The 144,179-nt window shown below is 43.2% G+C and overlaps 1 protein-coding gene across 1 annotated transcript; it reads left to right on the top strand.

Moving 5' to 3' along the window:
* Nucleotides 1-43,014: 43,014 nt before the first annotated feature.
* NPY (neuropeptide Y) lies at nucleotides 43,015-110,480 on the top strand. Its single transcript, XM_088457810.1, has 4 exons — nucleotides 43,015-43,156; nucleotides 43,976-44,163; nucleotides 47,841-47,921; nucleotides 108,007-110,480. The coding sequence occupies exons 2-4, from the start codon at nucleotides 43,976-43,978 to the stop codon at nucleotides 108,029-108,031; spliced, it is 294 nt and encodes a 97-aa protein (XP_088313936.1). The 5' UTR covers nucleotides 43,015-43,156; the 3' UTR covers nucleotides 108,032-110,480.
* The last annotated feature ends 33,699 nt before the right edge of the window (nucleotides 110,481-144,179 follow it).

Consider the following 144,179-nt stretch of genomic DNA (forward strand, 5'->3'; position numbering starts at 1 on the left):
TCCCACCGCTGCGCTTTCATTCGAGAATACCATCCTTATAGAATGGTACTAAAGTCTGTGGGTCCGCGATATTCGTGTTTTTATTTTGCCAAGTCTAGGGATGCCTACTTTGGAATGAAGAGAACCCGAACTTCGCATAGGAGAAGGTGAGTATGAATAATTTTTTACATGTACTCTATGGATTTTCTATATAGAGAAGAGGATGCGAGGGGCTTCAGGGATACATAGGTGAGTATGTGTACATGTGTGTATACATGTGTGTGTACATGTGTGAGTGCATGTATGTTTAATAAACTTATACTTTGTACGGTGTGTGTGTCCTGTGTTTATTTTAATATTGCTATTGCTGTGGAACTACAGGTATCAACAGGTCCGTATTGCCCCGCATGCTGGTACTTGTGGTTCTCCAAGTACCAACATGTGTGGGAGGCTTGCTGGGACCTGCAGTTCCACAGCAAAAGACAATATTTTTACTTTTATCAAATGTACTACACTACACTATAAACCCGACACCCACCATCACCGGGGATAACCCCGGGCTATCAACCTATGCCTGGGGTGCCCTGGAGAGGGGACCCCTTTCTTGGGGGGGTCCCCAGCTCCCCAGGGATCCCCAGCTTTGGCTGACCTGTGAAAGGGCTCCCCTGTCTGTGGCATTAGCCCCCACTATAAAAAGTCTGGTGCTGGTTCTGGATAATACAGGGGGACCCTACAAATTTTTTCCCCCTGTATTTGCAGAAACAGGACTGGATCAGAACCCAGTGCTGGTTGCGCAAAATGTGGGGGACCCCTACGTCATTTGTCCCCCACATTTTGGCAACAAGGACTGGTTCTGACTAGCCCGGTGCTGGCTGTGCTTAAATACAGGGAACCCCTACGTCATTTGTCCACTGTATTTAAGCACAACCAGCCCTGGGTCACTAAAAGCCCAGGGCTGGTTGCTCTTTTGAGGAGGGGGGGTCACGCCTTTTTATTTTCTCTTTTTACACAGGTTTTTTCTTAACCACAGCAGCACAGATGGGTCTCTCACTGATCCGTCCGTGCTCTGTGTAAATGACACAGATGCATGTAGCATGGATCTCCCTGGTCCGTGCTACATGCATCTGTGTCATATCGCACTTGATCTAATGAATATGCAAATCATTAGATCGTTCTCGATAGATTGGGTGAACATCGTGCAGCTTTTGCTGCACATCGTTCACTTCAGCTGCTGGAGAGAGTTCAATGGCAATTGCATACGACATAGGATCGTTTGCAAATCGCACAGTGTATGGGCACCTTTAGGGTTACATTTTATCCTCCCCCCCTCTGCTATTTTTAGTATGTGCTGAAGCCCCAACTGCCACTGACTTTAAATATCTGATATTCTGTGTTATGGCATTTTAATACAGCTTATTTATCTTATGTACTTATTTTTTAGATGTATATCTGTGAAAGGGAGCACCAGTAATGAAGCATCATTAAATTACCATAATTTGCAACCAAATTTTATTAAACAAGAAAATGCACCATCTATTCCCTCTTGAGAGGAGAGCTGGTCAATTAAAACTAACAAGCAGGACAGAAGACATATTTCTAACTAACACCTCAACCGTATTGACAATTAAAAGAGTTCTATGATCATCATGTTCATCTTATTTGTGTCATAATCCCACATTTACCTGAAATCCTGGGCACAGTAATGATGCTTGACAGCACAAGGTTAATAACACACACTCTACAATACTGAGCATTCAAAATGAAGATGTATTTTGGCAAGACAGATAACAAACATAAAACTATATTAACCACACTAGCAGTACATATTAAGTAACGTTTCTTATTCTTTTATTTTTTTGCTATGAATGTGCTCCAATAGTTATAGTAAAGTCGTAATAAGGGTTCTGAGCACCCTGTGCCAGCCCCATCACCCTTTGTACATAATATCATGACATGGCACATACAGTAGGGGACGGGGCTGCCGGAATTGCAGCAGTGCCCGGATTGTATTGAAGACGCCCTGGGCAGCTGTAATTACAGCAGGGTGCTACAGGACCCTATAGGTGGCACTACCGCAGTGATACTAGCTGTAGGATGTCTTTCTAGGACCCCTGCTAGCCAGAAGCAAGGGCTATGGGTAAGTAACAGCGCCGCCCATAGAGCAATGCTCTCTGGGCCTGATTCAGACCCGGTCGCAAGCGCTGAGCGCTCGCAACCAGGTCGATTGGTGTCCCAGAGCGCATGCACACGACGGAGCTGGCTCCGTCGTGCGCATGCGCGAGACCCGGATAGCGATGGGCAATCTGTCGCTCTGGGTCTCGTACCAAAGGGGGCGTGCTGTCGATGTTGAGTGACAGCACGCCCCCTTTGGTGGGCGGGCCGGGGGAGTGGCTGCCCAAATGGAGGCGTTCCCATGTGAATGCCTCCGTTTGGGGGTGGCCCCACTGATATCATGAGTGATGTCAGTGGGAGAGATTTTGGCTCTGTTAGAGCCGAAATCTCTCTGGGGCTTGCGGCAACGAGACCCTACCACAAGGGTCTCGTCGCAAGCCCGATGGTCGCAATGGTCTTGACCATCGCGACCATCTTCCTGGCTGCTCGCTACAGCCGTGGGTGGTCACCCACAGCTATGCGAGCGGCCAGGAGGCCGTTCTAAAAAAAAAATAGCCTGGCCCTGATTCAGAGCGAGCGCTCTGTCAGAGCGTCCGGCTCTGAATCAGGGCCTCTGTGCGCTCACACCAGTTACACACCCCTAATTACGATCCTGAGTTATAGTTTAGTTAATAAAGGTTTGCGTTCCTCTCAGGAAGTCTTTGAGGTGACACAATTCCCATTACTGCTGCATCTTCTGAGAAGTTATGCATTGTTGCAGCCGCCTTTTTTGTACAGAAGCGCCCACCACCTCTCAGATCCACCACTTGCGTACAAAGATGCTGCATCAGACAGACATCAGTCACACTATCAGACCTCTGACCTCTGAGCAACCCTATGGTTGCTCAGAATGTCCATCGCAAGTAATTAGCTGTAGTCGAGGCTGATTCATCTCTGCCACTGCTTTTCTTTCTTGCATAGGATTCAAGTTTGTTTGCTTGCACTCAAATTATTTATTTATTAACAGTTTCTTATATAGCGCAGCATTTTCCGTTGCGCTTTACAATTGGAAACATAAATAGAACAAAACTGGGTAATAACAGACAGATATATAGGTAGGAAGGCCCTGCTTGTAAGCTTACAATCTAAAGGGAAATAGGCATTGATACACAAGGATAGGTGCTATATATTGCATTTTGATCCAGCCAGAATGCAGAGTCTCTTGTTGGGCTGCATGATCCAGTCACACAGGAATGTCAGCCAAATATCAGGAGGATGTGAAAGAAAGACAATGTGTGAGGTTATGTGTGGACTGTGAAGGGGATGTAATTAGATATGGAAGCTATGAAGGTTATGTGGGGGGGCTCTGGAATCTGATAAGCTTCCCTGAAGAGGTGAGTTTTCAGGAAACGCTTGAAGGATTGGATACTAGAGGAAAGTCTTATTGTGCATGGTAAGGCATTCCATAGAGTGGGTGCAGTCATGTAACCGTGAATGGGAGCAAGTAATGCGTGGGGATAAGAGACGCAGATCTTGTGCTGAGCGGAGAGGTCGGGTTGCGAGATATTTTGAAATGAGTGAAGAGATGTATGTTGGTGAGGTTTGGTTAAGAGCCTTATGTGTAAGTAAAAGTATTTTATATTGCATACAGTAGAAAACCGGCAACCAATTGAGGTACTGACAGAGCGGGACAGCAGACGATGAACATTTGGCAAGGAAGATAAGCCTCGCAGCTGCATTCATAATGGATTGTAATGGCGATAGCCTGTTTTTGGAAAGACCAGTAAGGAGACTATTGCAATAGTCAATGCGGGAAATAATGAGTGCATGGATTAGAGTTTTTGCAGTGTCTTGTGTGAGATATGGTAAAAGTTTGGATATATTTTTTAGATGTATGTAATATGATTTTGAGACAGATTGAATGTGGGAAACAAAGGATAGTTCAGAGTCAAGTATGACACCTAGGCAGCGAGCTTTTGGGGCAGGGTGGATTGCCGAGTTATCAACAAAGATCGAGAGATCAGGTTGGTAACTGTTATTGGCTGGTGGAAATATAATTAATTCTGTTTTAGAAATATTAAGTTTCAGGTGGCGAGATGACATCCAAGATGAAATGGCAGAAAGACATTCAGTGACACGGACCAATACAGATGGTGATAAATCTGGGGAGGATAGGTAGATTTGAGTATCATCGGCATATAGATGGTACTGAAATCCAAAAGAGAGGATTAGTTTGCCAAGAGAGGTGGTATAGATTGAGAACAGCAGAGGACCCAAGACAGAGCCTTGGGGTACTACGACTGATAGAGGTAGCAAAGAAGAGGCAGAATCAAAAAAACAAACAGTAAAAGAGCGATCCAATAGATAGGAAGAGAACCAAGAAAGAGCTATGGACCTCATTCAGAGGCGGTCACTTGGGAGAGATCGGTCGCACCCAAAGTGACCAAGAATATGCTAAACGAGCACTCAGTCGCAAAGCACATCGTAAGCGCGGAAACACCCACAACAATGAAAGCACACCACCTATCTCTACGGCCTAATTCAGAGTCAGTCGCAAGCGGCAACCTATGTCAGCACGATTAACACCTGTTACATTGTTAATTGCCTACAAACATCGGTTGAGGCAGTAACCATCGCCAGCAATCGCAATGCTTAAGGTAGACCCTGGGCTACCCTTAGCTCTGCGAGCAGTAGCGTCGTTATTGCAACGATATGACGTGTGTGATGACTCGCTCAGTAATATATGCAAGCCCTTAAAACGTCCTTTTTAAGGTCAACCACCACCACACCCCCGTTCACAAGCACCTTCCCCTGTAACCACCCACAAACGGCACGAAATGTCAATCACAGCTACGACCTCGTAGTGACTAGCGAGCAAGAGGATTGCGGTCAGGAAGACAGGTTTATGCACGCACACTGCCAGGTACACGCATGCGCATTTGAAAAAACATTGCTCGCTACGTCCAATCGCTCGTGCAACCGCCTCTGAATGAGGTCCTATGTCCTTTAGACCTAGGGATTGTAGTGTGTATGAGAAGAGAGTGGTCAACAGTGTCAAAAGCAGCAGAGAGATCTAGAAGAATTAGGAGTGAGTAATGACCTTTAGCCTTGGCAGTGACCAGATCATTTACTACCTTAGTCAGGGCTGTCTCTGTGGAGTGTTGGGAATGAAAGCCTGACTGAAGTGAGTCCAATAAGTTGTGTGAATTAAGAAAGTGTGTGAGGCGGGTGTAGACAAGTCGCTTGGAGAGGCAAGGGAGCTGGGAGATAGGACGGTAATTTGAGAGAGTGTTAGGGTCAGAATTTTGTTATTTCAGAATGGGAGTAATCATTGCATGTTTGAACAGTAAAGGAAAGATGCTAGTAGAGAGAGAGAGATTACAGATTTTAGTTAGGGTTGGGATGAGCACTGGAGACAGAGCTTTACTAATTTGTGAGGATATAGGATCTAGAGGAGAGGTAACATAGGCAAACGCAGGGGGGTTTCTGTCTGCCTGGAAATCCCCCCTCCCAAGCCCACAATACAAATAGTAATGTTATAGAATTTTACTAGTGCTGCATGTTCTTCACAGTATCACAAAATAAAATAATTAGCACCACCTGTTGCAACTTTTAACATGTATCAGTCAGTAATAAATAACCTGTACACCAACTAGGAGATCTGGAAAACATTCACTGTTAGGGATGTGCTGCTATAGAGCCCAATATGTACATATATATCCAAGGCAGTGCTGGGTTATTTTGCTGCTCCCCCAGACTCCCGGACTTGCTCTAATACTCTGGAATGGTGCCCACATCTAAAATAAAAACATTCAGCTCAGGCAGGATGGCCCTACTGCTGCATTTAATGACTTACTGTGATTGCTGGTCCTCTATATCCTGGAATTATGACACACAAAATACTTTGTATGACGCATATTAAAGCTGGTTAAGTGCTAATTCTACCCTCTTCATGGACTGGCCACAATCACTCTAAAATCAAGCATTTGGAATCCCCGCTCTAGAAATCCTGCGTTTGCCACTGCAGGAGGATGAGAAGAGTGTAGATACTTCATCTTCATTTGTGGGGTCAAATGAAGAGAATGTGCCAGAGGGTTCAGGTAGGGAATTGAGCAGGTCACTAGCTGAGGAAGAACATACCATTTAATTTTGGATCTTATCAATCTTGTCCTTGAAATAGGAAGCAAGATCTTGTGCAGAGATAGTAGCAGGTGGCTTGGGTGAAGGATGGGTAAGAAGCAGTTTAAATGTATTAAAAAGTTGCTTGGGGTTAGAGGCTTGAGCAGAGATTAGAGATTGGAATATGTTTGTTTGGCAGTGTCTAGAGCAGTACGATAAGAGTGGTAGATAGTCTTATATGTGAGGAAGTCACTTGGAGTACGAGACTTTCACCACTAACAATCTACTTTATGTGAGAGTTTTAGTAGATGTCTTGCTAGGTTAGAATGCCACAGTTGACGTCTAAGTCTACGTGGTGTGTGATGGGTAGCTGGAGCTACTTCATCAAGGGCTTTTTCTAGAATCTGGTTTAGGTGTGATGCTGCAGTCTCAGGAGAAGTGAATGTAGAAATAGGTAATATTGTTGTTGTAGAGAAGTAGATAGTTGTTGAAAGTTAATAGCATTAATATTTCTGCAGGTTTTAGGAAGTTTGGTTGATTTCAATGACATTGAGGTTGATGTAATGGAGGAGAGTGTGCAGGTGATAAGGTTGTGATCTGAGAGAAGGAAAGGGGCATTAGTGAAATCAGAAACTGAGCATAGTCTGGTGAATACAAGATCAAGGCAGTGGCCATCCTGATGAGTGGAGGAGTCAGTCCATTGGGAGAGGCCAAGAGAGGAGGTTAAAGAGAGTAATTTGGAGGCATGAGGAGATTGTGGACTGTCAATGGGGATATTGAAATCACCCATAATGATGGTGGAGATGTCTGAGGATAGGAAGTTAGGGAGCCAGGCAGAAAAATGTTCCAGAAATTGTTGAGGTGGCCCAGGTGGGCGATAGATAGCAGCAACTTGCAGAGAGAAAGGGGTGAAAGTCCTGATAGAATGTACTTCAAATGAAGTAAATGTGTGTGAAGGTACCTGTGCGATAACAGTGTATGTGAAAGATTGGGAGAGTAATATTCCTTCTCCACCTCCTTTACAATTACCAGACCTGGAGGTGTGTGAGAAGTGTAGGTCACCATGTGAAAGTGCAGCAGGGTGGACAGTGTCTGATTGTGTGAGCCATGTTTCTGTTTTTGCCAGAAGGTTGAGGTTAGTTGAGATAAAGAGGTCATGGATGGATGTTAGCGTATTGCAGACAGAGCGTGCATTCCATAAGGCACATTTTAGTGACTTAGAGGGTGAAGGGAGGCATGCAATGTTTATGAGGCTAGCTGGATTATATTTCATTGTGGATGTGGAATGTAGGTTGGGCCTGGATTTGGTGATATGTCACCACCTAATAGAAGCAGCAAGAGAGAGAGATATAAATATATTTGTGTGGTTTGTATGAAAGATTTCTATGATGACAGGTTGTGGATGTTATTGTCAGTGTGTATAAAGAAGTTAAAAGCTCATGTATGTTTATAAGAGGACAGTAGATTAATGAGGCAGCAATATGTACAGAAGGATGAGCTGCAAAGAGAGTAAAGGCTGTAGTAGCCTTAGAGATGAATCCATGGAGCAAGATACTTAAAGTAGTTTTTGATACATTGTGTATTAAATATTTTTGAATGTTTTGAAAAAACAAACTACTTTAAAGAAATTATATTGTAATTACCTGGTTTTAGATGCTGTTTAATGTTTGTTCAGCTGTTTTTTAACTGTTCAGAAATGACCCCTAGTTATAACTACACTTTGGCCCTGATTCAGAGCCACCCGCTGCTGGTGGCCGCTCGCAGGGCTTGTGGGCGTGATTTTTTTTTTTGGTCTCCAGCCGCTTGCAAAGCTGTGGGTGGCCACCCACAGCTTGTGCGAGCGCCAGGAGCAGGAAGTCCACTACTAACATCAATAGTGATGTCAGTTGGACCGCCCAGCAAAATGCCCAGCGTTCCTAAGGGAACACCTGCGTTTGTGCAGCCACCCCCCCTACCCACCCACAAAATGGGGCAAGCTGTCACTCATCATCAACAGCCGCCCTGTTTTGTTGTGAGCCCCATAGCGACTGACCTTCAGTCGCTCAGTGGGGCTTGCGCACGCTAAACACGGCGCATGCGCAGTGCACAATCATCGAGCCGCTTGCGAGCGCACAGCGGCTCTGAATGAGCTCCTTTGTTCATAACTACATCAATCTGCCCTTAAGACTGAAGGTGTATACACACACAACAATTTTGTTACCAACGATTTTATGAACGATTTTATGAACAATTTTCTGTCAGATTATCTATCAGATTATCTGTCAGATTTTTTGAAGTGTAATAAACGATTTTTTGAACTACAAACGATTTTTGTAACTTCCCTTAATGAAAATCATTCAGTTGGTCAGTCAGAATGAACTGCAAACTACAAACTACAAATGGGAACGCGCATGGACGATAATCGTTCATCATTATAACTCAGAAACTGAACAATTTTTTCAACGATTGAACGATAACGACATCGTTATAGTTAAATCGTTCAAAAAATCATTACGTGTGTATGCACCTTGACTGTTAAGAAATAGTATGGTTGATTAAAACACTAGCCTACATCTGAGCCAATTGGTCAGCTGATTGAAATGCAGATTGATCAATGGACATACATTGCACTGTGAGTTTAAGTAAACAGGCAGTAGGACACTATAAACTATGCTTCAGTGATCCCCATCAAAACACAGGCAATGACTATTGCTAGCAAGTCATAAAAGATTCACATACATTTAAAACAGATGAATAATAGTAGTTTGCAGATGCAGAGTTTGAAAATGCTTGGATGGAAGGATCACATACATTTAAAACAGATGAATAATAGTAGTTTGCAGATGTAGAGTTTGAAAATGCTTGGATGGAAGGATCACATACATCAAGCTGCAAACCTTTGTGACCTATCTTGTGACAATTATAGCACTTGAACTTTCGAAATGTTTAACTTTTTGTGTGTAATACAGATCTCTCAGTGCCTGGTTTACATGGCATACATTCTTGGAAATTTAATAATTTTGCACAACTGTGTCTGTGATTAACTTTTCTATGTTTGTCTCCAACGTCACAACTAAGAAGTCTTCTTTCACACCAAAAGACAATAGTTGCTGATATAGACATCCTTCTGTCAATGTAATGACTCATACTGCTGCATTCTTAAATTAATTCTTCTCATGAGACCTCCATCTTGGTACGCTACCTTCAGTGCTGTCCACATGTAATTTTCTAACTCTTTCTCATGTATGATAGAGTACACATGTTGCTTTACATTTATGAACCTTCATCTGATTCTACTATGACCTTCCACAATCTTTCACACTTTAATTTAATTTCCATAGTAAATATCCATGTTGTATAATTTTCTGCACCTTTTAGCTTAACACGGTGGGAAGTAAAAAGAATAACGAAGCTCCCCATTCATTATAGAAAAGGCAATATACTGCGCTTAAATACCCCAGTCAGGATATTAATTCAAACACACGTAAAAAATTAATAGGTTTAATTACTCGCACTTATGGTCAGAAAAAGTACATAAATTTACATAGACATAAATACCAATAAATACACAACCTAAAGGAATATATATATATATATATATATATATATCATACTGATAACAATATAGATAGTATTATAAAAAATACAGAGAGTTGATCAGACTGTATGTATAGGAACCATATATTACTTTCCCAAACAGGAAAAAATCCCCAATCAGGGGTCTCTGGAGTAAAACACAAAATCACAATTTAATTCAGTTTATTTGCTCAATTGTGCACTGATGCATCAGATGTGATACAAATTATGCATAATAAAAAATTAGTCTCATGTATCCAATGGAATTATTGCACTTTGTATCTAAAATAAAATCCTCACTTGCCGCAAGTGGTATGACAAGTATACGGCAGTCCACCTCAAACCATTCATATAATCATTGTCAATTTGATTTCAACATTAGGACATCTATTTCCCAGCACCCCAGCTGGAAATGTAGATCTGGTGTATTATTGAGAGTTTTAGTACTTGCCATCACCACTCATCAACAACTTCAGTGGGATAACACTCCGCATCATGCCAGTAGGTGGTCTTGGGTCACTGGTATTTATTAACCCCTTCCTAGACCACCAGAGTTGTTGGGAAATAGGCCCGTGGGCACAGTCAGCCCTCCGACATGTGGCATAGTTAGGCCGGCCCTTGTGAGTGACTCTGGCCATTAGGCCCAGGGCACTCCCTTTAAACTCTACAAAGTGACTCTGGGCATTAGGACCAGGTTACTGTGGTACTAATTAGTACCATTGGAGGAGGTGACTCTGGTCATTAGGCCCAGGTCACAATAGTATCTGGCAGATGGGCACCAGACCCCTGCTTAATATTGATAAGCCTGGGCAGTAGGGCCAGGCAAAATAAATACTGCCACCATTAGTAAGTTGACGCAGTTTTCCCACCCAAAATCCTAACAAATTTTGAATGGCCCAAATCTATGTGTAATTAATGTTAAGCCACAATAGCAACAATGAGCTGACCAGCTTTGTAATTGCAGGCAGGATTAAAAGGGACAGTATCATAACTATTGTGGTTACTCTTTTGATGTGTGTTAAAAATTGTCTTGTGTCCATGGAGATCCAATATTTCAGAGTAACTGTTGTTAGATAGGGTCATACACCACCGTATGTTGTTTATTTAAATATATGTTACACTACACCACTGAGTTTAGGCCATTTGTTATTGTAGCCAAGATGTGACACATTGCAAGTTTAGAGTAGTGACCTGCACGGTGCTTTTTATGTCTCCTTCCAGGGATCTGTGAGAGTCAAAGAGGTTAAGAGTAGTCTCGGTAATTGTATCTTTCCTACCTTCTGGGAAGATTGAGTTTTCATCTGGTGTGTGAGTACCCTTGGGTGAAGCTCTGGATCTTGGTTGGTACTGTAGAGTGTCGTGATCGACCTGAGGTAGGATGGCACTCACGGTTGTCCTTCCACCTACAACTCCTTCTATGTGTCGATGACTCCACCTGCATGTCAACAAACTTGCATCCCACACACACACCCCTCTTACAGTGGCAGGGTGCATTATCCTGCTGAAAGAGGCCACTGTGATCAGGGAGTAGCATTGTCATGAAGGGGTGTACTTGGTCTGCAACAATGTTTAGATACAGTAGGTGGTACAGTACATGACAAAGTAACACTCATAATGCATGAATGGCAGGAACCAAGGATTCCCAGCACAATGCTGCCCAGAGCGTCACACTATCTCCGCTGTCTTGCCTTCTTCTCACAGTGCATTCTAATGTTTTCCTTTTCCCACACGCACCTGGGAGTCCACATTATGTAAAAGAAAATGTGATATATCAGACCAGGCCACCTTCTTCCATTGCGCCATGGTTCTGATACTCACGCACCCTTTGTAGGCGTTTTGGCAGAGGACAGGGGTCAACATGGGCACTCTAACTGGTCTGTGGCTATGCAGCCCCAATGCAGTAAGCTGTGATGACACTTTCATATCATAATCAGCATTAACTTTTTCAGCAGTTTTTGCTACAGTAACTCTTCTGTGGGATCAGAGATAGCATTCACTCCCCAAATGCATCAATGAGCCTTGGGCACCCATGACCCTGTTGTCGGTTAACCTTTTGTCCTTCCTTGAACTACTTTTGGTAGGTGCGACCACTGCATACTGGGGACACCCCACAAGAACAGCGTTTTGGAGATGGTTCGACCCAGTCATCTACCCATCACAATTTGGCTCTTGTCAAAGGTGCTAAATTCCATACCCTTGCCAATTTGTCCTGCTTCCAACACATCATATTCAATTGGCCAAAAGTTTTTCTTTCCCTGCGAGAAATTTTTTGTAGGTGCAAGGTTTTTCCTATTCAATTAGCTGCAAGAATTTTAACCACAGTAATTTCAATAGGAATTACCAAAGGCTTTTTTTTTGCAGCTTCAGAGCAGGTGCAAAGTTGTGTAAAATCATTATTTTAAGGTCAAAATGTTGGGACTTGGCCAGGAACAGACTGGGGTTGTAGATCAGTCCTGGCAGTCCGCCCTGTGTGCACGTCTTAGGCGCACTTGCTCGTGAAGGGGGCGTGATTGTTTCAAGGGGGCAAGCTGCGAGTCACGGGGGCCTGGCCTCGGGGTACCAGCCCATTATCGCCCCCACCTCTTCAGTCTCCCTGAGCTCACATAGTGAATCCGGAGGCGGGAGGTGGAGGGCGGCGACACTTCTGCCCTCCATGAGCCAGAAGTGCCCAATGGCCAGTCCAGCCCTGGACTTGGTTCAGAAAACCTGGGACACCCAAATGATCAATTAGTCAATTCAAAGTTTTCAGTTAGCTTAATTGGGCAAACAATTACATGTTATTATTGGGGTCAAATTCTGCAATTCTCAAAATAATGGGTTAAAATATGTGGGAGAGTTATATTGGGGTGCTGTATGGATGGGACAGGTGGAAGTTACAGATATTTTAAAACCCCAAATTTAACTAGAGCATTTATTTTAATGAAAAAAAATAGCTTTCTATATTTTTTTTTCACGGCTATTAAAAAATGCACAAATCAGCCATTTGAAACATTTTAAAAGCTCAAAATAAATTTCTTTGGGACAGTAATAGATATCTATACTGTTATTCAATATTTAAGTTTTTTAAGGTACAGGCTCTTTCCCCATTTTTACATTTCCCACAGGGTGGTTATGTGCAATTGCATTGTCACGCCTAGTTCCTTCCCCAAAATGCCCTATTTTATTGAAAGACAAATCCGGCCAAGGTCCATCTGATTCAGAATAGGACGGACATAACAATAATGCGGAAAATTGCATCTGTGCATGCGCTGCGTGCATAAACTTGCCATTCACGTCACTGCTAAGAGACCCGTTCAACTCAGCCTCATTACTGTTTTTTTAGGCTTAAACTAACAACTTTCACACTCATTCAAAACAATGGAAGCGCCAGTGATCTTTCTTGATAACTGCCTATTAGCAGATGTCGGATTCAATTTATCTGCTGCTCATCCTATGTTTGTGGTGCTGCTGCTTCAATTGGAAACACAACTTCTTTTTCTAAGAGGTAATGTCATTTAAAGGTACTTGTAACACAGTGGATAATTAAAGGGTACTCTATCAATCATCAGGTAACATTCCTTTGAAGATATTTTGGTTTGTGGCAATTGGCAAATATATAAAAAAATATATAACAAATGACTCAATTATTCTTTTTACATGATATGTACACATAAAAACTGTATGGAGAGTATACATACAGGTAAGATACTGCATGGAGCACAGTGTAGTCCACCCCATGTAGCTCGATTAGAGCGACTGGATTAACAGAAACTATTTAAAACTGTTTATTGGCACATTAAAATGATGGTATAGTGCATGTATTTTACCTGTATAACATAACGTACATAAAAATCAACACATACTGCAGAAAACAGCAGTAATAAACAAAAATGCACATAAAATTTTACACACTTCACAGAAATATTTTTAATGCTATTCATAATGATGGATGTTAAGTGTACAGTAGCATACTGAAGATTGCAGAAATATTTCTAATAATATAAACTATACTATGTAGGAACCAAACATTCTTCCCCAAATGTCCCTGTTTGATTTAATCTGACAGCTGTATTCCCCATAGCTATGAATACATTTGTGCTTTTTCATAAACTGGGCACAATCTTAACTTATTTTAATATATTCATCTGCACCTTATTTTATTTGTATTCCATAAAGGTCAAGTATAAATCATTCATTGTTCAAAACAGCTTTAAAACATATTGGTGGAAATGTAATAGAGTCTGAGTTTGATAGAGGTGCAAGTTTGCAGCAAGGAACATGTTAGTTTACACTAATAGAGTGCAAGAAGGTGTAAATTCGCATGAAACTCGCATTATGCATTTTCGTCCCATGCAAATCATATCCAGGTGTTTTCCCATTCCAAACATAGAATTCACAATGTTATAGGGTGTGAGTTGTAAAAAAAAATAGCGTGTAGCAGAGGCCTGCACAGATCAGTGAGACCCATGCGGCTTCTGTGTGTAAAAAGGGATTTAAAGTGTTAAAATAAAAAATGACGTGCGGTTCCGTCTCCAATAGCACAACCAACACCGGGCTTTGTGAACTGGTCCTAGTTGTAAAAACAAGGGGGAAAATAGACATAGGGGTCCCAATATTTTTATCAGCCAGCTCCAGGTTCTGTGTGCTGGCCCTGGTTGTGAAAATACAGGGGACAAAATGAGTAGGAATCCCCCATATTATCCACAACTAGCACTGGGCTCTAACTAGCGGGGGTGTAATGCGCAGCAGGGGGCATGCTGCATGAGGTCCTCTAGCCAAAGCATTCAGCACCCCATACTAGTCAGCCCAGGCAGGAGATCCTTGTGAAGGTGGGGACCCCCCAACAAAGGGGTCCCCCTCTCCAGGGAACCGCAGGCTGAGGCTGAAACCCAGGGCTATCCCCTGCATCCCTGGCTGATGAAGATGGGGTTGATTGTGTAACATAAGAGATAAAAATTAATATTGTCTTTTACAGGAGTAGTAGAGGTCCCAGCAAGCCTCGCCGCATGCTAGTACTTGAAGAACCACAAGTACCAGCATGCATGGCATTAATGGCCTGCTGCTACCTCTAGTCCTCCTGCAAAAAAAATATTCAAATATTTACAAGATATACACTAAAGGTTGCATTATTTTAGTGTAACACATACACTCACTCACTCACTCACCTGCACTCACACTACATACATTGCCTAGTCCCTTGTGCCAGTCTGGCCCCTTGTCCAGTAGAATCCACAAACGCTGTAAAAAAATCCTACTCACCCACCCCTTGGTTCAGGTCCTCTTCAGTCCATGTAGGCATCCATGGTCTTGGTAAAATAAAACATAACGGATACGCGGACCCCAAGGACATTTACCGAATGCCAGATCAGCCATCACATTTACCATAGAAATGTATGGGCTGACCATTAATTACCTGAGAGAGGCAAGTCCCCAGCTCTCTCAGCCAATAATCACTTCCCCCTTAGACTTCAATGGTGGGCACCGCAGGGTTATTCAAGTTCATTTCCACCACTAAAGTCTATAGGGGAAGCATTTATTGGCTGAGAGAGCTGGGGGCATGGACTCGCATTTCTTTTTACATAGTGCGAGTTTAAGAACAAACTTGCATCATACTCGCTGCAAAGTCCATAGTCGCACTGAAACTCGGACTCTAGTACATTTCAAGCATTATATGAGAAGCAAAGTTATAGCACACAGATCAAGCACATGCTAGGGTTGGACATCAAAATGTTGTCATCTAATGGTGGAATGGTTTCTTCCACTGTTTTATTCCAAACTATTGTACATATGGTTTGAGCCAGTGACTCTACACTTGTGTGCATGCACAGGGCCGACCCTAGCCCATATTGTTTGGTAAGCAAATATATTTTTGGGAACCCCTAAGCATATTTTTGCACGTGCCCAAAATAATTAAGGGGACGTGGTCTCATGGGAAAAGCCATACCCATGAGCCACACTGCATTTTTGTCACACTGGATGCATGCCCAGCGCTCCGGGAGTCCAGTGAATAGATACGGCGCGCATGCTTACTGCATTTATTCACCGCTTGATCAATGCAGCTACAGTACCCGCCTTTTGATTTTGTTTTTACTGATGATAGATATGGCTACTATGCAGGTGTATAGAAGTCACCCATTGTAGCACACACCAGTCAGATGTTGTCTTGCATACCCTCAGCAGTCATCCATTGTTTCACATGCACACACACAGCAGTCACCCATACTCTCTCTCTCACACACACACACGTTTACATATAGAGACATATAGAGACATACACACACAAGTTTACATATAGAGACATACAGGGTTGAATAAAGACACACACACACACACACACAGTGTTGGAGCAGTATTTGGAGGGGGTGTAGTGTTGGGGCAATATGTGCAGTGGGAGCAGTGTTGGGGCAGTAGTTGGAGGGGGTGTAGTGTTGGGGCAATATGTGCAGAGGGAGCAGTGTTGGGGCAGTATTTGGAGGGTGGAGCAGTGTTTGAGCAGTATTTGGAGGGGGTGTAGTGTTGGGACAATATGTGCAGTGGGAGCAGTGTTGGGTCATTATTTGGAGGGTGGAGCAGTGTTGGAGCAGTATTTGGAAGGGGTGTAGTGTTGGGGCAATATGTGCAGAGGGAACAGTGTTGGGGCATTATTTGGAGGGTGGAGCAGTGTTGGAGCAGTATTTGGAAGGGGTGTAGTGTTGGGGCAATATGAGCAGTGGGAGCAGTGTTGGGGCAGTATTTGGAAAGGGGAGTAAAGTAGAGACAGTGAAATACCTACGGTTTGTCGACAATCAATATGTGGACAAACTATATGTGGTCAAGAGAATGCCGATGTCATAATGTTGGCACAGCTGTAATGTTAGTTAAAGCATTGTAACCATGTCTGCAGTATAACTTTAAGCATAATCTTAAGCATTATGTGTAAAGTTATGTGGCCGACATGGTTAAAATGCTTTAAGTAACATTACAACTGTGCTTGCATTATGACGTCACCATTCTTTGGTCTACATATACTGGTCCGTCACAAAAATCTTTAGTTTGGGGGGGCCAAGATATAATTTCATTTTGGTGCCCCTAAATCGTTGAATGTCATCCCCTTCAGGGGCAGCTGGAGTAACTCGCCACACCACCTACATGATGACAACCATCAGTAAGCCTGAGGGGTCTTTACTTTGGCCTCCGTAGGTGGACATCACTGCTCTCTACTAGTCTACTCACTCACAGGCACAACACTAACATAGCACTACAGCACAGCTCCAGGAACACATGCAGCCAATAGTGTATCCATGTTCAGACAAGTTATCCAACCAGCGCCAGAAGAGGAGGAGGACGGTTACCCCCTTGCTGTCGGGTGTTGCAGTTTGGCGTAGGCTTAGGAGCTTATCCCTACAGCACACTTAACCTCGCCCTAGTACTACAGAGACCATTATACAATGTGAGTTTGCTGTGAGAACAGCTTGCAGGACCCTTCTAGCACCTAATAGAATCAAGCTCAGTGTATGCACCCTGCTATCCCCTGTACTATACACACACCACTGCAACTATTCTGTAGGAATAAAACAAGACAAGATTCAAGGAACAAAAAAATATATACATATTAAACACAACAAACTCCTCTGGCTACCCTATGTATTCTATGGTGAAAACTTATCCCCGGTTTTTGACAAAGACTTTTCGCACCTGCAAAAAAGTATTTGGAATTGAATATGGGGAAGAGTGAAAAAGGCGAAAATGACGTCATCGGCGATAAATTATCGCCGATGACAAGTTTTCCGCAGCCTGATCGAATATGGCCCCTTGTAAGAATGCACAACACAGATACAGACACAACCAAACTCAGTTATATGTAAATTGATTGAAGGTTCTCTTAAGGATCTCAAGGAAGATTCCTGTATAATACTCCATAGCATTATATAGTATTCTGTGACACTGATCCTCTCTACTACTTTAAAGTAATTACGTAAAGCAAAAATAACTGAAATTATCATTTTCTGTAATATACTACTGTTTGTGACTGCAAAGCTTTTACGTCATCCATAGATGACGTAAGCAGTACGGTCCCCATTGCCGGCAATGGGGAACAGCAAAATTTTTCTAGCTTCAGCAAACCCTTTCAGGCTTTGCTGAGTCCCCAACCAGGTGAAAGTGTAATGCGGAAAAGGTAAACTGGGGAGGCAGTGCCTCACCTGCCATACACTTTTTACTCCAGAGTTTTGACTATAAAAATTATTAGAATAATACAAAGAAGATATTTATAATATTTTCTTTACATGTTTCTTATAATGTTTATAGTCAAAACTATGGAGTATACAGAAGTGTAACAGGAGAGGCTCTGCCTCACCTGCCTCACCTGACCACACATCACTGCAGTGTGAAGCTGGGAGAGTGAAGGAGCAGTGGAGCTGTATCCAGGTAAAGTAACCACACTGCTGGCTTATATATCAGCAGCACGCATACCCCTACTCATTATCATGGCCCCCAGTTAAGACTCTTATCTTACTCCTCTCTGCATTATTGGAGCCGGCTATTTGCTAACAGACATCCCAACAAATGTGGCCGCTTAACTGTGAATTGGGGCTATAGATATTTATATTGACTGTGATCATACTGAATTTGGAAACCATATTAGTCTGGTAAACATTATTTATATCTATTGCAACAAAGAAAGTGGATATAAGAGAGTTAACACAGTGTATTCCAGCTTTTTAGAAGTGTTTCCATTTTCACCAGAGTGTGATACAGTATATCAATTGAGTTATATTTTGCAACATTGCTTACATTTATATTCTGCTACAGAGGTGTTTTAAATGACTGGAGGGATGTTTGTCCCATTCTTTTTTACATACTGTGATTGATTTACTAAGTATTAAATTGCTTGAAACTGTGATTTGATTATGGGGGTGATTCAGCATCGGACAGAATTCAAAGCTATCACACCCTGCTGCATTTGTGATCCCAGCACTATGACCGAGGATGCAGGCTGGGCTCACAATCGCGACCATTGGTGGTCGATGGTCCAGATGGTGGACAGCGTCGGGTCTCTGGCCAGTTGAGTAAGTCTCAGCTTACTCAGGCTGGTCGGCTTCCAAGGTCAGGAACCTACGTCTGTTGATGCAGTGTCTAGCCTTGCCACTCCTGGAAAATGGTTCCCGTTTCTGGGAACACAGGTCACCCCGTACCACCCCTTAAATGCCTCTGCCTGTCAATCACTCGCAGAAAGGGTCCTGAGCGCGCTCAGATTCCCAATAATCAGGACATTGCACTTGCGTGCAATGCTGAATCAGCCCCTATATACTTTTATTTGAATATTATAGTATAGGCGCTCTACTATTTATTGTTTGAGTTTGAAGCAATTTATTTGCTTAAAGGGAATTGGTAGTTACCCTTGTGAGCAGCCAGCATACTATTCTTTTGATGTGATCCGCTATACAAAACATTTCTTCACAGACACCAGCCATGTGATTGTGGACAGGTCTCTTGCATCAGGTATAGGGGCTGTGCAAATGTGAGTTTACATTGATGACAGCTACTTTCACAAGTGGATGGATGGAGGCAGTGTGGCTCCGTGGATAGAGCTCACTCTGATTATGGACAAATATCTGCATCTACATACTGTGTGCATGTCATGCAGCCACACGTCCTTGTCACTATGAATCTGGCCCTGAGTGTCTAATGCCCAAATTATTTCAAGTACATAACTAAAAAGAAAAAGAAAATGTACAGTATAGTACTGATTGCAGCCGCCATAGGACTGATTCCGAGGTGGACACAAAGTGGCTGGGTTTGTGGGTGCCGCAGAAGCCTGATTTACTGCCTAATGCTAATATTAGTTTCCATAGGACTAATGCAAGGATCTGTGCAGTTTCAAGCGGGATGCTGCTGCACTCATTGTCCACAGCCCCAACCGTCATCACTAGTATCAATACATGCGCCAAATCCATCTTAGACAGGATTCCCTTCTCTGTATACACGAACTCAAGCTATGCAGCCATGACACTGCCGCAAGACTGAACAGTTCCGTGCAATCGCCTTATCACAGCGCAGTTCCTGCCCAGAGACGCCCATTTCACGCAAAGACAGATCCGGCAAAGATCCGTCCGACTCAGAATTGCATTCATTTGCTTCTGCGCTGCGGCTGTGTGATAAAACTCCCTAATTATGTCCGCGAATGAGCTCCATATGACTCAGAATCAGCCCACATCTGTTCATGGCAGCTACAGCTAGAGATGTGCGGTTCGGTTCTCCAGAAATCCAAGTCCAACTGCATTTCGTGAATCCGGACAGATCTGAGTCGCGGTTCTAATCTACTGAGGAGATCCGGTCAGATCTGCGTCGTGGTTTTGATTATCCCGCGGTGCAGAATTCGGATTTTAAATCTGAATTTTGGGTTTGTCTGTTTGGTGAGGAGGAGACTGTAGAACATGGTGAACAAGAACAATTGTCAGCCATTAGTTACAGCTAGGGGTGAGCGGGTTCGGATTTCTGAAATCCGAACCCCCCCGAGCCCCCCCGATCCGAGGCAGATCCGAGTCAGGCTCGACTTTTCCCGCCTGACTCGGATCTGAAATCGAGGCAAAACGTCATCATCCCGCCTTCCGGGTCTCGCGGGTTTTGGATCCTATATAAGGTACCCGCGTCAGCGCCATTTTTTCACTCGGCTGTGGACAGTGAAGAGGGAGGGTGGGAGATAGGGCTGGCTGGGCTGTGTAGTGTAGTGTAGTTAAGTGCAGAGTAGTGTTGTGCTGTGCTGTGCTGTGCTGTGCTGCGCTGTGCTGCTGTTGTCCATAGGGGCTGTGTCCACTACTTCAAAGTCCATAGGGGCTGGCTGTGTTGTGCTGTGCTGCTGTTGTTAATAGGGGCTGTGTCCACTACTTCAAAGTCCATAGGGGATAGCTGGACTGTGTTGTGCAGTCAGTTCTCCATAGGGGCTATGTCCACTCCAAAGTCCTGTGCAGTGTCCCAGTCCTAAAGGGGTGCTGTAGTGTTGTCCAGGGGGTGCTCTGTCCATCAGGGGTGCTCCCCCCAAGTGCTAAAAAAATAATATTTTTTCCGTGTTTGTGAATTGTGTGCGCAGTAGCCGCACGTGCATCAACAAAGTAGTGCCAAGCGTGCGCCTGTGTCATAAGTAAAGGGCCAGCTGGCTTGACCTTTAAAGGGTGCTGTAACCCCCAAAGTACACTCCAGTCCAAACCAAATAAAAAAAATATTTTCTGTGTTTGTGAATTGTGTGCGCAGTAGCCGCACGTGCATCAATAAAGTAGTGCCAAGCGTGCGCCTGTGTCATAAGTAAAGGGCCGGCTGGCTTGACCATTAAAGGGTGCTGTAACCCCCAAAGTACACTCCAGTCCAAACCAAATAAAAAAATATTTTCTGTGTTTGTGAATTGTGTGCGCAGTAGCCGCACGTGCATCAACAAAGTAGTGCCAAGCGTGCGCCTGTGTCATAAGTAAAGGGCCGGCTGGCTTGACCTTTAAAGGGTGCTGTAACCCCCAAAGTACACTCCAAACCAAATAACAAAATATTTTCTGTGTTTGTGAATTGTGTGTGCAGTAGCCGCATGTGCATCAACAAAGTAGTGCCAAGCGTGCGCCTGTGTCATAAGTAAAGGGCCAGCTGGCTTGACCGTTAAAGGGTGCTGTAACCCCCAAAGTACACTCCAAACCAAATAACAAAATATTTTCTGTGTTTGTGAATTGTGTGCGCAGTAGCCGCACGTGCATCAACAAAGTAGTGCCAAGCGTGCGCCTGTGTCATAAGTAAAGGGCCGGCTGGCTTGACCGTTAAAGGGTGCTGTAACCCCCAAAGTACACTCCAAACCAAATAACAAAATATTTTCTGTGTTTGTGAATTGTGTGCGCAGTAGCCGCACGTGCATCAACAAAGTAGTGCCAAGCGTGCGCCTGTGTCATAAGTAAAGGGCCGGCTGGCTTGACCGTTAAAGGCTGCTGTAACCCCAAAGTACACTCCAAACCAAATAAAAAAATATTTTCTGTGTTTGTGAATTGTGTGCACAGTAGCCGCACGTGCATCAACAAAGTAGTGCCAAGCGTGCGCCTGTGTCATAAGTAAAGGGCCGGCTGGGTTGACCGTTAAAGGGTGCTGTAACCCCCAAAGTACAGTCCAAACCAAATAACAAAATATTTTTTCTGTGTTTGTGAATTGTGTGCGCAGTAGCCGCACGTGCATCAACAAAGTAGTGCCAAGCGTGCGCCTGTGTCATAAGTAAAGGGCCGGCTGGCTTGACCGTTAAAGGGTGCTGTAACCCCCAAAGTACACTCCAAACCAAATAACAAAATATTTTTTCTGTGTTTGTGAATTGTGTGCGCAGTAGCCACACGTGCATCAACAAAGTAGTGCCAAGCGTGCGCCTGTGTCATAAGTAAAGGGCCGGCTGGCTTGACCGTTAAAAGGGTGCTGTAACCCCCAAAGTACACTCCAAACCAAATAAAAAAAAAAATTCTGTGTTTGTGAATTGTGTGTGCAGCAGCCACACGTGCATCAACATAGGAGCCGCGCCAAGCGTGCACCTGTGTCCCATAAGTAAAGAGCCGGCTGGCTCATTTCTTAAAGGGTGGTGTAACCCACAAAGTGCACTACTCTCCAGCAAAAATAAAAAAATATTTTCTGTGTGTGTCTTAGCCGCACGTATATATCAAATCGATATAACATAAATGGAGGACCAAACTTTCTCCGCTAAAAATAAAATAGAGAAAGATCAAGAACCACTTCCTCCTAGTGCTGAAGCTGCTGCCACTAGTCATGACATAGACGATAACATGCCATCAACGTCGTCTGCCAAGGCCGATGCCCAATGTCATAGTAGAGGGCACATACAATCCCAAATGGCAAAGTTCAGGAAAATGACCTTGAAAAAAACATTTAAATCATCTGAAGAGAAACATAAACTTTCCAATATGCCATTTACGACACGGTGTGGCAAGGAATGGCTAAGGTCTTTCCCTATGTTCATGACTAGTGGTTCAGCTTCACATGACGATGGAAGCCCTCCTCCCACTAAAAAAATCAAACGAGTTAAGCTGGCAAAAGCACAGCGAAGAACTGTGCGTTCTAAGAAGATATCACAAATCCCCAAGGAGAGTCCAAGTGTGGTGGTTGCGATGCCTGACCTTCCCAGCACTGGACGGGAAGAGGTGGCTCTTTCCACCATTTGCACGCCCCCTGCAAGTGCTGAAAGGAGCACCCACAGTCCACTTGCTGATATGCAAATTGAAGATGTCACTGTTGAAGTACAACAGGATGAGGATACTGGTGTAGCTGGTGCTGAGGAGGAAGTTGGCGAGGAGGATTCTGATAGTGATGTGGTTTGTTTAAATCAGGCTCCGGGGGAGACAGTTGTTGTCCGTGGGATGAAATAGCCCATCACGGTCATGCCTGGGCAGAAGACCAAACATTCCACCTCTTTGGTCTGGCAATATTTCTATCCAAATCCGGACAACAACTGTCTTGCCATATGTACCATATGTAAAGGTAAAATAAGTAGGGGTAGGGACGTCAACCACCTAGGAACATCCTCCCTTATACGGCACCTGCAGCGCGTTCAAAAAAAGTTACTGTCAAGTTCAGAAACTTTGGCTAAGACCGTAAGCAGTCCAGGGACACCTAAATCCCGTTGTCCTGTTGTATCCAAGCGCCTGCAAACCACACCGTCAACTCCCTCCTCGTCAATTTCCTCCTTAGTCAGGATCGGAAGTAGTCCTGCAGGCCATGTCACTGGCATGACTGACTCTCCTATCCGGGATTCCTCCGGAGGATCCTGCATTGCTACGCCTACTGCTGCTGCTGTTGCTGCTGCTGGGAGTCGTTCATCATCCCAGAGAGGAAGTAGGAACACCACTACTTTTACTAAACAATTCACCCTCCAACAGTCCTTAGCGAGGAGGATGAAGTACGACAGCAGTCATCCTGAAGCAAAACGTATAACTGAGGCCTTGACTGCTATGTTGGTGTTAGACGTGCATCCGGTATCCGCCATTAGTGCAGTGGGATTTAGACAATTGATGGAGGTAGTGTGTCCCCGGTTCCAAATCCTGTCTAGATTCCACTTCACTAGGCAGGCGATACCGAGACTGTACAGAAACATCAGAAAAAGTGTCCTCAGTGTCCTGAAAAATGCCATTGTACCCAATGTCCACTTAACTACGGACATGTGGACAAGTGGAACAGGGCAGACTAAGGACTATATGACTGTGACAGCCCAACGGGTAGATGTATCACCTTATGCAGCAACAGCAGCAGCGTCACCAGTAGCAGCATCTCAGAAATGCCAGCTCGTTCCAAGGCAGGCTACGCTGTGTATCACCGGTTTCAGTAAGAGGCACACCGCCAACAACCTCTTAGAGAAACTGAGGGAAATCATCGCCCAGTGGCTTACCCCACTTAGACTCTCCTGGGGATTTGTGATATCTGACAACGCCACCAATATTGTGCAGGCATTACATCTGGGCAAATTCCAGCATGTCCCATGTTTTGCTCACACAATAAACTTGGTGGTGCAAAATTTTCTGAAAAGTGACAGGGGCGTGCAGGAGACGCTTTGGGTGGCCTGAAAAATTTCTGGCCACTTTCGCCATTCAGCGACTGCATGCCGAAGACTGGAGCGCCAGCAAACACTCTTGAACCTGCCCCGCCATCACCTGAAGCAAGAGGTTGTGACGCGGTGGAACTCAACCCTCTATATGCTTCAGAGGATGGAGGAGCAGCAAAAGGCCATACAAGCCTATACATCCACCTATGACATAGGCAAAGGAGGGGGTATGCACCTGACTCAAGTGCAGTGGAGAATGATTTCCGTGTTGTGCAAGGTTCTCCAGCCCTTTCGAACTTGCCACACGTGAAGTCAGTTCTGACACTGCCAGCTTGAGTCAGGTCATTCCCCTCATCAGGCTTTTGCAGAAGCAGCTGGAGAAAGTGAAGGAGGAGCTAAGACGGAGCGATTGCGCTCGGCATGTGGGACTTGTGGATGAAGCCCTTCATTCGCTTTGCCAGGATTCCAGGGTGGTCAATCTGTTGAAATCAGACCACTACATTTTGGCCACCATGCTCGATCCTAGGTTTAAAGCCTATGTGGTGTCTCTCTTTCCGGCCGACACAAGCCTGCAGAGGTGCAAAGACCTGCTGGTGAACACACTGTCAGCTGAAGTGGAACGTGACACGTCAACAGCTCCTTCTTCATTTTCTCCCGCAACTGGGGCTGCCAGGAAAAAACTTAGGTATCCTAAGCAACCCGCTGGTGGTGATGCAGGGCAGGCAGGACCAAGTTTGGACATCTGGTCCGGACTGAAGGACCTGGCAACAATTTCTGACATGTCTACTGTCACTACATATGATACTGTCACCATTGACAGAATGGTGGAGGATTGCATCGGTGACAGCATCCAAGTAGGCATGTCAGACAGTCCATACCTGTACTGGCAGGAAAAAGAGGCAATTTGGAGGCCCCTGTACAAACTGGCTCTATTTTACCTGAGTTGCCCCCCCTCCAGTGTGTACTCCGAAAGAGTGTTTAGTGGCCCTGATTCAGAGCCACTCGCTATTTGCGGTCGTTCGTTCTAAAACAAGGGGTGGCTATTTAAATGAACCGTTCGCTGTTTGCGGTCTGTTCACGCCTCTAGGTCTGAACGAGCGAACAAAACTTGCGGTAGTTTTTTGAAAAAATGCGCCCCCTGGCCGCTCGCATCCTACGTCATGTCCGCTATTTATTAGATTAATCGAGTACATCGGCCAGGGTATGAACTGCTCGCTATTCTTGTGGTTGGGTTTTGCTACCACAATTTTGCGAGCAGTTCTGGCTATAAAATAACCCAGTGACGTGGTCAATGACGCTGCTGTTTTAAATATGCACACCCATAAAACGCCCGTTTTGACCTTTAAGCACGCCTGCGATCGGATCTCCACTCCCCGTTTTCAAGCACCTTCCCCTGTTACCACCCACATACGCCTCTTTCTGTCACTCAAATTATCAGGCATTCGCTATTTTGCGAGCACATGAATTTCGGCCGCACTGAGTGGTTCGCGCATGCGTATTACGATCCGTACGCATGCGCAGTTGGGCAAACATCGCTCGGAGCAACCGAGCAGCCACTTGCGTCCGGCTCTGAATCAGGGCCCTTGTCAGCGAAAGGCGTAGGAGGTTGCTTCCACAAAATGTGGAGAAGATGATGTTCATCAAAATTAATTATCAACTCTTCCAGGGAGACCAGCCTCCAGAACGTACAGAGGGACCTGTGGTGGTGGATTCCAGTGGGGACGAGTTAATACTCTGTGAGGATGAGGATGTACACAACACTGAAGAGGGTGAGGAATCGGTGGATGAGGAGGATGAGGTCGACATCTTGCCTCCGTAGAGCCAGTTTGTGCAGGGACAGATTAATTGCCAGCTTGTTTTGTGGGGGCCCAAATGAACCAATCATTTCAGCCACAGTCGTGTGGCAGACCCTGGCGCTGAAATGATTGGTTTGTTAAAGTGTGCATGTCCTGTTTATACAACATTAGGGTGGGTGGGAGGGCCCAAGGACAATTCCATCTTGCACCTCTTTTTTTTCTTTGCATTATGTACAGTTTGGGGCCTAGTTTTTCAAACTGCCATCCTGTCTGCCACTGCAGTATCACACCTAGATGGGTCACGTGTTTGTGCTGCCCACTCGTGTCGCTTAGCATAGTCATCCAGCTACCTCGGTGCAGCCTTTTGGACATAAAAACACTATTGTGAGGTGTGAGGTGTTCAGAATAGACTGGAAATGAGTGGAAATTAAGGTTATTGAGGTTAATAATAGCATAGGAGCAGAAAAACCCACAAATCTGTGATTTTAGCTGTTTTTATGCTTTTTTTCAAAAAAATACAGATCCAAAACACAAAACCCAGAACCCAAAACACGGAAGGGTGGTTTTTGCAAAACCAATCCAGATCCAAAACACGAAGAAAGATCCAGATCCAAAACCAAAACACAAAACACGAAAAGTGGCCGGTGCACACCCCTAGTTACAGCAAATGTAGATATGGACAAGATGAATATTTTTGGATGTTAGGTCAACCTGTAAAGTGTTGACATTCACAAATGTCAACATAGACAAATTTGAAATGTTCAAAATGCTGACATTCAACGTTTCAACACCAGAATGTCAACAGTACATTTTAGTGTTATTTTTCGGTTTAGGGCTAGGGTTAAGTTTAGGTTTAGGGCTAGGGGTTAGGTTCAAATCTGTAAAAATATGGTATGTCGACATTCTAGTGTCAGCATGTTAAATGTCAACATTATGAACATATCAACATTTTAAACATGCCGGCATTTGAGAATGTCTAAATTTTTCTGTTGACCTAATGTCCATGTCATCATGGAGACATTTGACCTTCATTACATGTCGACATTTTGCTTCTTGACATTGTGAATGTCGAATTTTCATACCACACCAAGGGGCATATTCAATTAGCCTCAAAAAGTCGGCTAAGTTTCGCCTCCCGGACCTTGCGCCTACATGACGTGTTTTTGGCGAAAAGTCTTTTTGAGCACACAACCGCTTTTTGCCCAATTGAATTCCAAGGAAGCAAAAACGGGACCCGGCGAAACTCAAACAGGCGGAAAGTCCTGTCAGATTTGGGGAAATCAACCTGACACCCCCCCAAAAGATGCACTGACATTGGGGATCACTATAGATCCCCCGAATAGCCCTGCTGAAGGTATTTGGGGTACTTAAATGCTCTCAAGAGCTGCTATTTAGCGTCTTTGCATAAGTGGTGAAGAATGGCATTTTGCAGGGTTTTTTTATGAAAATAAGTAGTCCCAGCAAAATTGGGGTACATGAAAATGGGTGCTAGCATATTTTAAACTTGTTAAAGTGAAGTTTTATAAAACTTAAAAAATCTACCTGCAATAAAAAAAACCTGGGGCATACTTGGGGACCCCCCTGGAGTCTATTTCGCTAGATTTGAACTTTGTCCCCCAACTTTGTTTTTTTTTGCCCCCAAAACAAAAGTACTTTTTTGGGGTGTTCAAAAGTATTTTATTAAAACATTTGTATGCAGGTTACCTTTGTGGGACTATCCCAAGGGTGCTAGGGGGTTTTCAGAAGTGTGCACCCCAAAACCGCAATTCTGCACTTTTTTTCAACCCCTATTCATAGGTGAATCTTTTTCGCCTGGTTCATACCAATGACTTTCCGTGTAGATGAAAAGTCTTTGGAATTAAATACGGGGATGTTTTCTCCTGGCGAAATGACGTCACCGGCGAGAACTTTACGCCGAAAACGGCTTATCGTGGCTATATGAATACGGCCCTAAGTGTAAACCAATATTAAATCTAACACGATATATATCACCCTTTCCTGCAGGAAATATGCTGTTTCCTCTATTTTGTAATCCCTTAAACCTCGGCCTTGATATATCCAAGTTTGACTTATTATAGGTACACCCTAGCATGATTTATGGTGGGTAGGGAGGGGAATTTAACATCATCCTCTGGGTACTAAACTTCATTGGCCATATGTGGGACAAGAAGGAGTTCTATACTGTGCCTGTATGAAGGAAAGGGCAGAGGATCTTTAAAGTGCAACAGTGGACTACAAATAACTTCAAACATATTACTACCAAAAATAACAAAATTGCTAACATATATGATAAAGTCTATGAGGTATATTTACTAAAGGTCGATTTTACTTGATTTTGATCGATTTAAAATCGATCAAAATCAATAAAAATCGACCTTAGTAGATATACCCCTAATATTGTTTTTTTTTTTTTTCATTTTTGTAATATTACCTATTTTAAAAAGTATTTGTTACACATAATGAAAATGTAGAGATGGAGTTACAATTCTGGGAACTCTTTTCAGTTTTGTCGTCTTTGAAGCCTTAAACTTAGAAAAAAAAGTGTCACTGTTTCAGTTCTATTGTACATAAGTGAAACTATAAAAGCTTTTCAGTAATTATTTGCACTTTATATTAAATGTTCTTCCCTTTTCCTCTGTCAGATAACATTATGTTTCCCAGTGCATTGCATTTATTACAACCCTGAATGTTCCTGTTACAGGGTGTACTGTTCAGTAATAGTAAATCCATAAAACTAGAAACTATGAGAAACATCAGAGACATCATGTTATCTATAGAGTAAATGTAAAGAACTTAATCTAATTTGCCAGTATGTTTGTATGTAAAATATGTGCCTCTGATTCACCAATTACGCTGCTTACTGGGGGTAAAATGCGACGTTCTTGAGCATCTCCTATTTTCTATGTAGACTTTAAGCACTAATGAATATATTTGTTTTCATTTTCTGACGTAACTTGATATTCTATTCAGAGTCCATTTCAATCAGATTGTTTCCAGTAACAGACATAAATGTTATTAAAATCAAAAATATTAATTTCTTCTACAAAAGAGATATTGTGAAACATTAAAAGCATCACTTGATTCAAAAAAGGCGAACATTAAATTGTCTAATGTTTTATAGGATAAATATACTTATTTGAAATAAAAATAAAATTTTGCTACGGTAATAATATCGAAGTTACTGTATGTAATTCTTGTTCTTTGACTGCAAGTGGTAGTTGTGGTGTTTGCTGATCTCCGTTAAGGTAGTAGCATATGCTCAGTTCCATGGGACTTAAACATGTGTAATTTTACTAAGAACCGTATTTGTCTAATTATAGCACTAGCTGATTGACAGGACCTATGAGGTTTCCTGCACCTCAGCTGCTCTTAGCCAATCAGCCAACCTCGTGGTTCCTGTTATTCGGCTAGCACTATACTGTAAATACAGTATAGCGGTCTATGGGCTCCAGATAAGTAATTTTTTAATTTACTGAAGACAGAATTCTACTGGCCCGACCTGTGACAAGGAGTAGGTATGTATGTAGTGTTAGTATGGGTGATTGTGAGTGCAGGTGAGTGAGTGAAAGTAATAAAGTATTAAAACATTCAGTTTGTGTGTCTTGTGCTCTTTTGAGTTTAACCATTACCTCTGCACTCACCACCACCAGAGGTTGATCCTTGGGAGGGTTATGGACCCCATTTTTGTAGGGGGGGTCCCCAGGAGAGGACAGAGTCAAGGATGACACAGTCAGACAGTAAACTTGGGGAACAGAGAAGAGAGATGGGAGATGGGGTGGAAAGAGGACCTTGGATTGGGGAAAAACAATGACTTCCATTTTAGAAATGTTGTGTATCAGTTTGTGTTTTGGAGGAGGACAGAGTAGGAAGATGTCAGGAGATGAGAGTTACATTGGAGGTTTATCAGCATATACTGTATAAGGCAGAAGGAGCTGATGTGCTCACTGAGGGAAGAAACATAAACTGAGAAGAGACAGAGGCCCAAGGATGGATCCTTTGGGGGACACCAACAGGATGGAGTAGTGGGAGGAAGTGGATATAGGATTAGAGACATAGAACAAGCACTTATACAATTAGGTGTAGAACCAGTTTAACTGAAGCTGGAAGAGTACTGGAAGATGAGATAGATGGCTGGAGGGGGTGGTCAGTAGTGTTGAATGTCATTGCTTGGTTGAGGCTAAGAATAAAGAAGTAGCCCCAGTGAAGAGGTAAATGGTGACATTGGTGAGTGCAGTTTCAATAGAATGGAAAAAACGAAGCACAGATTGGCGTGAGTCTAGGAGGGGATGGGGAAGAGAGAAAGGAGGTGAGAGGGGGTATCTGGACTATAGATAGACAGCTAAAAGGTCAATGAAGTCTAGATAGACACCAGATGTCGACCATTTGTGTGTCAAACATTTTTGTGTTGTCCATGTCGACCTTTTGTCCCTATCGACCTATTGCCTGTTTAACATGTGGTGTCTACCTAGACATTGTCAACCTTTTATCTGTCTATCTTTTATACCACATCCATGAGACGGTTGTAGTGTAATACAACATAAAGGTATGATTTTATAAGCATATGAAATATGATCTATAAGCAAGAAAGTCACACTGCAAATGTGCTAGAGTCCATATATAAAACACATTTAGTGGTTGCTAAAGGGTAGTGCCTAAGACCTCCCCTAGTAAGCTAATGTAATAACTGGCAATGAGCACCAATGAGCATTAATTCTTTTGTAAAATAACACCGTAATACTGTACATGGAAATGCCAGGATTTCCATCACTTTCTAATACATTATTGAAAATGGGGTGGTAGATGTTACAGGACTTCTTATAAATGTCAGCATAATATTAACTGCACATTTCTAGCTCAGAAAATGATATAACCCAAGAGAGTGAATGGTTACCGGCTATTTCCACCCCTCTTAGAATGGTATATCACCTATATGCCTATCCACAGCTTTAGATAATCATTTTATCATGTTCATTTTTAAAGTGACATATAACAGTACTGCACTTACTGTCATAAATTGATCTATACTGCTCTAGCATTCAACTTCTAAATTGACTCGTCCTTCTGCCAATATAAAATCACTTGCAAAGACATAGCATGAAGAACACATTTAGTTTTGCAGGTAATGGAATCAGTCAGGTGAGGCACAGTGACATTTTCTTTAAAACAATTGCAGAATCTGAAATAAACTTGATTTTTTTATGCTTCGAATCTGTTACATTTGATGCCAGTGTAACCTCTAGTATAGCGTCTCCTCTGGACACACGTTTATTTTTTACCTTTCTGCCAGCATTGGGTTTGAAACACTTCAGACATACAGAAGGGGTGTATTCAATTAGAGGCGAAATGTCGGAAAGGTTTTGCCTGTCTGACTTTCCATCTCCTTTGCCTGTTTCCGAGGTGAAAACTTTTTGAGCATGTCCCCGCTTTTGCCGTGTTCAATTCCAAACCACGCGAAAACGGTAAGCGGCGAATGTAGAACAGGCGGAAAGTACTGTCAGAAATGGGGAGGTTAGTCTGTACCCATAAAAAAGTTGCACTAACATAGGGAATCAATGTACATGTGTACTATTACCCCTGATAAAAGTGTTTGGGGTACTTAAGTACAGATGGGCCCAGCTAGTTTGTTGCTCATAGCGTGCCATTCAGGCCTTTGTGTCGCGCCATGGAACGTTACATGATGGCTGTACTTTGGCGTATCGTGGTATTCTACAACAAAAGATACTCTAAGGCATGTAATACACCGCTTAACCGCTGGGTGGCAATTGGTCCACTGATGAAATTTGTACTACTGAATACCATACTGTTAAATTGGATGGATATGACTGACAAGTGGGCCAATCACATTCACGCAGCGTTTTTGCATATTGCATGTTTGCACAGCCAATCTTTTTAATAATATCACAAAAGCTCTTAGAACGGGATGCAAATTAGTACACATACATAACGGTACAGTAGTGTAATTGCTGTGTTCTTATTACGGTATAACCAATACTGAGATGCACGCACAGCTTTCAATGAGATGGGATGAATTATTATCTAAAGGTGGGGTACTGTGTATATATGTACTAGTATAATATTTTGAAAGGAAGACACATTTTTTTATTGGTAAAAAAACAGCAGCAGGTGGGTGGAGTGCACACGGATGAGCCTGCTATTGACATTGTACACATTGCCTGCTGAAATTCGCAGACGTCACATCACATACACGACAGGTGCAGCTCTTGATATGGTTAGTGTGTGTGGGCTAGAGGTTTGGGTGAGCGCATTGCACAGTGCTTGTCCTGGGTTCGAGACCTGGAAAAGAACAATTTTTTTTTAATGTTCACTACAGGATTAAAAAGAAATTACTTGGTGGTGTGTGAGTTCTGTAATTTATACAGGTATCTTTGTTTACAAAAAGACGCACTCCCAGCATTGCATAAAGACCGAGCAATTGAAGTTCAGTATTGTTATCAAAGCCTACTGAACTCAATACATTGTCCACAGCTTCATACCACCTGGCATTTCTATGCTACTTTATGCCACTGTATTGCTGATGCATTTTGTGCTCAAGAAAGTGGTGTGCGGCACTGCATACGGTATGCCATGAATGGCCCTGCTAGTCGCACTATGCTGTGGTGTATTGAGTCTCATAGTACTGCGCATGCACAGTGGAGCCGGTCGGGAGTCACACACAGTGCATCAGGTCCCTTCCCCAAAAGCAAGCAAGAGCCTTTCATTACCATAATAAAGGATTACCCATTTAAGCAGTCAGCTCAAGGTCTGCCCTTGTGTCTTGAAAAGGCGAGGAATGGTGGTCATTGCCAAGGACACCATCCTCCATCTGCTAGGACAACTAATGTGCTGCAATGAAAGTGTCAGTCGCTGCAGCACTGCAGAATACACAATGGCATGTCTTAGCAATTTGTAGTGTTGTCTTAACAGTGGTGCATAAAACCATCACCGTACTACAAGTCAACCCAGAAAGAAGTGTCTCTATATTACAAACTGACTGTGCATTTTAAGGTGCACACTAGTGGCACTGTCCCAGACTTAGATACTATTGTGATTTCATGACTTAGAAACTTGTAGTGGGGTCTGAGTTAAAGAGGGGTCCCTGGATTACAAACTAACTGTGCATTTTAGACCGCATGCTTGTGGCACTGTCGACATGTCAGAGCTGTGGAGGCTGCCAGCTCTGGGGGTTGCACATGGTACCTTCCCGTTCATGCCCAGTGGAGCTGCTCCATATGCCATGTAGCATCCTGCCAGTCGCGCTATGCTGTGGTGTATGGAGTCTCATTGTACTGCGCATGCCCAGTGGAGCCAGTCGGGAGTCACACATGGTGCATCCCAGACTTAGATACTATAGTGATTTCATGACTTAGAAACTAGTAGCAGGCTGTTTGAAAGACAGGTCTCTGTATTAAAAACTGACTGTGCATTTTAAGGCACACACTTGCGACACTGTTGGCCCTGTTAGTCGCGCTATGCTGTGGTGTATGGAGTCTCATAGTACTGCGCATGCCCAGTGGAGCCGGTCGGGAGTCACACACAGTGCATGCCAGACTCAGATACTATAGTAATCTCATGACTTAGAAACTAGTAGTGGGCTCTGTTTGAAAGAGAGGTCTCTGTATTACAAACTGACTGTGCATTTTAAGCCACACACTTGCGTCACTGTCGGCATTGTCGGCACTGTCCCAGACTGTGATACTATAGTGATTTCATGACTTAGAACCTAGTAGTGGGGTCTGAGTGAAAGTGGGGTCTCTGGATTACTGTACAAACTGACTGTGCATTTTAAGCCGCAGACTTGCAGCACTGTTGGCACGTTGGCTGCCATCTCTGGGGGTTGCACATGGGATCTCTGGTGCATGCCCAGTGGAGCCACTCCATTTGCCATGTAGCGTCCTGCTAGTCGCACTATGCTGTGGTGTATGGAGTCTCATAGTACTGCGCACTTTAAATCACTTGGTGGTGTGTGAATTCTGTCATTTATACAGGTATATGTGTTGACAAAAAAGATGTACTCCCAGCACTGCATAAAGACCAAGCAATTGAAAATCAGTATTGTTATCAAAGCTTACTAAACTCAATACATTGTCCATGACTTCCCACCACCTGGAATTTCTATGCTACTTTATGCCACCCAGCTGTACAGTATTTTACATGAAACCGCCATGCAATATACATTGTATTTGACAAATTATAGAGTTGTCTCTCTGTGTGTATGGCAACCCAAGTCCCTTCATCAGCTCCCCCCACCATGATGTATTACTATTCAACTCCACTGAGCTCACTGTATGGCTCACCACCATCCCACCTTCATTCGCTTCTATTCAATGCTGCCACATGCTAAGCCAGCTATTGACATTGTACACATTGCCTTCTGTAATTCACACATGTCACATCACATACACAACAGGTGCAGCTCTCGAACTGACTAGCCTGTGTGGTCTAGAGGTTTGGGTGAGCGCATCATAGAGTGGGCGTCCCGGGTTCGAAACCTGGGACAATTTTAGTTGTAGTTTAAACAGCTTCTTATTAGCGTCTATTCAAAAGTGGTGAAGAATGGCATAAAGCAGTGTTTTTTGGTGAAAATAAGTAGTCCAGTCAAATTTGGGGTACTTGAAAATGGGTTCAAGCTTATTTAAATGTTTCTAAAGTGATCTTTTCAAAAATTTCAAAAACCCACCTGCTACATGCACGTGCAATCCCAAAAACACCTGAACCATCCTTGCAGACCCCCAAGAAGTCTATTTTGCTATTTTTTATGCTTGTCCCCCCACTTTTTACTTTTTCGACCCAAAAATGAAAGTAATTTTTTGGGGGTTCCTAGGTGGGTTTTTTGTTGCTAGATTTGTCCTTTGGGGGAGTGTGCCAAGGGTTCTGGGTTGTTTCCCAATGTTTGCACCCCAAAATAAAGATTTTGTACTTCTTTTCACCTGCTATTCATAGGCAAATCTTTTTTGCCTATTACATTGGATTGAGTTTCCGCGTAGGCAAATTATGGCTGGAATTGAATTTGGAGACCAGTTCTGACCAGGTGAAAAGCGGCAATAGGCAAAACATTTTCGCCAATTACGGCTTTTCGCCCAGAGATGAGAATTTTCAAAGCACACAGGGGCCCATTCTGTTGTATTACTCCATTCATAGGCAAATGCAAGGGGGTTTCCAGTTACCTGGAAACCACCCTGCCCCGCCCACACCATGATGACCACAATAGAAATAGCATATAATACTAAAGTTGCATGTTTTTAAGATCCCCTCAGTGTCACAAATGAAATAATTAGCACCATCTGTTGATCTTTTAAATTGTGCAAGCCAGTAATGAATACACTTGTGCCCCAACTAGGAGATTTGGAAAACATGCACTGTTAGGGGTACACTGATATAGACCATATGTAAGTTCAATTATTAAGGCTGTATAATAATACACCATCCAGTACATGAGGAGACCAATCTGTACATATATGTCCTGGGATGTGCAAGGTGCTCTTGCTGACCAAGCCCCCCCCCCCCCCACCCCCCCCCCCCCCCGGCTCCCTAACTTGCTCAAATGATGTGGAATGGAAACCACACCAGAAATAAAAACATTCAGACAGGATGGCCCTGCTTATTGCATATAATGGCATTTTGTGATCGCTGGCATATGTAAGAATTATTACATACACTATACTTCATATGATGTATATTATAGCTGGTTAAGTACTAATTATGTTCTCTTCTTGGACTGGCCACACTTGCTTTAAAATCAAACATTTGGAAATCCCTCTATAGAAATACTGCGTTTGCCACTTCTATTTCTGTTTTCACTATTTCAATAGTCCTTTTTCATATCTCAATATTTGTCCTACAGTATATTTATTTTCTTTCAATGAACTTAAAAAACTGCTCCAGTGAAAACATAAAATTTGGTAGTGAGTGGTCTTCACTAATGGCCTCATTTTGTTGTAGGATTAAATCTAACTAGAATGTGTAAATTTTCCACCTTGACAAAAACACAGGCATACCTCCCAACATGACCCTCTCCAGGAGGGACACGATGCTCTGGTCCTGGACTTCCCTGGTAATGTATGATTGGTGGAGGTTCCAGAGGTGGGGCTGCAGCACAGTCCAATATTCTAATAGGGGAGTCCAACTGCCAGTGAGTCCCAGCCAGTGATGTTTGGCAGCGTGTGAAATGACAGTTGGTGTGGCTCCCCTATTTGACTTTTGAACTGTGCTGCAGCCCCACCTCTTACCAGGGAAGTCCAGGACCAGAGCATTGTGTCCCTCCTGGAGAGGGTCATGTTGGGAGGTATGCATAGGGCACTGCAAGGGGTGCAAAGTTAAAATGTGTGGGCAGATTTTAAAGCAGGCAGTGTCTCAGTAAAATAATGATATTTGCATCCTTGCATGCCATCATGGTTTGACCAGGTGCAAATGTGCAGCCTTTAGGATTTTAAATGAAGCCCCCAGTTAGCATTAAATTCTAAGTTTTACTTACCCTAGATGTACAGTACAATGCCCTGAAAAAGTATTTGGCAGTGTTTGTGCTGTGCAGTTCTGAAATATTTCCAGATGAATCTCTTAGGCACTGCTAGATTACCTAACATACCCTGTAAAAGCGTTAGGATCACCAGTGGCCACCAGGGTATGCAGCTAGCTACAGGCATGCAGACAAGTTGTGAGTGCTGCTATCTAAATACTTTGCTGTACCACCTCCGCTAGAGGTCAAACAGTAATGCTGTTCAGCTGATGGACCATTCGCCACAGAAATGTCTAGTAAGAGACTAGTAAGAGTTAACTTGGAACAGGGCACAGTATTTCTAGTTACTAATGCAGTTTACTGCCCTTTGTTCTGCCAATGACATCCCCTTTGATCTGCCCCAAACTGCCCAACGCCAATAATACCAGTGCGGAATGCTGCACAATACCATACAATGGAAGTCAATTTGAGAGGCAGGGTTTCAGTTTGGCTCAGAAATATTATCTAAATCTAGACCTACAAAATAACTACCACGGAAACTGGACTGGGGACAGAACTGGATTGGGGACATGACTGGACTGGGGACAGAACTGACTAGGAATCAGATCTGTTGGGCTCGACTAGGATTGTGTCAGTAATTGGTTCGTCAAGGACCATACTAGCTGGCAGAGGAGTAAACGGTGTGGCTCAGTGATCAGGACATCATAGCTGCCGAACTTGACCCTAATGATTCCAAACCCCTAGAGGTATAAGGTGTCCTCAGTCAGCACATAACTCTGTCTTCGGGCTGACCTGCTAGAGCTCTATATATATGGAAAAGGTGAAAGGACATGGGAATGGGCAGGCAAGCCCAGGCAAATATAGTAATGTTGTCTAGTAGACAAGTGCACAGAACCTATATGCCTGTCATGAGGGTACAGGATGGGTTGTACTTTGGGCCTGATTCATTATGAATCGCTATTGCGATCGCAGCTGCGATTACACATGCAGTCCCACTGCAAAAACATGCTAATGATTCCTATTGTAATGCCGTCGCAGCCTGACATAAGGACGCCCACTTCACCTTACACACATCCGTAATACATTGCAAGTCTTCAAAACCATCAGTAAAATCGAGTATCATCAGAGCTTCACGCACTTGCACAAGGTCTGATGTTGCTAACTTCATCGCACGCAGTGAAAGCCCAAGTTGCGTATGGCATCGCAATGGCTAATTTATGCATGTCCCTGTAACAGCGTTCAAATTCACTGCCACATCTGCCAACCACCACCCTCCTGTCACCACCTCCAAATGCTCACTTCCCGTCAATCACTCTGTGGTGGGTCTGCGTAGTCACTGTGATCGCAGTCCGATCGCAGTGGAGCCTTCACGTACGCGCCCTGTGATGCATGTGCATGCGCAGTGCACAACAATCGGCCATCTGTGTGCGTAATCGCAGTTTCGATCGGTAATGAATCAGGCCCTTTGTTGTATATAGTCTCTTAGCTGTTTTCTCATTGACCACTTTGCTTTATAGTTATTAGATCATTAGCAATGTGGTTACGCTATATGAAGTCGTGGTGGCTGTATATTTGCAATACTTACTGTAATTGACATTCAGTTTGGGCTGCAGCTAGAAAGAATATTACCGATTGATGAAGGAGAAAATAACAGATGTTTGTATTTAATATAATTTGTAGTTTGTGTTTGTGTTTGAATGGAATTACATTTTATAAAGGACTTATGACTTTTGCCTTTATTAATACCTGTCCAGGCACTATCCTCCCCCACTATCCTCTCTTGCCCAATGTAAGCAGCTTCTAACTGTCACTTCAAAGGCAGTGCTATATACATGAGATAAATGAGTTAGAAGCTGATTGGTTGCTTTGGGCAACTTCACTAAATCTCTCTCCAAGGCTTGATATGTCTCCCCCCCATACATGAACAACCAAGGAAAGAAAGCACCAGCTTCAAATATGAATAATCAGCCAATTAGAAGCTGTTAGGTGGTGCATGTGACCTTCCATCTTCATCATGTGTCTGCACCTGCCCACAGCCACCTGCAAATGATACAGCTTGGATGAGCATATGCCTGCGTCTCTGTGCCAGCCTGAGCCGGTTCACAATTACACAAACACGTCCTTACTGTGCTCTGTCAACAGTATTCCCATGTACCTCTCCAAGTGCAAGCGGGTACAAGTGCCGAGTACACAGAAATCTGCACATACTGTATGCATGTCACCTCTTTATTTGGGCTTGAACAATTTTGCATGTGTTATGGTAGACAAACAATCTGGCATTAGTTCAACTCACCATCAGCCTCATTCTATTTCCTGATGTAAGTTAGAGGACCTTTCCTTGTGTGTGCAACTGCTGGCATTTATTAAGTCTATTTATGATTTACCCAAGAAGGTCACGGGAATTCGTACTTGTGTGTTTCAAGTGGCACTTAAGCAGAGACACATTTTCATTCAACATTTCAGATTTCTAAGGAACATTTGCTAATAAAATGCCAAACACTTCCTGGATACTGGTATAGTGAGCAGTCTTAGCACCACATTGAACCAGCAGGAATGTAAGTCTGTTGGTTTACTGCATAATATATTTTTCAGAAAAGAATTACAAATTGCAAAATAAAACGAAAAAAAAACATTTTAATTCATATATTTATGCAATAAATGTATAAAACAATTGTAGTGCTATAAGCTCCAGCATACACATGGACCACGGTGCAATGATGACCCCTTATCTAAATAATTAAGGAATCTTCCACCCTTTACAAGAATACAAAATGCATAGTGCCCACTTAGGTTCAAACAGCTACTGAATAGTGTCCCTGTATTTAATTGTGCCTCCTTCATAGAAATAATTAATTACGCCCCCCTTTATAAAAAATAGTATATTAATACTGCCCTCTGAGTCGTACCCATTTGCTGGCATTTTACTTACTTTCATATGCAAATGCAGGAATCCGTCGTAGTGTGTGGATAATCTGTATGATTATCCTGCCTACTGGGCAACCCTCACCATTGGTATCTGGGCTTATGCCTGCCCCATGCTAGGTATATGACACTCCCATGACATGGAGCTGTTTCTTCCGAACGCATGATCGCTTCCCAGTAATCCCCCAGAAATGCCCATTTCACAGAAAGTGTGGTCCAGCAACAGACAAATCAAACCGTTTGCAGGAGGGATCTCGGTCAGTTAGTGTATTGCAAGTCTGATCTGTTGCATGCGTAGTCGTTGATTCCTTTTGCGCATTTGCATTATGCTGTAATCCACAAGAAACGTCCATTTGCACCCGATTCAGAATCAGCTCCTTTAACTGCGGTACCCACTGGCATGGTGTATGAAGAGGTGCAGAGTGTGACTCTATGTACTGCTCTCCTCACAGAGAGGACCAGGCCTTACGATCAATTTTTATTTCTTAATTTATTTTATTGGTAGGCGAGAGAGCTCACACCGCAGTCTGCAGTATGAGCTGTCTCATTCTGGAATTGTTTTCTGGCAGTTTGTTGTTAAGCTTCATATTCTGTATACTATAATACTTACTATGTAAAACATTAGGGACAATGATGTCTAATGTAACAATTTCACGAAAAAAATTTTTTACAGCGGGTAGTAATATTCCCTCTTGAGGTATTTTTGACTGATTATCAGCAACTCAGTGGTGGCTTCAGTATGGTTACAAATCCATTTAACAGACTATTTTTGTAAAATGCCTCTTTATCATCTCTGTAATACAGGGGATATAGCAGATGTCACCTTTGTTTAGGGGTGCAGAGGGGGGAAAGCAGGTACTGGGCCATCTAAACATATGGGCACACTGGGCAGCTGCCCAGGGCCCCATGATTCTAGGGGCCTTTGAGCAGAGGCAGGCTCCATGTACATGATGTGTGGATCTGCTTGCTCAATGCATAGGTCAGCTGCTGAGAGGCAGGCAGAGATACAGATGATTGTGAATTACACTCAATCAGAGCAGCCAGGCAGCATTCTTTACCTGCCTCCTAGCATGCAGCCACAGAGCCGGATTAAGAGGGGGGGAATTCCTCCTGGTGCCCCCTCTCTCAGGAGACCTCCCCTTACTTTAATCACAGCTGCAGTGCGAGCTGGAGAAGAGGGAGGTGGAGTCCGAGCAACGGGCAGGGCTAAACAACACTGCCAGCAGCAGCAGCGGAGAGAGAGAAGGGGGAGGAACTGTTACAGACCCAGTTACCAGAGTGATGAAGTTACCAGCCTATAAGGTAAGAGGGACTCAAGGAGTGGGCACTTTCTATATGTATGCATGTATGAATGAATGTATGTATGTATGCAGGGGCACCGAGAGGGGGGAGTACTAATTACCCAGACCCGGGTTTGCTGGAGGGGCCCACACCGCTCCCCCCTCTTACATCACAGCAGCCCAGCACATGCCTCTCCAGGGCTAAGGCTGCAGCGCAGTTCATAATTCAAACAGGGGAGTCACACCAACTGCCAGTGAGTCCCAGTCATCTATGCTTGGCAGCGTTTGAAATCGCAGTTGGTGTGGTGCAGCCCCACCTCTAGAGCCACCACTGGTGTCTATGTATGTACAGTATGTGTGTGTGTGTGACTGTATGTATGTACGTACGTACGTGTATAAGTGCATAACTGTGTACATGTATGTATGTGTATAAGTGCATGACTACATACGTATGTGTGTGACTATGTATATGTGTGTATGTGACTGTATGTTTGTGTTTTTCAAGGCTTACATTGTTCAAAAGTTTCTGTTGATAAATCCTCACTTTACATAATGTTCTTTAATGTTTCAACATTGATTTTGTTGAAAGTAGCAATAAATCTAAAAATACTTTCCACTGACCATTTACATTTTTATTCCCACAAATGGGTAGGTAGAGGCCCAAGTGCAATGCTTTCCCCTTGGCCTAAAATGATGTTAAGCTGACCCTGGCTAATCTTTGGGCCTGGCTGGGCCCTGGTCTAGCCATGGAGGAGGTGGATTGCACCCTACTATAGTGCTTCACCACAGTGCCCATAGTATTCACAGGAAGTCTTTTCACTAATGGGCATGGGCGTGCCAACCCACTATGTCTTGGCAGCCCTGCCTTCGTTAATGACAGACTCAGTGCAATTCTGTTATCCCCAAAGTTGACAAAAATTGTCTCTGCCAGCTGACACCATCTTCAGATGGGGTAAGCAGTCTCTGTCCAGTGATAAGAACTGTCAGAATGAAAAGAGGCATCTCTCTGATGCATTAATGGGGATCTTGCCAGGACAGACCACGGCAGTGTCAACTATTGCCACCACAATCAACAGTGCCAGTACAGGTTTTTGCACTGCCTTGGTCATATTTTTGGCAAAACATCTGTCCCGTGAAAAAAATATAACAACCTGGAGAAATCAGTCCTTAAAGCTGCTTTCAGGACCCCACTGCTGCCATACAAAGGCCCCTAAATAGGAACCTATAAAACCAATCCACGTAGAACCAGTGTGGTCTCATAACATACATTTTTATAACTGGACAGTTTTTGCTTAATTTATGTGGAAGTAGGGAAATTGTCTGGCACACTTTAAGTATACCTCACATTTGAAACTATTACTACATAAAAGAGACAGGTGTGTATCATTTAATTTTTCTAAAGTCCATTTTGCAATAGCCAATTTTTATGTTTCTTATCAGTGAGATTGCTTTGCCTTCAAATATGTGTGTGCTTACAGTTCTGGATGTGTCTACAGACAGGCATCTAACCACAGGGGCAGAATATTAAAATGCATCTATTTAAGATAGCATGCACAAAGGAATGTTTGTCAGCTACAATATTTGCATTTAGACATACACTGAAGCAAGTTCATTTGCGGAACATAGCATTTACCCCATCTGCCTGCTTAGCTCACAGACACCTCCACGTAAGAATTTGCTTTATAGATCTAATCTATAAATGGTTTAGACAGTCTTACTTACCACTGTTCCACCACATAGTTCAAAATTAATTATTTTCCCAGTCAAAAATCTTCCAGTTAGAGTGCGATGAGTCAGAGACTCGTCATAGTTTATACAGTATGTGTGTAAGTTTGGGTGAGATTTGCAATTGTAATAGGTTTTTCAACTGCTGCAGCTGCACGATATGCTAATGATCAGAAACAGAAAGGGGGAGGGCTACACTACAATATCTAATAACAAGTGCATAAAAATCTCACATTCCAAAAATAAAGCTAAACAGGTATTATACATGATCATTGTAAAGGTATGCTTATTATGTGTTATGTATTAGAAAGTCATCAATATTCTAGAATGTATTTTATTATTGCCCACATTTTTGCAGTTAGAACAGTTTCAGCCATCAAACGTAACTCGTTCTGACATGTCAGACAATAAAGCAGGCTTATTGCGCTCCCTATTCTACATGACCCAAGTCTGCCAGGTCTCTCTTATTGGTGACGAGCTTGCTGCTCAGAGGAAGGAGGAGATAGTAGGAAATAGTCACTCACACACTATTACCCCCCAGACCCTCCTGCAGAATAAAGACTATAAAAGGCACAGCATGGCAGAGAGCCCACACAAGCTGGGGATCAGGGAGAACAAGTAAAACCAGACTAATTACAGAGAAGAATTACTAAGACAACTGGAAGGAAGAGGGGAGAAGGTAGAAGATAGTGTACAGAAACTCCAATTCACAGACAATGTAAGTACCCAGCTCTTGTATTCTGTAATACAACTTTCAGAACGGAGCTGTCCTTAGTGCTGAAAACCCTTCCCCGGCAGTTAGTCCTGATGGGCAGTGTAAGATGAGTTCCTTTCGTTACGGAGTTGAGGTATTTTGTTTTTGCTGCAAACTCCTTTAGTCTGTATCGTTGTGTTTGGATTTATAAAATATAGAACTGTAGATTTGTTATTTCAGAACTTGAAATGCAAACTGACTCTTCTCTTTTTCAATCCTTCCGCAAATGATGTGGGACTTGGCTCTGTGTGTATCAGTCTACAGCAAAGTCTTACAGTTTCATACCAAAATGAGTGACACGTTTTAGTTTAACACATTTTGCTGGTGGCATTTGTAGCTGTATATGTTGTAGCAGTTTAAAAAAAGTGTTTGCATAGATAGAAAGTTGTACATTCAAACACATACAAAGTGCAGAATAAAGTGATGATATACTTAAAATAACTGATGTTTCTGCTTAGACCAGAGGCTCCCAAACGCGGTTCTCAAGGCACCCCAAGTGTTCAGGGGTTAGAGATAACCACGGTTGAGTAAAGGTGGTTAAATAAAATTGACTGAAGTACTAATTAAGTTACCTGTGCTCAACCAAGGATATCTCTAAAACCTGAACTGTTGGGAAGCCTTGAGGACCGCATTTGGGAACCTCTGGCTTAGACTTTTTTTTCAGTGCATGCTTATGATTAAAAGAGCATTATTATTATTATTATTATTATTATTATTATTATTATTCAGTACATTACATGCCTATTGTCCAGGACTTAATTGTGTGCTTTCACTTGTTTTCAGATGCAGGGAAGTATGAGGTTGTGGATGTCAGTGCTGACTATATGCCTGTCCTTGCTGATCTGCTTGGGGACATTGGCAGAGGCTTATCCATCAAAACCAGATAACCCGGGAGAGGATGCACCGGCGGAGGATATGGCCAAATATTACTCAGCACTGAGGCATTATATAAACCTCATAACACGGCAAAGGTAGGACAAGCTCATTCCATGTTGGATCTGTGGTGTACTCTATACACTGAAGTCAATTCTTTTTTTTTATTCTGTCAAGTCACAAGTGTACAGTATAAGTTTTAACAGTGACTTTACAGGGTAACAAAGTACAGCTGCTGTATGTAATTGAGCATTGAAAACAATTCAGCAATGTAATTGGCTCATTAGTTAATTGTGTAGTACATTAATTAAAATCACCATGGGGTCCATTTTTATTGCAGCAGTTCAGTTGCAACAAATATTTAAATGTGTTTAATTAGTTTCTCACTTGTGCAAGGATAAAATGAAGGCTTTTGAAGTATATTGCTAGTATAATAGCAAAGTAAGAAAGTAAATTTTATTAAAAGATTGATAGCACCAAAGGTGCAGAGTGATCATACAGAAACATACTTAAAAAATGATCATGCAAATATAGGACATAGATGTATGAATATATATTGCACTTATGGATTGCAATAGAACAATGTGTTTCTGTAATTAACACAAGTTTCCCAATATTCAAATATAATCTTATTAGAGACCTGCATTAAGATAGTACAGATTCTCTATCTAGCCCTTAGCCAGGGTGCACTTTTCAGTGCAATAAACTCTGCTTCATCTGTTTACTAAACAAGCATACATAACATAACAAAAAACAACACAAAAGTAATGTAACATAACTATCAGTGACATAAATGTTAGTGAGATAGATAAATTACAATAGCTTATTGTTTTTGCACTGAATGATGTACTCCTGTAAGCTAGATTCAGCTTGTATTGCATTGTATCTTCTCAAAGATAGATTCTATGACTTTCTTTTAACTTTTATATGCAGGTGTATTGCCTTTAGTGTCTAACGTCTTTCGAAAACTATCCGACTTCATTATTCATTTGCAGAATTAATCATCTGAGTAAAATGAGTCTTGCTGAGAATTGTTTAGGATTCTAAAATGATTAGTGGAAAGTGATGAGGCGAATCATGAGATTTATGCATTGTGACACACTGCCCACGAAACTCTGCCATGAGTTGATTATAAAACACAAAATGGCACATACTGGGAAATCAGAAATGCCTGAGAGCACAGAATATGTAAAGAATTCATCTCCAACTCTAAACCAAGCTTTTTTTCACCCAAATTCTGCAAGAGATGACAGAGCAACCCTCTAGATGCTAATATCTCCCCAGGGCATATAACACCCATCGGAACATCCAGCCACAAACTCAGAAGACATACACTGTGAGTGGAGCTGAGTTCTGAAGTTAGATTATAAAATTAAACCAGTTCAGTGTTCAAACTGGATGGAATGGCATTAATTATATAGGTCAATAAGTAAATATTCACAAAGTAAAGCCATGTATCCAGTAACATGTAGGATACAAGCATATAGAGTACAGTATGAACACACTCAAAATCTGTGCCTTAAGTAAAATATTTGATTATTTACTGTAACAATGTGATAAGTGACCATGTTCTCACTTGTTTGTCATTTGCAAGTCATATAACCTTAGGGGAAAACAGACAGTTCCCTAGAGGTATTATGTGACTAGTGATATACCATTGGTATATGGAATGCATCAAATTGGAAGTCGGTTGAGTGCATCAACAATAGATACGTGAAGACATTTCTATTGCTATGTCTTAGTGTTGAAAAGTATTCATTTACATACTTAATGACATATTAGCTTTTGAATAGTAGCAGTACATTTTGCAGCTGGGAGAAACTGTAGCCTATTACTATAATTATCATTTATATACTTGCCATATTAGTCAGAAACAATATGTCTCAGGAACACAATGCGTGTTATCTACTTTGTTACATATGCAATTTAAATTTGAGGTTTTGTCATCAATCAAATATGTGAAAATTCTACTATATATTTTACTTTATGATTGCACTTTTTACCATGTATCATAGCTTTTGTTATAATGCCAAAGAAACGACAACACTTCTCACCAGCTAGATATTTGGACACCAAAACATTGGAAGAAGTGGGTCACATTTTCAGTTATATTCCATGACAATAAACCTATGCAAACAGCAAAGTGGTGGCACCACAGACAAATACAGAGGATTAAACTCCATTCATTGATATAATGTCATATATAAATAATATGTTATTAAGTAATACAGTATGTCTCCTAAAACAATAGTAAACTTTTAAGAAGTTGACAAATCAATGAGAAAAATGCTGCAAATGTGTAAATGATTATAAAACACAGGTGCACAGAGGCAATTTTATACATCATGCCATCGAGCTTATACCTTTAAACTTTATTTGGTGTGCATGCCTTTATTGAAACCCATTTGTACAGTCTAGATGAATCTGTCATAGAATTGGTTATGCAATGTATTATGAGTACACATAGTTATTAAAGAAGATATACAATAGCCTAAACACCGCCACACATATTATTGTAAATGTGAAAATTAACACGTTGTAGTGTTGCACCATGAAATGTAACATCCTAACAAGAGTGGCCAAGTGCTGCACTGTGCAATCTGTCTGATGGCCATTCATTACTCATTCTATATATATATATATATATATATATATATATATAAAATAGGTAAATAGATAAAGTATGTAGATACTATAGATAGATAGATAGATAGATAGATAGATAGATAGATAGATAGATAGATAGATAGATAGATAGATAGATCGATAGATAGGCAAACAAATAATACACTGTTTTCTGAATACAACTTTGCTAACCTACTTAGATAGTGTTTTTGTTAGTGTGTTGTTGTTTTTTCACATTATCCATTATTATTTGTGCTATATTTTAATAAAACCAATTATAAATGTGAACTAATGCCCATTGTAGTTATTTAGATTGTATTGTCCTCTCTGTGATATATACATTTAAATTGAGTTCAAAACTTAAGTAACACTGTTAGGAACCAGTCTGTAAGAATGTTGTTTATTAGAGTATAAATAATGCATGACAATGCTTTTTACATTCATATTAGATATATTTTAATGTCCATAATGCAATGTTAACAATATTAGTTCATATTATGTTTTTTTAAGAAATGAGAAACAGCCAAAATAACAGCTTTGCAAAAATGGCTTTAGAAAAATGATATATAGGAAAGATTGATATGAAGAAAGCTATACAATGAAATAGATTATAGCTAGTGGTATTTCCACATACAAGCCACATTTGCTATGACATACAATAAGGCTCAACTGATCCTGGTATAACACTGGCAGCTGATGTGGCTTCTTTGTGAATACAAATTGAATTCAACTATTTGAATGAATTAAAACTGAATTATTTTATCCAGCAAATAGTGTTTGTCTTATTTTTTTTTTTAACAATGAGAGTACTTTATTTTACCATTTATATATTATCCTTTCTTTATTGTGAGCTTAAAATGACAAGTAGAAAACTGTTTATCCCCCCTCAGATTACGTTGATATACTGTACTTCTGGCTTCAACGTGTGATAGCATGTGGTAATAATCCGCTTCTTGACTGCTATTTTATTACATGATTACTATTATACAACTCCCTTTGTATTGGTGAGGCATTTTGTTGCAGTGTTAGCTTTGTTTCATATTACTGCAGCAGATGCAAATAAAAATGTTAAGTAATAATAATACAGTATAATAACATAGTGGCGATATATTTTATTTACTTACTGACCATTTCGCTTTCCATTTGTCAGATATGGAAAGCGATCAAATCCTGAAGCAATGCTTTCAGATCTTTGGTGGAGAGAAAGCACAGAAAACATTCCACGATCCAGGTAAGTCATATGATTACATTAATGCACTTAGAAAAGTGTCTACAACCTATTTAAATCCTGGAGGGAAGATAACAAATTATATCAAATTTAGAAAACTGAAGTGGTTATTTTGAGTTAAAATGTTTCTTTAGTATTGCAATCTACTCATAGGCAAAGGTTCATAACAACGTATGTGGGAGATGAGAAGGATGCCATATTACCTGCCACTTTAGGCAGTAGAGAGCTCAGGAAAACGCCTAGAGAAATCCAACATATTTCTTATTAAAATATTAGGATTTAGTACTTAATGTCTGAAATTACTTACTAACCGTAGCTTACTACCAAGTATTTAGAAAGAAATACAATAATTTTTCATAGTTTTCTTAACCATATACTGTATCTGCTACAATATAATACAAGATATTGGCAACCTATTTTGACAAATAAAGGCGCCTATCAGGTTAAGGTCCCCTCTGTGTGCACTCCAGGATTAAAGCACATTTATGTGCCAGTTCGTTTTGCGGATGGATCCTGCAGTTCTTGTCCTGGGCATGGTCCGTGTCTGAGCATATGCATTTATGGGCGATACCAAAAGGTACGCATTTCAGTCACATCTCCGCTTGCAGTTGAGCGGGTGTAATTGGGTGGTAATGGGTAATTTTGGTGTGGGCGTGTCGGGGGTGTAGATGGAATTGCGGCCAATCCTGAGTTGTGCGTACACAGAGATCCGTCTGCTTTCAGATGAATATCTTGCACCAAGGACAGGGTAGGCACAAGTGCATGCTGATAATGACGACGGCTATGAACCCAAGAGTATGGATAGAGGCTGTGCTGTCACATAGATGCGCCCAACTTGGCAAAATGTCAGCATTTAGTTCTGTGCACAGAACAGAAGTACAGCTTGGAATAATGTATATATATACAGTATATATATATATATATATATATATATATAACTGATTCATGTGCTTGGGATTGGTGTGTGATATGGGATCATGATGATTTACCGCATGGCCAGCGGTTCAAATCCCGACAGCGGAAGCCCGGCAGTGAGATCCCGACATGTAAGTTTTTTTTTCTATGTACTAACCTAACCTCCCTCCCCTAACTCTAACCCTCCCTTAGGGGTGCCTAACCCTAACCTCACCCCCAAGTGAGTAAGCATAACCCCCCTCTAAGTTCCTAAACCTAACCTCCCCTTCCCTGCTGCTAACGCTAAGTCTCCCGGGGGGTGCCTAACCCTAACCTCCCCCCAGGGGTGCCTAACCCTAAGCCCCCCTTCCCCTAACCTAACCCTAACCTCCCGGGGGGGTGCCTAGCCCTAAGTCCCCCACGGGAGCCCCTAACCTAAGCCGCCCGGCACCTGTCTTACCTTAGATCGGTAAGCCGGGTGTCGGCTCCCGGCGTAGGTCTAATGACAGGCGTCGGGATTTCGATGCTGGTCATTAGACACTTGCCGGGATTAAACAGTCGGGATGCCGACGGTCGGCATTTAGACTGTCGGCATCCCGACTGCATCCCATGTGATATGTAGCATAATATAGGATTCATAGAAAAATATTAATCTCATTTCTAGATGGCCCATGTGATGGCTTATTCCATGATTGACTTATAATTATACAGATCATAAATGGGTTGTGTGCCTCATTCTCATTGTATCAGTTCCACGTTATGACTGGACTTGATGCAGATAGAGAAGCATGTATTGCAGCACCCGGATCACTGTCCTGAACAAGGCAATCTAATAATGCACCTTGGTTTCATATTTTTTCCATTAAAGAATGAGGGCTTGAGGCTGTGACGTGATACAACATTCTGTATAACGCTAAGTACGCCACGGAATGTGCATTAGCGAATGCTCCATCTGTATATATGAGGTGGCTTAATGACATCTTTCGGATGTCACTTTTAGATTTAGTCCATTCAATAATTTAATGTTATTTTACATAATAGAGAGAAATAAATAAAATACATTTTCCAGTTTAACAGTAAAACATCTTTTGTGCATGGACTCTAGCATATAAAACCAGTTTGCCATGGTCAGCACATAAGACTGACTCTGTAAAGGGTCCAAATAAGATGAAAACAGCTATTAGCACAAGGAAAGAGTGCTGGAGGTTATAGACATGCTGAATATTAATGGAATATACAGTCACTTCATTTATGTCTTTTAGACGGATTCATCTTCAAAAGGCTGCAAACAGAGATAACCAATATGCCATGTACTGTAGGAAGGGAAGGTACTGTGAGAAAGGGAAGGGGGGTAATCACTGATAACATGTATTTCTAACAGGAAAAAAACATCTTATATATCATTTCAAAAACAAGATTTTTTTTTTTCAAGTCAGCACAAACTAGAAAAATAAGAATTAATGTTAATCGAATTTAGAAAAACTATTTAGATGGAGATAATCTTTTCAGTTCTATTCTGGCATAAAGTCCATTTTCTATGTTAGATGCCCAAATACATGTTCATCTTTCCACAGCCAATACTAGATTCTTTGGTGCCCTGGGCCAGAAAGCGCATCGGCGCCCCTGCACCCCTCCCTCCTATTTTTCAAATAGGGACACAATACGCGGCGCACTCAAAAAATGGGTTTCATCCATGGGGAAGGGGCATGACAAATCTGATTGCTCTCATACGATTATGATCCTGTTGTACCACTGTTATCCAGGTGTCAAATAGAGTGTGAATCCAATGGCTGCAGTGATGATACACAATAATTATGCTGTAAAACCAGGTCTAGAGATGTAGGAGAGAGCTGGGGAAGCTGCTCCTGCAGCAGGATGTGTCCATCAGAACAGCCGTGCACAAGTCTGGTGTAGATCACAGAACAAGTGTTACTTGTAGTGTATATGCAGCAAATATCAGCAGCTGGAAGATTTGTGTGTGTACCGTGCGCCAGCAGCTGAACTCACTGGCGAAGGTATTTGAGGTGTGCTGGTACCACTTGGGTTGGGAAATGGTGGCTTTGTTCAGGGCTGCCATCAGAAATTGTAGGACACACAGCTCCATGTGTAAAGCATCTGAGTGCCATAAATAAAAGAGAATGTGACTGAAGGTGCTTCTGGAGATGGCCAGATGGAGGGGGAGTTGGCCATGGAGTAGATAGGGGCGGCCAGGAGATGCCAAGATTTAAAGAAAAGGAATCTACCAGTGAGAATGGTTATAAACAGAAAATTGACAAGCCTGAGCAGTGCCACCTGCGCTGTGGTGACCTGTACCGTGGCACATGTCGCACCACCCTAGTAACGGCCCTACATTATACATTAAATACCATCTGAAATGCCATACATACTGGGGTACACATACTTTTGTTTTCCAAAAGAAACTGAATGTATTGACCTTTGCTTTTTATCATTAAAGTATTATAGTACTTTTTAGCTTTAAACTTTACGATTAATTTTTCTCAAGTAATGTCCAATAGATTCCCGAGTCTAGATTGCATAGAGAGCAGGCAGTTCTCCCATAGGAGCATTTACCTGCCTGGGGAGTGGGCAGGGACAGGCTACATTGATGTAAATTACATCCTCAAGCCCCACCCACCTCAATGTATACTGAGTGGAGCAATTAGCATCATCATATGCCTTGCCCCACCCACTTGGTGCAAATTGCATCATCAAGTAATTATCAAGTTATGCATACCACTAATTTCCATTCCAGTTCTGTTCATCTACTGGAGGGCAGAGAAGTAGGCCGGTATGATCTATGTACTAGTAGATGATCTATCTACTCAGACAACCATTGTTCTAATGACAGATAAAGTTTTAGTTTTGGAATACCAGGGTCTAAGGGGTCTATGTACTAAGCCTTGGAGAGAGATAAAGTGGACAGAGATAAAGTACCAGCCAATTAGCTCCTGTCATTATTCAAACAGCATGTAAAGTGACAGCTAGGAGCTGATTGATTGTTACTTTATCTCCATCCACTTTATCTATTTCCAAGGCTTAGTACATAGACTAAGCATCTAAGCATATTTATATGTATTGCAAGCACCATGCACAGTTAAATCTGTTCTTGGGGTTTTTGCACTACTCCTAATTCAGCTACGGTATCTGTAGAAGTTTAGTTGCTGGAGTTTTGCAGTACAATGAGACAGATATACTGCAAGTGAAACGGCATTACTGTAGGTCTGGTCTTGGAAAACTGGATGCTGGTACTTACCTCTATTTCTGCAGTAGGGAAATTATAATAACAACTAAAGTTATTGCTGAAGATCCAGTATTTCTATTATCTGACTAGTAACTTTGTTAACGCCTTTGCTGCGGACTACGATTGAGACTTGCTATCTGCAAATACTGTGAACAAGAAGGTCCCCTGCAGTTAAAACAAAACTACCTTCCCCAACGGTCTGGGAAAGCTGCTAGGCCGATTTCCGGGTACTGATGTTGGTATGCTAACGTCAGTTTTGTAAAACAAAAAAGAAAAAAGAAACTGAATGGAAAGTATTGGGGATGGACTTAAAATCCTTCTGTCTGCCTAACCCTGGCACCTAGAGAGATGGGGGTACTCATTTTGGAAGAAAGGAGTCCTCCTCTTTTAAACTATGTGCCCCTTTAGAAGTTAATGATGTCTGGTGATCAGTGCAATCGTCAGACATTAACCCCATGCACTGCAGAAAAATCAAAGAGTCCAGGAATGGAGCATGATGTCACCCCAACATGGCTTCCAAAACTAAAGGGCACCCACATTAGAAAGATGGTGGATCCTCTCTTTCTAATGATTAGGCCCTTTAAAACTTAATGTATATGGGAGACAAATATGATTAAATGTAGACAGGCAATTTAACTGGCTTTGGCTTATTTTTTTCACATTTAACAGTCCTACAAGTCTCTGAACTTACATAACAACTTACATAACACATTTTAAACTAATGAGATTTAAAAAATTGGTAATTGTTGGATGAACAATTTGCCTATAAATAATTGCTTTGCTTAGATGGTAAAGTGTATGCATTATTCTCTTAGAAACCAGAATTAAATATACTTGTATGGACAGATTTATCGACATATTTATTTTAAAAATATTTGCAGGATGTTTTGTGAGGGAACTTGCAAATATTAAGGATCCCCAGCATTTAAGAGAGGGAACACAGCAAATATCTCTGAATTTATGACTGCAAAAGCAGCCCCCATAGCATTCCAGCACTTGACTCTGGCTGCTAACGCCATCTGAAGATGGTGTTAGCAAGCCTGGCAACAGGGGGGGACTATGGACACAGCTGTACCAGCCCCTGAGGTTCTAACCACTACCAGTGCTGCTTTAGTGATTAGCAGAGTGTAGGTAATGGGATCCATTCGGGAAGCTGCTGTGGCTGTAGTGCTGCTTTATTGCACCAGCAGTGGCCAATGCAATAAAGCTTTCTTTGCTTAATGCGTCACAGCATGCGTGATGTCATGACAGTGCTAACCACTGAAAGAAAGGAGCTGTAGAAGGCAGTCAGAATATCAGAAGAAATAAAAAAAGCAAGTGTGGAGTCTGGAGATACACTTGGAGCTGGATGGACAATTTGGTGATTTAAGATACACTGGGGCTGGAGGGACACTATGGGGACTAAAGAAAATCTGAAGGCTGGAGGGACACTGTGGGGACTGGAGATATGTGGAGGGCTGGAGGGACACTGGGGACTGGAGATACACTGGGGGCTGAAGAGATACTCTGGGGACTTTAGATACACTGGGGGCTGAAGAGATACTCTAGGGACTGGAGGTACACTGGGGGCTTGAGTGACACTTTGGGAACTGAAGATACACTGGGGCTGGAGTGACACTGTGGGGTAGGAGATACACTGGGAGCTGGATATACTCTGGGAGCTGGTGGGACACTGTGGGGACTGGAGATACACTGGTGGCTAAAGGGATACTGGGAGCTGGAGGACCCTGTAGGGACTAGAGATACAATAGGGACAGGAGTGACACTGAGGGGACTGGAGATACACAGGGGCTGGAAATACTCTGTGGTCTGGAAAGACACTTTTGGGACTGGAGATACACTGGTGGCTGGAAGGACACTGTGGGGACTGGAGATACACTGGTGGCTGGAAGGACACTGTGGGGACTGGAGATACACTGGGGGATGGAGGGACACTTTTGGGACTGGAGGTGCACTGGGGACTGGAGATACACTAGGGACTGGAGATACACTGTGGGATGGAGGGACACTGTGGGGACTGGAGAGAGACCGTGGTGCCTGGAGGAATAATGTGGTGACTGGAGGAGCACTCAAGCAACAGGTCTGTACCTGTCAGAGATCTGGGAATGGGGTCTTTTAAATAAATTGGTGTACCAGGACTATGATTTCTATTGCCAGCCCTGAGCATTAGCCCATAGTAGCCTGTGGCTACTCTATCACACAGTTTACCAGAAACAAATCTTTCAGATCACTTTCTGTCTGCACCCATTGGCACATGTGCCGCCTGACAAGCTCATATATGCAATACACAAGCGACACTAAACCGAGAAACAGAGTGTAAGCTATCACTTTGCTTCCAACTCTTCGCTAGGATGGCTCTTATTGGCATCTGCAAGAGCATTACACTAATTTTTCTTTTTAACTTTGCAAATTTAGTCATTATTATCATATCCCATCCGCAATTAAAATGCGACATACAGTATAATAAATGGGCTTCTTAGAGTGCATAGTAATTAAATGTGTATGTGCATTATTCTCAGTTCACAGTAATTGCATTTGATATCCCTGGAGGCTGCCGGAGCGTTTGAGCAAACAGGATGACCATATTTTTAGGATCATGTGCTAATTGGCCTGGGTCACTTTTACAGTATAGTAATTGGGTAAAACTTATTTTCTTTAGCCCAGCTGCTTCTTTAAACTGGGCAGGGGTACATGGTATGATATTATATGTGATAAGATATAGGACCTGATTCAGATCTGGTCGCTAAGTTGCGCTAGCTCACTCTGAGCGATTCTCGTCCGTCTGCACATGAGTATAATTCACAGTGCGCATGCGCAAGCCAGTCTTTCCAATCTGTTTTTGGTTGCTCGTAAGCCACTATAAGGTCGCTACTTTGAGTGACAGATAGTGCCGTTTGTGAGTGGTAACTGGGGAAGGTGCTTGTAAACGGGGGAGTGGTGTTGCGGACGCAGGCGTGTCAGGCCGCCAAAACGCTGTTTAAAGGGCGTGCATAATTAGTAAAGTAGCATCATTGTACACGTCACCTGCATGTATTTCAAGCCGCACTGATCGCTGTGCTTGCGGCGGATTAAGGCAACCTCAAGGGCTGCGAGCAGCTCCGATGGCTCTCGATGGTCCCGATTAATCCTACATTTCCCGGAGATGACGTGTGTTGCGAGTGGCAAGGGGGCGTCTTTATACACTTGCGAGCGTACTTTGCCATAGCTTGCTAAAACATAATGGGCGTCCTTACGGGACGCAGTGCGAGCACTTCATTTAAATATCCGGCCCCTTTTTGCCAGCGAGCAGCCGCAATTTGCGATCAGATCTGAATCAGGACCATAGTTTGAAATTTCATGGGCTTTGCACTTCACATGGTGAAGACTAAATAGTCATTGTACGGTGATGACATGGTAATCTATCGCTCTGATACCCAGAGCTCATTAGATAAGTGTAGTTGATGCTTTTGGGGTGAAAATTGGGGACCGATTCATTTGTGCGCTGACGTAACTGTATTCTAAATAATATGAATAAAATAGTTGGGAGGGGGGACTTTAAGTCCCTCTATTTTCCCCAACGTATAACATAGAAAAATTGTGGCACCCATGTTTTAAATAGGGAAGTCCCCTTTTTGAAACCATGTATCCCAATAGAAATGTATATATGATGATCAGTGCGATCACCAGGCTAAACCACCTGCACTACAAATAAATGAAAGTTTTCCACATACTGACGCAAACACACATGGGGGCACCTTTGTTTGACAGAGAGGAGTTTCCCCTTTCAAATGATATCCCCCATAGTAGTTATTGACAGGTGATCACCATGACTTAAATAGTTACAAAAAAAAATTTTTTTTCCACAGGCAGTGGGGAATCTAAAGCCTAGATCCACCCCATATTGTGTCAAAAGAAAAATGGATCCACTCATTCAATGCAATAGCTTTCCCAGTTTAAAAGATTATAGGCCTTGTTGAGCTGCAATATTGTAGCTATACACAGTGGCCCTGATCAGATGATGAACCTACATCTCCGATAGTTGACATGCTGCTGCATTTATGGGGCAGATCGGGGGCGCGGCTGGTCACCGTTCCTGGAGAGAAGAGGCCGGGAGGGACGAGGCCAGGGTCTGCGTCAGTGGATGCAGATTCCTTGAGTCTGAAGTGAAAAGCACCGGCCAGGCTGTGGGAAGCTTCAGCTCCCGCAGCCTGATCAAAGGAGCAACCAAAGCGGCCATCAGACGTGATGGTTTGCGGTGGTGCTCGCAAATGCAGGAAGGAGATGCCTGTCACCTCCTTTTGCATTTGCATCAAGATCGACGGAATTGCACAGCAGCTTGTGAGCGGCTCTGCAGTTCCGTCCATCTCTGCATCAGGCCCAGTGAGCGAAAATTGTAAAAAAAAAAAATGTGCAGGTTTATATTTTTGCAAAAAACTACATGTAGAACCCTGCTGGATGCAATTTTAGAACAATGCATTAATGCTGAAGCAAGAACCACATATAGGTATATACAATTACCCGCGGGACTTCTCCCGCGGGTAATTGGGGCTCGAAAGTCCCGCGGCGCGGGGTTAAGCTATTCAATAAAATAGCTTTTTCCCCGTGCTGGTAAATGTGTCCTCGCTCGCGGGCACACACTGTTTCCGCGAGAAGTGCGGAAACAGTGTTTTTTATCTGTCGCGCGCGAGGCCGATAAGGGCGGCTTCGTGCAGCTGTTACCTCGCACCTGCATGAGGTGCGAGGTAAAGCACGACAGCGGGGGACTCCCCATTAATTGACTCACGCGTGCGGGGTCCCCATTAATTGACTCACCACCAGCGCAACAATTAGTCGCGGGGTAAACCCCGCGGCTAATTGCATATACCCCATAGAATTTATTTTAGTGTTTATAAAAAAATGTCATGTTCGCTTTTTGTACACTTTTACAAATTTTAATTTAACAAAACATAACACTTATATGGCCATTTGGTTACATTTTATTTAACGTGTTACAAAAAGCAAAAACACTGATTATATTTTCAGAAAATACAAAGGGCCTGATTCAGAGCCGGATGCAAGTGGCTGCTCGTTCGCTCCGAGCGATGTTTGCCCAACTGCGCATGCGTACGGATCGTAATACGCATGCGCTAACCAGTCAGTGCGGCCGAAAATCGTGTGCACGCAAAATAGCGAATGCCTGCTATCTTGAGTGACAGAATGAGGCGTATGTGGGTGGTAACAGGGGAAGGTGCTTGAAAACGGGGAGTGGAGATCCGATCGCAGGCGTGCTTAAAGGTCAAAATGGGCGTTTTATGGGTGTGCATAAATAAAACTTCAGCGTCATTGACCACGTCACTGGGTTTTTTTTTAACCAGAACTGCTCGCAAAATTGTGGTAGCAAAAACCAACCACAAGAATAGCGAGCAACTCATACCCTGTTCGATGTACTCGATTAATCTAATTAATTGCGGACATGACGTAGGATGCGAGCGGCCAGGGGGCGTATTTTCCCAAAAAACGACCGCAAGTTTTGAACGCTCGTTCAGACCTAGAGGCGTGAACAGACCGCAAACAGCGAATGGTTCATTTGAATAGCCACCCCTATTTTCTTGACGAGCGAGCGCAAATAGCGTCCGGCTCTGAATCAGGCCCAAAGTCTTTTGAAAAAACAAGGTACTGTATAATTTGCAAGGCTATTGTATTAAAAAATCCTGTATTATCAGTGATATATTTATTGGAATGCTATGAGCACAAACATTGGAAAATGGCCTCAGCACAGGGGTGAGAAAACCCTCAGCAGCGAAGGAATTAAAATGGACTTTACAGCTGAAAGCTATGTATTCTTGGTTTTCAAATAAGCACCACAACATTTAACTTCAAATTGAATTTTTAAAAGATATAATCAAACATATAATAATTTACCACTTTCAAGTGATGGGAAGAATAAATATGCTAAAAATGGACCGTGATACTCCTTTATGGAACGGCAACTTGAAAGAGTTCTTATCTCAGATGCTACAGTATCTGAGTTTTGGACACAGAATGGTCTTTATTGTCTGAGACAGTTGTAGCCAGAAGGTTCCCCTTAGACCAGTGATTCCCAACCTCGGCCGTCAAGGCACACTAACAGTCCTGGTTTTAGTGATATCCATGCTTAAGCACAAATGGTTAAATCAAAATAACTAAGGTACTAATTAAGTTGCCTGTGCTCAACAATGGCTATTCTTAAAACCTGGACTGTTAGTGTGCCTTGTATATTTAAATGAACACGCTGCAACTAATTTGGTTCACTTCTGCACCAGATGGGAAGGACAGGTTGGTGCAAAATGCTGACAATCACAATGTTGACATTCAGAATGTGGACACCAGAATGACCACTTGTTCTGAATGTTGACCTTCAGAATGTCGACATGGACATTATGTTGACTTGTGAAATACAACATTGGTACAATGTTGACATTACGTTTGCCGACATCGCATATTTTTGAGAATTTAGTCCAACCCTACTTGCACCCTAACCCTAGCTGCACCCTAACCCTAACCTCAGCTTTTTTAATTCAACCTTAGTCTAACCCTAACCTCAGCCTAACCCTAACCGCAGTAAAACTCTAACCTTTCTCTTTTCTGTTGCCAAATTCTATTTTTCTATTGAGGTTAACAGAAAGGTAAAAAAGAGGCAGACTACACAGGCCAAATGGTTATTTTCTGCTATCAAATTCTATGTTTCTAATGCTAACATCAGCATAACCCTAACCACAGACTAATCCTAACCTCAGCCTGTCCCTAAATGTAGCCTAACCCTAACCACAGCCTTACCCTAACCTCAGCCTAATCCTAACTGTAGTCTAACCCTAACCTCAGCATAACCCTAACCACAGCCTAACCCTAACTGTAGTCTACCCCTAACCTCAGCCTAACCGTAACCTCAGCCTAACCCTAACTGTAGTCTAACCCTAACCTCAGCCTAACCCTAACCACAGCCTAACCCTAACCTTAACCACAGCCTTACCCTAACATCAGCCTAACCCTAACTGTAGTCTAAACATAACCTCAGCCTAACCCTAACCTCAGCCTGACCCTAACTGTATACTAACCCTAATCACAGCCTAACCCTAACCGCAGCCTTACCCTAACCTCAGCCTGACCTAACTGTAGCCTAACTCCAACCACAGCCTAATCCTAACCTCAGCCTAACCCTAACACTAAAATGGATTGTCAACATTCTGCCTGTCGACATTCACACTGTTGACATTATGACAATGTTGACATTATGCCTTTTCAACTTTGTGAATGTCAACATTTTGTCCATATTGACAGACATTCATACCATGTTGACATTCTGAATGTCAACATAATGACTGAATATGGAAAGGATATATTGTATAGTAACTCTTAGGGGGCAATTCAATTGAGCGCAATGTGAATATTGCCAGGAAGGGCTTCTTAGAACTATTCAATTGACTGCACTGTTAGCCCAACTAAAGGATTTCTGCTCGCATCCTCCTGAAGAAGCGAGTAGACATCCAACTAAAGTGTCGGTCACAATGCTGTTTTCAGCTTAGAGCAGTGCTAACAACATCGTGGCCGGAAAATGCTGGTTAGCGCGTCTAAACACCTAGCTTAAGGCACGCTAACTGGAATCTCCTGACTAAGTGACGGGTGTCGGGGAAACAGTTGAATAGCTTCGGAAACTCCTTCCCAGCGCTATTCACAATGCGTTAAATTGAATTGCCCCCTTAGTGGTGAAGATTGGGAGAATGTACTCAGGACACCCATCTTAACATCTCATTCAGTGTGTTTCCAACATATGCAACTTAATATATTACAGAGACTCACGGCCGCCACAAGGGGGGTGTGGGCTGCACCCAGGTGTCACCAGCCTAGTGGTGACACCAAAGTGCTAGCTCCCCCTCAGTGACAGGAGCCGGGTGCTGCATTACATGCATCACTCGGCTCCTAGCACAATGAGGGAGCCGGCACTTCACACAAGTTGGTCCCCAGGGGCAGCCTGCACCTCCGGAACCCTCAGTTTTACAAAAAATGAGGGGTTCGGGCCATGAGACCATGCCCCCACATGCAAAGCCATGCCCACCCATGAAGCCACACCCCCTTATTTACCGGCATGCACGGCCCGCACTGGGTGCAATGTGAGGTAGGGATGCCACTGCAGAGACTGTGCCTCACACCTTCCTGTTTATCCAAATTTGGAAATAATAATAGTACAAAGGGATGATAGCTAGACTTTTTTACAACTCCTATGGCAATGTCTAAGGGTACAGTCCTCTTGGGAGAAGATTAGGAAAAGTACTAATAGTACTGGGATTCGCAATATTGCTAACCTCTCCATACACTTGTGTTTTGGGGCTTTTTTGGATGATAGAGCAGGAAGACAGGGTTGGATCCATAAGGAAAAACATCCACTATCAGCCAAATTTTGGCCAGTTATATTGTTATGTGTGTCTAGATCACCACACGACTCCTGCAGGCTAATAGTGGTGTTCACCTATAACAGTTGCCTTTTCCCGATTGAAGAAGGTTCACTCGGTACTAGGATTGTGCCATGGCTTAACTCAGGTGCAAAGAGTCAAATTGGAAACTTGGCAGCACAAGGAATGGGCTGAGATGGGAGCAGGAGAGAATTCAGGTCCAGAAAAGGTAGATAAACAAGCAGTTGCAGGATTAGCAAGAGGGAGTGCGGACAGGGATTACTATAAGCATGGACAAGTAGAAATGCAAGAAATAGCTGGCAAATACTAGTAGAAAACTGCTAGAATACTTCAGCCAGGTAGGTGACTTCAGGCAAGACAGAAGCTATAACTGGCACTGCACCAGGGCCCTGACTGTGCTTTAACTATTCAGGGAGCCAATCATAACCCCAGAACAGAGACAGATCACATGCAATTAATTACAATGCAGCTGAGTAGCTGCACATACAGAAACATGCTCCTTACAATTAATAACACTGCAGCTGAGTAGCTGCACAAACAGAGACAGGTCCTTTACAATTAATTGCACTGCAGCTGCAGGTACAAAGAAACCATTCTGTCTGTAATAACAGCCAGAACAAACAGGTTGTGTGGCTGCAGAGATTTCCGGTTGCCCAGCAAGCATCAGGTCCATCAACCATTGCGACTGGTGTGACACGGTGTCCTGCCGGACCTGTGAGTCGTTACTGGGAGGTGGTTGCTTGAAGTGAATGCTAAAAAGGCTATCTTGTGGGCATGGTATGGGAGAGTCATGTGCGTGTCAGTGTCACCTAAGACTCCTTTGTGATCCCTACCTATGCATGTCCCATGGACTCTAGGTACATTACTGGACAATACTTTGGTGTACCCCTCTTTCCCCTAACATTAGCAGAGTTTTTTTTTCTTTTTCAAGTCAAGACAAATTGTTATGTTTTTGTCTCCTGCAATTTACAACCACTGAGAACCTCTTTTTTATTTTTTGTACACAACTGCATTTTGTATTAGCAACTAAATAAATATCTGGAAACCAGCACTGATTGTGGATTTAGAAAAAATAAATACTATTGCGAAACAGATGCATAAAGTAACAATTAACATTTATTAAAATATAACTATTTTATAGTAACACATAAAAAGGAGCTTAATGCATGGTCATATAATATCAGCAGCTATATAGACTCCTGTGTAAACATATTGAAATAAATTAGGACTTGCTCTCAGAAGTCTCTCAGAGTTCGTGAACAGCAAATATTCACCAATTTATCAGATTATATAAACAGTCCTTTAGCGTAGATTCCACAGATGATGGGGCTGTATAAGTAGTCCACTTGTACAGTAGCTGTATAATGGATCCAGGGGGAACAAAGATATCCACAGTGCATACAAAGGTTGTCCACTCCAAACCATTCAGGAGTCACATCCAATGTTTAGCAGCGGTGACCATGAGTTAAAAACCACTTAACGCATTTCGCTGGATAAAGGGTATCTAGCTTCATCAGAAGCATAATCCAAATGTTCCATAGAGGATTCCTATATACCCCTGTACAAAAAGTTGAAAATAACAGAGTATATCTTATTATATATGTTATTAGATGATCCAAGTATTATGCAAGTTCGTATATTCTCCCAATCATGTGACTTTCCATCTAGTCACATGATGGAGAGCAGCCAATCATAGGCAGCTGTTGCATGTTTAGAGTGTTGCCTAGCAACAACCAACTCTTCAGCTATATTCTGCGAAACAAACTCGTCCGGACATGTGACTCAATATTAGGGGTGTGCATCGGCCACTTTTCATGTTTTGTGTTTTGGTTTTGGATCTGGATCTTTCTTTCTGTTTTGGATCTGGATTGGTTTTGCCAAAACCACCATTCTGTGTTTTGGGTTCTGGATTTTGTGTTTTGGATCTGTATTTTTTTTTAAAAAAGCATAAAAACAGCTAAAATCACAGAATTTGTGGGTTTTTCTGCTCCTATGCTATTATTAACTTAAATAACCTTAATTTCCACTCATTTCCAGTCTATTCTGAACACCTCACACCTCACAATAGTGTTTTTATGTCCAAAATGTTGCACCGAGGTAGCTGGATGACTATACTAAGTGACACGAGTGGGCGGCACAAACACATGGCCCATGTAGGAGTGACACTGCAGTGGCAGACAGGATGGCAGTTTGAAAAACTAGGCCGCAAACAGTACATAATGCAAAGAAAAAAAAGAGGTGCAAGATGGAATTGTCCTTGGGCCCTCCCACCCACCCTTATGTTGTATAAACAGGACATGCACACTTTAACAAACCAATCATTTCAGCGCCAGGGTCTGCCACACGACTGTGGCTGAAATGATTGGTTCGTTTGGGCCCCCACAAAACAAGCTGGCAATTAATCTGTCCCTGCACAAAATGGCTCTACGGAGGCAAGATGTCGTCCTCATGCTCCTCATTCACCGATTCCTCACCCTCTTCGGTGTTGTGTACATCCTCATCCTCACAGAGTATTAATTCGTCAACGCTGGAATCCACCACCACAGGTCCTTCTGTACGTTCTGGAGGCTGGTCTCCCTGGAAGAGTTGATAATTCATTTTTATGAACATCATCTTCTCCACATTTTGAGGAAGCAACCTCCTACGCCTTTCGCTGACAAGGTTCCCGGCTGCCCTAAACACTCTTTTGGAGTACACACTGGAGGGGGGGCAACTCAGGTAAAATAGAGCCAGTTTGTACAGGGGCCTCCAAATCGCCTCTTTTTCCTGCCAGTACATGTACTGTCTGACATGCCTACTTGGATGCTGTCACTGATGTAATCCATTAACAGACAGACGCACGCTTGGCGCTGCTGCTTTGAGGATGCAGGTGCGGCTACAGCCCACACAATTCACGAAGACAGAAAAAAAAGAAGAATTTTTTATTTTTTGTGGAGCGCACTTTGAGGGTTACACCACCCTTTAACAGACAGACGCACGCTTGTCGCTGCTACTTTGAGGATGCAGGTGCGGCTACTGCGCATACATTTCGCACACAAACACAGAAAAAAAGAAGATTATTTTATTTTGGATGGAGCGCACTTTGGGGGTTACACCACCCTTTAACAGACAGACGCACGCTTGTCGCTGCTGCTTTGAGGATGCAGGTGCGGCTACTGTGCATACATTTCACACACAAACAGAAAAAAAGAAGATTATTTTATTTTGGTTGGAGCGCACTTTGGGGGTTACACCACCCTTTAACAGACAGACGCACGCTTGTCGCTGCTGCTTTGAGGATGCAGGTGCGGCTACAGCCCACACATTTCACAAAGACAAAAAAAAAGATTTTTTTATTTTTTGTGGAGCGCACTTTGTGGGTTACACCACCCTTTAACAGACAGACGCACGCTTGTCGCTGCTGCTTTGAGGATGCAGGTGCGGCTACAGCCCACACAATTCACAAAGACAGAATAAAAGAAGAATTTTTTTATTATTTGTGGAGCGCACTTTGAGGGTTACATCACCCTAGACTTGTCAGAAATTGTTGGCACGTCCTTCAGTCCGGACCAGATGTCCAAATGGGCCCATGACTTATGACACAGGCGCACGCTTGGTGCTGCTACTGTGTTGATGCACGTGTGGCTACATCGCACACAAGTCACAAACACAGAAATAAAATTGTTTTTTATTTTTTGGAGCACTTTGGGGGTTACACCACCCTTTAACAGACTTATGGGACACAGGCGCACGCTTGGCGCTGCTCCTTTTTTGATGCACTTGCAGCTACAGTGCACACAATTCACAAAGACAGAAAAAAAAGAAGAATTTTTTTATTGTTTGTGGAGTGCACTTTGAGGGTTACACCACCCTTTAACAGACAGACGCACGCAGACAGACGCACGCTTGTCGCTGCTGCTTTGAGGATGCAGGTGCGACTACAGCCCACACAATTCACAAAGACAGAAAATAAAAGAGGAATTGTGTTATTTTTTGTGGAGCGCACTTTGAGGGTTACACCACCCTTTAACAGACAGACGCACGCTTGTCGCTGCTGCTTTGAGGATGCAGGTGCGGCTACAGCCCATACATTTCACAAAGACAAAAAAAAAGAATTTTTTTATTTTTTGTGGAGCGCACATTGGTGGTTACACCACCCTTTAACAGACAGACGCACGCTTGTCGCTGCTGCTTTGAGGATGCAGGTGCGGCTACAGCCCACACAATTCACAAAGACAGAAAAAAAAGCAGAATTTTTTATTGTTTGTGGAGCGCACTTTGAGGGTTACATCACCCTTTAACAGACAGACGCACGCTTGTCGCTGCTGTTTTGAGGATGCAGGTGGAATCTAGACGGGATTTGGAACCGGGGACACACTACCTCCATCAATTGTCTAAATCCCAATGCACTAATGGTGGATACCGGACGCACGTCTAACACCAACATAGCAGTCAAGGCCTCAGTTATACGTTTTGCTTCAGGATGACTGCTGTCGTACTTCATCCTCCTCGCTAAGGACTGTTGGAGGGTCAATTGTTTAGTAAAAGTAGTGGTGTTCCTACTTCCTCTCTGGTATGATGAACAACTCCCAGCAGCAGCAACAGCACTAGGAGGAAGTGGTTCTTGATCTTTCCCTATTTTGTTTTTATCGGAGAAAGTTTGGTCCTCCATTTATGTTATATTGATATATACGTGCTGCTAAGGCTCACACAAACACAGAAAATATTTTTTTATTTTTGTTGGAGACTAGTGCACTTTGTGGGTTACACCACCCTTTAGGAAATGAGCCAGCCAGCCCTTTACTTATGGGACACAGGCGCACGCTTGGCGCTGCTCCTTTGTTGATGCACGTGCAGCCACAGTGCACACAATTCACAAACACAGAAAATATTTTTTTTTATTCTGTTTGGAGTGCCCTTTGGGGGTGCCAGCACCCTTTAACGGACAAGCCAGACGGCCCTTTACTTATGGGACACAGGCGCACACTTGGCGCTGCTCCTTTGTTGATGCACGTGCAGCCACAGTGCACACAATTCACAAACAAAGAAAATATTTTTTTATTTTGTTTGGAGTGCACTTTGGGGGTCACAGCACCCTTTAACGGTCAAGCCAGCCGGCCCTTTACCTATGACACAGGCGCACGCTTGGCGCTACTTTGTTGATGCACGTGCGGCTACTGTGCACACAATTCACAAACACAAAAAAATATATATTTTCATTTTTTTTGGAGTGCACTTTGGGGGTTACAGCACCCTTTAACGGTCAAGCCAGCCGGCCCTTTACCTATGACACAGGCGCATGCTTGCACTGCTCCTTTGTTGATGCACATGCAGCCACAGTGCACACAATTCACGAACACAGAAAATATTTTTTTATTTTGTTTGGAGTGCCCTTTGGGGGTTACAGCACCCTTTAACGGACAAGCCAGCCGGCCCTTTACTTATGGGACACAGGTGCATTGTTGGCACTGCTCCTTTGTTGATGCATGTGCAGCCACAGTGCACACAATTCACAAACACAGAAAATATTTTTTTATTTGGTTTGGAGTGCACTTTGGGGGTTACAGCACCCTTTAACAGTCAAGCCAGCCGGCCCTTTACTTATGACACAGGCGCACGCTTGGCACTACTTTGTTGATGCATGTGTGGCTACTGCGCACACAATTCACAAACAGAAAAAATATTTATTTTTTTTGCACTTGGGGGGAGCACTCCTGATGGACAGAGCACCCCCTGGACAACACTACAGCACCCCTTTAGGACTGGGACACTGCACAGGACTTTGGAGTGGACACAGCCCCTATGGACAACTGACTGCACAACACAGTACAGCCAGCCCCTATGGACTTTGGAGGAGTGGACACAGCCCCTATGGACAACAGCAGCACAGCACAACACTACACTGCACTACACTACACTACACTACACAGCCCAGCCAGCCCTAACTCCCACCCTCCCTCTTCACTGTCCACAGCCGAGTGAGAAAATGGCGCTGACGCGGGTACCTTATATAGAATCCAAAATCCGCGAGACCCGGAAGGCAGGATGATGACGTTTTGCCTCGATTTCAGATCCGAGTCAGGCGGGAAAGGTCGAGCCTGACTAGTATCGGCCTCGGATCGGGGGGGCTCGGGGGGGTTCGGATTTCAGAAATTTGAACCCGCTCACCTCTACTCAATATTAGTCACATCATTGGTTATTGTACCAGCCATATATATGCCCGTTCTAAATACAGCGGACAGCGGCAAACATTTTTAAAATAAATGCTTTCTCAATTGGAGGTATAAAATTATATGAATGGATGTGCTAATGTAGCTAAGACTTATGATCGGGTAGTGGTCTTACGTCCAAACGTCCTATCACTCACGCAAGAGACTGGGTATATGGGGGAGGCGCTCGGCATAATCATGACACGATCCTGATCATGTGACCAATACTGGCCATTCGAAACATTATCAGACTTAGGGCTCTATTTACTACAATCCGCATTTGAAATGCAGATTGTATTGTGATATTTTTGCCTAAATTCGCATTGCAACTTTAGTCAATATCACAGGGATTTATCAAAAATCACCTGCAGGGACAGAGCTTGCTATAAAGCTCTGTCCCTGCGAATCCCATCGCAGCCTTATCACTGTATTTTATTAGAAAAAATACAGTGCGAAGGAGCTTGCGCATGTGTCGACCTGCTCACCATCCAACCCCCACATGAGACCCCGAACCCCCCCAGACCATTCATCAAAATAGTAATGCAAGAGATATCACAGAAGTCCCGAGTTGCGAAGGGGAATCCTTTCAGATCCCTCCACCCTGTGTGGCTCCTTCCGACAGACCTGTAGGTCTCACAGGTGCACTAGTGTCAGTACTCCAAAAGAAACAGTGAAAAGACTTGGGGAGACAGCTGATTTTCCTATCAGCTGTCTCCGCACGGGAGCAATGATGAATTGCTCTGGCACTCGCGTTGACTTAGAATATTAATTATTCTACCCCGATAATTAACATAATGAATAGAGCCCTAAATATGAGTCCCACTTTTCCAAGAATTTTGTAAACACTTTCACTTACCTCTGGTGATTGGTGCTCGGTGATGTCTTCCAGGGCTCCGGCCAGCTGGTCTCCCATCCTGCACTGTGACCCTGGTCAGCTGTTCTCTGCAGCAGCTGACCACAATCACAGTGCAGGAGCCGGGAGACCAGCTGACTGAAGCCTCGGAGGACATCACCGAGCACCGATCACCCTGGATACAGATAACTATTTGTTTGTTTTTTGCAGTGATCAGCTTGTGGTCTATTTAGACCACACAGCTGATCACAGGGCCGGCTCCCAGCTCTGCTCTGCCAGTCAGAGCAGAGCAGGAGTCGGGAACAGGGGGAAATCCTGGATAATGTCATCTGAAGGCGACGTTATTATCACAGGGCTTCCCCAGTATTTTTTCACAATTTATTTTCAGTAACTTTGGCCAGATCACATTTCCCATTACAATTATGGAAAATGCGATCTGCTTACTAAAAATATGTGATAATTAGGGTTTGGAGTAGAATTTAATGAATTCTACTCCAATTGCCCTTTAGTAAATTTATGTTAAACTAAAATAATGTGAAAAGGGTGTGAAAACACCCCTTTTTCACTTCATTTTAGTAAAAATAATGTTAATAAATAGAGCTCTTAATGCCTATAAAGGTAAAACAATATACTGTATGTTATCTGATACAAATAAATGCGTGTAATATCCATATTCATTATTATGATCCTATATTTTACTTAGTAAGCATTTATAAAGATTGTGAGTTGATTGTATCAGTTTATACAAAGTTACAAAACCAGAAATTGTATAAATTTCGCAAAAAGAGAGAGCTTGAAAGGAGGCAGAGAAAGTTGTGTTATGCATTTGTCATGATACCGAATTAAATTTTATGGCTTCGTTCAAGCCGACCGGATGCAAAGAATTGAATTGTAGCATCCAATTTACTTCTTTGTGACAGAGTATATTAAACATGTCCTCTCCCTTAGATGTACAGGGTACTGTTTCAATGCCCACAATAGAAAGACAACTTGGATCCTCATTATGGACTATATTATAGCGACGGAACACTATGATTTGTATGCTGATTTCAAATGTTTCATCTGTGTTCCATAAAGCATGTCCAAGTCAGGGCTGACTCCAGGGGTTGGAGCACCCTGTGCCGGCCCTTAATAATGCGCATGCTAAAATTTGGGGGCGTGGCCTAAATACCATAGGCCACGTCCCCTATGTGACATTATTTGGAGGCGTGCCCGCATGGCATGTCTCCAAATAACGTCAGGCTGGGGGTAAAGCCCAGCAGTCAGTCACTGGCTGGGCTTTCCCCAGCCCTCTCACAGCTGCGGCGGTGGGGGTCCCCAACCTCCTAATTCGGCCCGCAATACTGTCCCACTGAAACCGGGATGCTGGGGAGAGGTGCGCCCTCTACGGGTGGTGCCCCTGTGCGACCGCACTGGTCGAACACCCCTAGAACACCCTGGCCCTGCGTAGAGTTCTAGTGGTGTGGCCCATATAGTGTACATAAATAGATATATAATGAACCATGTATCGCAGTTCATAAAACTTTTCAGAGTATATTTTTATTTTTGTGTGGGTAGGGAGATTGTGGTGGTCCATGTGGGCACACATGTAACATCTGGGTTAAAAAAAACAGATGGCCTTAGTATTAGCCAATCTGAACTCTCTTCCCTATTACACTTCTTTATTGTTTTTAAATGACTAGGTGCCAAAATGGTTTTGAGAGATCTGTTTTTTCTATATATAATTTGAGGATTTGTGGGTAAGATATTACTAAGTATATGATCTTGTTTTAGAATCTGATAAGTTAGTTTTATAATATTCTTAATGTCCATGGCATGACTATAATATTTGCAAATACAGTATATGCTGAATGTCTATCCTCAGTACTGGTCATTCCATTACTATCTTTTTAGAAGGTTTGGGTTGGAGTAATGGTTCTCTCTTCATAGTTAACACTTCAGCATAAGCCCGTTCTGATAAACTCTCAGGGTACTCACATTTTCTAAAAGAATGTAACATGTCCTGTGCCTGTACTGAAAATGTGTCTAAATGTGTCAATTACGTCTAAGGCGCATAAGTTGACCTTTTGGGATGTTTTTCTTTCATGGGCCATGGTGTGTACTTTTATAGTGTAGATATGACTAAGTATTCACATTATTTATGAAATTAGAAGTGACAATCTTGTTGTCAATAATACTGAGGGTCACATCCAGGAAGTCAATGCTGGTCTTATATTTTTTTAATAAACAAATTTTTTATTGAAGCGTCAAGTGTCACATTTTACAGAACAATGATACAAATGCAATGATCACAATAGTTGTACAATAGTGTAAATGGTGTATAATATTATCCGAACAGCAAAGAGAAGAACCAATAGGTTCTATTTACATATGGAATTATTGCCATACATAAGAAAATTAGAATAGTACAACAAATCATTGTAAGGACATAATAGAAATAGAAATAAACTATATAGCTCGCCCCCCCCCGCCCCTCCATGCTCCACCAAATATACATATAAAAAGTTATTGAAAAGGAAAATCAATACTGCAATTTTATCGGAGGGTCATTAGCTGCAAGTTGTAACAGATACCAGGACAAGCTCTGTAGACTACTATGGATTTGGGAACGCATAGAGGCAGAAAGTGTGTCTGTATAACTTTCCCACATAAGGAAGAATTTGCCAGTTTTAAGGTCCTTATCTAAAATGACTTCAACCCAATTAATTCTAAACAAGTAATGTAACTTGGCTTTAAAAAGAGAAAGTGAAGGTGGGAGGGGGTTTATCCAGGTTTGTAGTACAGCCTTACATGCTGCTGCACTTAATGCCAATAAAAGGCATCTGCTACCTTGAGTAATACGAATATTGGGGGGAATTATATCAAACGAGGCCCATTCTGGCGTAAAAGGGACATAATTAACCAAATTAGAAATAGAGTAGGTATGCACTTGAAGCCAGAAACCACGAATAATGGGGCATACCCAAAGGCAATGATACAAATCTGCTGATTGAGCTCCACATTTATAACAATTTGAGTTTGGTGAGGATCCTATCAAGAAACTCCTATGGGGAGATAAATAGGCTCCATGTAGGATATTTAAAAACATTGCAGTATAAGGGGAGTAAGGCATCAATGTACATGCTTTATCATGAGATCAAATTAAATCATCTGCTGTCAGATGAGGAAATCAGGCTAGCCAAGGTGCAAGGTTTGTAAGAGAATTGTCAGGTATAAGTATGGGACGAAGAAGGGACGAAGAAGGATATAAATGATGGAAATGGCTTTTGTTGTCAGAGATTGGGTTTGTATGAGGGTATCCAGTGGGTTATTCCAATCTAAGTCTGAAAAAACTCGTACTACTGAGCTAATATAGTGTTGCGCTTGCAAAAATGCAAGAGGGTATGCTGCTAAATGCTTGTCTTATATTAACAGTGAGTGAATAATACATTGAATTAAAAGAAGTGACAAAAGCTGTGGCAGAAGTGGCAGAAGATAGTTCCCCATCCCAAATCTAAAAAGATCATCTATGTACTGGCCTAAGAAGACCAGAGATGTGCTCTACCCCTGCACACACACACACATGACATCTCAAACTCTCCCATGTATAGGTTTGTGTAGCTGGGTGCTAGTCTGATCCCCATGGCCGTCCCCATCACCTGTAGATAATGAGGGCCTAATTCAGCGGGTCAATGTTGGCCCAGTGCATATGCGCATGACGGACCCGGCTCCATCATGCGCATGCGCGAGACCCGGATAGCGATGGCTAAGCCATCGCTATGGGTCTCGTACCAAAGGGGGCGTGCTGTCGATGGTGATTGACAGCACGCCATCTTTGGTGGGCGTGCCAGGGGCGTGGCTGCCCAGACGGAGGCGTTCCTATGGGAACGCCTACCATCTGGGGCCAGCCCCACTGACATCACAAGTGATGTCAGTAGGAGTGCTCTCGGCTCTGAAAGAGCCGAAAGCACTCCAGGGCTTGCGGCAATGAGACCCTACCACAAGGGTCTCGTCACAAGCCCGATGGTCACGATGGTCTTGACCATCGCGACCATCTTTTTGGCCTATCTAAAAAAAGAGAAGGAGGGCACTGATTCAGAGCAAGCGCTCTGAAAGAGCATCCGGCTCTGAATCAGGCCCTCAGTGTCAAGAACAAGAAAATAATTATGTGAAAGAATAAAAGAGATGCAGTCAAGGAGAAAAGACCAATGTGTATTACTAAGGTCACCATCTAGGATCAATCATCTGGAGACTACGTCATAGCCCATATGATGGGGAATATGTGTGCATAATGCAGTCACATCCAAGTAAGAAATGCACATGAGCCCTTCGACTCATTAGCTTTAATCTGATTTAATCTGATTAAGCCTTCTTTTGGTGGAATGCTAGAATATCTTATTTAATTTTAGGGCCAGTGTATGAGCAAACTATAAAATGGGAATATAACCTACAGTTACCTTTACCCAACCAGTGGGAGAAATATTTTGCACTAAGATTCAGTTGCCTAGTTTTGCTAAAGAAATACATATAATAGTAATGTATATGTAAGATGCTATTAGATACAGGAAACATTTAGGGGGAGAAACCTTCTCAAGAGGAGAAGTGGAAAGGACAAGAGCATGAAGCAATCATCCTCTAGCAATCATTTATCAAGTGCACTCTATAAAATGACAGCTATAAGCGTATTGGTTGCTATGGGCAACACCTCTGCTTGTCCTCCTTAAAAGGTTTGATATCTCCACTCCCATCTAATAGTTTTAGTAGGATTAGAAATTCAATCTGGTCTAACTCTACTGTTATTGGATATCTCAGGACCTGGGTTGTAAATTGTAGTTGAGAGTTATCCATAAATTAAACCCCCAGAGGGGCCTGAAGCTGCCCAACTCTGGGGGAGGCTAAGAGCAAATGACCCTAACTTTGCCTTCAGGTCAGAGCTCCTGACTCTGGGCTCTGTCATGGAGCTTCCATGATTCGCGATGCAGATGAGTAGATGTTTTAGTCAACTCCTTCACATTGCCAGAAGTGCTAGGACCCCAGGATAGTGAATGGTACTGCCCATAACATAGAGAATTTCTGATGGTGATTTTAGGCTGGGACTTACATGGACTGACTGTAATATTTGAGCTTTTTTTTGCTTTATTTCAGTGCCTTATTTTATTAGTCACTGCCTAATAGGATACAGCTTTAGTTACTCTTTATATTGCTCTCAATGCTTCATAAGGACATACTTCTGTTATAGGAACTTTTACATATACTGTACACCATTTTTTTTAATATCACATGATGCCTATTCCTATAGGCTCTATTTCCAATGTAACTATTTTATCCATCTATCCTATACCTTACTTTAACTTACTAGGTTATACTATTAATTCTTTACAGATATGACAGCTGTGTATCTCGTATCAAAAATATAATTTTTTTTTACTCCAGAGGCAAAGGCCAAGGTTATTCATTCTGCAGAATGCTTGAAATAGTGGAACGCACACTCAGAGCTTCCGGTCAGGAAACATTGTTCAGTCTTTGCAATAAAACACTTAAAAAAATCTAGACAATGAAAAGTGAACACAATCTGGAGAATATGTGTTATCTTACAGAGCAAAATAGTCTGTCTGACAGATCATTGTTACACTTGTCACACTCCTCAATGGATATTGCAGTAGGTCTGAGAGAATGCAGTCTACCTTTCAGGCTACATACTGTAGCATCTGTCTGAATAGCAGTTACAAACATTCGCCCATGCCTATTGCTTGAGGAATGTAATCTATCAAATATTTCTATTATGTTTGTATCTCTTTTGTGTCCTAACATAGTTATCTCTGCTCTGCGTATTGCGGCACAGATCGATAAGGTGGCTCCTATTTATATTTCTATTACAGTTACTGATGTGAATCTAATAATTTAGGACTTTTCTATGCATATGTCTTGGTCAAGAGCTCTAATAGGTCTATTCATCTTCACTTGATTTCTATAAAAGCAGGTGAAAATGAACATTTTCTCCTGCTTTTGTAAAAGTTAAGTTATCGGGTCATTCATCAAAAAGGTAATGCAGGAGATATCATAGATGGGAAGGAGTCCCGGGTTGCGAAGAGGGAACCTATCAGATCCTTCCGCCCTGTCTGGTTCCTTCCGCCGGATGTTTTATGACGGGGTTTTTGTGCGCCTACATGACCTGTAGGTCACACAGGTGCACTAGTGTCACTGCTCCAAAAGAAACAGTGAAAAGACTTGGGGAGACAATTGATTTTCAGGTCAGCTGTCTCCGGGTCAGAGCAATAATAAATTGCAAGGCGCTCGCATCGAGTTAGAATGTTAATTATCGGACCCCGATAATTAACATAATGAATAGAGCTCTAAATGTGAGTCCCACTTTTCCAAGAACTTTGTGAACACCACGGGCCCGATACTGAGTCAGACATATCTGTGGGCGATGTTCCGTCTGGCCGCTGCATCCTGCTTGCTAACTTATGCTAATGCACATATCCGCTCTCCCATGCTGAATACTCATTTGTCTTCATGCACATGGCCAGCCAGCTCACAGCTGCAGCGATCATCATTGGTATTGGGACTTGTACACTCTCCATGCTGGGTGCAATAGTCCCATCCGAAACATGCATCTCTTCCCCGTCCAAACATGGAAGTTGATCTGCAAGATTATGACACTCCCACAAGATGGATCAGTTCAGTACGCATTTGAACTTGCGCCAGACTTAGGGGTAAATTTACTAAAGTGCGGGTTTATAGAAGTAGTGGTTTTGCCCATAGCAACCAATCAGATTCTAGCTATAATCTTCTAGAAGTTGCTAGATAGATGATAAGTAGAATCTGATTGGTTGCTATGGGCAACACCTCCTATAAACCTTTAGTAAATATGCCCCTAGAATCAGGCCTCACATCCTGAGTGCTTAACAAATATATCACATTTACTTTTGTTTTCAGCGGTTTTACCAAAGATATACATTTGTCACAGATTTGAAGGTATAAAAGTCCAAGTTACTATATGAATCCAGTTATGTGGCTAGAACACTTGAAGCAGAAGTACAAACAATGTGAATTGGTATCAAGTATAACTTTTTCTAATACACTATACATTTTAAAGCTCTCATACTATGTGAAAATATTAGTTATTGCAGGTAACTGAGTGCAGTGAAAGGAATAGTCACAGTGCAAAAGAGATCAAATTGCACGTAGAACATTCCAACCAAAAACCTCTGATTAAGGCCCAGGCTTTAGCACTGCCCACACCATGAGATTGGTCAGGGCCTGGTGCTAGAGGGAGTGTGGCTAGGTGTGGGAGGCACCTTGTTGTGAATATCCGGGACCCCTGAATAAGTTGTGGAATGAGGGCGTTTGGTTATTCCTTCATGGAAGTGTGGTTACTGTACATCTCAATAGCAGTTCTGGGAGACCTCCTGGACCCCAACCAAGCCTAGTCCTGGGCACTCTGTATCCGCCGCGCTTGGTGCCCCTGCCCACACTGCCCAAGAGTTATGTAACGTAAATGGAGCAAAACTAGAAAGACATGAGCACAAATTATTTTAGATCATTTCAGTAACACACAGGTTTATACGGAATCAGTATGAAATACCACCGGCCGCGTTCGATTCCCGGCAGCGGCAGCCCGACAGATGAACAGATCCCGGCAGCAGAAGCCCGACTGCTTTGGATATCTCGATCGTCCTCAGGTAAGTAATAACTAACCTAACCCCCCCTAACCCTAACCCTTCTTAGGGGTGCCTAACCCTAACCTCCCCCCTAAGTGCCTAACCCTAATCCCCCCTGTAAGTGTCTAACCCTAACCCCCCCTTCCCCGCTGCCTAAACCGGAGGGGTGCCTAACCCTCCCCTTTGGGGGTGCCTAATCCTAACCCTTCCTCCCCCTAGCCTAACCCTAACCCACCCGGGGGGGTGCCTAACCCTAAGTCCCCCCCCGGGTGCGTTAAACCTAACCCTCCTCCCCACGGCTGTTCGCTCGTGGCGCCCGGCATCCCTTCGATCGGGATGCCAGGCGCCTGTCTCCCGGCATTGGGAAAATGACAGGCGTCTAGATATAGATGCCTGTCATTTAACCAACGCCAGGATAAAGCAGTCGGGAAGCCGTCTGTCGGGATCACGTCAGCCGGTTTCCTAATTGCATCCCGTTTATACATATGTAAGTGTCCATTGCAAACATAGTGTATATTCAGTGGCATCAGTAAACACTATAGGTGGAGATGTATCAAAGTAGGGAGAGAGATAAAGTACCAACCAATCAGCCTTTAACTGCCATTTTACCAGGCTGTGTTTGAAAACTGATAGTTAGGAGTTGATTGGTTGGTACTTTATCTCTCTCCAAGCTTTGATACATCTCCCCTTATGAAACTGTTGGGTATATGCCCATATGATTAATATAAAATACACTATTTTGCACTGCACCTGCACAAGCACCTTAGCTTAAATGTTTGTCTGTACTCAAAATTGGTAGCATCTGACACCAAGGGCACAGAGAAGGGTGAAAGTGGGTACTGATTACCTGGGCCCAGGCCTCTCAGCATCTTTGGTGGGCGTGCCGGGGGAGTGGCTGCCCAGACGGAGGCGTTCCCATGGGAACGCCTCCCGTCTGGGGCCAGCCCCACTGACATCACTAGTGATGTCAATGGGAGTGCTTTTGGCTCTGATAGAGCCAAAAGCACTCCAGGGCTTGCGGCAGCGAGACCATAACGTATGGGTCTCGTCGCAAGCCCGATGGTCGCGATGGTCACCCACAGCTATGCGAGCGGCCAGGAGGCCGCTTCAAAAAGGAGGAGGGACGGCCCTGATTCAGAGCGAGTGTTCTGTCAGAGCGTCCGGCTCTGAATCAGGGCCTGAGTGCACAGAACCCCTGTGGATATTTACCTGTATACCGAGTTGCACGTATCTACACAGCTACACTACCCACTTGTTTAAATAGCCACTACATCATTATAAGCACACAATTCTGCATAGCCCCAATTCCACCTACATGCCCAAGACATGCCATCAATCAGCTTAGCGAATGTGCAAACACTCTGTTACCAGGCAATTACACCCATTCAGCTGCAAGTGGAGTTGCAATCAACAAGGAATTGCCTGTGGATGCATGCATTTGGCACACTGCAGGTATTGCTAAAAATTGCAAGATCCATCCGCAAAACAGATTGGTGTACTGCTCTGTATCAGCCCCTATGTTACTGGCATATCTATAATGTGCAGGGTGTGCGGTGCACATGGGCCCCTGGATCCAGGGGGCCCACACCGTCCATCTTGCACCCATTTCTTAAAAATTTACCTCTCCAGAGTCCTGTGTCAGTGGCAACAGTGCTGCACAGATCTCTGGGAAAATGACGGGGCCATTTTCCCAGCGTTTTGCGCATGCGCAACAGGAGAATCTCTGAGAAAATGGCTGCCGCGTCATTTCCCCGAAGACCTGCGCATGCACAGTAGACTCCGGCACTGCTCTAGAGTCTACTAGTGCTCTACTATGCTACTGGGTAGAGAGGACGGGGCACCGGACAGAGACTGCACATGGGCGTCTTCTCTCTTAATATGCCACTGCCCTGTGTGCACAACAGCCCGTCACGCAGAAATTGCAAGTCTCGTAGTACGCAGTGAGCACTCAAACTGCGTATGCAATCGCAGTGGCTAATTTATGCACGCCCATGCAACGGCGTTCAAACAGACATTCACGCCTGTGTTTCTGCAACCAAACCCCCGTCACAACCCCCAATACTCTCAGCCTGTCACTCCGTCTGTGATGGATTCCGATGTGCGTACATAATTGCAGTGCGATCGCCACGCACGAGCATTGCGGCACGCATGCACAATGGCTCGATCTGCGTACGCAGTTGCAATTGTGATCTGTGCTGAATCAGGCCCTAGGTCAGCATCTGAATTTGGCCAATGGTAATGTTGGCCCTGATACCAAGTATGTGTAAATACAGGTAGGTAGAGATGTGTGTGTTTTTGGTAAAATGTTATGTCAAATGTTATGGTTTTGGTTTCGGCAAAACCACCATGAAGTAGTGATTGCTCATGTGCAGACACCTTCTCACTGTATTTTTGGCAAAAATTATAGTGAGAAGACTACGGGGGATTCATAGAGACAGAGATTTATCGCTAGCTCTGTCCCTCCAAGGGATTTTTGATAAATTCCTGTAATATTTCAATATTTCACAATGTGAATTTAGGCAATAATATAACACTACAACCACACTTGAAATGCGGATTGCAGTAAATAGGGCCCGTAGTGTGTTACACTCTACGAAAGAACTGTCACGTCTTTTTGTTTTTGATTTTTTTTGTGATGGACCCAGAGGGTGAAGTTGCATTAATTCGCCTACAACACTAAGGCCCCCATTTATCATCAAAGCATAAACCCTTTAGCGCTCGATAAAGGGGGTTGTGCCACCCTTTTTGAATTTAACAAACAACGGTAATCTAAGATTATCGCTGATTGCCAAACATCGCTCTCGCCATCTTTTAGATGGTGAGAGCGATGTGGTCCCCATTGCCAGCAATGGAGACGCGGCAGTGGCTTTCCGGCTTCAGCAAAGCTTTCCAGGCACAGCCGGGTCCCCGTGTCATGAACATGCGCAGACGGACCGCCGCTGGCAGCGTTAGGCCTTAGATGTATACTGTATGTAAGTATATCCATTTCTGTATTCTGTTCTAAGACATCCTGATTCTGTGTCAGTCACAATTCCCATATTCATGCACATGGTCAATTATTATAAACGGCGCATGTGTCTAAGTCACTAAAAAGTCACCCAGCGAATGCCTCCCATGGTGTGTACTGTACACCTAGACTTGCTGTAGCAATTAAGATGCCCGGTCTCAGAAATGTATTTGAAATGTGTTGGGCATTCCTGGGGAGTGACTGGGAGGAGGCTATTCAGATGGACGGGGACGCACTATATTATCTGCTGTTATGGGATAGTTGTGGGCATATCGCAGAAGTGGTTGTGAGCTCAGATGCTTTATCGCTTACACTGGAGGCCGTAATCTGACGGAGAATCTCCAACTAGTTTAGGACAGTTGCAAGTTTCGATTATGCGTCCGATGGTGGCGTCAAAAGACCCAAAAAGTGGGTGTCTCAGTCCTTGCACATTCAACATTCAAGCAGGTAAAAACAGGAGCAAGGGGAGGGAGTGAAGGGGAGAGGGTCCACAGACTAAAAGAAAATGCTGAGCTGCAAATCCCGTATCACCAAATATAGGCGCATATATGATACCTTTGTGTACATCAGGGATTAATGGGAGCTTAAACTGCTCTAGAGATCTGCTTTAAGTCACCCAGCTGGAATTTATATACATAGAGGCTGAGGATCAAACACCAATTAGAGAGTTATGGTTTATAACACAGCTCAAAGATCCAATAAGATTTTGGATCACTGTTTGGTCTTTACAAGATCATTACATCTTCATATAGAGAACATAATACATGAAAGAACTACCTTCTATAATCCATATTTGAGGACATAGCATGACATATGTACAGTAGTTTTAACTAGTAGAACCAGTTGTATGATATGCCTCTTCAATAGATATCAACTCTCTTAAGAAGCATTGAAATAGCCTATGCTTCTAAAGAATCCATACTGCATAAGGAAATGACATTAATAGTATGTATGACGGCAATCAAAACAAGTTTATTGGATTTATTATTACAGTATATTTCTATGATGCTCCAAATTAAAGATATCCTAGTTTAGGAATTTCACTACTGAAAGTATGCAGGGCCAGATTATAGGCAGGGCAGACGGGGTGGTCGTCCAGGGGCCCCCACAGATTGGGGGCGTCCACACTGCCGCAAGCACGGTCTCTCCCGGGCCTGCTCCTGGCAGCATCATACACAGCGCATTCTTTCATTGATCATATGCCTGACCATGACTGACAATGTAGGCCCCGCCCCCTCATTGCAGCGATTCGCACGTGTATGGGTAGGAGGCGTGGCCTAATGCCGAGAAGTGCCTGCCCCATCAGAAAGATGCTGCTGCTACAACAGGTAGTGAGTGTGTGCGCACTCTCAATCACTTCATCTCTCCCTCTTTGTCTCTCCCTCCCTCTCTCTCTTCATCTCGCTATCTCTCTCCTTTCTTCCCTCTCAGTCCCTTCCTCCCTCCTTCCCTCCCCCTCCCTCCACACGCACTCTCTCCCCCCCTCCCTATCCATCCCTCTATCTCTCTCTCACTAACTGTCCCTCCCTCTCACTCCCATCCCTCTCTCCCCCTGTCCATCTCACTCTCTATCTCCCTGTCCCTCCCTCCTTGCTCCTCCTCCCGCCTCTCTCCCTTTCTCTCTCCACTCTCTCTCCCTCTCTCCACAACTTTGTCTCTTCCCACCATTAAGGCTCTCTCTGTACCTGTCTCTCTCTCTCTCTCTATACAACTTTCTCTTCCAACCTTTCTCTCTCTCAAAGGGTGCTACATAGTGCATAAAATATTTCATTCAAAGTGCACATTAAAAACTAAGGGAGCGATTCAGACCCGGACGCTAAGCTGCTCTCTCTCATAGCCAAAAGGGGCCGGGTATGCAAATTCTGCGATCGCACTGTCTGGTGTAAGGACGCCCTCTATGTTTTAGAGAGCGATGGCAGAGCGAACACACGCCGTTCTAAAGATGCCCACTCTTCTTACTTAACACACGTCTTCTCCAGGAAGTGTATGATTACTCAGAACCATTGAGAGCCATTGGAGCTGCACCCAGTGCTTGAAGTAGATCCTACCCCACCACAAGCACTACGATCACTGCAAGCTGAAATACAACCAAGTGACGTGTACAATGACGCTTCCATGCTAATTATGCACACCCATAAAACTCCATTTTGACGCCCAGACACGCCTGCGTTCGCAGCACCACTCCCCCATTCACAAACATCTCCCATGTTACCAGGGCTGCCATCACAAATTGTGGGGCCCGGGACTGACAAAACAGGCAGGTCCCCTCTGGAAGGGGCGGAGGCAGCTCGAGGTGAGCAGAGCTGTGGATAATGTGGGTGGAGCTACAGCGGAGTTGGCGCATTAATTGGGGACTAGTTTAAAACAATTGTCAAAGTTTGGGCTGTGAGGGGTGCGTGTTTTATATCTTATCAATCTATCATATGAAGCTATACAAATACAGAAATATAGGAGAAAACACTGCTGTAAATTTGTAAAAATCCATTGGAAAAAGCTGGATGCAAATTAAATACCTCTAAAAATCCTAATTTACATAAGATACATTAAAATAGTCAGTTTCACATACAAAATATTAAAATAGCCATTTTCATATAAAGTACCACCATTACACTTGTGTAGTTCACATGGGGAAGTCTTCACTGGCGAAAACTGGCAAATTTTGCTGTCATCAGGGTTTTCGCCAGTGATAGCAGCGTCAGAGGGGAAAGATTGGGCGCACAGGGATGGCTAGACATGGTGGGGGTGGCACAGGGCAGGGAAGGCTGGACCTTAATGGGGGGCACATTGTTGGACCTTGGGGGGGCACAAGACTGGGAAGCCTGGACCAGGGGAAGGGGGCACAGGACATTACAATGTCACTTATACTGTGCCCCTGTCAGATTAAGACAATAGCTTTAAATAATTTCTATGTTTTTCATAATACTGGTTCCCAGTGGGTTTTAATATATGAGATAGAGCCGGTACCTGCTGCAGCTGCTTCTAGGGAAGGAGTTCAGTGATGGACATGAAGTGCACTGTGCATTCTGTCCCCCATATGGTGAGGTGAGAGTTTTGGTGTTTGAGCCCCCCTAGATGCTGCCTCTCAATGGGATACTGCTGTACAGACACACTGCTGCTCTCTGCAGTAAGGACCCCTCTCTATGTCCTCTTCTGTGCGAGAACCATAAGTCCGGAGAGAAAGGAAGGCCCAGCAGCAGATCGTGGACCGGCAGCCAGGGCCCAGGCTTGGAGAGACAGCAGCAGCAGTTAGGATTCGGTGGCGCCAGGCGCGGACCAATCATGGCTCGCGTACCGGCAACGAATCAGGAGTGGCCACCGGTTCGCGAGCTGTGATTGGCCTGCGACTGACACCAAATTCGAGAATTGAAATGCCATCATGCTCGTGCTGTTTCAATGCCTGGCTGCTGTTCCGCGATCTCCTGCCAGGCCCCCCTCCGCCCGGGCCCGGGACACTAGTCCCAGCAGTCCCCCCCTGATGTCGGCCCTGCCTGTTACCACCCACAAACGGCACTATCTGTCACTCAAAGTAGCATCCAGTCTGTGTACTACGAGCGTACGATTCTCAGCGCATTTACTGGTTTGCTCATGCGTATTTTGATGCATGCGCAGACGGGCATTAATCGCCCATAGCGTGCATCCGCGGTTTAGCGACTGGGTCAGAATCAGGCCCTAAGTCTCCGTGAAGATGGCGGCGTTGGTTTATGAGCCAGAGATCCAAGCAGCAGTGATGATCCAGTATATATATACATATATACTATAAATATATATATATATATATATATATATATATATATATATATATATTTATATATATACAGTCAGGTGCATAAATATTGGGACATTGACAGAATTTTCATATTTTGGCCTCTATTCACCACCACAATGGTTTTGAAATGAAACAAACAAGATGTGCTTTAACTGCAGACTTTCAGATTTAATTTGAGGGTAATTACATCCAAATCAGGTGAACGGTGTAAGAATTACAACGGTTTCTATATGTGCCTCCCACTTTTTAAGGGGCCAAAAGTAATGGGACTATCAACTCAAAGGCTATTTCATGGACAGGTGTGGGCTATTCCCTCATTATTTCATTTTCAATTAAGCAGGTAAAAGGTCTGGAGTTGATTCTAGGTGTGACATTTGCATTTGGAATTAGTTGCTGTCGACTCTCAATGTGAGATCCATAGAGCTGTCACTATCAGTGAAGTAAGCCATCATTAGGCTGAAAAATCAAAACAAACCCATCAGAGAGATAGCAAAAACATTAGATGTGGCCAAATCAACAGTTTGGAACATTCTTAAAAAGAAAGAACGCACCGGCGAGCTCAGCAACACCAAAAGACCCGGAAGACCACGGAAAACAACTGTGGTGGATGACAGAAGAATTATTTCCCTGGTGAAGAAAAACCCCTTCACAACAATTGGCCAAATCAAGACACTCTCCAGGAGGTAGGTGTATATGTGTCAAAGTCAACAATCAAGAGAAGACTTCACAAGAGTGAATATAGAGGGTTCACCACAAGATGTATACCATTGGTGAGCCACAAAAACAGGAAGATCAGATTAGAGTTTGCCAAACAACATCTAAAAAAGCCATTACAGTTCTGGAACAACATCCTAAGGACAGATGAGTCAAAGATCAACTTGTACCAGAGTGATGGGAAGAGAAGAGTATGGAGAAGGAAAGGAACTGCTCATGATCCAAAACATACCACCTCATCAGTGAAGCATGGTGGTGGTAGTGTCATGGCGTGGGCATGTATGGCTGCCAATGGAACTGGTTCCCTTGTATTTATTGATGATGTGACTGCTGACAAAAGCAGCAGAATGAATTCTGAAGTGTTTCGGGCAATATTATATGCTCATATTCAGTCAAATGCTTCAGAACTCATTGGACGGCGCTTCACAGTGCAGATGGACAATGACCCGAAGAATACTGCAAAAGCAACCAAAGAGTTTTTTAAGGCTAAAAAGTGGAATGTTATGCAATGGCCAAGTCAATCCCCTGACTTGAATCCAATTGAGCATGCATTTCACTTGATGAAGACAAAACTGAAGGGAAAATGCCCCAAGAACAAGCAGTAACTGAAGACATTTGCAGTAGAGGCCTGGCAGAGCATCACCAGGGATGAAACCCAGCGTTTGGTGATGTCTATGCGTTCCAGACTTCAGGCTGTAATTATGAAGATATACAGTGAATGGTGTTATACAGGCGCCTAACACCTAATTTGCTGCAGATCACTAGTCGTGACTAGTACCACCCTTCAGTACCAAGATCAATATGTACAGTAAGATTACGTCTAGTTAAGTGCGCACAGTGCTCCCAAACCACGATGAGAATAAATGAATATATCAATACTCCCCCACAACTTCAATCAGGATTCAGTATATGATTTTCAGACCGTAGTGGTGGAGTTTTCATACACATGAAAAATATAAAATCGGCCAGACATAGTGTAATACCATAAAAACTGCAATTTATTACAATCAATGAAAAATAAACATAAAAATAAAAAAAATATAGATATAAACTCAGGGCATGTGGTCGTCAATGCCCCTCACAATAATGCCACAAATGCTATATACTGTGTAATAGCTTTCTACATGAGGATAGATCCTCCTCCATACAATAGAATTGGAGAATTACCAGAAGTCCCCCTCATAAGGGCGCGTAGTTATTAAAGATGGAGGCTTCCGGATTAACCTCTGTCTCAGGGTCCTTATCCAAGGGGTGATCTTATATGGTTCCTCCTTTCTGGATGATCCTGTCACCATGTACCTGTACCAACACGTTTCAGGAGTCAGCTGCTCCCTTCCTCAAGGTAAAGTCCTGCGTGAAGTCGTGGCAATGTTATTGATGGGGCCCCACAAATTAGTTGCCCTGAGGCCCCACAAACCTTAATCCGGCCCTGAAAGTGTGGGTGAAATGTACTATAAAACTATTTGTAAAACAAATCAGCATAAGGAACCGGGATTGTGATGGGAAAAAGTGGTTTGAAAAAGGTAATGAAATTGTGAAAAATGGCCAGTCTCTTCTACCGATGAATTGCCCAAACTTTCTAGCCTTCCCAGGCAACAGACTATGTCAGAGCAAGATGATAATTTCCAATTATATTCCTGTCAATTTTAAAGATATTATTTTGGGAGAGTTTAACCACTTTTTGACAAACCAGGTGGTTTTGTTTTAATTAGCCCTCTCACACCTACATGTCTGGTATGCTCAAGTATTTGAAAAAATCTGCAGGAGTGGCGCTTCACCCTTGCAGTGGAACCATTTGCAGATCTTCCACTACACAGGACCAGAACTATGATGCTATCACAATGACAAAAGTTCATAGACCCTGGACTGTCCACCGCTGCCCAACAGTGCATTTGAGAGTTAAGGATCTGATAGATTTGATGATCCAGGAGCTGTTTATTGTTAAAGATGAATTCTGAACCTGCATCATCTGAAGAATCAGCAAATTATCGGACATACATTATACCACTAATTGGTCATCTAGAGCTAAAACACAAGCCTTTGTGCCAGTGCAGTCCCCTGAAAAGGGAGGTGTCCTGCATCAGTAGCCACTTCTGCCAGTCAAACCTTTTTATCTACTAGGAATCTAGGTAAAAACTAGGGATGAGCGGGTTCGTTTCCCTGAGAACCGAACCCACCCGAACTTCGGGGATCCGGGGCGATCCGAGCCCAAGCTCGGATCTCCCTGTCTGCCCCAGATCCCTCTCCCGAGGCAAAACCTTGAGATCTGCTCTGTCTCGAGGTTTTGCCTTGTGCGGCCATTTAAGAAAAAGGGCTTTGCCTTTAATGAGCAAAGTACTGATTGGCTGACAGAGCCGTCAATCACGGCTCTCAGCCAATCAGCATTATGGTGCTCATTTGCATGTAGCACAGACTCGTGAGATCCGTGCTACATGCATCTGTGTGATTGACAGTGACACAGAGCACAGATGGGTCAGTGAGACCCGTCTATGCTGCTGTGTATTTCAATGACACAGATCCACGCACGGACCAGGAGATCCATGCTACTTGCATCTGTGTCATTGACACAGAGCACTGACGGGTCCGCGAGACCCGTCTGTGCTGCTGTGGTAACAAAAAAATAAACCTGTGTAAAAAAAGAAAAAAATGGCGTGCACCCCCCCAAAAAAGAGCAACCAGCCCCGGGCATTAGTGACCCAGTGCTGGGTGTGCTTAAATACAGGGGACAAATGACGTAGGGGTCCCCTGTACTTAAGCACAACCAGCACCCGGCTAGTCAGAACCAGCGCTGGTTGCCAAAATATGGGGGACAAACGACGTAGGGGTCCCCCGTATTCTGCGCAACCAGCTCTGGGCTCTGATCCAGTCCTGTTTCTGGAAATACAGGGGAAAAAAATGAGTAGGGTTCCCCTGTATGTTCCAGAACCAGCACTGGACTTTTTCTAGCGGGGGGCTGATGCCACAGCCAGGGGAGCCCTTTCACCGGGCCCCCCAGCCGCAGCATCAGCCCTGACCGCTAGTCAGCCCAGGCCGGGGATCCCTGGAGAGCTGGGAACCTCCCCCAATAAAGGGGTCACCCTCTCCAGGGCACCCCAGGCCCAGGCTGATAGCCCGGGGCTATCCCCGCCACCCCTGGTGGCGGTGAGTGGCGGGTTGATAGTGTGGTGTGATGTAAATAAAGAATATCAAACATTGTCTTTACAAGTAGAACTGCAAGTCCCAGCAAGCCTGCCACACATGCTGGTACTTGGAGAACCACAAGTACCAGCATGCAGGGCATTAAGGGCCCACTAGTACCTGTAGTTCACCTGTAAAAAAATGCTTAAAAAAAACACAGGACACACACACCGTGACAGTATACGTTTATTAAACATACATACACACACACACACGTACACATACTCACCTATGTAACCCTGTAGTATCGGTCCACTTGTTCGGTAAATGTAAATCTATAGGGGACCTGTGAAGAAAAACATACTCATCATCTCCTATGCGAGGTTCTGTCCTCTTCATTCCAAAGTAGGCATCCCCGGCCTTGGCAAAAAAAAAAACGAAAACCCGATCCACGAACTTAGTACCGTTCTATAGAACAGTACTTCCCGAATGAGAGCTTAGCAGCGGGGTATCACCATGGAAACCCCGCTGTTAAGCTTTCATTGGCTGAGAGAGGTCATCTCCCGTCTCTCAGCCAATGAACGGCTCCCTCCATTGTAGTCATTGTAGACCCCTACGTCGTTTGTCCCCCGTATTTTGGCAACCAGCGCTGGTTCTGACTAGCCCGGTGCTGGTTGTGCTTAAGTACAGGGGACCCCTACGTCGTTTGTCCCCTGTATTTAAGTACACCCAGCACTGGGTCACTAATGCCCGGGGCTGGTTGCTCTTTTTTTGTGGGGGGGGGGGGGGCACGCCATTTATTTCTTTTTTTCACATGTTTTTTTTTTTTTTTTTTACCACAGCAGCACAGACGGGTCTCACGGACCTGTCATTGCTCTGTGCATGCATGTAGCACGGATCTCAGAATAGAGTGTAAATGAGTGGAAATTAATGTTATTGAGGTTATTAATAGCGTAGGAACAAAAAAAGGCCCATTTTATGTGATTTTAGCGTTTTTTTTTTATTTTTTTAAGAAAAAATTCAGATCCAAAACACAAAACCCAGAACCCAAAATACAGAAGGGTGGTTTTGGCAAAACCAATCCAGATCCAAAACACGAAGAAAGATCCAAAACCAAAACACAAAACACGAAAAGTGGCTGGTGCACACCCCTAGTAAAAAACAGCTGTTGTGGGAGTAGAATTGACAACCTGCAATCGGTCACTGTGTGAATTAAGAGTAGTGGACAAGCAAAACCAATGTTTTGCTTGTTACCAATTTAATTTGAATCCTTGCTAAATATGTTTCTGATTTTACTGCTATTTATTCTGGTGTGTTATAAACTAACCAGCTACAGTTAACTCCTGAGGATTGAGTCAAAGTGACTGCCAGCAGGAGGTATCACACAGTTTGACTGAGAAAAGGTGGCACTGGGTGGATGGGAGGCTGTGCAGGAAAACCATAGCTACAGACTTGCAGGACAGGTATAGAGAGAGATATTAAGTTGTACCCAGGGAATACCGAAATGAGCTATTAAGGTTAGCTCATAAAGCCGTGGCTGGATGTTAGTAGTGGAGAAAACCAAGTCATGTCTAATACATCATTTTTATTTGCCAGGAATAGGTACTGATATATTGAATCATTGTAATTTTTTCATGTCTGTCAAATGGTGGGAAAACCTGATTTGAGATCTGCGCTTCTAGTACCCCTGTCCATCACAGCAGAACCTTTGGAGTATGTAGCACCACTTGACAAGCCTAGTAGCTCTATGAAACAATTTATCCTCAATATAGTACCCCAAACCAGTAGACCTCTCCTCAATACAAGCAGACAAGTTGGCAGATACTATCATCAGTACTTGTTCTTGGTCAGATTCCCAGAGGAAATGCTAACCGATTAGGACATGGAATGTTTGTCCAATACGATGCAGAGCCATCCTATAAAAATGCAGGTGTAATATGTCATAACATTCTTTCCCACCCTCAAACAAATGGCCTGTGTGAACCATTTAATGGCAGCCTACAGCAGATGTTCGGAACCTTTCTGGATTCTTAGGGAAGAGAGTGGTTTCTGGCACATCTCCAGTGTGCTTACACCAAGGTGCTTCAGGAATTATCTGTCTGCTTCTACTTTGAACTCATTGATGGGCGTATGGTGTGTGGACCCCTATATCAGAGTAGATTAAAGTGCGACGGGATATTAATCACATCATAATATATCAGTGTTCCAGTACATGGTACAATTGCAGGAGAGTATGAAAAACTTAAATGGGAATGGTGAATTTGAAGGCCACTCAGATCAAACAGAAATAGTAGTACTGTATAATCACAATGCTAAGTAACAGGTATTTGATATGAGACAGAATGTGTTGGTATTTCTACGGCAGAAAAAGCTGCAGGATGACATTTACTGGTCCCTTTGCTATACTGCACAGTAACAATAATACAAACTACCTGGTAGCATGGATCATAATATGATATTAACATGGTCAAAGCTGATCAGGAAAGGGGGGTTCTGTATAAGCAGAAGCTTACCTGAGCAGGTGCAGGAGATAGACCCCTTTCTGGATTTAGTATTGTTTGCAAAGGATGAGGGGTGTCTCATATTTGTCACTTCCTTTGGACTATATAGAGCTCCTGATCATGCCCTTTGTTATGAGTAATAACTCAAGTACTGAACTGAATATCAGAATTTGAAAAGTCTATCACAGCCTTGGCCATTCTCCTGCACGACAGACTCCCAACTTTGCTCAGAGGTTCACAGTAAAGAATTATGCCTTCAACTATGGACCATGCTCACTCAATTAAACAGACAATGGGAAGAGCATCTCATAATTTACCTAAGACAGAAACTGTACCTCAGAGTGGTGGATTAAGCTGTAGAGGAAAATGTGAGCCCATCAACAGCATGAGCCTGGCATACTACCTACATGGATGGGACTTAACTGTAATTAGATATCTCAAACCTCTCATCTGGCTGAGCAGTGTAGTTTTTGAAAATGGGAAATTACTCAGATGGAGTTTGTTCCTTAAAATATTCACTTTTTCCACACAGCGTAAGAAGGGCAGGGACTATGGCAATGCTGATGGATTAACATCTCAAAGCATGTAAAATGGGATAACTGGACCACAACTGACATTTCCCATATAGAAACTAGAGGTGTCATGATCAAGGCATAGTAGTAGTTTAAAAAAAAACATATAAATGCAGTTCTGGTTACACCCACAGATATGAATATCTGCAAAGTCACTGGGGCACATGCAGAGTTGTTGGTAAAATGGGAATATTTTATTAAAAAAAAGAGCAAGTAAAAGCACATATTTTTGTTCAAATGCAGAGCTGCAAACATCTGTAGATGCTCACACCTCTGGCATAATACTACTGCTACTACTGTTAATATCAGTGTGTATACATTAACATTCCAGAATACCTCTGACAGTGAGGTCATGAGGAAAGGTGAAGCTGAGGTTTGAAAAAGATCAGTTCTTAGGGCTAAGCCTTTTCTATTGTCAAGACTTTTCTAGGCTTCACCAGGCAACAGAGCATGTGAGCGTTATATGATAATTTCTATTTTTACTTTTTTTATTTTAAGAAGCTGATTTAAAATGAACTTTCTGCATGCTGTTTTGTATTTTTTTTTTTAAACAAAGAGCATTGTGACTTTCTTTGTCATATTAAGCTCCATTTCATAACATTCTGTTTTTGTGTATGAACGAATCCATGTGAGAATGCTATCATAGAGCAACGCTAACCTTTAAGGCAGATAATTGTGGGGTGTACAAGAGATCTGATTAAATAAGGTTTTATATTGTAATTTGAGGTAAGTCAGGGAGTAGCTAAAGACCTCCCGTGAGTGTCAGCTTTAGAGCCAAACATTAGCCATAGCAGAACTGGATAGTTCAAAGTAAGTTAAGAAGTAAGTTAATAGTTACTATTAAGCAATCTAATAGTAAGTATGATACTTCTAATGACAGTCACTAAGGTTTAGGAGCATCTAAAACACTAAATGAGTGACATAATGCCATTCATTAAGTGTTTTTAATGATTTCACATAATATATCCTGGGCACTTATATGGAGGAGGAGCAACTGGTAACTTCAAGCTGCTGATGCTCTGTGATATGTTTGGTGTGTAGCACTGGGCCATGATTTCACATCTTAGTACCACATTCCCAGTCTGAAGAGAAAAAGATGCCACCTAAGATGCCCATTGAAGTTCTCCCAGACTTGATCATCAGAATGTTTTTATTTTTGTAATACTTTATGTATAAATGCTTTAAAACATATAGAAGGATATCTGATAATTCAGTCTGTCTCTCAGATCTTACATTCCATAGCATATGTCATCAAGGTCATCCTCTACTAGCGTAGGGCCCACAGTCTGGGTTCATGTAATTTTTTCCAAGATGGCTTGATCACTTTGCTGCCGAAGACTCAAAATTCAAATTATAAAAAAAAAGCCATGTAGGATTTTTGTGCCACCTGAAATACAGAATGCTGAATTCAAATTAGTGAATCCTGAGTTGTAACAGAGAGGATTTTATGTGCTTCAACCAGCTAACAAACCTGCTGCATTCCATCTACAGTATCTAAACCTAGACCAAGAACATTTTTTATTATCTGGTGCTAGTGAGTTACCAACACCTGAGACTTGTTATCACTTATCACACAATATATTCAATCAGTTCCTTAGAATAGGGTTACTGCTAGCTTCCTTTTTGGATTACCTTCTAAGTGTATCACCTTGGCTTTGTATGAAAATCCTCATAACACAGTAGCACTGGGAAATTACTCCTCTGCTTCTATTACTTGGTTCATTTTACCAGGGCTGTTAAGTCAGCCATGGGGCCCGGATACTCAAAGGGACATGTTCAATCTCGCCCCTTCTGGAAGAAATAACAATGGAAAATACTATGCGCAGTTTTGGTAAGCGTAGCCGAGCACTGTAAAGGGGCACATTTGCCTCCCTCAGCAGCTGTCTCAGGTCCCTCCAATTGGCCAGGACCCGGGTAATTCATTCTCAGGCGCCCCTGCATATCACTATGCTTAATTTTAAATGTTATTTTGTTTCCTGAAGAGCACCAGAAAGAAGATTTGTACTTATCAACCAGTGTGCCTCCTCTTCCTATTGGGATCCATTAATAAATATTCCAGGGACCTCATAGTATAGTCTGGCCCAAAATAATCCCATCTCTGCCAATTCCCTGTAAACTCTCCTCGCTCATTTGTTCAACAGATGCAAGGTCAGATGTATTATCACTATCATACAGATAGACAAGTACAAATTGTCTTGGCTTTCCTTCAGAAATACCACCTCTTCTCCAAACTAGAGAAATGTTCCTTCAAGACTCATTGAAGTTTCTGTGACACATCATTACACCACAAGGCTTCAGATGAAATAGAGCCATTGACAAATGGACAGTTCCAAACAATGTTAAGTTGATTCAGTGTTTTATCTGCTTTGCCAATAACATCTGTCCCTCTGTACCTAATATCTGGAACTGATATTCAAATCGACTTGGCACTTATTACAAGTGTAATACAAAGGTTCAACAACAACTGAGCCTCCTTTTGGGGATTCTGAAGCACAACATGCTGTAACTACATTAAAGAAGGCTTTAATTTTTTCTGGAAATTGATGGTTCTTTGGGGGCACCTGCAGACCCATTGCCCATCCGCAAAAGGTTGCATGTCCTCATGTCTGTGAGGCTACAACCCCTTGGTTTGCCCCATTGATGTTATGTTAGGGGGCTGTCCCAGCGATCCGGGGGCTGCTGGGAAGCACCCAGATTCTCTAGACACAGGCTGCTGGCTGCATGGTGACACTATCCCAGGGGGAGGGGTTCCTCATATCTGTGAGGCTACAACCCCTGGTTTGTCCCATTGATGTAATGTTAGGGGGCTTACCCAGCGATCTGGGGGCTGCTGGGAAGCACCCACATTCTCCAGACACAGGATGCTGGCTGCATGGTGACACTATCCCGGGGGGGTGAAATCAAAATAGCACAGTACGCCATTAATGACGCCACTGACGCCATTGTTTCACAAAGATAAGGAGACAAGATGATGCTTCTTATCCTCTGTGTTTATTTTTCACAAGGAATACTACCTACTGAGCAAAATTATAGTATTGGGGACAAGGAAGGATTCCTTCAAATAATGGTGACACCTATTAGAGGTTTCCTGGATACCATTTACAATATTCACTCTCTGTAAGCTTAGTGGGCTTTTGTCTTTGCTCACTTTCACTTAACCTTCCAACATGGTCCTTTCTGACACTTTACATAGACAATTTCAGATCTCAGCAATGTACCGTATTTCCCCAACAGAAACCATCACATTTTTCATAAAATGGTTGCAGTTGCCACAATAGTCCGTTGTATACTGAAACTGAGAAAAATATCTATGAAATATGATCCATACTTCTCTGTGGGAAGAATTAGTTTTTTATCCAAACCCTGAAATTCCAAGAGGTGGCTTTTTGGTGGTTTTCACAACTTTAGGAGTTAGCAAAACTCTTGATCTTGTCAGCTGTTTGCTGGCCTGAACTTCAAAATAAAGTTAGACAATATAGTATATTACCACTTGTTCTACTTGTGCCAAAACAAAGATTCCACATACTCACACAGCCTGACTCCTACAACCATTGCCTGTCCTACTAGAATCATTATAGTCTATTTCTAAGGTTTTTATTCATAAATACTCTACCACCTGTTTTGCATAATGCCGTCAGATTCACTAAGCAGACTAATTTTGTATCTCTGAAAGTGCTTCGCCCAGCAACTGAGATGGCTCAGATTTTCTTAGAGAAATCTATTGCCTTCACAGATGCCCAGAGGACATTTTCTTAGACAGGGGTCTCTAGTATACTGGCCATTTCTGGAAAGCCTTTTGTGCTTGCACAGATCACATGCACAGATCATAATATATTTTTCTAGTGCCTTTTCCAAACAGTCAAATGGAGCAGGTGAATTAGAACAACCTATCGGTGTATGATCACTATAATCAAACAACATTTACTGCTCTTGACAGAGCTTGTGTACAGTAATGTTTCAACACAATTTGTCAAATAGACTTGTACTCTTTATCTGCAGGCTCAGAGATCTACCACAACCCTCAACATGACCCATAGCTCCTTACAGCAGGCACTACAATAGTGCCTGCTGTAATGGGGTACATTTTCTAAGTGATGGTTTTGCTGTCAATTGCTTTTGGTTCCCACACTTTGACCAATTAGCACAGCCCTATTCATTCCTATGATTAATGTCCACAAATGACATGTCATTGTCAGCGGTGTCCCATACATGACTAATAGTGACGACTGTTATATTTTGGGTCTTTTTGCCAGGTACCCTGGATGCCTGCATGGACCAAAGAGGACTTATCTTAATGGAATGTTTGATTAATAATTGGGAAAACAATGGGTGGGGGATTTTTTCTTTAATAAAGGATTTTGAAATATGTTGCAAGTGTACTGTATGCCAGTGAGCCCTTGACGCCTGGTCTTGCTGGCACTTGTGGTTCTCCAAGTGCCATCATGATCTGGCAATCTTGCTGGGACCAGTAGTCCACCTGTTAAGAACAATATAATTTATAACATTTTTTAAAAATTACCTCCATCCCCATAGCCCCGTTGGTATGGCGAAGAGTCCTGGGCTCTCAGCCCCAGCCTGCTTAGGGAGGGGAGATCCCATGTTGGGAGGATCCCTACTTTCCTAGGGATACCAGCAATGTGCTGACCAGTCTAGGACTGGTTGACCTTGTGGCAGGATGACCCCATGCTACATGTCTCCCTGCAATGGTGCCACCAGCACTGGCTGGTTCAACCTAGTGCTTGTTAGTGAAAAATAGGGTGGAATCCATGCTGTTTTCCCATCTATTTTTTACTACCAGTCTAGCCTTAGAGGCATAGGGCTGTTTATCAATTTGGGGGTGACCCCACACCACATCATCTATTTGGGTGGGTTTGGTGACAGAGGTTTTGGTTTCTAAAAGCACTGCTCAGTAAATCTGGGGTTTCTAAAGTATACCTGTAATGTTAATAAGGTCAATTGTGAACTGATGTTCCATTGCTCCATTGTATTCAACTCTGGGTCCTCGGACGGTTCTCTGGTACTCTTGCAAAACCGCCGGAAAACATAAAAAAAATCTGATGCTTAGTAAATATACCCCCAGTGTGATTCTTATCCTTACCATCTGGTTCAAAGTGTGTGGCTATCTGCAGAAATATTTGTATTGCATGCCATTCCCACAAGTTATCAAAAAGATATACTAAAAAGTTTACAGTTCTAAACTTCTAATTACAGCTGCTCCATTTCATGCAGAGCATTCACCCACAGTATTACATGTGTCCTTGTAATAAACATCTTCTCTAACAGATTCACAAAAGCTCTACCACCTATCTGAGTGCAAGGCTAACTAGAATATATTGTGGTAATTATCATTCTGCTCCCGTAGAATCAAAGGCCATCTACAGTATCTAATTAAATGAAAGGGATAAAGTCTATCGGAAAAGCAGATGGAGCCATGCATTTATTGCTGTTTTTCATGGCCGATAGACAGCGCCGTAGCTAGACGGCAGTGCGCCCAGTGCAGCACTGCCGCCCCTCTCACTGACTCTCCGCCCCCCCGTGCGCTTACCCTGACTTCCGACAGCAGGAGGGAGGGCGGGATCTTCTGCCGATATTCAATGTCCGGCACACACCACAGCCGGAGGTCTCTATCTGCAGACCTCCGGCACAGAAAAGTGTGTGGCCGCTGGAGGATGGCGCCCGGTGCACATGACCCCTCAGCCCCCCCCTAGTTGCGGCCCTGCGATAGATCCCGATAGGGCTTAAGGTAAGTAGCACTAACCCTACCCCCCCTAACCCTAGCCCTCCCTTAGGGGTGCCTAATCCTAACCTCCACCCTAGTGCCTAACCCTAAAACCTGCCGTAAGTGCCTAAACCTAACCACCCCTTTCCCGCAGCCTGAACCTAAACCTCCTGGGGGGGTGCCTAACCTTAGCCTCCCCCCAGGGGTGCCTAACCCCCCTATCCCTAGCCTGACTCTAACCCTCCCGGGGGGGTGTCTAACCCTAAGTACCCCCCGGGAGACCTTAACCTAACCCTCCCTCCTACGGCTGTCCGTGCCCGCCACCCAACTTACCTTTGTTCGGCATGCCAGGCTTTGGGCTCCCGGCATAGGGATAATGATAGGAGTCAGGATTTCAACACCTATCATTAGTCCCCTGTCGGGATTGCACAGTCGGAAAGCCGGAGGTCGGCATTTCGACTGCATCCCCACTAGTGCCCTTAGCTGTGCCACTGAGTGAGTCACATTGCAAGAGGCAAGATGGACCTCGGGCCATGAGTGACTGGGGCAGTCCAGGAACTTCTAGAGCGCTGGACATGCCCTCAGAATGAGGAGAAATGTGTGTGTGTTGTGCAGACATACCCCATGATGCGAGGCCATGCCCATTTTTCATGCATGGGCCTTCAGTACCACCGTAAAATATAATACACATGCACAAGCCATAGAAAGATAGTTCCTCAACATAAAATAAAGTTACAAAGAATCTATGATTTTTTTTTATTCTTTATTATGAAGATGTGATTTACAATCATTATAACCCAAAAGCTATTATCACGCACAGCAGACTGTAATCTGTGTCTTTGCCGAATTTAACATCTCAGTAGTTTTCAGCGTGCACCAATGATTTCTCAAAAGCACAATTATGATAAATGTAGTCAGTTTTTTTAACACAATAATGGAAAACAAAAGTTTTCAAAGTATAACTTGTTCTTTAAAGTTGTGTAAAAATACTGTTTTGCTGTACTTTTTAGCCTGGTATAACATGTTAAACTTGCTCTACACAAGTGTAGCTTTAATTAATGTTCATCACTGGGATTTAGACAGTTTAATAGATGCTCTTATGCAGGTTTGCAATCATAGGGCAAGAGTGAATATGAATACGATTTGAAGGCAATACACGCATGGTGAGTCACCTTGTGATAGTCTGTTGCAGAGATTCCAGGATTATAGGATTCGATTAGATTTATTTTCTAATATTTAACACACAGGATGTTCAGGGGTGATTTACTGAATGGTTTAATCTGCAAGTTGAGAAGAATGATGATGATAATAATGATGATAATTAGGTATTTATAATGATATTACATACAAGTACTTATCTATTTTTATTTGTATGTAATGTTTGTGACCCCAGGTAACTTACATTACAAAGGGTCAAAGGGAAATAAAAATAACACAAGAGTGCAGTGTGAGGGGTGAGCTGCTTTTTTCCATTTAACTGCCGGGTGGCCCCTGGGATTGAGTTCATGCACTCATTCTGGGTGCTACCCAGCTGAGACACCTTACCGACAGGTGGCCCGATCCGGCACTAATGCCGGGACGATGACGTCATCGGCATCACATGGTGAGCAGGCGCTTGGAGATGATATCATCTCCAAGTGCCAGCTCTTCCTATGCAGAGAACGGGATTACCCGTTCACACTGCATCACGAGCAGGGTTGAACACGCAATCAACATTTCTCGTGACCAAAGTTGAAATGCCAGGTCATTAGACCTTGCTTATTTCAACCCTGCTCTTTCACACTGCACAGTAACCCGGGTTATTGCTGCTAGTGGAAAAGGGGTATACATGTGTTGGCAGGAAAATTAGCTGGAGACACCAAATAGTAAACTGAAATTCCACAGGATTCCATATATATTGATTACTGCGCTAGGTTTTGAGATACATACAATTTTAAACACAATTGTTTTATAAAACTCAATAAGTCTGCTCTCTAATAGGAAAGCATGAGGCTTGTTTAATAAATCATTAATCTGGTTTATTAGGAGTACAAAAATGAGCACTTATGAAAGACAAATGCTTCACATAAAAATAAAAATTAACATAAAAAATATTAGAAGTGAAACAATTGTTTCTTAGTATAACATGAATCCAAGCCACATAAAAAGAAACTCATTTGTTGCAATATAAAAACAACTTGGTTTTTGTAGATATCTCCGCGGTGGAGTAAAGATCTGATTAATCAATATGCAGGCCCTGATTCAGAGGCGCTAGCTATTTGCGAGCGCACGCTCTGAATCATGGCGTTTTGTTTTTTTAAAACCTGGCTTCCAGGCCGCTCACTAAGCTGTGGGTGACCACCCACAGCTTGTGCGGGTGACCTGGCGATGGTCACGATTATCGCAACCATTGGGTCTACGACGAGACCCTTGTGGTAGGGTCTCATCCACCGCAAGCACCAGTGAACTTCCTGCTCTAATAGAGCAAGAAGTTCACTACTGTTGTCAGTAGGGCCATCCACAAACGCCTCCATTTGTGCAGCCACCCCCCCCCCCCCCCCCCGACCCGTCTACAAAACGGGACGAGCTGTCGATCAACATCGACAGCCACGCCATTTTGCTGCGAGCCCTGAGCGAGTGAAGTTCTTACTCACTCCGGGGCTCGCGCACGCACAGTGCGCAAGCCGCAAGTGCGCACTGCCCGACCATCGACCCGCTTGTGAGCGCTAGGTCTAAATCAGGCCCATAGTCTCTAATTCATATGCATACGTGTAGAAACATGCTAATTGGATAAATACACTGCCATACAATGGTACTTCATGCACACTGGCGTCCCAGTGCTGCACTAGTAGATACAGTGTTACCTTGATAATAAATGTCCCGATAGTCCTTCACCATATAGTGACTACCAGTCCGCTGCTTAGCCTGGCCATGCTAGGGCATATTTCCTCTGGGTAATCCCTCAGTTGAAACTTGCAGCTGACAGTAGGTAGAAGTATCCTGGCAGTGTAAAGCAGCAGTGCATGACAAGCGCTGCTGTAAGCATGCAGCGGCTGGATTGATCTCTAATCAGCTGCTTCCCGTATAGCCGCTGCTGGTCCCAGCGTGTAGCGGCTACGATGCAGGTACTCCGGATATTCCCCACAGCAATAGTGGTCAGAGGAAGCAGGGTATTCGGGTAACAAGAGCTGAAGTAGTGGCTGGAAAACACCTTGGACTGGAGGCTGACGTCAGGAAAGAGGAAATATGCCCTAGCGTGGCCCCGCTAAGCAGCGGACCGCCAGTTACTATATATTGAAGGACTATCGAGACATTTATTATCAAGGTAACCCCGTTATCTACAAGTGCATCACTGGCATGCCAGTGTGCACGGAGTACCATTGTATGGCAGTTTATTTATCCAATTAGCATGTTTCTACACGTATGCATATGAATTAGAGACTGTGGCCCTCATTCAGAGCCGTACGCTCTGAGCAGAGCGCACGCTCTGAATGAGGGCCGGGCTCCATTTTCATGGAGCGTCCTCCTGGACGCTCGTATAGCTGTGGGTCACCACCCACAGGCTATACGAGCGTGCATTGTGATGGTCGCGATGGTCGAGACCATCGCGACCATCGAATTTGCGAGCCGGAGCCTGCGGTTGAGGTTTTCAACCGCAAGCTCCGGAGTGATTTTGGCTCTATCAGAGCCAAAATCACTCCCACTGACATCACTAGTGATGTCAGTGGGCCGGCTTCTGACGGGAGGCGTTCCCGTGGGAACGCCCCCGTCAGGGAGGCACACCCCCGGCACGCCCACCAAAGGGGGCGTGCTGTCAATCAACATTGACAGCACGCCCCCTTTGATCGGACACAACGAGCGAAGGAATTTCCTTCGCTCGTCGCGTCTGGCGCATGCGCACGACGGAGCTCCCTCCGTCGTGCGCATGCTCAGTCCATAACATCGACCCACTTGCGAGCGGACAGCCGCTCGCGAGTGGGTCTGAATCAGGCCCTGTATTGATTAATCAGATCTTTATTGCACCGTGGTGCTGATAGAGTGGATTTGAAATAGATATCAAGTTGTTTTTATATTGCAACAAATTTATTTATTTTTATGTGGCTTGGATTCATGTTATACTAAGAAACAATTGTTTCACTTCTAATATTTTTGATGTTATTTGTTATTTTTATGTGAAGCATTTGCCTTTTTATAAGTGCTCATTTTTGTACTCATAATAAACCAGATTAATGATTTATTAAACAAGCCTCATGCTTTCCTATTAGAGAGCAGACTTATTGATTTTTATAAAACAATTGTGTTTAAAATCGTATGTATCTCAAAACCTAGCGCAGTAATCAATATATATGGAATTTGTGTTTTCAACCAGAGGTTTATCTCTGTGGTCCTAACCCGACCGCTATTACTTGCAGCTGTTTTTTTGATTATTATATATTTACGAACAGCGCCAGGAATCGTAACAGTTTTTCTGCTCAAAGTATATATTTTTGAAATCCCACAGGAATCTGAGCTGCGAACAGTCTACAGAAAGGGTTTTCATTGAAAAAAATATTTGACATGTTGCTGTATCTTATAGTAAATGTAACACTTATCCTTTCTATTGTTCTATATTTGACAGTTCATCATTTTATAATGTTTCCTGCTAAAATGTATTTGGTGGGTAAAAGACTGAATTACTATTGACTGGATGGGTTGGGTACGGGGGCACGACAAGTATGATGTCACTGGTCATAATGTCAACCACAGTATGCCGACGCCTGGATGCTACATAGAGCACTTCACCATGCGGTTGTTATAACTTTAAACATGCCGGTAAACGTAAGTTATAACACTTGCCTGACATATATGCTCTTAGTAGCATTTCAACTGTTTCCAGATCCCGTTGTCGTTGTCGGCATAGTGAGGCCGACATAGTGACTGGTGACATTGTCACTGCAGACCTACTAACCGCATACCAACTGGGCAGCAACTTTTGTGTATGTAAACATTTACCAATTGCACTGTTTAGGTTCCAATAACTACGTTTTTCACTGATCTGACCTCATTCATCTTCTCTGACAAAAAAATATATATTACAGGCCTGTGATACAACTGCTTCTAGTGTGTATCCAGCTTGAGTTACTGTCTGGAATGCCATGTAAATAATTGTAGCCACTACTAATAGCTTTAAGTGCAATTTTTTGTAATACATTAGTTACAAAGTGCAATATATATATAGGCCCGCTGAGAGCCTCGGCCCAGAGAGAGAGAGAGAGAGAGAGAGAGAGAAAGAAAGAGACTGAATTCACTAACACTATATGGCACATGTTAGTATAGAGAAAATGGATGTCACTAAGTGTGATATATATATATATAGAGAGAGAGAGAGAGAGAGAGAGAGAGAGAGAGAGAGAGAGAGAGAGAGAGAGAGAGAGAGACTGAATTAACTGGAAACAAACAACACTATATGGCACATGTTGGTATAGAGAAAATGGATGTCACTAAGTGTGATATATATATCTGTCTATATATATACAAATAGTCCGGCACCCTCAGTGTTGATAAGTTCAAGGTACTGGGGTGCTTTTCAGGGAGACTTGCAGGGAAGTTCCCATAAACATCAGTCATTTCCAAGAGTTGGGCGTCTTGTCTTGTGTCCGAGTTGTTGCGTAGGACCCTAAGGTATTGGGGAGGATGTCCTTCAGTGCAGGGGGATGATGACTTGTAGCTTTTAAGAACAGATTTCGATCCATTTCTTTTCTGTACAGGGTGGTGCCCAACTTGTTGCCATCCCTGTAGATCGTAATAACAAGGAAGTTAATAGATTCCCTCTGGGTGTTATAGGTGAACTTAACTGGATGTTCAAGCGAGTTTAGTTGTTCGACCATAAGGGTGAATGCATCCTCTGTGCCTTTCCATAGGAGGAAGATATCATCAATGAACCTGAGGAAGAGTGTTAGCTGTGTGCCAGTTATATAGGACACGCTCATGTATAGTATGCCTAATTTTGAGGGTGTACACTTATATTCTGGGCAATACCCACTAGCATGGATAGCCCCCACGCCAGGGCATAGTCCCTGCTCCAGGGCATTGATGATCACTATATTTGTACTCCATCCTTTATCAACACATCAAACATTAACTATGGCATTTGAACTTATGTATAACCGAAGGGCCTGCTAGACTCTGTATGCTTATGTTGTTTGTATGTAGTCCTGCTTAGTTACCTATTGATGTTTAGAAGCTTAATGCCTTGACAAAGGTCCATGTTGGACCGAAACGTTGGCTGGCAAATTATATTGGTCTACCATTAAAAAGCTGATTAATTTTTCTGAAAATCTGGAGAGTGCTTTCTCTCTTTCATTAAGATGTATAACTGATTATATATATATATATATATATATATATATATATATATATATAAAGAGAGAGAGAGAGAGAGAGAGAGAGAGAGAAAGACTGAATTCACTGGAAACAAAGAACACTATATGGCACATGTTAGTATAGAGAAAATGGATGTCACTCAGTACGATGTAGACGTATATTTGACACACCTGTTTGAACTAACTTGTTATGCTTCATCTCCTCAATTGTAATATTCCCTACTTATATATAAGGGCACATTGGCATGGAGAAGCTGTGGTAGTTCTTGAAGAATATTCATCAGCCAATGGCGGTATAAGAGAGGAGGAGGTCCTTTTTGCTGTCTCCATTTGGGTCCCCCCATCTCGTGCCGGTGCATGCACCAAGTAGACTCTGTGCACATTCAGATCTCCAGGATCTGTCTGGTAATATTTACTTGCACCTGAATACCAGCTTATTTACACTTACGTCCAACTCTCCAGCAGTTGCTTCAATATGACATGACTGAGAATACATGAGAATGCTGTGTACAATCCATTTACATCTTGTCAGTCATAAGTGGGATGCGATTGAAATGTGTACAAATCCATATTGCATTTACTATTGCCAATTCGCCAGGATGGGCTTTTATCGGAGTCTGTGCCCAGTGCAATCAGGGCCTGATTCAGAGCCGGACGCTCTGACCAGAGCGCTCGCTCTGAATCAGTGTCCTCCTACCTAAAATTGGAGCGGCCTTGCTCACATAGCTGTGGGTGACCACCCACAGCTTATGCGAATGGCCAAAAAGATGGTCGCGATGGTCAAGACCATTGCGACCATCAGGCTTGCGACGAGACCCTGTGGTAGGGTCTCGCTGCCGGAAGCCCAGGAGTGCTTTTGGCTCTATCAGAGCCAAAAGCACTCCCACTGACATCACTAGTGATGTCAGTGGGGCCGGACCCAGACGGAGGCGTTCCCATGGGAACGCCTCCGTCTGGGCAGCAACGCCCCCGGCACGCCCACCAAAGGGGGCGTGCTGTCACTCACCATCGACAGCATGCCCCCTTTGGTGCGAGACCCATAGCGACAGCTTGGCTGTCACTATGCGGGTCAGCTTGGCTGTCGCTATGCGGGTCACTTGGCTGTCGCTATGCGGGTCTCGCGCATGCGCACGACGGAGCTCCCTCCATCGTGCGCATGCACACTAGGGCACCACCGACCCACTTGCGAGTGCTGAGCATTCGTGAGTGGGTCTGAATCAGGCCCTCAGTACGAAGAAAGAAGCAGAGCAAAAAACAATTGTGATGGCCATCACAGACACTCCAGCCTGCCGGAGAGGGATTGCAAGGTCCTTCTCCAGCTGAGCTTTCCCCCTCCATAGGGAACAGCAGGCTAATGCCATCTGAAGCCTGTGAAATATCTGGCGCAGTACAAATCTATGAGGACAGCTTTAATAAATTTGAGTGAAACGTAATTCTTCCTTAAACAGACATTTCCGCTTGTTTTCAGGTCAGAATTAGTTTGATAAATAGACCCCTCATTCTTAAACATATATCACAGGTTACTGTAAAACAGGGATGGGGAACCTCAGGCCCGGGGGCTGTATAAGGCCCGCAAAATCATTTGGTCTGGCCCTTGGAATGTTTTCTGCTAGCCTCTCCTGGCTAGCAGGGTGTACCCTGCAGCCAGAATATATGCATCAGTGTCAACTGTAGCGTCCTTAGAACGCTTCAGATGGTCACACCGCAACCCTTACAGCTCCCCGTAGCATCTTCAGGATGCTCCTGGCATTTTCTGTAATCTCCAGCGATTGTGTCCCTGCCCCCGTGTGGCATTACATGGAGGGGGCGTGGCCTGCAGCAGGCCCGTGAAAATTGTTATATATATATATATATATATCACAATGGCCCTCGGCAGAAAAAAGGTTCCCTACCCCTGATGTAAAAGGTAGGTGGTGGTGCACATTCTTTATTTCTAATTGCTGTTAATAATTTACAGACTGTTGTGTGTCATGTTACTACCATGGCAAACACAAATCCATGATACATGATTTAGGGAGAGTTTTTTATCAACATTCTATAATGAAAAATGTGTCCAATCAGCTATCATTTCCCAGGATGTACTAGATAAAGGATAACTATTATATGATTGGTTGCTATGGGCAACACATTCACTTCTCCTTTATTAGAGGTTTCATAAGCCTCTCACCCCAACCTCCTTTGCCTTTTACTAAGTATTTGGGCCAGGACCAACCTTGGGATCAACGTAGCAGCAGCAGGTTATAAAGGTGGAGGGAGACCCATGGTTCCGATTCATCAGCCCTAAGGATGTTCACAACCTGATTATAAGTGAGTTGAGGAGGAAGTACTAAGAACAGATGACTGCACAGACATAACCCCCTGGACACACCACTAGATTCTGCCAAAGCCTGGTGGGACACAAGGCTGGTATACCATAAACTGACTTTCCCTATGGTGGCCATATCCCTCCTTTCTCTGCCATCTTGCACATGGGGAGGAGATCTTGGTGTTTAAGGGAATGAGCTTGAGTGCTGCAATGTGAATGCTTTACGGCAGAGAGTATGGAGTGACAGGCATATCAGTTTTTATCAAACAGAGAATTTGCAATTGAATTATAGAAGGACATCCTAGAAATTATTTCTTTAACATGTCTTTGATGGTTTTATGTGCCTTTCTATATTTCATTAGCAGTGACCGATAATTATATTTCTCAACAAATCCTCTTGATATATAGGGCCATGTTCAATTAGCCTGCGAAAACGAGTTATTGGTGAAAATTTCTCGCCGATGACGTCATTTTTGCCTGTTTCACTTATCCCCATATTCAATTACAAAGACTTTTCGCAGGTGCAAAATTGATCCCGGGGGTTCCTCAAGTATGCGGCAGGTGTTTTCTAGAATGCGGCTGGTAGTGGCAGGTGCATCTTTGATGAATTTTCAAAAATCACTTTAGGGACTTAAAAATATGCTTGCACCCATTTTCATGTACCCCAAATTTGATGGGACTAGTTATTTTTCCCCCAAAAAAATAGATAAATGCTATTCTTCATAACTTCTTCATAGGCACATTTATGCACCTGCCGCGGCTATTTAAAAGCCCTGACTACCTGCAGCAGGCCAAATCGGGGGTACCCATAGTGATCCCCTATGTCAGAACATCTTTTGGGGGGTGACAGCTTGATTTCCCTAAAACCTGACAGGACTTTTCAATACTTACCTTTCCGCCGGGTCCCGTTTTCGGCGGATCCTAATTGAATACGGGGATAAGCGGGAACGCGCCCGATACTTTATCCCAGAAAAAACGGCGATGATGGCAAAAAGTCCCACCTCTGACTTTTCACCTCAGATTGAATGCGGGAAATTGAATATGGTCAGTATGTAATCTCTACATCTCTACTTACAAATGATGGAATAAATCTCATATTATTGGTATATGTTGTACATTTACTGCTGTATACATTTGCCTGTCACTAGCATAGGTTTTACTTCCATCATTTTTCTTCTATTAATTATTTTCTATTCCCCTGTTACCTTTACTGTTATCTATTTATGGTCTACCCCGGCTTTTCCCTCCTGACTTTCTGGAGCTAATTGACATGCTTTTTCCTTTCTCTCATCTCTTTTTCCCATAACCCAGGTAATATCCTAATTAACATTTAGATGCATTATTTTTATTCTCACTTCTTGACCATCAGCAAATATGTGTCACATTGTCATAGTTATTTTTAATCAAAAATAATGCAACAGTCCGACATCCCCCTTTCTGGTTCTTGCTGCTCTAATTTGAAAGGTAATCAGACTTCTGTACCATTGGTGTAATGTGAGCATACGTGTAGGGAACACACCTTGGGGTAAATGTACGGTAATAGGCTGCGGCTTTGAGACATCGGCGAGTCCCGTGCGAGACTGCCCAATGTTTTAAAATAGCCGTCTTTTTGTAGGCAAAACCAGGTTGATACTGCCTATAAAAGACTGCTACTTTAAAACATTGGGCAGTCTAGCACGGGATTCGCAATTGTCTCAAAGCCACTGCCTATTACATTTACCCCCTTATCTGTTCAGCAACTTCAGTGTATGCAACTAGTTTAAATATTCTGTCAAAGTTAACACTTTTGGTAAATATTTTTTTTAACCTTCACATAGTTTCCAGCAGCATGTTTTATTCACCATTTGCTAAACTAAAGCCGGGTACACATACACACTATCCAATATTCGCTCTGTCAGGGCAGAGTGTGTGTGTGTGTACCCAGCTTGAGTTACTGAATGCCATAGCTGTAAGTAATGACAGCCACTACTATTAGTTTTGAGGGCTGTTTTTTAATACAATATTTACTAAGTGTAATATATACAGAGAGAGAGAGAGAGAGAGAGAGAGACAGAGAGATCACTGGAATCAAACAGCACTATATGGCACACGGTATGCTTCATCTCCTCAATTGTAATATTCTCTACATGTCAATTTCAACGTAATAGTGTAAAGGACACATTGGCACAGAGAAGCTGTGGCAGTTCTTGAAGATTATTCATCAGCCAGTTTGCAGACTCAGTTTGGGTCCCGCCCCCCCCCCCCCTCCCATCTCGTGTCGATGCATGCGCAGATCTCCAGGAAAATGGTGCCAGCGCCATTTTTCCAGTGGTTTATCTTCTCTGGGAAAATGTCAGAGGCGCTATTTTCCCAGTCATGTTTGCGCCTACTGGCGGAGAATTATGTGTAATCCATGGGTGCAATATGCACGGTGTGGGCCCCCTGGACCGAGGGTTCTGTGTGCACCCCTGCATACACCCTGCACCTATTATAGATACACTCATGCTATTAGCCACACTGATTCCTTGGAAGCTGTAAACATTGGAGGTGAGGAATCAGGGGTGTATCTAGAACTTTGGGGCTCTATATCTGTATGAGGCCCCAATGATTCCTAATGAGAAACAACATTGCCTTTCCCATCGTATTGTGTGAGATGAGCTACTATATGCTCCATTGTAATGATGTGTACTTAGGAACCCATCTTGATTGGGGCAATTTAAACAAATTTTACATTTCCCCAATCCTACACATGCTCAAAATAATACCTCCCAACCGTCCCAGGGAAAAGATTATGGGCCTGATTCAGACCCGGTCGCAAGCGCTAAGCGCTCGCAACCGGGTCGATGGTGGCCCACAGCGCATGCGCACGACGGAGCTGGCTCCGTCGTGCGCATGCGCGAGACCCGGCTAGCGGCGGGCAATCTGTCGCTCCGGGTCTCGCATCACAGGGGGCAAGCTGTCGATGTTGAGTGACAGCTCGCCCCCTTTGGTGGGCGGGCCGGGCGGGTGGCTGCCCAAACGGAGGCGTTCCCAAGGGAACGCTTGCCGTTTGGGGGTGGCCCCACTGACATCACGAGTGATGTCAGTGGAGAGCTTCCGGCTCTGTTAGAGCCGAAAGCTCTCTGGAGCTTGCGATGAACGAGACTCTACCACAAGGGTCTCGTCGCAAGCCCGATGGCCACCCACAGCTATGCGAGCGGCCAAGAGGCCGCACCAAAAAAAAAAAAAGGCCCTGATTCAGAGCGAGCGCTCTGTCAGAGCGAGTGGCTCTGAATCAGGCCCTATGTGTGTTGGGGGCATGAGGCACGTTTGGTATGTGCACACCCCTTTTCTGTGTGCATGTCAAAATCCCAATCCCACGCTCCCAAATGTTAGGAGGTATGTCATAATGCTTATATGACATCAAATTAGCAGTGCAAACATACAGCCATTTCAATGTATTTAATTTAATCATTGTATTTAACTAAATTATTAATTTACATAACCATTAAAACTCTTAGTTATCACAATAGCTGAACAAGAAAAGCTCTTTAGTTTTGATTGCTGTACATTGAGAACAAGCTGTTTATTTATCATCCCATCCACTCAGCAGTGATTAGTTTGAACAGAAGATGAAATAGAGATAAAGTACTTTAGTAAAAATATGGGTAGTAAGACATCTACTGTATACATACTTATCTGCTTTTCAATGGAGTGTAGATCGATGGTGCATACGGGTGCAGGCCACATGATGTCTCTAATTGGGTAATCACTGCGGAAGAGGGCACGATCCATGAGAGATCTCCACTCACACTGGAACCCAGGGGAACTCCCCTAAATTTGGCATTCTCTGGGACAGTCCGGGAGAGTAGGTCAATGTGATCATGTATAGTCGACATAGCTAGTTGCAAAAATAAGATGATGCACATGCTGCATATTATTGTATGCACCCATTCCTAATCTTTTTATTAGATCTCTATAACCTTTTCAAATGACTCACTACCTTCTATTTGCAGTTTTTTGCCATCCCATAATGAGCAACACTGTGGGAGAGATAAAGTGGAGAAGTTGTCCATAGCAACCCATCAGCTTTTAGCTGTCATTTATCTAGCACAGCCTGTAAAAATGACAGTTAGAAGCTAATTGGTTGCTATGGGCAACTTCTCCATTTTATCTCTCTCCGAGGCTTAATAAATGTCCCCTTATGCTGGTTATTTTACATACATATGAATCTCTTTTGTAAATGACATCAACGTAGCATACAGTAGTTGACTATTGGATCACTGGGCTGCAAAAAGCTCCGTCATTAAAGTGAAGAGTGTTTAAGAGTTCAGTATAGCAAAAGATCCAGTGTAACAGGCCTTAGATGCAAACGTATATATTAGCATAGTAAAACAATACATATTCTCTAACTGAAGGGATGTAAAGGAAATTTGCATATTTCTAAAGAGTAATCATATACATTTCCCCGATCTGGAAATTGTGACAATTCAGTCGGTAGAAGTTGTTTTATTGGTAAAGGAGTTCCTTTAAAGCTTTTTAAAATGTTATTTAAGGGTTCCATTTATCAACAAGTTTTATCATACGCAGCACATTTTAAAACTCATTGCGTATGATAAATGGTGCTCCAGCCAATCAGTTCCCAACTGTCATTTTTCAAACAGATGACAGTTAGGAGCTAATTGGCTGGAGCACCATTTATCATACGCAATGAGTTTTAAAATGTGCTGCGTATGATAAAACTTGTTGATAAATGGAACCCTTAAATTATTTTATCTAAGCTCTCCTTTAAATAGAAAATTGATATATTGTATGTTTAATATTTAGAAGTTTTGTATATTAATGCAGTTTTTGTGTGTTGCAGGTTTGAAGACCCCCCCATGTGGTGATGTAAATGGAATCCCATCTTGAGTCTTTTTCAAAGTTTTTGATCCATCATTCATTGCTATTTGACAAATCAGACTTTTATCGACCCTCCAAAAACACCACCAATGCATGCAGACGTTTGCTGAATTCTGTAGAATTGTTTTATTCCACTGCATTTGTATAAAGACATTTAATGTTGAAATGATTAACTTGTGCTTAGAAAGTGCAACAAAGATGTGAAAAATACATATCGTCTATTTGCAGCTACAGAAAATATACCTGTCAGAGGAACATGCAATTTATTGTATTCTGGCAGTAAAAAGGTTAACAAATCTGTGTTAAAATCTCATTCATTTCAATCCACTTATGTTACGTCAATGCCTGGATCTCTTCCACCATCTGTATCTTTTCTTGTGGAAAAAGTAAGATATTGTATGTTGGTAATTATGTAAATCAATTTAGCAGAATAAAAACCTTTAAAAACCTTTTCAAAAACAGACTTCAAAAATAAAATTATTTGTTACATCTAAGAGCCTTGATGTTACGATTAGATGTTAAACAGTTTTCTTGTAGAGCTGGGATTATAACAACATTAGCGGCATCATTACTACTATTAAAACAAATACTGCACCTCAAATAATTATCTTTCTTATATTCGCTCACAGATTTCTTATCAAAATGTTACTGCTTGCTTCTATTTTTAAAATGATCCACATTCCTAAATCCTTTATATTTGATTAAAGGTTGTACCAAATAGTTTAAAATAATAAATACAATGGTGTCTGTATCATCAAGTATCATCAAACAAAGAGAACAACAAGAAAGAGAAAAAAAAACTACATCAAACCAAAGATTGCATAAAATATACACAATACAGATTTAATAAAAAAAAAAAACAGAGGAAATTGTGGTGTTATTGATTGTGAGAGAGATTTTGAGGGGAGGTGGGGACTTTGGACATGCCGTGGTTTAGATAGTGTTGGAAAGTCCATGTGGAAATAGCAGAGAGACATTTGTTTAAGCCAGATACACTGTAGGGAAAAGTAAAAAACAACAACAAAAAAAGAGAGAAAAACATTTAATCTTTGAAGTAATTATATAGATCTCCTACTGCTATTCAAAGGGAGGATTAGTACCAAACCCAAATACAAAAATTATAAACAGCACAAACAATGCTAGACAGAGTAAACAATTATATAGACAAGATATAAATGTCTAATACGTATTTTAATAGAAGAATATACTCTCCTAAATGAGAAATTGGTTTACGTAACCAATTAAGGGAAGTGGTCAGGGGAGGAGAAGTAGATTTCGGTGTCATCAACAAAGAAGTATAACTGGATGCTGATTGAGTGAATTAGTTCCCCAAGTGAAGAGATGTACAGTGAGAAAAGTAGAGGAACAAACCCAAAGCCTTCCATCCCTGCGAGCTAAGAACTGAATGTGAGATCTGTGTGCAAGAAATTTACATCTATACATTATCAATTTCAACCTCCTTGCCACAGTGCTGGAGCACTGTGCTCTGTGCTGGCCCCACCCCCTGAACAACATGATGTCATGCCGATGGGGCAGGGCCACTGGCACCGGGAAGTACAGCATTGCCCGAATCGTTCTCAGGACACTACGGGTGGCTGTACAAGCTACAGGGAACGGGCAACTCTGCAACAACAATACGGGCTGCAGGGGCCCTGCGCCCTAGATGACAGCAATGTTTTCACACCCTTTGTTACGGCCATGCTTTGCCATTACAGAAACTTTACTTACCACCTCTGATTCAACATCCTTTGAAGCTGCCACCTACAGGAGACTCTTCCTCAACTTGCACCGGTTTGTCCATTTTCCCAGGATCTCCCACATCAACGTCTCAAAAATTAGAGCAATTACATCTTTGAATTAAAATTAATGTTTAGGAATATTTTTAACCAGAGGTAAAAATATCCACTGGAAACGTGTACGTTTAGTCTGAATGAGGGATGAGGGTGATATCAAGATAGCTGATATTTTGTCTGTCTCATCATTTTACAAATGCTATATAATTTCTCATTATTCATGTAATATATATCAAAATGAAAAAATGGTCTTTCCAAAGTCTTCACAAATGTATTTTATTATCTTAAAATGTTATGGTTAATTGCATTCTGTATCACTTTCGAAATACTGACATTTCCAGATACAGTTTCTCACTGTCTTTTAATGAAAAGGAAAAAGATATAAAATAGTCCGTAAATTTCCGCATAGCAAAATATTGCTAATAAATTTATTTTGTTGTTGTAGTTTCTTATTCTGGTTCCAGATTATTTGTATGGTAGGTGTTACATATACACAAAACAGTTACTTTTCATGTAATGTTACATTGTGCTATTATTTTTATATCATGTTATTATTTAATTTAGGAAGTGATTAATAAAAAATAACATTTTAAATGCAAAATGTTGAAGACATTCAGTGTAATAAATCAAATTAAAAAAAGCATTTTGATGTAGTTTGCAATTTATTTTTCTTGTTTTCCTTTAGGTTGTTTGAGGCTGATTCGGAGTTGGGAGCAGAGCAAAAAGAAAAGGGGGAATTTTACAGCCGAATAAACCATGGGGACAATCCAATTAGGGGCGAATTGCGAGTTGCTGTTTTCTCTTCGAATTTGCATAGCAAATTAATTTTGCAATCCAATTAGCAATTTGCACTAAACCAGTCAGACTGAATTCTCATTTTTCCATTCCCACTGTCCTGAAGGTGAGAGATGGAAAGGAAAATCTTTATTTTAAGGTTAAGATGTCGGGAAACCATACTGAAATCCTTAGACATCCCCCCTAATGACTAATTAGGCAATTGGAAGTTTCCAATTAGCTTAAGTAGTCCAATAATTACATGTTATTTTTGGGGGGGGTTAAAAAATACGGCCTTAAATTACCCAAATATCAACTTTTTCGTTAGTTTAGGCACCTCAAATTTAGTTACAGTATTTTTTTAAATGTTTCTTTGTAGTTTTTTTTACAATTTTTCAAAGTGCCCTCACAGTATCCCAAAACCATCTTTTTTGCAACGGTTTTTGCATTTTTCGTTTATTTAGTTTGAGATGAAACGAAAAAGGTTTGCTTTTTATAATTTTTTTATTTTTTTTAAAAAGCACAATCAGCCATTTGACACATTTAAAAAACCTTTAGTACTTCCCTGATGCTCACAAACAGCCTTCTATATGGTCCTACTAATGAAATTATCAGTTTTGGGGGTCCAGGATGGTCTCCCCACTTTTTCATGCACTTCTCTCACATTGCATTTGGCAGTCAATTTGCAAACCTCCACTACGAGTACTAGAATAGGCATTTTTAATTGGAGTGGAGAATTCTTGGGTGCGCGCAGTCGTGTGAAGTCATCGAGCTTTATGAAACAGACTCACTACTTGCAATTCACTTCTAATTTTAATTGACCCCCATGTCGCAATGTAAGGGGTGCAAGTGCATTTATTTCAGATTCTTCTTTTTTTTTTTTTTGCATGAATGGTAAATAATCTCTGCTTTTGCATGTACAGTAGCGCACAAATGCTGGGCAGCTTTATTTTATGCTGCAGTTTAGAGTACAGCTAGGACACACTCTTCCCAATTCCAGATCTCTCTGCACATTTTCAATCTGCCCCTCTTGCCATGCAACATGGTTTCACCAAGGTGCAAATGTGTGGCTATTGTTTTTATTTTGGTTCAGCATCTTAAAGACATTTCTGTTTTAAGAAAAGAAACCAACCAATTATATATGTTTAGACTCGCTAAAAGAAATTAACTTGCCTTACTTTTTATTTCTTTGCTTAATTTATCTAAGCATCACAGGACATTAGTATACTATGAGCAGGGACATTCCTTATGACACTTCATTCAATGTTTCATGATACATTGTGAGTCGCCACATATGAATCACCTACTGTATATTTAAAAAAAAAAAACGTTATGTTATAAATTTAAAGCTATTCCACAGTCGGTGTGTAACAGAATTAGTGAGATCAAACAGACTTGTATGTGGCGCACTACATGTACATTCTTACCGTATATTCAAGACTGTAATAACTGCAAGTTAAGCATGCATTCTGACATGATAGCACAGTAAGAAAGATATTATGGTGCTGATCTCACCACCAGGCCCCAGAGCCAAACTTGGGTAGGGGCTGGGCTAGGCCGTTTGCGCAGTCTGGTTCAGAAAAGGCTTCCACTATGCTAGAGTCAGAGCCTGTGGGGGACTGGGGTCTGAGAGGGGAGGTGGACCTGGTTTTCCTAGCCCCATCACACATGGGCCCCATAGTGGCCAATCCTTCTGTACCCCTGTAGTGCTGCTATCTATAATACTCTCTCCATCTCTCTCTCTCTCTCTCTCTCTCGCTCTCTCTCTCTCTCTGTCCCCAATATACAGTTCTTGTCTTCACTCACTCTACCCAATTCACATCTACCTCTTCACTCATTCTCCCCAATACACAGCACCCTCTACACTCTCTGCACTCCCTTTCACAATGCACTTTCCCTTTATCACTCACTCTCTCTAATACACATCCTTATTAATTTATTAATAGTGCCCAATACATAGCCTCCCATCTCACTCACACTCCCCAATACAAAGCCACCTCTGTTCACTAACTCTCCCTCATGCACAGCCCCCTATTCACTCGCTCTTCCCAATACACAGCCCTCACTCCTCACTCTCCAGGAATGCACAGAAACACATTGATACACTTCATAAAGTGATTTCCCATTCCGAGCTTGACTGCTGTTGGCAGGTGTGGATCTTGGCTGGAAAGACGGTTTGTCTCTTGTTTGAGGTGAGTGACGTTTGCAGGAACATGCTGCGCATGTTAGTGCTGAAGTTCATGTGCATGGTGTTCCCGATGGTGTGTTGGATTGTAACAGGTGTGGAGGGGTTTGTATACCTTAGTGGGGGAGGTGGAAGAGTGAACCTGAGTGAGTAAATAATAATATACTGGGGTGTGAGTGGGGTAGAAGGGGGAGTGTACATGTGTGTGAGTAGATGAGGGGGGGAGGAGCTGCAGACTTTTCTATATCATGGTCAACATTGTCTGAATGTCAACAGTCAAAATGTCGACCATGTGGTTTTGCATTGACAAGGCGATTACCTAACAGTAACCCCACACCTAACCCTCACCCTCAGCATAGCATAACCCTAACTCTAAATGCAGCCTAACCCTAATACTAAAAAATGGCTGTTGACTTTCTATTGTGAACATTCACAATCTCAACATTATGTCATGTTGGCATTCTGTCATTGTCGACAAGTTGAATGCCGACATTGTGAACGTATACCCTCTGTCGGTTTTCTTTATAATCCATAATTCTACTGTATCAAAGGTCCTGTGAGGTAGCTGATTCTGAAAGCCTGAACCAGAGGTGGGCACAGCGTTGATGTTGGACGCAAGCAGCCGATGCATTCGGTCTGCACACGCGTCTGAGTCACACTGCGCATGCGTCCCGATGGTTACCGCTCTAGGGCGCAGAACGAATGGATGCAAGAGCTGAAGCGTACAGTGGGCACTCATGGGAGGAAACATGGGGGTAGCTAGCCAGACACGGGCATGTCACAGACATGTCGCGGTTTGTTGCACTGACACAAACGGCCATGTTCAGACGGAGATTCTGCGCCTCCATAGGGCTGGTGCAGTCTTCGATGGTGCACCTTAGTACATACAGTGATGGATTGGCACTGCAGCTGGTGGGCGTCTCAGTAAGAAGACCATTGACTGTGACATTAGCATAAAGACACAGTCACGGCTGCAGCAAAAGTCGCAGTTGAGGCAGCAACTGCATTCACCCCTGCATCAGACCCTGAAGCTTGATTCAGAAGCCAAGGAGATTTTGCAGGTCTAGCTCTGTTCAATCAATGAGTATTTAAAATATGTGTGATATCCAGTGTATAAGAAAGCAGAGCAATTGTCCTGTTTGCTTTTCGGAGTAATAGCGTAGACCAGAAGAAAACACTTTGATGCAGTTAACTAGCCTATCATTTATTGCATTATGTTTAATCCCTGTGTTTATATAGAATGTAGTTTGTAGTGTACTAGATGAGTGCAGAGATTCTATGAATATTTTTTTTGTTCTTCTGGCACTACTGTACACTGTATATGACTCATGCAACTTTCTCACACATTTTGTCTTCAAGACAGACTTCTACGCAGCAAGTGAAAGCGAGTCTGTTTTGAATATGAAATGCATCAGTAAAATATGAAAGAAGAAACTGTTAACTGAACATAAGTCCAGGCAATAGAAGGAGTGGATCGGTGCGATTAGATAGTTGCGATTGTATCACTTCAAGCAGTAAGTTTATGTTTGCCAAATGAAACTGGCACATTCCAGCTGAAATACAGTCAGACTGAGGTGGCCACACAGAGGACCTCATTCAGAGTCGGTCGAAGCGGACGCACGGTCATACGCCACCGATGTTCGCTATACTGCGCATGCGTAAAGTTCGCAATGCGCGTGCGCAAACTAGCTGCTACGATCAGAAATTTCTCTCTCCTTGAACACAGCCAGGTCGGTAGTTTGAGTGACAGATTGAGGCGTTTGTGGGTGGTAACAGGGGAAGGTGCTTGAAAACGGGGGAGTGGAGATCCGAACGCAGGCGTGCCTAATTATGCGAACGGCGTTTTATGGGAGTGCATACGGTTTATGGGAGTGCATAATTAACAAAGTAGCGTCATGGCACATGTGACATGGGAGGTTTTTACACTGACATGATCGTAGAGCTTAAGAGAGGGTATTGTCAACCTTAAGCTCTACGACCAGTTCCGATGGTTCCCGATGGTCTCGATTAATCCTTATATGCCCGGAGATGACATGCAATGCGTACGAGAAGGGGGCGTAGTTTTTTTAATTCCAGCTGCTTCCTCCCCTTGGTCGGCCAGCTACCGATCCGAACTTAGGGACGCAACTTGCGAGGGAATCATTTGCATATCCGGCCCCTTTTCCCTTACGACCGTACGGCCGCTTCGACCGACTCTGAATGAGGTCCAGAATCCTTAGGTATGCTTATTAACATTAAGCATTAGCAAAATATAGGGAACTCATCAGTTACTAACAAGCCCAGATTTCAACAAATTAGCATGATAGGTACTTTCGTGCTATTTATTCTCTCTCATAAGAAATGTGTGATATAGCAATCTTTTTACAATTGTGGCTTTTGGTCAGTCAATGGGCCCAATTCAATTCAGCGCAATGCTGAATAACCATGGGAGGGAGCCCTCAGAGCTACTCAATTTACTGCGCTGTTGGGTCAGACATTTGGCAGTTAAGTCGGAGAATGGAGGTTCTCGCGACTTAACCTGGGTGTTTAGTCGCGAGAATCGTCATTCTCTGACTAAAGTGTCGGCCGCACAGCCATGGGAGCCCTTTCACCGGGCCCCCCCAGCTGCAGCATCACCCCTGACCGCTTGTCAACCCAGGCCGGGGATCCCTGGGGAGTTGGGGATGCCCCCAATAAAGGGGTCCCCCTCTTCAGGGCACCCCAGGCCCAGGCTGATAGCCGGGACTATCCCCAGCACCCCTGCGCGGTGGGTGCCGGGTTGACTATGTGGTGCATATTAAAATATAAATATTGTCTTTTGCTGTAGAACTACAGTTCCCAGCAAGCCTCCCCCACATGCTGGTACTTAGAGAACCACATGTATCAGCATGCGGGGCATTACGGGCTTGCTGGTACTTTTAGTTCCACAGCAAAAGCAATATTAAAAAAACACACAACACACCGTAGAAAAGTACAATTCTATTGAAATATACATGCACACACACATGTACTCACACATGCATGCACTATCTCACATACTCACCTAGTATCCCTGAAGCCATTCTGTCCTCTTCTCCAGTAGACAATCCAATGAGGATTACATGTAATAAAAATTCCATACTCTGCGTAGATCAGGTCCTCTTCACACAATCTAGGGTCTTGGCAAAAAAAAAAAACAAGATACGCAGACCCGCGCACATTAGTAGTGTTCTCGAAGATCACTACTGCCCAAATGACAGCTCCGCCTGGGATTTCAGTACAGAAATCCCGGTGCAGAGTGCTCATTGGCTGAGAGAGGTGAGCCTTCTGCCTCTCAGCCAATGAGCTGTTCTCACTATTGACTTCAATGGTGAGAACCGAGCGTGCCCTTTTCAAAAATGGCGCCTCAGCACCATTTTTGAAATTCAAAGATGGCTGCCACGAGCCAATCACGGCTCGTGACGTCATCGCCCCGCCCCCTCGGCTAGCTTAAATATAGCCAGCGCGAGGCCCTGTCCATTCAGTCGACAGCCAGGGAGCTGGAGAGACCAGCTGAAGAAAGAAGACGCTGCGGAAGCCCTGGATGGGTGGCGGCCACGCAACAGAGCTTAATGGCCACCGCGCTCCAGGCGAAGATGCCGTAGAAGTCCCGGGGAATCGGCAGCCATGTAAAAGAGCTTAAGGGCTGCCGCCCCACACGTGAAGGTGCAGCCTAATAAAATACTTTAAAAAAAGGTGTCTGTTTTATTGTAATATTTCTTTTGCAGGGGTACTATAAGTGCCAGCAGGCCCTTAATGTCCCACCTGCTGGTATTTGTGTACCAGTATGTGGGGATGCCTGCTGGGACCTGTAGTTCTACTGCAAAAGACAATATTAATATTTTCATATGCTCCACACTTTACATAATCAACCCGGCACCCACCGCCCAGGGGTGCTGGGGATAGCCCTGGGCTACCAGCCTGGGCCTGGGGTGCCCTGAGGAGGGGGACCCCTTTATTGGGGGGGGTCCCCAACTCCCCAGGGATCCCCTGCCTGGGCTGACTAGCGCTTAGGGGTGATGCTGCAGCTGGGGGGGCACAGTGAAAGGGCTCCCCTGGCTGTGGCATCACCCCCCCCACACTAGAAGGAGTCCGGTGCTGGTTTTGGGAAATACAGGGGGACCCTATGCATTTTTTCCCCCTGTATTTCCAGAACCAGGACCGGCTCAGAGCCCTGTGCTGGTTGCACTAAATACGGGGGAACCCTACATCATTTGTCCCCCATATTTTGGCAACCAGGATAGGTTCTGAAAAGCCTGGTGCTGGTTGTACTTAATACAGGGGACCCCTACGTCATTTGTCCCCTGTATTTAGCACAACCAGTACTAGGACTCCAAAGCCCAGTGCTGGTTGTCTTCTAGGGGGCAGGGGTATGCCTTTTTTTTACACATTACATTTTTAACAGATGTGTTGATGGATCTCACTGCTGCATTCGTGCATCTGTGACTTATTGATTTTATTTTCTCAGGTGCATACGCACTAGCAGTGAGCCCTCTGTCACCCACTGAAGCCCCTTTTGCATTGAACCGCTGCCACTGCTCTGCGCCACCACTGCTGCCGCTACTCCACACACCTACAGCCATCTCGCACTCTGCACCTCCCAAACCAACCTCCTATGTGCTGTCCCCTCTTCCACCTGCGTTAGTGTACCAGTTTGTTGCCCTTCTCCCCTGCAGGTGGCCCGGTTTGCTCATCCAAACCCTGATTTTTAACATTTGTTAACTAAGCTCTGAAATTCCATAGACAAAAAACCATACGGTTTCAAATGTCCCATTAAGGCTGCTTAGACATGATCTGAAATTTCAGAAAACCTATTGATTTTCTGCCACTCAAACTTCAAAAAGCAATGAAATTACGATCTTTAAGGCTGACGCCTTAATGGACGTGTTCCTTGCGCAATACAGATATGCAATGCCATCACACCCTGTGGTTAACTGCAGATTCAGCACTCTCAGAGAATGAGATTGCTGTCACTCACAAAATGGTGGAGCTGCTAATTCACAGAATTGTGTGCTCATTGGAATACACACATGCAGTCTATGCAACTGAGGTCAAAGCAGAAAATAGGGCTATGCAGATGGGATAAAAGTGGTGTGGATGGAGGGAGGAGACACAGCAGCGTGGGTAGGTGAGACACAAAGGCGTGTAGAGAAGGGAAGGTTAAGCAGTACAGATGGGGGGTAGCCAAAGTAATGCAGATGGGTGGAAAACAGTGGTGCGGATGGGGGCAAAGAGTGGCATGGTTTGGGGGGACAACAACATGGATGGGGAAGAGAGTGGCATGGACATAGGAAGACAGAGCAGTGCAGATTGGTAAAGACAGATTTGTGTGGATAAGGGAATACAGACTAGCACAAATAGGAGAACACACAACAGTAGGGATTGGGGAAGACAGATTAGTGTGGATGGGTAGGAAGACAGAGTAGTGCGGGTGAGGGGAGGAGACAGAGTTGCACAGTTGGGGGGGACAGAGTGGTGCAGATGGAGGAAGAAAGAGTGCCACAGAGGAAAGGAAGACAGCAGCATGGCTTAGGGGAAGGCAGTGGTGCAGAAGGAAACAGAGTGGCACGGATGCAGGGCGGTGCAGATGGAGAAAGACAGATTGGTGCAGATGAGAGAACACAGACTACCATAGTTCAGAGACCACACAGCAGTAGGGATTGGGGAAGACAGATTAGTGTGGATGGGGAGGAAGACAGAGTGGTGCTGGTGGTGGAGGGAGACAGAGTTGCACAGTTGGGTGGCCAGAGTAATGTAGATGGAGGAAGAAAGAGTACCACAGATGAGAGAAAGACAGCAATGTAGCTTTGAAGAAGGGCGGTGCGGCTGAGGAAAAACATTGGTGCGCATGAGGGAACACAGACGATCACAGTTTTGAGGCCACACAGCAGTATGGATTGGGGAATATATAGCAGCATGGAGGCATATAGGGGAAGAAAGTGTACATGCATAGACAGAGTATGATATTTTTAAAAATAAGGGAGCTGAACATGTATTCTAAATGAGATAAATGTATGCAGTGAGAAGGATGTTGGAAGCCAGTGAGATTGTTTTGGTGATCAAATGGGAGATTGTGGGCACTGAGTGGGATGTGGGAGCCACATAACTGCTCAAACCTCAGTTACATAGACTGCATGTGTGTATTCCAATGAGCACACACTTCTGTGAATTAGCAGCTCCACCATTTTGTGAGTGACAGCAATCTCATGCTATGAGAGTGCTGAATCTGCAGTTAACCACAGGGTGTGATGGCATACCATATCTGTATTGCGCAAGGGAACATGTCCATTAAGGCGGCAGCCTTAATTATCGTAAGTTCATTGCTTTTTGAAGTTTGAGTGGCAGAAAATCAATAGGTAAGGTGAAATTTCAGATCATGTCTAAGCAGCCTTAATGGGACATGTGAAACCGTAATGTTTTTTGTCTATGGAATATGGTATATATATATTGTGATATGATTGGGGTAGGGGGTCCCTCTCCTGGGGTAGATGGACACCTCCTTACACACAGTAGCCAGGAAACGGCACTCCAGTCATGGGTTTTCATGCAAGCTGGTCGGCACCAGTTTTTATTGTGCAACACCAATAATCAAATAAACAAAACATAAAATAAATCCTAGCCCATCTGGGCACTAACTAAACAGTAGGTTCCCTCACTAACAGAACACTAAAATAAGTTCTCGTCCACAGTACCTTCAGGTTTCTAGCAAACAGTGTCTCAGAGCAAGCTAACCTGCAGGCTTGCTCTCCCAGGTGTGAGACCCTGCACCAAGACATTACACACCTCTTATGAGCCACTTCCAGCTGAAATCACTCATAAGCCTGCTCTCAGGTTGAAAGGCCCAACACCCGAAGCGGCCCTGTGGATGGAGCCCCCCCTTCTCTCTCACATCCACACCCCCAGGACCCATTCTCTGGCTTTTACCAAAAGCCGACACTCAAACCTGTTTGTAAAACAGACTTCTTCTGGGGTCTAAAACACATAGGACAGGAACCTGGGACACACATAGAAGCCATTACACACTACTCCAGTGCTTCTATCACAATATATATAAATGACAGGCTTAATCCATGGCACTCAACCATCTGGGGTGCCCTTGGTATGTGACCACACCATCTACATAAAAAATATCATACAAACTTGGCACTCACTTGTTTTTCAAACTGCAACTCCTTTTTATGTAGACAAAAAGTATGGTGGTCGCTCATATCAGCTTAATGACTTTGCACAGGTGCTTGTAAAGGACGGGGTTTACATTGAACCACAGAAAAAAGATTCCCTCCAGCTCACTGCAGCAATGTCAACAAAAATACTTAAATCCTATATGATAATAGAGATTCAGAGGTGTTAGTTACATACATTTTCAAATATATGAATAAGCGCCAGGCCATCGTCAAGGCTCCTCTATACTGGCGTCCCTAACATTAAGGGGTTCACGTCCAAGAAGCAAAGTACCCCAAAAAATTCCAGCCAAGGACCATCCCCAGGGCATCACACAAAAATGGGAATAAAAGGTGATAGTGAAGTGTAAAGAATAGATGTGTAACGATAAATCAATAAGTGTTAATGAAATGAGAAAGAATTAAAGTGACATAAATAATATGTGACCACACCATCTACATAAAAAATATCATACAAACTCGGCACTCATTTGTTTTTCAAACTGCAACTCCTTTTTATGTAGACAAACTTTTTTTTGTCTTTCTCCAGGTGCTTACTAACTGATATCCCTGGGTGTGGTCCTGTCTCTTTAAGCAAGGACCCATATTCATGTTTAAAATGTATGCAAGCTTGAGCCAAAGTTGGCAGACCAAGATCATTGGGAATGACCGTGAAGTGGTGGTCAGCTTAACAAATTATTGCAATATTTTGGAACCAACATTCCCTGTATTCAAAGGAGTTGCAGTTTGAAAAACAAGTGAGTACCGAGTTTGTATGATATTTTTTATGTAGATGGTATGGTCACATACCAAGGGCACCCCAGATGGTTGAGTGCCGTGGATTAAGCCTGTCATTTATTTCAATTTTGTGGTCACACTTGCTAGGGCACCCTGTTTTTCAAATGTCAGACAATTTTTTTTTGTCTTTCTCGAGGTGCTTATTAACTGATATCCCTGGATGTGGTCCTGTCTCTTTAAGCCAGGACTCATATTCAAGTTTAAAGTGTATGCAAGCTTGAGTCGAAGGTGGTATACCTAGATCATTTATCTGAGAATCAGTGTAGGGACTGGCCAGATGGGAATGACCGTGAAGTGTGGTCAGCTTAACAAAGTAATGCAATATTTTGGAACCAACGTTCCTTGTAATCAAAGGAGTTGCAGTTAGAAAAACAAGTGAGTGCCAAGTTTGTATGATTATATATATATATATATATATATATATATATAATATTGTATATAGAACCAAATTACCGGCACTCAGTTAAGGTGAGCTTTTATCTGTAGCTTGCCTGGGTGCTCACCCTGGGGTACTAGCCCCCTCCACACAGCCAAAAGGAAAACAAGCAGCACCCCAGGACTGCATATATTCCCTCACTCACCTGTGCTCTTCTCCTTTGCTGATAGTATCATGATTTTCTGACCAGCACTGATTGAGTCTGTTTTGCTGTGACAGGTAGTGCAACCATCTTGACTACTTGACTACCTCTCTCTACAAGTTGCCCTGTGTTTTTAGGTCATGACAGGAGATTGATAGGCATAGGCAGAAGTTTATGCCTTTTCCCTGTCTCTTACAGCAGAAGACACGCCACTGCAAATGGGAATGTCACAGTGATTAGCGCTATGCAGTAGTGGCAGAGATTAGTGGCGATTTAGGGAGGTTGTGCAATTGGGTATGAATTAGGGATGAGCGGGTTCGGTTCCCTGAGAACCGAACCCACCCGAACTTCGGGGATCCGGGGCGATCCGAGCCCAAGCTCGGATCTCCCTGTCTGCCCCGGATCCCTCTCCCGAGGCAAAACCTCGAGATCTGCTGTCGGATCTCGAGGTTTTGCCTCGAGCGGCCATTTAAAAAAAAATGCCTTTGCCTTTAATGGGCAAAGTGCTGATTGGCTGACAGAGCCGTCTGTCACGGCTCTCAGCCAATCAGCATTATGGTGCTCATTTGCATGTAGCACGGACTCGTGAGATCCGTGCTACATGCATCTGTGTGATTGACAGTGACACAGAGCACAGATGGGTCAGTGAGACCCGTCTGTGCTGCTGTGTATTTCAATGACACAGATGCACGCACGGACCAGGAGATCCGTGCTACTTGCATCTGTGTCATTGACACAGAGCACTAACGGGTCCGTGAGACCCGTCTGTGCTGCTGTGGTAAATAAAAAAAAAAAAACCTGTGTAAAAAGAGAAAAAAATGGCGTCCTCCCCCCCAAAAAAAGAGCAACCAGCCCCGGGCATTAGTGACCCAGTGCTGGGTGTGCTTAAATACAGGGGACAAACGACATAGGGGTCCCCTGTACTTAAACACAACCAGCACCGGGCTAGTCAGAACCAGAGCTGGTTGCCAAAATACGGGGGACAAACGACGTAGGGGTCCCCCGTATTCTGCGCAACCAGCTCTGGGCTCTGATCCGGTCCTGGTTCTGGAAATACAGGGGAAAAAAATGAGTAGGGTTCCCCTGTATGTTCCAGAACCAGCACTGGACTTTTTCTAGCGGGGGGCTGATGCCACAGCCAGGGGAGCCCTTTCACCGGGCCCCCCAGCCGCAGCATCAGCCCTGACCGCTAGTCAGCCCAGGCCGGGGATCCCTGGAGAGCTGGGGACCCCCCCAATAAAGGGGTCACCCTCTCCAGGGCACCCCAGGCCCAGGCTGATAGCCCGGGGCTATCCCCGCCACCCCTGGTGGCGGTGGGTGGCGGGTTGATTGTGTGGTGTGGTGTAAATAAAGAATATCAAACATTGTCTTTACAAGTAGAACTGCAAGTCCCAGCAAGCCTGCCCCGCATGCTGGTACTTGGAGAACCACAAGTACCAGCATGCAGGGCATTAAGGGCCCACTAGTACCTGTAGTTCACCTGTAAAAAAATGTTTAAAAAAAACACAGGACACACACACCGTGACAGTATAAGTTTATTAAACATACATACACACACACACACACACACACATGTACACATACTCACCTATGTAACCCTGTAGCATCGGTCCACTTGTCCGGTAAAGTATCCATAGGGGACCTGTGAAAAAAAACATACTCACCATCTCCTATGCGAGGTTCTGTCCTCTTCGTTCCAAAGTAGGCATCCCCGGACTTGGCAAAAAAAAAAAACGAAAACGCGATCCACGAACTTAGTACCGTTCTATAGAACGGTACTTCCCGAATGAGAGCTTAGCGGCGGGGTATCACCATGGAAACCCCGCTGCTAAGCGTTCATTGGCTGAGAGAGGCCATCTCCCGTCTCTCTCAGCCAATGAACGGCTCCCTCCATTGTAGTCAATGCTGGGAGCCGCAAGGTTATTAAAGTTTACCCTGCGGTTCCCACCATTGACTACAATGGAGGGAGCCGTTCATTGGCTGAGAGACGGGAGATGACCTCTCTCAGCCAATGAACGCTTAGCAGCGGGGTTTCCATGGTGATACCCCGCCGCTAAGCTCTCATTCGGGAAGTACCGTTCTATAGAACGGTACTAAGTTCGTGGATCGCGTTTTCGTTTTTTTTTTTTGCCAAGTCCGGGGATGCCTACTTTGGAACGAAGAGGACAGAACCTCGCATAGGAGATGGTGAGTATGTTTTTTTTCACAGGTCCCCTAGGGATACTTTACCGGACAAGTGGACCGATGCTACAGGTTACATAGGTGAGTATGTGTACATGTGTGTGTGTGTATGTATGTTTAATAAACTTATACTGTCACGGTGTGTGTGTCCTGTGTTTTTTTAAACATTTTTTTTACAGGTGAACTACAGGTACTAGTGGGCCCTTAATGCCCTGCATGCTGGTACTTGTGGTTCTCCAAGTACCAGCATGCGGGGCAGGCTAGCTGGGACTTGCAGTTCTACTTGTAAAGACAATGTTTGATATTCTTTATTTACACCACACCACACAATCAACCCGCCACCCACCGCCACCAGGGGTGGCGGGGATAGCCCCGGGCTATCAGCCTGGGCCTGGGGTGCCCTGGAGAGGGTGACCCCTTTATTGGGGGGGTCCCCAGCTCTCCAGGGATCCCCGGCCTGGGCTGACTAGCGGTCAGGGTTGATGCTGCGGCTGGGGGGCCCGGTGAAAGGGCTCCCCTGGCTGTGGCATCAGCCCCCCGCTAGAAAAAGTCCAGTGCTGGTTCTGGAACATACAGGGGAACCCTACTCATTTTTTGTCCCCTATATTTCCAGAACCAGGACCGGATCAGAGCCCAGAGCTGGTTGCGCAGAATACAGGGGACCCCTACGTCGTTTGTCCCCCGTATTTTGGCAACCAGCGCTGGTTCTGACTAGCCCGGTGCTGGTTGTGCTTAAGTACAGGGGACCCCTACGTCGTTTGTCCCCTGTATTTAAGCACACCCAGCACTGGGTTACTAATGCCCGGGGCTGGTTGCTCTTTTTTGGGGGGGTGCACGCCATTTTTTTCTTTTTTTACACAGGTTTTTTTTTTTTTTTTACCACAGCAGCACAGACGGGTCTCACGGACCTGTCATTGCTCTGTGCCAATCACACAGATGCATGTAGCACGGATCTCCCGGGTTCGTGCTACATGCAAATGGGCACCATAACGCTGATTGGCTTCCTGTCTGCCACTGCAGTGCCACTCCTAGATGGGCCACGTGTTTGTGCCGCCCCCTTGTGTCGCTTAGCATAGTCATCCAGCTTCCTCGGTACAACCTTTTGGCCTAAAAACAATATTGTGAGGTGTGAGGTGTTCAGAATAGAGTGGAAATGAGTGGAAATTAATGTTATTGGGGTTATTAATAGCGTAGGAACAAAAAAAGGCCCATTTATGTGATTTTAGCGGGGTTTTTTTATTTTTTAAGAAAAAATCCAGATCCAAAACACAAAACCCAGAACCCAAAACACGGAAGGGTGGTTTTGGCAAAACCAATCCAGATCCAAAACACGAAGAAAGATCCAGATCCAAAACCAAAACACAAAACACGAAAAGTGTCCGGTGCACACCCCTAGTATGAATATAACAAAATCCCCCAAAAATGTTTATCAGGATTTTGCTACCAGTGCGCAGATCCCTTACATGACCCATTACGTCTCCCAAACACATTAATTTATATCATTATGACTCAAAGTTATATGATCAATCAGGTAAAATTCCTTTACAATACTATGTTATTTTGTCCCAGTACATGACCTTTTAGGTAGGAAAAAGCCCAAAGGCACCGGAGGAAGTCATCTTATGTTTAGATCGGTCTGTGAATATCTCTTTGTTTGGGCTGTAATAAATCTGTCCAAGCCAATGTTATTTAACAATTTTTGTCATGATGTATCCGTCAAAGCAGGAGACTGCATTGAACTTCCAAAAGTCAATGAAAAATCTCTCACTCTATTAGAAGCAAGATTTATCCAGCTACGCAGGTCACTTTGGCATTCCTCAATCGTATATAACCGTGGACATTTATTTTTATTTTTTCTTACACAGCCAGCATGTAACGCACAACCAGTTCAGGAGTAGTATTTATCACATGTCTTACTTCATTACTTCTAAAAAAAAAAAAAAACATGTATCACATCTTTAAATTAGAAAATGGATTACTCTGAACATGCTTTTTAATGGTTATGCTGGCATACGCTATACAATTATCCAATATCGGCGGATCGCCCTGATAACTGTACTGTGTGTGTGGCCAACCGATACTAAAATATCGGTCAGTCGGGCATGCCGGATTGTCCAGTATTTCCGTTCTATGCAATATTTTGTAAGATAAAAGTCGGCCGCATTGGACAGTGAATGCCCAGGAATGGCCGCATGGCCAACTGACAGATATTTCCTCTGTTCCTTCACAGGGAGGAATTGTCTACCCTCCCTCCCAAGGGAAGGAGTGCAGATATAGAGGCCAATACACTGTGAGATATCTCTCATGGTATGCCCGTGATATATGCAGGGTGTCAGGCTGCCAATTAAAATGTCTGTTAGTCTGATAGGCATTTTATCTGGCAGTGCATGCCCAGCTTATGAGAAAGACATCTAAACTCTGTCCCTAAACACCTGATTTATTTCTTGTGGGCCAAATTCACGTTGGAACAAAAAACAAACTATCATGGGTAGCCCATGGATTCAGCAAATACATCTGAACATACTATCTATTCATGAAACCTGGTTACTCTTTCTCATTATTACTTGGCTTAATCTGTGGATTAAAGGGTCCCCTCACCTAGCATTACTTGATCACCAGAGAATTACAGTTATAGTTGTTCCTATGAATGTTGCACTTTCAAAACATTATCCCTAGCTAAATGTCCATATCTAGAGTAAATAGCAATATTTTTATTTTTTTCAGAAAAAGTTCAAAATTCCTCAGGGTTTCAAAGAACCAACTATTGGAGCTTAGGGCACTTTTCAGATAGCAAAGAGAACAAATGTCAGAAGAAATACCTTTTAATGTTCTTTGAAATCTTTCCAACAATCCATCAGTTCAGCAATAATACTGTAGTTTAGATAGAAATGAAATTTGTTTAAGCTTCTAACAAAAATATAGTACAACTTTCAAGAGCCTGGCCATGAAATTAGCACAGTTTCTTGGCTATTCTATATCACTTGATGCAAATCAACCTTTGAACATATCTCAAAAATATCAAAAGCAGTATGGCTGGCTATAACAGAACAAACTGAGAAGGATATTGTTTTTCATAATGCACAAAAGCTAAACTAAGCATATGCCCTCTCGAATGAAGAAGGTCCAACTAGATCCATCCATATCTGGTCAATAGGCTTTTCAATAACTGGTAGTGGCACCAAAGAACTGGGTAAACCCTTCATTTATTAGAAAGTTTGCATTTAGGATAGGCCGAACAATATCTGGCAATTACTGTTTATATTCCAGGTCAACAATATCTACTATCTAGCCAAAAAGTAATTCCTTATTTTATCTCTGCCTAAATGCCAGCCAGTAGAGTGTAATGTGCCAATGAATGACCTGTCTCATTAGCTCCATGGGTACCACCAGATGGTGAAACACCTTCACTGGTTGACAACATGGGTCACTTCTATATAATATATCACCCTATAAAAGAAGGGAGAATTAGAGCACTTCAGACAACATTGCTCTATGAGGAGCAGATGTACTAAGCTCTGGAAAGTGATAAATTGGAAAGTGATTTGCTACCAACAAATCAGCTCCTGACATTTTTCAAACACAGCCTGTAAGATGACAGTGAGGAGCTGAGTGGCTGGTCGTTTATAACTTTCCAATTTATCACTTTCCAGAGCTTAGGACATCTCTCCCTCAGTGAATATATTACAGATTTTTATAAACCTTTATGTAGTTATCAGATCAAACACAAGGGAATATCCTAGACCTCAGATTCTGTCTCTCCTTGTATTTCCTCCACACAGACTTTAAAGGACTGCTTCCAAGCCTGGATATGAATACCCTTTTTTATTTTTACTGTATTTTTCATTTTTTTACACAAAATTGGTTTGGGCTAAAGGGATACAGAGAGAAGGAATGGGTTTTCTCGGTCCTAGACACTGACTTCTTAATAGAAGGGCAGTATTTTTATATTAATGCAGGAACTGCGATGCTATGTGACTAGGACACACCAGGAGACTGCTGATTAATTTGACATTCAAACACAATTATCTGAGTCTCTGAATCAGCATAAAAGTGCTACAATGCAGCAGCCGCAGCATTTTCCCACGCCAAGTTCCATTTACAGACCCAGTCGCACACAGATACTGTATGCAAGTGTCAAATTAAACAGTGCAGTCGCCTGGTGTGTCTTAGTCACATCGCTGCCCAACTGAGATACATTTTTGGAAAAAAAGACGCCCGACGCTAGCAGAGGGGCACAGGACCTGGCGGCTCACTCACGCCAGGCATCTCGCACTACATGGCATATTGATGCTAAATGTATGAGGACACATCTGAATGTGCTGATCATTGTCTCGGCCCACAACATGGCTGTCTTCACTATGTGTAGCCAATGGGCTTATTTTCATAGTGGTCAACAGCGCCTAATGTCGCCCCAAGTTTTTATAATGTGCCCCTGAAAACATCCCTCTTTTTCATTTTAAATATGAAAAATACTTAATTTTGGTCTGCTCATTGGACATGAACTATTCTTAGCTCTGAACTAGAGCATGAGAATTATATACTATAATTAGCTTTTAATTTTGGTGTAAAAATTTAGTTTTTTGTTTTTTTTAACTGGTGACTATATTCTCTCAGCTTTAGGGCAATATATAATCATAGTTCTGTGTATCATTGTAGCTGGACTGCTGAGCTTTCCACCCATATATATTAATTAGAATATTCCGGGACAGGTCCTCTGATATCAAGCTGTCCCGGTGAAGTATATACTTCCAGGTTTCTAAGAGATCCCTCTCCGAAAATCTTTGCAAAAGTCTAGTCATCAGTCTACTGTACAATAGCATATGCCAGAAGATGGCATTAGCGATCAGGACTCTTTTGGAGCTTGAAGCATTTGCGCCGATCACAGTCCTCATGGAAGCCCATAGGGAGTGCTTTGCAGAACATAAAAAAAAGGGGAACACGGCAGATAGCTTTGATATAGGGGAAAAGTAATTGATACAGAAAAACCTCTGAAATCTACAGTTTTTCTGCAAAATTATGTGGATACATCTCCCCCTTGGAGAGAGTAAAGAAAAACAACTCTTAGGGGTATATTTACTAAAGTGTGGGTTTATGTAAGTGGAGGTGTCGCTCATAGCAACCAGATTTTAGCTATTATCGTCTAGAAGGTGCTAGATAAATGATAAATAGAATCTATTTGGTTGCTATGGGCAACATCTCCACTTCTTTAAACCCACACTTTAGTAAAAATACTCCTTAGAATCAAAACATATATCAATCTACCTTCACAGCCTCATGCAATCATTTCCTCCGCCTCGCGAGCTCTCATGAGACGGGACGTTATGACATTTAAAGGAGGTCAACACCACCTAGAAGAGATCACAAATCAGTATGTGACTCTACTCCTTCACCTGAGTCAGCCCCATTGCCAAGGTTTCCGCGAGAGCCTGACAATGCCTAGGCCTCCTTGGAGGCCATGTCTCTCAGAGACGCATAACTACACCCAGCAGAAGGCACAACCTAGCCCCCCACCCCCTGTTCTGCAGAAGTCTCCCAACTGGTTGTGGCCAAGGCATTCTCTTGGCAGACCTACCTTTGCATACACACTGCACATGGTTTTTCTTTGCTTTGTCCCAGACAGAAAGAGCCCAAAGTGCTATATAAAAAAATATTTATTCTGAAGAGGCAGCTTCTCTTTAAAATACAAATAAATTGACGATATCATCAAGATTAGTAGACATCTCTTAATAGACATTGTAGTGTGCCAAGTTCTGCCCGGACTGCACTGAATGTGACGTGCTGTGTACACTGAATGTGTTGTGCTGTATATAAATTACACATTGTCAAAGTGTTCTTAGAAATTATTTGTAGACGTTGGCAAGCATGCACTTTAGAACGAGGGATGATGCGTAGGATGTTCATCACTACACAACACCCAGCACTTTCTTTATTACGGTATTTGTTTCACTAACTAGCATTATTGCTTTCCTACCAATATTGTTGGTGCCAGGATTGAGATGGGACTTGATCACATCACAGATTGGGCGCACCCACACCACAGGAGGAGTGCCTTGCGGCTGCCACAGTTCCCTACCATGTCAATGGCAGGTTCCCATGGCACCCATTCATTGCTGATCGAGACATGGAGGTAGGATTATTATTATGATGGACCTTAGTTGTGACTGTTCTGTTTTAATCTTCAGTTGAGCTCATGGAGGGTGATTCCTGTACTAACTGTTACACACAGAATTCTTTCCCATTACAATTTCTTTAGAACTGAAGGAAGAAGGGCAGGAATGGCCCATACAAGTGTAGATTGAGCTTGCATCACTCAGATATCATTCTGTCTATAAATATTCCACAATGGCTTAAGACAAAAGGATGATTTCCGCCGGCACTCACAGATCAATTACAAGTGATAGCCATTCTTTTGCCGTCACAACTGAAAATACCATCTTTAGCTCATAGGACTATTACGGATTGTGTTTAAATAAACTGAAGATAAGAAATCCATTATTGTGATGACAGAGCAATTAGTATGGTGTAAGAAATGTAATCTATGAATTCAACACTTCAAGGTTAATTTGAATCTACATTTGAAATGGCTTCTACTTATGTAACTGGTTGAAATAAAATGCTTAAATTGACTGGCTTATCTTCCTCTGCCAGAAGTATTTTACATCCTTTAATACACATGAATGTGTCCGTGTGTAGGCTGTTACTGCTTTACAATGTGCAAGCTTAAAAGTTTATGGAAATTGTGATCCTGTGGTCGGAAATATATTTTCGGCTGCAGTATACAACAGTTGAGCACCATTAAATAAAATTAACTGAGAAATGTTTAGCTGCAAAGAGAAGTATTGGAATATCAATTGGAAGATAACGTGCGATGGTAACATCTGTCGTGTGTAATAAACACAAGACGTCAGCTGTTTTATGTAATGTTAATAAACGCCATCACTATACATTTATACCAAATCTGTCATAATCATGTTGGAAAGATAATTTATGATGGCAGCATATTCATAGTACAAAAAGGTGATCAGGAACATACAGTACTAGTGCTGACCGTGACATGTTAACATTGGGAACTGCAAAGTCATATAATGCATAGTAAATGTCTTAGCCCTCATCAATATAAACATATGCATATCTAGTATAGTAAAAACACTTAGGGCTCTATTTACTACAATCCGCATTGGGAATGCAGATTGTAGTGTGTTATTACCGACTGAATTCGCATTACTAAAAATCCCTCGCAGGGACAGAACTTGCGATAACACTCTGCCCCTGCGAATCCCCTCCACAGCCTTATCACTGTATTTTCGCAAAAAATACCTTGACAAGTGCCCGCGCATGCGCTGAACGGTTGCCGCTGCTACCCCCGCGCTAAGCCCCACCTCCAGTGCTAAGCCCCACCCCCCATGATCGCCGACCCCCCCTCCCTTAATTGCACTTACCTGCATGATCCGGGCTCTGGTGATGTCCTCCATGACTCCGGTCAGCTGACATCCCATACTGCACTGGGACCCGGTCACCTGATAACCGGGCTGCAGTGCAGTATGGGAGACCAGCTGACCGGAGGGAGAACATCACTGGAGCCCCCAACTCCGGTTCCTGGACTCAGGTAAGTTAATATTTTTTTTGACTGTTTTTTTTTTTTTTTGCAGTGTATCAGTGTGTGGTCTGTATAGACTACACAGCTGATCACTGGGGCCGGCTCCCAGCTCTGCTCTGCCCGTTAGAGCGGAGCAGGAGTCCGGTAACTGGGGGAGACCCTGGATAACGCCACCTCCAGGTTGTGTTATTATCACAGGGCCTCCCCAGGTATTTTTTTCACAATTTATTTTTAGTAACTTGCACACAGATCGCAGTTCCCATTACAATTCTGGGAAATGCGATCTGATTACTAATAATAAGTGATACTTAGGGGTTGGAGTAGAATTTTACGAATTCTACTCCAATTTCCCTGTAGTAACTTTAGGTGAAACTAAAATAATGTGAAAAGGGTGTGAACACACCCTTTTTCACATTATTTTAGTAAAAATAATGATAATAAATAGAGCAGTAAGAGGTAAATTAATCAAGATGGGAGTTCTATTAAGAAGTGATGTTGCTCATAGTCGAATCTGATTGGTTGCTATGGGCAACATCACTTCTTAAATAGAACTCCAATCTTAGTAAATGTACCCCTAAGTATTGGGGATACCATGTGATCTTAATGACTTGCAACGTCAGCCTCTAAAATTAAGTAAAAATCAATTAAACGTATCTGCATTAAAGCAGAATTCTCACTTAGGGGCAAATTTATCAAAGAAAATTTGGGGGATAACTCCCGAAACACCAGCTTCTGAGGGGTCGCTGCAAATATTAAGGATCCTCTGAATGTATGTATGTATCGGACATATCTGCTGTGATTCCCCCAATCTTGATCACAAAAGCAGCCCCAACTTACCTCAGTAGCTAAGGTCAACTTCAAATAGCGTAACTTGTTGTAGACTATAGGGTGCATTCTGCAGGGTTAACAGGTAAAGGTCTGCTGACCATGCAAATGATACTTTTACACACTGCAGGGGTGTGTTTTTTAATAAATATCTGTAAACTTTAAATTGTTATTGTCACGGCAAGCAGCGATAAGATTTATAATAAATAGGCCCTTTTCTAGGCCCCTTACAGGGGCATTGCTATGGGGATGCCGGCGGCACCGGGTGTCACCCTCGGAGGGGATGACACCAAAATGCCTGCTCAGTGACAGGAGCCGGGTGCTGCAGTGCCACATTCTCCTGCAGCACTCGGCTCTTGTCACAGAGGATGAGCCGACAGTGCAGGAACTAGTCTGCAGGGGTAGCCCAGCTTCACCGGGGATGCTGGGCACGTCCCCGGAGGAATTTCCCACAATACCACGCCACCTTTTGTTAGGCCATAGAGTGTGCACCAGGTGTCACCAGTGTTCATTGAGCAATTGTTTCCCCTTACATGCTGAAACATTTTTTCCCAAAACTCTTCTTTTTGATTGGTAGAGCACCCAAACATTTTTATTCTCACCATTGTAAAAGGGAAACCAGTAATAACTTTCAATTTCCGTATATTTTTTTTATTGGTCCCAGCTGGCACACCCCTCTCTGGGATTTCACATAACCCAGGCTTTTCCCAGGGGTCTGAGACATACTAGGGATAACTAGAAAAAACATCTGCATGAAGTACCTCCTAAGTCTTAGCGAGGGGGTGAATTGGGGAAGGTATTTATTCAACTTACCGCAGAGTGAAGCTTTGAATAGCAAAGTGGGAAAAAGTGCTTTTTGCACTCAAGGCAAAAATGCCAATCAACTTCATTCACTACAAACAATGGCATGAAGTGATTCTGTGGTTGCTGCATGGCAGGGGCATATCTATAATGGGTGCAGTTTGTGCGGGGCACACAGGCCCCTGGGTCCAGGGGGGCCGCACACCGCACACCCTGCACCCATAGTATTACTTACCTATACGTAGCCCTACACTGGTGCAGGGGTCCGGCGCTATAAAAATGACTTGACAATGGTCTCCGCGGCCACTTTCCTGTCATTTGCACATGCGCAGTACAGGGAAAATGGCCACCGCAGTAATTTTTCCGGTGACCTGCGCATATTCTATAGACTCTGGGTGCACTCTAGTGCCCAGAATCTATAACTCTGGCGCTGGCCGCACACAGCTCATTGCGCTGCCGGACAGGCCCCCTCCTCTCTAGAAACGCCTCTGCTGCATGGCAATTGTATGAGGCTTAAAATTATTACAATAGATAGACAGATATACAGTCAGGTGCATAAATATTGGGACATTGACCGAAATTTCATATTTTGGCCTCTCTTCCCCACCACAATGGCTTTGAAATGAAACAAACAAGATGTGCTTTAACTACAGACTTTCAGATTTAATTTGAGGGTAATTACATCCAAATCAGGTGAACGGTGTAGGAATTACAACGGTTTCTATATGTGCCTCCCATTTTTTAAGGGGCCAAAAGTAATGGGACTATCAACTCAAAAGCTATTTCATGGACAGGTGTGGGCTATTCCCTCGTTATTTCATTATCAATTAAGCAGGTAAAAGGTCTGGAGTTGATTCTAGGTGTGACATTTGCATTTGGAATCAGTTGCTGTTGACTCTCAATATGAGATCCAAAGAGCTGTCACTATCAGTGAAGCAAGCCATCATTAGGCTGAAAAATCAAAACAAACCCATCAGAGAGATAGCAAAAACATTAGGTGTGGCCAAATCAACTGTTTGGAATACTCTTAAAAAGAAAGAACGCACCGGAGAGCTCAGCAACACCAAAAGACCCGGAAGACCACGGAAAACAACTGTGGTGGAAAACAGAAGAATTATTTCCCTGGTGAAGAAAAACCCCTTCACAACAGTTGGCCAAATCAAGAACACTCTCCAGGAGGTAGGTGTATATGTGTCAAAGTCAACAATCAAGAGAAGACTTCACAAGAGTGAATATAGAGGGTTCACCACAAGATGTAAACCATTGGTGAGCCTCAAAAACAGGAAGACCAGATTAGAGTTTGCCAAACAACATCTAAAAACGCCATTACAGTTCTGGAACAACATCCTATGGACAGATGAGACAAAGATCAACTTGTACCAGAGTGATGGGAAGAGAAGAGTATGGAGAAGGAAAGGAACTGCTCATGATCCAAAACATACCACCTCATCAGTGAAGCATGGTGGTGGTAGTGTCATGGCGTGGGCATGTATGGCTGCCAATGGAACTGGTTCCCTTGTATTTATTGATGATGTGACTGCTGACAAAAGCAGCAGAATGAATTCTGAAGTGTTTTTATATGGTCATATTCAGTCAAATGCTTCAAAACTCATTGGACAGCGCTTCACACTGCAGATGGACAATGACCCGAAGCATACTGCAAAAGCAACCAAAGAGTTTTTTAAGGCTAAAAAGTGGAATGTTATGCAATGTCCAAGTCAATCCCCTGACCTGAATCTGATTGAGCATGCATTTCACTTGATGAAGACAAAACTGAAGGGATAATGCCCCAAGAACAAGCAGGAACTGAAGACATTTGCAGTAGAGGCCTGGCAGAGCATCACCATGGTTGAAACCCAGCATCTGGTGATGTCTATGCGTTCCAGAATTCAGGTTGTAATTGCCTGCAAAGGATTTGCAACAAAGTATTAAAAAGTGAAAGTTAGATTTAGGATTGTTTAGTTTGTCACATTACTTTTGGCCCCTTAAAAAGTGGGAGGCACATATAGAAACCGTTGTGATCCCTACACCGTTCACCTGATTTGGATGTAATTACCCTCAAATTAAATCTTAAAGTCTGCAGTTAAAGCACATCTTGTTTGTTTCATTTCAAAGCCATTGTGGTGGTGAATAGAGGCCAAAATATGAAAATTCTGTCAATGTCCCAATATTTATGGACCTGACTGTAGATAGATAGATAGATAGATAGATAGATAGATAGATAGATAGATAGATAGATAGAAAACCATTACAACTATTCTTGTACCAATTGAACTGCTATCATCTGCCTGCTTCCTTTAGTGTTCCCTCTATCAAGATTGTTCTGCAATGCTATGAGAGTATAAATTCCTATTATCTGAAGCTTTAAAATCTGGGGGCATCCAAGTACCAGACAGCATATTGAACCTTAAGGGAAATTTCTATAGATAGCAAAGTAGAAATGGGAACTCCAACAAGACCTTAGCGGTGGTTTGTAAAATAAAAAGGCGCTAATATGAAATTTATTAGAAATCCACTAGAGATAGTGTCTATGACACTGTAATTCTATTTGTGGTAATACCCCTGTTTCGCATGAATGTGATCATCGATAAGAATTGTGTCTGTGACACTATGATACTCAAAAGGATGAATATGTCCGAGCAGCAGGTAAAATATGAAATAACAGTTTATTTATCCATAGAGTCAAGCTATTATACCTGGCTTTTTTTAAATACAGTAGGTAATAAATTGTCATGGACATAAGTGTATAAATATCACAATATATGCTTTTCCGCTATTTCAGACAATAGATTGCATCAAAACAGTTATAAAAGAAACACAAAACAGTAACATGGAAATAAGATCACATTATCAGATAGTAAAAAAATAAATGGCATAAAATGCAAAAAAATTTTGAAATCACAGCAAAAAGTCTCATTAAAATCTGCTACGCATTTTACTGCACCATTCGCTTCTTCATAAATAGGTTCAAGAGGTACTGTATGTAGTCAAATTGTCAACATTAAGAATATCAATGCGGGTTGAATGTCAATAATTAGAAGGCTGACATGGATGTTGTGACGGTCAAAATGTCGACATTCACAGAGCCGGCATTTACATGTTGTCGAGGTTGTGAAGGTCTATAGCTCATGTTATTGCTAGGGTTAAGCTGCGGTTAGGGTTATAGTAAAAATATCTGGATCTGACTGTATCCCGTTCAAATTCTTGCAACAGGGTCCATTTGAATTCTTGTTAAAAAAAAAAATTGGGATTCCTGCTGAGTTCTCAACGAAATAAAAACGCAATCTAAAATTTTGGAACAGACCATATTACTGAGTGCCACCTACCTTTTGAATGTTTATCTTATATGGAATATCTAGGAAGGCACCAGGGCAAACTTTTATGAGGCATTTTTCTGATAGATAGATAGATAGATAGATAGATAGATAGATAGATAGATAGATAGATAGATAGATAGATAGATAGATAGATAGATATGCCCCATTATATCATTACCATTACTGTAGCTGAAATATATACCTACAGTACTATATAACACTACAGTACCTTCACATTAACGCCACTTTTGGCCTATGTAACAAGCAGGTGACCTAACACTGTACTTACATTTTTTTGTTACATTTTCAAGTTGCAAAGCTTCAAACTTTAAAAAAAAAAAAAAGAAGAAATTAGTTACTGATTTAAGTAATTTAATTAAGCAAAAGGGTGGAAACCAAACAAATTTGATCACAGATTCTTGCATAATCTGCCACAAAGATTACATGTTTCATTATTCAAAATAAGTATTGTTAAATTACATTACGTTCAATCAGGTCAACAAGTTTAATTGTTTTATGTAACTGACAATCTGCATTGAAGCTGCATTTGAATACAAGCCTAGATTTGGGTCACAGGTTGCAGGTGTCTTTTACTTGGATTACTGTGAATAAAAGATCTGTTTAAAAAGAAAAAAAGGACATTCCATACATAAGTAATTAATGTATTTTACATTGTATTCAAATGACTTAAAGTTGATTTAATCCCCATTATGAACACATTTACATATATTTCATATTAACAGGCTTTAGAAGAGATAAATATTCATTGCAAATCCTTATGATTTCAAAACATCATCACCGCTGTTGTGCATGTAAATGACTTGCATGATAATATTATATTGTGCCTTTGCAAACACAACAGCATGCCAATGGTAAATCAGATTTACTGTTTATCTGGTGTTTCCATGAAATAATGCGTATTAAACCCCTTTGATGTGGAGGCTTTTCTCACCCCTTTGCTGAGCCTATTTTGTTACTATTGGGGCTTGTCATATCCAGTATTTGGTTATGCGTGCTAACTCGGTAAATACAATATATCAATGGCTAAATATATCAATGGCTAAAACAGTGTGTATGTATCATTGAAGATGTAAGAAAGTGAACTAATAGGATATTTTTCTCTTTTCCTGCTTTGGCATTAATCCACCTTTCTGAATAGCTAAACGCTGTATTACTAATAAAATCTGTACTTGAAAGCAGTGGCGGATTTTACCTAGGGGCTGCGAGGCTGCAGCTCCCCCCCCCCCAGTAATATCCTCCACTTCAGTGAGCCATTGTTACTGGAGGTGGCTTCCAATTGGAAGCTCCACCTACCAGTCACACACGTGACACACAGGACAGGACAGGAGGTGTCTCCTCCCCCGGGGCTGCCAGTCCGGGCTGCAATTAGCAGAGAGCAGCTTCCATTGCAAGCCGCTGCTCTGCCTTTCAAGCAGCCCCACAGGGCTTCCCGGGGCTGCAAACAATGCAGTTCCCAGAAGCCAGTGTCATGCGCATGTGTTGCACCACTGCCGCTCATGTGCATGCGCTGGTCCCGACCCCTGCCAGATTCATTGCGCAGGCGCCAGGATCTGGCAGGTAAGAGTACAGGAGCCGCTGCTGCTTGAAACTGATAATGCATTTAATTTGCTCTATTTGTATGGTCTCATAGTCCTGACATGTTTAACTTATACTCAGCTGATAGGTAAATTCTTTCACTTAGGACAGGGGTGGCCAAACTGGTCTTCAATGACTCCTAACAGTTTTTGTTTTCCAGATCACCTGTTTGAACATTAATGTGAGTTAGTAGTGACTACACCTGCGCACCAGCTAGGTGGTCTGGAATATGTGAACTGTTAGGGGATCTCGAGGACTGGGTTGGCCACCCTTGACTTAGGAGATTTGGTGAAGCTGATGTACTCAAACCTTGTATGTTGCTTAAACCTACAAAACAGACACGTTATATAGGTATTTGGGGACCTTCATTAGGTCTCCTCACTGCAAGATAAGATAGGAACACTGAAAAAATCCTTCACAATAATTACTGGCCATAAAGGTAAAATCAGTTTACGACCATGCTTTTAATAACACATTTTTAGGTCTATTCATGTAGCAGTGTATAGCCTTTTATCAGTGATAACATGGCTTTTCACTGCTTCCTCCTATTCAGAGAAGGGGTTACCGTGGAGCACTGCCCCTGATTAGAGCAGATATTGCTTCCCCATACACTAGTAATGATATTGTATCTTTGTCTGCATGAATAAAAGTAACCTATTTCTTCACAGTTGGATAACGAATTTCGGGCCAAATGTAATGGGTAGTCTGTTTTGGTAAATTGCGAGTTTGGTGCTAAACTCGCAATTTTTCACAACTCTCCAATGTAATAGGGTGTCTGTTCACTAAAACTCGCATTTTTCAGAGTTACTAAAACTCTCCATTCTCAAACTCGCATCCAGATGTTTTCACATTGAAAACAATCAACTCGCCCAATGTAATAGAGTGTCTGTTTCAGACTCGCAAAAAAAAGATTACCAAAAGTCCTCAAATAATAGACCTGATTCAGGCTAGCGAGTACATCCTGAGCAGGTCAGATTAATACAGAAACATGCACATATCCATGAGATATGTACATGTTTCTGTGTGTACTTATGTTAAATGTTTTTAATGAAAAAAAAATGACGTGCACCCCCTCCCCAAAAGCATAACCAGCCCCAGGCTTTATAAAGCCTGTTCTGGTTCTAAAAATACAGGGGCCAAAATGCGTAGGGGTCCCCTGTATATTAAGAACCAGCACAGGGCTTTGTTGAGCTGGTCCTGGTTCTGGAAAATCAGGGGACAAAACGAGTAGGGGTCCCCTGAAAATTCCAGAACCAGCACCGAACTCTGTCTAGCGGGGGGATAATGCCATGTAGCGACATTGTATCATTGATGTAACCACAAGATTAACATCAATTAATCTAGCGGCTACGATGTAGCGGTTCCCACAATAGACGGCTAAGGGGGTTTCTCACCATAGACGTCTATGGAACACACAGGCTGGCCGCATTCAGCTAATCAAGGAGCTGCTCCGACGGAGATGCTCCCTGATTGGCTGGCGGCCCCTTCACTGACGGGGCACACGTGTGCCCCGGTCATTTACGCAGAGCAAAGGTAGGTGTACACACATACCTTTGCTCAGTCCGTATAGTTCGTTTTTTTTTTTTCGTTTTTTTATTTTAACCCCTGGATTGCCTACTCGGACAAGTGGACGTGATCTACGCATAGGAGAGGTGAGTATGGATTTTTTTTTTCAGGTACACCCCTATGGATTACTTCGGATACTAGGTGAGTATGTGTCAGTGTGAGTGTGAGTGTGCATGTATGTTTTATTAAAATTATACTTTCACGGTGTCAGTTTGTTTATTTACGTATTCCTTTAGTTGTGGAACTACAAGTGCCAGCGGGCCCGTAATGCCCCACATGCTGGTATTTGTGGTTCTCCAAATACCAGCATGCAGGGGAGGCTTGCTGGTACTTGTGGTTCTACAAACAAAGACAATATGGAAAATTTAATTTTATACTTTACACTATCAACCCGGCACCCACCACCCTAGGGTGCCGGAGATAGCCCCGGGCTATCAGTCTAGGCCTGGGGTGCCCTGGAGAGGGGGACCCCTTTATTGGGGGGGTACCCAACTCCCCAGGGATCCCCAGCCTGGACTGACTATACGAGCAGTCTCCAACTGCAGCTCAGCACACGGTGTGTGCTGGGCTGCTGTGAGGGAGGGTGGGCGGCGTCGGACCCGGGCCCCCGCCGGGCCCCTCAGGAAGCCCGGGCCCGAGTAATCTGTACCCGCTCCCCCCCCTCTCGGCGCCCCTATTTGATGTCACTATTGGCGTTCAACTGTGCAGTTAGTTTCCCCCTCTATAATTGCTTTAGTCATTTCCTCATTTATATGGGAACATATATTGGTCTGAATCTGAGTTGGAGGTAATGCGGATATTGAAGCAAGTGGTCTATGTTTTTCAACTGCGCATGCATCTACAATAAGTCGGTAAAAGTGGCACAGCCCATGTGTTCCATGGCGTGTGTGCACAGAGGATTGGGACGTATGGTCTCAGAAATGTATTGGGCATTTCCGGATGGTGACTGGGAGGCAGGGGCGCCGAGAGGGGGGTGGAAGCGAGTACTAATTACCCGGGCTGCTGGATGGGCCCGGCGAGGGGCCCGGGTCTGGTGCCGCCCCCTCCCTCTAAAATTACAGCAGCCCAGCACACACTGCAGTGTGCTGGGCTGCTTGCGGCTTGCCTATGCCTGTGGGGGGGAGCAATCACGCTGATCATGCCCCCCCTGGCTTTGCACCGGGTTGAGGGGCTTATGGCATCCCCTCCCTCATGCGCGGCGCTGCAAAAATAATTTTTTCAAAATTCTAAGGGGGCGTGGTGACACCTCCTGCGGTTAGGCCATGCCCCCTTCACCCGAGCCCGGACGGCATCTCTACACCCCTGCTGGGTGGTTGCTATCAAGATACACGGAGATGCACTGTCTTATGGGCGTGTTATGGGAGTGTAGGAGGCATGTCGCATAAATGGTTGCAAACTTAAAGACTTAGGGGTCTATTTACTAAGCAGTGTTAGGAGAAGTGAAAAGTGAAGAGTGAAAAGTGATAAGGTTCCAGCCAATCAGGTCCCAACTGTCATTTTTCAAACAGAGCCTGTGAGATGGCAGTTAGGAGCTGATTGGCTGGTACCTTATCACTTTTCACTCTTCACTTTTCACTTCTCCTTACACTGCTTAGTAAATAGACCCCCTAATCGCTTACACTGGATGCCCTACTATTGCGAAGAATCTGCACCAAGCATAGGGCAGATGCAAGTTTCGATGTTGCATCCGATAGCAGTGTCTAAAGATGCACCAAGTGGGATGTTTCCTCTACAAACACACAAAGCGAGTGCCTCCGTCCTTGCACATTCAGATGCACGGTTGTACACCAGGGGAAGGGCAGATACTATAATTAGCATAACACATTTATTGTATTTTTCTTTAAGATTTGTTTTCTGTCTTTTATAATTTCTCTGGAAATGTGTTGTGCTACAGTGTACATCAGAGGGATGAGTCTGGGCTGGTTATATATTACTCACATCAGAATGGCTTGATTTATATTAAATTAAATTCTCTTTTTTTCTGTATGCAAATATTCAAAACAACCCATCAGACCTGTGGGGGACAACATGGGTTGTCCACCACAGTTGTTTCACTAGGGAGCAGCAGATTACTTTTGTTAAGAAGTATCAGCACACAGCACAGTGTACAAACAACAACCTACATTGTGTCTAGATAGTTAAGCTGTGTTATTTATGACATCATCATTTCATTTTAATTATGTTGCAAAACAGCTTCCGAATAGAGCATTTACATATCCAGTAGTAGCAATTATTCTATTATGATGGCAAAACCTTTTTTTATATAAGAGTCGGACTTGTTATGCATAAAGGAAACTGAAAAAATCAAGTACAGGTACAGGTACAGCATTTTCTTTCAAGTGAGTGCAACTACAAAAATAAATATAATTATTTTATTATTTTAATATCATCGTTATTATCTTTATTATTATTATACAATTTTAGTTATTAGAGATCACACACATGAAATTTTAAATCAGCCTTTTTTTTTTTACATATGCATTTCTTGTAACCTTATAAAGGCAGAGCATTATTCATCATAAAATCTTTCTATCAATATGCATACCACATTCATTTAGACCTCCCTATCAGTAGGACACCACAAATGTTGTACTATACTCATATTTTAAGCACAGTGGAATGCCATTGCATAGACTACTGTAAGTGCTCCATTTTATACCAGGGTTTTACATACTAGATTATGGACTGGTCTAGTCAGTCACAGCCACTTGCTTATCTTAGATGTGATGTCTACTACCTGACCTTGCAATTACATCCTCACTAGGTGAACTAATCAGCTCTTTTGACCTCCAATATCATCTCTATGCTGATGATACTCAGATCTACCTTTCCTCCCCTGACCTCTCTCCCTCTCTCCTCACTCGTGTCTCCAACTGTCTCTCTGCCATTTCTTCCTGGATGTCCCAGCAATTTCTTAAACTTAATATGTCTAAAACTGAGCTTATCATCTTCCCTCTCCCCTACATAACCACACTTCCCACCATTTCTTTATCTATTGATGGCACAACTATCTCCTCTAGCCCCAAAGTGCGCTGTCTTGGAGTTATCCTGGACTCCTCCCTCTCCTTCAAACCACATATCCAGAATCTCTCACAGTCCTGTCGCTTTCATCTTAAAAATATTTCCAAGATTAGACCCTTTCTCACCCAGAATGCCACTAAAACCCTCATACACTCATTGGTCATCTCCAGATTGGACTACTGTAACCTTCTCCTATCTGGCCTCCCCAAATACCTTCTCTCCCCTCTCCAGTCTGTCCTCAATGCTGCTGCTTGGCTCATCTTCCTCTCAAAAACGCTCTGCATCTGCCTCCCCTCTCCTACAAGCCCTCCACTGGCTCCCCTTCCCCTTTATAACGCAATTTAAGGTTCTCACACTCACTTACAAAGCCCTCAGCCATTCCTCTCCTATTTACATCTCTGATCTCATCTTCCTTCACTCTCCTGTCCGCCCTCTTCGTTCAACAAATGCACGCCGCCTCTCATGCCAATTGATTACTTCCTCCCACTCCCGCCTACAAGATTTTGCCCGCGCTGCTCCCCACCTTTGGAACTCTCTCCCGCTTCCCATCAGACTCTCCACCTCTCTACAATCCTTCAAACGTGCTCTCAAGACCCACTATTTCATCAAAGACTTCCAGCTCTCATCTTAACTTGCTGCTACATACTCCTCTCTCCCTGCCTACCCCATCTGTTTCACCCCTGTCTGTCTGTCCCTCCCCCTTAGAATGTAAGCTCCTATGAGCAGGACCCTCTACCCTCTTGTCCATCTCCTTACTATACCTTCATCTGCTTCTTACTTTCTACCAGGGCACCTAACACTTGATTGCTTTGCATTGTTGCTTATCTGGGTGTTATGGTCGTGAATGTAGCAATGTATATTATCCATGTCCTGTTATGTATTGTACTGTACTGTAAGTCACTGTAAATCAATCTATTTGTTTATGCACTTTGTAAGGCGCTGCGGAACACTTGTGGCGCCATATAAATAAACGATAATAATAATAATAATAATAATAATAATAATAATAATAATAATTACCATGGAGCAGTGGGTAATGGTTTTTTTTTTGGGGGGGGGGGGTTTACATCAAAGTAAACTATGATTATGTTTCAAGTCAGAGATCTGCCACTAGAAAGACCATACATGGTAATTAAGACTGGATCCAAAAGCCTAATGTCGGTCATGGATGGAGAGAGAGGTCAGATGTACTCATACATCACAGACACTGACATCTATAAACTGAGATTCGTGACAGGTAACCACTTATGGTCATGTGATCAGATTAACCACACAAGTGTAATACATCATATCTAGACACAAGAGGAAGATTTGATGACTGAAATAGGCGTATTTATAATGGGTACAGGGTGTGCAATGCACATGGGCCCCTGGGTCCAGGTAGGCCCTGCACCGCACACTCTGCACCGTGTGCAGCACACAGCGTGCGCTTGTTATGTTCTAAGCACCTTACAAATTATCCTTTCTGTCAGTGATTAACAGTCTGCTGCCATTTGCGACGGCCTCAATTTCCCGAGACAGAGGCGTGCCGCCGCTGTTGGGGGAGGGAAGAGGCCAGGATCTTCATCGGCTGACGGAGATATCCTGGCCTCTTAGTAATATCTGCGCCGGCCAGCTTGCATGACCTCATGGGTCACTTAACCGGACGATGTGATCGCAGATTATCCGATGGTGCGTCCTTGGACAAAGCTGAGATAAGTAATGCATGTAGGAGGCATGACACCTCCTGCTGCATTACCATAATTGCAAGGACGGAATTGCAAAGCTGCTTGCGAGCAGCTCTGCAATTCCGTCCTGTGCTGAATCAGGCCCATATTTAACACATATGGAGAATGTTATATGATCATTTTTACAAAAGTAAAAGAGGTACAACTGGCAATGGGTAATAAATAAGATATAGCTGACAAATTTGAATCACCTATTTAAGGGCCAAATTTTAGGAGGAT

The sequence above is a fragment of the Taudactylus pleione genome, unplaced genomic scaffold (assembly GCF_031769625.1).
Source record: "Taudactylus pleione unplaced genomic scaffold, aTauple2 ptg000788l, whole genome shotgun sequence".
NCBI lineage: Eukaryota > Metazoa > Chordata > Amphibia > Anura > Myobatrachidae > Taudactylus > Taudactylus pleione.

Bases quoted from the DNA above. Each gene is read 5' to 3' on its own strand.
- NPY (XM_088457810.1), top strand. From the start codon at position 43,976: ATGCAGGGAAGTATGAGGTTGTGGATGTCAGTGCTGACTATATGCCTG. The intron at 44,164-47,840 runs GTAGGACAAGCT...TCCATTTGTCAG, and splicing joins AACCTCATAACACGGCAAAG to ATATGGAAAGCGATCAAATC. The intron at 47,922-108,006 runs GTAAGTCATATG...TGTGTGTTGCAG, and splicing joins GAAAACATTCCACGATCCAG to GTTTGAAGACCCCCCCATGT.